Source organism: Astyanax mexicanus, chromosome 1 (genome assembly GCF_023375975.1).
Source record: "Astyanax mexicanus isolate ESR-SI-001 chromosome 1, AstMex3_surface, whole genome shotgun sequence".
NCBI classification, from domain to species: Eukaryota; Metazoa; Chordata; class Actinopteri; order Characiformes; family Acestrorhamphidae; genus Astyanax; species Astyanax mexicanus.
This window is the reverse complement of record NC_064408.1, coordinates 26,269,500-26,413,678: the sequence shown is the minus strand read 5'-3', so window position 1 is coordinate 26,413,678 and position 144,179 is coordinate 26,269,500. Positions and strand designations below refer to the sequence as shown.

The 144,179-nt window shown below is 37.4% G+C and overlaps 2 protein-coding genes across 7 annotated transcripts; both read right to left on the bottom strand.

The window, feature by feature from the left end:
• Positions 1-23,190: 23,190 nt before the first annotated feature.
• Positions 23,191-48,046, bottom strand: nuggc.1 (nuclear GTPase, germinal center associated, tandem duplicate 1). 6 transcript variants are annotated; one of them, XM_049475383.1, is made up of 20 exons: positions 47,809-48,045; positions 43,508-43,535; positions 43,330-43,422; positions 43,120-43,149; positions 39,003-39,108; positions 38,683-38,905; positions 38,202-38,417; positions 37,906-38,100; positions 37,451-37,629; positions 37,255-37,297; positions 37,102-37,170; positions 36,660-36,756; positions 36,430-36,563; positions 34,913-35,080; positions 34,663-34,805; positions 31,545-31,677; positions 25,299-25,407; positions 25,089-25,222; positions 24,817-24,901; positions 23,191-24,544 (listed from the first exon to the last, which is right to left on the bottom strand). In XM_049475383.1, exons 2-20 carry the CDS (start codon positions 43,518-43,520, stop codon positions 24,498-24,500), a joined length of 2,217 nt encoding a protein of 738 aa, XP_049331340.1. In that variant the 5' UTR covers positions 43,521-43,535; positions 47,809-48,045; the 3' UTR covers positions 23,191-24,497. The 6 variants fall into 6 exon arrangements, with proteins under 6 accessions (XP_049331340.1, XP_049331331.1, XP_049331335.1 ...); XM_049475374.1 differs by having other exon boundaries at positions 37,066-37,170; positions 47,809-48,044; XM_049475378.1 differs by lacking the exon at positions 43,120-43,149 and having other exon boundaries at positions 37,066-37,170; positions 47,809-48,044.
• Positions 48,047-53,679: 5,633 nt separating this feature from the next.
• Positions 53,680-76,462, bottom strand: LOC103026513 (nuclear GTPase SLIP-GC-like). Its single transcript, XM_049475403.1, has 19 exons — positions 76,383-76,462; positions 74,987-75,014; positions 74,172-74,246; positions 73,690-73,731; positions 72,917-73,010; positions 72,598-72,820; positions 72,163-72,387; positions 71,838-72,032; positions 70,905-71,083; positions 69,764-69,884; positions 69,298-69,394; positions 64,238-64,371; positions 63,542-63,715; positions 63,299-63,453; positions 57,044-57,170; positions 56,651-56,759; positions 56,431-56,564; positions 54,995-55,076; positions 53,680-54,867 (listed from the first exon to the last, which is right to left on the bottom strand). Exons 2-19 carry the CDS (start codon positions 74,997-74,999, stop codon positions 54,830-54,832), a joined length of 2,217 nt encoding a protein of 738 aa, XP_049331360.1. The 5' UTR covers positions 75,000-75,014; positions 76,383-76,462; the 3' UTR covers positions 53,680-54,829.
• Between the last annotated feature and the right edge of the window lie 67,717 nt (positions 76,463-144,179).

The following is a 144,179-nucleotide window of genomic DNA, read 5'->3' as shown; positions in this document are numbered from 1 at the left end:
TGTAAAAGTGTTTTAGCGTTTGTAAAAGTGTTTCAGCGTTTGTAAAAGTGTTTTAGTGCTGGTAAAAGTGTTTCAGCATTTGTAAATGTGTTTCAGTGCTGGGAAAAGTGTTTTGCGTCTTGTAAATTTGTTTTAAGTTTTGTAAATGTGCTTTAGTTTTTGTAATTTTGTTTTCTGACATGTTAATTTGTTTTGCACTTCAGGGCCACCATAATCTACAGGTTTAAAAATGAGCGAAAGTTAACTAATGTAAGACCCCTTATTTGTGAAAATGCAATGTGCCCTAAAGGTGCCCTCACAATCAGATGAATTTGGTTGGAAATCATTGTGATGTGAAGTGCAATCATTCATTGCAATTGTGACACAAAAAAAGTTTATAGTTCCAGTGTGTAATGTAGATTGCCTATTAACAAAATGCTAAACTTAATCAAGGATAAAGATGCCTACACTTTAAACAGCCTGCAGAAGGCTGCATGTTTGCCATTAGTTGGAAAATAGATACAATAGCCATAATGAATAGTTATCAAATTTAACCATTGTTAACTATCCATTAAATCAGACTAGATCAGATCAGAAAACGTGGCCCCAAGTTGTGTAGCACCCTTCGTGTTCTTGGGGTGGGGGTTGTATCATTGCTGTGAACACACAGACCCTGATAATCAAGACAAGCAGATGAGAAGAACCAAGCAGACCTCAGCCCAGTAGACAGTGTAAGACACCGTGCATGCCACCTTTAGCTCGGCCTGCCTCTATTTTTATGGAGCAGCTCCCAATTTCATTCACTAGTAACTGTGGAGCTGACTGAGCAACAGGTGAGGCAGTGTCCATCAGCAGTGTGATCTGTGCAAGAACATCACTCTTCACTCTGTACTGGAAAGCAGTGAGGTCTCTGTTACTGCGTGCCAGCTTTCACAAACAATAGCCCCATCCCTGCAATCCAGAAATAGTGTCGCCTGTTTTCTTTACCCAGGGTGATTATTAGACATGTGATGATATGTTTGCGTGTGTGTGTGTGTGTGCGCGTGCATGCATGCACCGTGAGGGTGCTGGCATGCTCCACAAATGAATGCCGACACCAGAGCTGAATTGCTGTAGGGCTGTTGTGAGTGGAGGTTGGACAGGAAGCAGACATTTATACTCAAGGTCAAATACTAGCCAACAAGGACATTTTATATTTACCTATTTACACAATAAATATATTGCCATGTATTTCTTAATTTGTTTTTTAAACGCATGGCACAAACACAAATGACATTTTAATTTATTATATGCATATCTTCATTTTAAATATAACTTACATAAACCTTTGAAGGTTTCAAAATCTAGGAAAAAGCCAGGACACATTTGCTCTACTACATTTGTAAAGAGATATGAGATATGAGTCAGGTAGCTCAGTAATCTCAAGTTTATCTCAAACACATTCACTTCTGCTTGATTCCTAAAACTGTATGACAAATTTGTTAGCTAGTACACTCAAATTTCTTAACTTAACCCTTCTGTTATGCTTTAGGTCAAGTTGACCTATTTTAAAGTTTTAGGAAAGATCTAAGATTAAATAGTTAGATGTATTTTTTTTTATCTTGAAAATTCTTCTGCTTGCCTTAATTAGTGTAATCAACATATAATATGAAAATGGTTAATCTCACATATTTGCAACTATTTGCATCACTAGCAGAAACAAAAACTAAAACAAAATTGCAATGTTATGTTTCAATGTTATGTAAAACTATTGTGTTTTTTATGTTGGTCTTAAAGTCATAAAGTAGTGAAACATTTAAAAAAATTGAACATGTTTATTTTATGGAAAAACGAGTGCATTATCCTAATGTAACCATTACCTGTTAGAGGTAAGGAACACCATTGCACTAAAATTGATAGAATAATTAGTAATGGAGTTGCACCAGGTCAAATTAACCTGGGAACACCATTGCTGTTCCTGACAAAGAAACATAATAGAAGGTTTAATTTATTCATAAATTAAGATGATCTAATTAGAGGAATATGGTTAGGATATTAAACACTGTATGTTAAAACAACTCAAATACATACATACAACTAGGTGAGAATAAGTCAAAGTTATTTTGACTGAAAATCTCAAAATCTCACCTGAAGGTGAATAATGTTTAAGTTTATACCTTCTTAATAGACTAATATCAATTAGTCTATTTAGTACCCATCCAGCATATAGTCACACTCAGCATTCCGTGCTAACTTTCTCTTATGGCCAGAGACACTGAGAGTTAACCATTAAAAAATACAGTATAAATGTCCAATAGGTAGTTTTGGGGAATGACTTATCAGTCATTGTGCTTTTTTTCAAGCATTCTGCTTTTTTATAGGGTCATCCATGGAACATTTTTTATTTTATGTGATGTCATATGTCGTAAAATTAAAGAAGGGTTACAAAACTTGCCATACAGTGTATACCCAGCGTCAGTGATGGTGTTACTAATTTTAACGTAAGTAAAATATCACAACAAATTGTTAGACTTATTTGGCATAATGAGCTTATGCAATTCTTTTTATAAATTCTAAGTAATGTTAAACTTTACAATGATATTTATATAGATAATAATTAACCAGTTTGCAATGTTTCAGGAAACAAAGATAAATTCCTAAAATTGGCTACAGGTTTATATCAAAGTCATGCAATCAGAAATACTTCTGTATTTGTCTTCTGTATATTTATAGATAGCTGTATCTCATACATTCAAAGAAACCACATAAAAAGCATAACCTGGCCCTTTCTTAGCAATATTAGCTTTGTAGCTCTAGTTCACAACAAAAAAAACAGACACTTCTGACACTTTAGACACATATCTTGACATTTGAGTAAGAACAAGTCAAGAATATTTTGAGTAAGGACGGGCAGCTGTGTTAAATAAATTTCTTGTTGATACATATCCAATTTACACTGTGTTAACCTAACTTATCATAACACTCAGTGCTGGGGAATGCTCCATATGCTAAAAGTGTTTATGTAAAGTGAGCACGTGTGAGGGTCCCACAAGCTCGCACTCACCACCCTCCCCAGACTCTGACTGGTCAAGTGGTTGGTCTGGTAGCCACGCTCCTCTAGCTTTACCACTGCCCCCAAAAAGCCTAGGGGGAGCTTATGAGTGCACCCAGTGGGCTATAAAATGGGTTGGCGCCAGAGCCCAGGGCCTGCATTTTCCTGTTAACCCATCTGTCAGCGGGAAACCCTGGGCTGGATTAAGAGCACAGGAGGCCATGTCTTGCTTGTTTCCCTGTCATTACCCTCCCCATAGACACACACACATAGACAGTCAGCTGTTACTGCTTTTAAAAAGCCAAATTACCAATGTATGACTACAGTAGGGACTGTAGTTCACCAGATTTGAAGGCCTATATTCAATGATAATATTCCATTGTCCAGTATGGGACAGAGCAGACAGAAGGACAATAATGGCCATACAAATAAAATTTGATATTACATACTAGTACTACATACAACTTATAATACAATTTAAACAGTATGTCTGCTGCGAGCTGCAAAAATAACTGTATTGCCATTATTTAAGGTACTAACATAGTACTTGAATAATATTGGGATGATCATAGATAATGTGTTTAATTACTTTTAAGAAATATTTTAAAACATTAATAGTAAATAGACACATAACTCACAGGAACTTTCAGTTACTTTATTTAGCCTTATTTTTTTCAAATTAGCTGAATTACAAATTGTTGTTCTGACAGGTAAATTATTTGTATGCTGAATGATACATACAGCTTTTTTATTTTTTATTTTTTTTTATTTTACCAAATTGAAAACCTGTGAAATATAATCAAGAGGAAGATGGTTGATCACAAGCCATCAAACCAAGCTGAACTACTTGAATTTTTGAACCAGGAGTGGCATAAAGTTATCCAAAAGCAGTGTGAAAGACTGGTGGAGGAGAACATGCCAAGATGCATGAAAACTGTGATTAAAAACCAGGGTTATTCCACCAAATATTGATTTCTGAACTCTTAAAACTTTAAGAACATGAACTTGTTTTCTTTGTATTATTTGAGGTCTGAAAGCTCTGCATCTTTCTTATTTTAGCCATTTCTCATTTTCTGCAAATAAATGCTCTAAAGGAAGAAAATGGAAGAAATGTTTTCTGTAGTTTATAGAATAAAACAACAATGTTCATTTTACTCAACCATATACCTATAAAATCAGAAAAACTGATTCAGAAACTGAAGTGGTCTGTTAATGTTTTACAAAACTGTATATTTTGCACCATCTTAAAAACATCTAAAATATAAGACAGATTAAGTGTTTCAGTTTGGACGCCTAAAAGCAGAAATCCAGGATGTCCCAGTACTCATGGTCCACATAGCTGAGCCTCTGGTGTGTGACTTGTTTGTGTTTGTGGGATGTTCTGTGGGAGGTAGTCTGCAGACTGCTCCCTACTGAGGACAGATGATTGAGAAAAGCACACACTGTTAGTCAAGCTAATCTTCTGAATCTGGCTTTATTCTTGTCTATAAAGGATGTCAGGAAGAGCATTTTGAGAAGTCATGAGTTATTTCTGAATATGTTCTGTTTGGGCAGGCATGATGACAAACCTAAACTGGTAAAAATGCTATTTAGTTAAATGTGCCTGTGTTGCAATCACACAGGCCTATTTACAATCATGTTATTTTGCCTTTTTATAGTGGGGTTGTGAGAACAATAAGCCCTATTTCCTGGTTGATGACAGCACTTTGACTCACAGCAGCATTGCATAGCAAGATAAACATAGCATAGCTTTGTTTTTAGCACTGTAGCAGCAGCATTGTACTTATTTTATATCTTTCTTAACCCTTGTGTGGTGTTCATATTTTGTTACTCGTTTACTTTGTTACTTGTATTTAATTCAGCAAAATTAAGCAATTTTACATTAAAAGGCTTTACACATGCTTGTTTCACCTAAATTGCAAGCAATATAAACAGCTTACATGGTGAATATTTGCCCTTTCTTATGTTACATTTCTTTCAAAAAGTGCTACTCTTTTTTTAATAGTTTTTTAATAAAATGTAAAAGAAAATGAATTAAACTCAAGATATGAGTAGAACATTTGTTTAGTTTCAAATTTACAAATGAAGCAATGTTTTTTAGCCATTGGCCAAACATACTGTATGTAATATAAATGTGAAGGGGGGGGGGGGGGGGGGTGGGGGTGTACAGTGTGTGTTTATCGAAAATGTGTTTTGATATATGTTTTTCACAAAAAAATGAGCCAATGCCAATGAGTTTGAGTTAGAAAAAATATTTTTTAGTATCATTTGATGAAAAATGAAAACGGGTCCCACAGACCCGAACACCACACAAGGGTTAAAAGACCAGCTGTTTTCTCAGTGTCTTCCTGATTAAAGCCCTTTTGTGGATTTGTTTTAGGTTTAAAGTAATGTAATTTCACACAATGTCAGTAAACTTCATGATGATTTAAACATCAACATAAATGACTGAGATCGGAGTGGCTACTTAATATACGCACTGCTGTCTCCTCTTAAAATGTAATGACAACAAATCTTATAACCCACTTTTAGAAAAACAAAATTAGAACATGTAGGCTATGGGCTATACGCTACATATGACTTATTTAAAGCCACCAGAGGAGGACTCTGAGAAGTCATTTACTCATCATCTGGATTTGAACGTGTACATCATACAACACCAGATAGCCTAACAATGCCTGAAACAACTACAGTAAATGCCTTCTCAAGCTCATCTGCAACTTAATATATAAGGTACACTCTAAAAAACAGAGGTACGATATGAGTACTTTTTTGTACTCAAAGGTACACTCTTCATAATTGTACCCTCAAAGGTACACTATTGGTCTTTACAGGGTCAGATTTGTTCCCTCTGAAGTACAAAGTCATTTCTAACAGCAATAAGTACAAATTTGTACCATTTAACCAGCCAAAGGGTACATTCAGTATCCTGTATCACTGTACTGATAAATAATATATATTTTAATTGCACATTTTTTATTTGAAAGCCAGACAATTTTGGATCATCAAGTTTTTGAGCCATATTTAGTTGATGATAATGTTATAATTATAGTTATAATTTTTATAATCTTTACTGGCACAAAAACCATGGGTACAAAAAAGGACTTTCACTGAAAGGTACTTTTTTGTACCTCAATATAAGGTACAGCCCCAGCGACAAGCTTTGTACTCTTTTAAGTACAAATCTGTACTTACTTTTCTTAGTGTGTAATATACCCCAGGTTGTTTTATCGGCTCATTTTACAAAAGGAAAAAAACATGGGTGTCTTTACTGATGTGGTCGGTAAAAATGACTGACAGTGAATTTAGAAATGACTAAAATCACCGCCCGAATAGGGTTTATATGTGTATTTAGCCACCTAGTTTTCTTTCCGATTTTTATTCAGCACAGGTTTAAAGCTGATGTCCATAAGTGTTGGGATTTAGGGCCCTCTCTGGTGAGAATGGGTAATTGCACAGAGCATGCGGAAGAATAATTTTGAACTGGGCGTGTGTGATGCGGTCTCCTTTCACAGCGGATGAATCTGACTCCAGGATACATTCAGCCGGGAGAGAGAAAGCACGCTCAGTCAGAAACTTCACTACAACTACACACTTTGTTTTGACTATGAGTGAATGAGCTACTGAGCTACCAGCCACCTGCGTTCAGTAAAACTGAGCCGGATCCTTTTTTAGAGGCTGTACATTTGATGTAAGTACATAAAGTTAGTGACGTAGCCAGAAGAACTTCTGTGAAAAGCGACCTGACACCCCAGTTTTTATAATTAATATATTAGGCTTAGCAGGGATGGTCGTTCCAGTACACTGATACCATTAAACACCATATTTTCCCTTCTCCTCTCAAAAATGCTTCAGCTTTCAGTTTAGAAACAAAATAACACGGACTGACAGTTTAAGTTGCAAGCTCTAGGCAGTCTAGTTTGTTTTCAATGGAGTGGACAATAAAGAGAGGAGATGGTAAAAGGTGATCTGCTATAGTGTTAGCTTTTTAGCCTAGCTTAGTTAAATTACCCTTTTATGGACACTTTTACTGGCATGTGCTTGTTTCTCTCAGATAACTTGTATCAAAAAACACCATATTCTCCTAAAGTGGCATTTGTGTTTTACTTTTAGCTGTTTAAGGGCTCGAGAGGCTTTCAGTAGTGGGATGGCAGTAGGTAAATATAACGAGTAAAAATCTTATGAAACGAGTTTAATGGTTTTGACATGTAACTGTTTTCCAGCTCTGTTTTGGTCATGCCAGTTTCTTTACAATTAACATATATTATTTGTAGTTCATTGTTTGTCACTATCATATGATGAACTATATATATTTTTTATCTTGGGCACCTTAAAATGTATGCATGACCATACTTCCAGTTAAAAACTAATTTCAAAAGTCCAAACAACAAATGAAATCAAATCTGAATATGTATATAGCGCTTTTTACAATGGATGTCACAACGCAGCTTTACAGAGCAAAGCATCAGACAAAACACTGAATATATAATAAAGAACCCCCAGTGAAAGAACTCCCTCAGAGCTGGAGGAGGAAAAACTTTAGGAGGACCAAGGGGGAGTCAAACAGCTTTTAAATGAATACCAAAGATGCTTGAACCATGTTTAGCTTTCTTTATTTTTCTGCTTCGTTGGATGGTCCATTCCTCATTTGATACATACGTTAAGACTGTTTTTCAGAGTCACAGGAGTCACCCGCAGATCCCACCAGGACGTCGTCCTGTTGCGTGAGGGGAGTTTTGATTGCCCCTATCTTTGTCTGAGAGATAAGGCTGAAATCTAAAGCCAGTATATGTGATTGTTGTCTCTTGCCAGGGGAAGTAGGATCCTGTGATAGTCAGATGGAATTGTTTGATCGAGGGAGACACAGACACACATACACACACTCAGATAAACACACTTTGCTGAGTAAGCTAAAGCAGACACTGCTAACCACAGTACGGCATTCCAGGAGACACATGGGTATTCTCAGCAATCTGTCCGGCCAGCTGGCTAATAAAGCAGAAAGACATGTTATGGGGGAGGGAAAGAGTGTTTGTGCATCTCACCAGATTTACGTATTCAATCAGACATTTAGTTTATTCAATCCGGAGTGGAAAATTACGACCTTACAAAAAAGAATCCTTTTCCCATGTCCTTCAGCAATAGGATATCAGAAGGAAAGTTAAGGATGGGACAAATAAGGTTGAATTGAAGATAAAAGCCAATTAAACTGAATTGAAACCAGTATTAGTTCAAGTATTAATACAAATCTTCATATGACTGGATTTTGTCTCATTAATCTGAATGTACTATGCAAACAGAACTAGTTATTTTTGGGGGAGAATATGATTATGTGTGTCTGATCTGGTTTTATATTTTATACTCATCAAATTAAAGACAAACATATATTGGAATTAAAAGATTAAAATCCAAGTCATAGTGTCATTCTTCATTAAATTCCACTTCTGAAAACAAACTGATTCCAGACCTTTTCACACACTGAGAACAATTATCACAATAAGCAATAGACCACTGAAGTTGCAGTGTGTTGTCATCTTGTAGTTGGCATTATGGCCATATTAGGCACACTAGGGATGAACAGTGTTTATTCTATGAGGAAAATAAAAGACAAAATTGCAGCTACCATGTCCTGTAGTACATAAACACATACACATTTCTATACATTGGATCCTCTAAATGACAACATTGTTTAATGGTTAAGAAGTAAATATTGCTACATGAGAGATCATACTGCTGTGCACTGAACTAATAACTTCACCTAAACATGCAAATTTATCAGTGTACCTTAAACAAAGCAGTAATATGAGTGGTAATTGTTCCTTGGTACTTGTAGAATAGCCAGTATTATTTTACAGGGTGAGTAAAAATAAGGACACTAATTTATCACAGGACATTTTTGTGATGTTTCTTCAAAAATACTGTTTTTTGTTTGTTGATTTAGTTTTTTTTTGTATAGAGTGATTAATAGCATCACTACAGAAAGCTTCTAAAGTCTATGGGAGTGGTAATACATTTAATTTTAGCTTCGTTTAGCTCTTTGTAATCTTCATCCATTAAGCTGCTTATTAAAAATGTCAATATATGATAATATATCATAATAATGGCATTTGTCTGTAACATAGCAAAGGCCAGTAAGCCATAATTATGTAATAACTGAGTATAATTAACTACAAATAATAAGCATGTTAGAAATAAACTAATACCATGTTTTAACAGCAAGCAACATGAACAAGTGACAAACATACGTGTTCCAAACAATGCTCATTAGTATCCCACAGATCTATTATAAATGGTATTATTATTCATACTATTCATTTTATTTTTATAATATTTATATAATAATCACTATTGCATTATTATAACAACATCAATGTTTTTGATAATTTTGTTATTATTTTGTAGTGTGCTAGCAAATGCCTTTAAGGTCATTAATTAAATCATTTATAAAACAAAAATAATACTGTCTGCATTCAGCATCATTTCTAACTTTTGGTCTGTGTATGAGATATATGTTTTCCTATTACACAGACTCTCAGTCTCATAGTCTTTCCTTTGCATGGTCTTGATTCTACAGCTATGTTGGTTTGGAACCCATGTGGGGGAGCACATGTGTCGCCTGCTGCCTGTTGACCTCATCCAGAAAGGGGACAAGAGGAGCCCTTTGGAAGAGTTCCAGAAAGGAGAAATCTGAACCAGCTGAAAAATTCACATTTCACAGAGACGATATTTTCCTCTACGTCCAGCTCCACGTCTCAGTGAAAGCAATACCTGCCAGAAGAGGAGCTTTGGCAGGCGAGGCAGGAGGCTTAGACAGTCACAAGTGCATGATGGGAGTGAAAAAGGGACGTCTGAGCACGAGCGCTAGCCGAACTTAGAAGTGTTTGGAAGGTGAAGGAGAGGGACGTGATTTTGCGTTTCTTGGCACAGTCGCCACCCGTAAGCCGGTCCTCTCAGCATGTGCAGTTGTCACTAAAAATGGAGCTCCCTGCTCAATCCTCTCTCCTCATACCACATGTTGCCAGACAGCTGCTGGCTCAACAAAAAAAAAAATCCAACAATTCTAAGACGTATTTATCAGAAGGGAGGACGCGGGAGTCCAAGGTCACTGCCAGAGTTCCATACCTCACTGCTTTTAACACTCTCCCTTGAATTCTTCTGCCATTGCGTCAACAATTTAGCCATCCGTCAATTGCTAAATCACATGGCGGTGATCTAAAGGTATGTTGAAAGGGGCAAAGAGAGTCTGTTGCATGTCAGTTAACATAGATTAATAGATTAACCATTGTTACCATCCAGAGACTGTGGTTTTTGAAGTCTGAGAACTGTTACTACAGTAAATGGTATTTTGAAGGAGTACTACAAAAATTACAACAGCAAAATGTAATTACTCTAATTACTTTTCCATTTATTATTTAACTACAAATAAGTCAATGCATAATTTGTGTCCAAATTTCGCTCCTTTAAGTTAATCATAAGCTAGAATTGTGGCTCATGTTGCTAAAAATGCAAGAAGATATTATTAATCCAAAGTTTTCTGTAAAAAAGCAAAAGGTCTTGTATCCATTTTTGTCCTGAATTAGAAGCCTGATAATAGATCAGATTAGAATCATTTCTGGGAAATAATATCTTGTCTCCAATTTTTATTAAGCATAACAGGCCTATAAACACTAGAATAGGCCTTTAAGTAAGTAAACATAAATCTACTTGGACCATGTCTTCCATGCTATGTACAGGCTAGAGAGATATAAAACCCTGTGAAAGCTGTGGAAATGCTGTGTTCTCTGGAATGATGGTGCTCCATCCCATAGTCTACTTGAATGATCATTTGGGAGTCAGGTAGAGAAGTGATCGTCCAACATCCTGACCTCACTAAAGGTGTTCTCATTGAATGCAATCAAATCCTCACAGCAGAGGCTCAAGTATAGTAAAAGGTCTTCCATAGGCAGTAGAGACAGTTACTCCTTCAGAAGCAGCACTAAATCTCTAACAGCTTTGTTTCAAGAAAATAACAATAAAATAAGCAGATGTCATAATTCTGATGATTCATTCACAGAATAAAATATATTATCATTTATTTTTGTTATGTAGAAATCCAGCTTAGATTTTAAATCCCTAATATGTATTACACAATTGCAGAATGACCCAGTGTATGCCAGAGGTCTCATGTCACTGTATATATTTATATGAATATATTATAGAAATATTTGCTCAAACACTTCAATTAAATCAATCAAAATGCATCCAGGTCTATGAATTAGAAACATAAGTATAAGAAACCACTGTGTAGTTGCATAGTGTGAGTTCTGATCTAGAATCAGTGATTATGATTGTGAGTGTGATAAATACAAAGAAATAGGCCTAACACAACTTTTGTTTAGACACCTGGACAAATTTTCCCCAATAAACAATATTATTGTCATTTTAAACCAATTTGATGTCATATTGTATAAAGATAAAAAGTAGCACAATAATGCAATTATAAAGTTTAAATTATTAAAAAGATTCACACATTGGAAGTGGAATGTAGACAATTATTAACTATTATTGAAGTCATGTCCACTTTATTGCATGAAAAGTCTATGATGTAATTATCTTGACAGGCCTAGGTGTAGAACAGCATTTGGACATAGTGTGCATAAACATCCCTTTATACCTAGTTAACCAGAACACCCAAAAGAACCAAACAAGTTTATTTTAAACTTATTTTAAAGTAAATGAGACACCAAACATGTCTTGTCTGATTGTTTGTCGAATCTAGACTGTTCTTTCAACATTCACTTTGGTTCATCTGGCTTAAAAGTTCTTCTTTTTGTTTTGTCTGGTTGTTGGAATACTTCAGGACAATGATGATCTATGTCTAAAATTTGCTTCTTTAGCTTTGCTGCACTAGAGCTACACAGCTAATGGAGTTTATCACTTGTCTGGTTGTCTGTGTTTTGGGAGCAGGAAACAAAGTGCAAATAATTTTTTTTTTTCAAAATATCAAACTAAACATTAAAAGTAAGAGGGGAGGCTGACATGCAGCCCTGTTACACAAGAGCTCTAGAGAAAGGCCCAAAGAACGGGTTCTGTTCCTGGCAGTTAGCCTGTGTGGTGTTTTAATCCTGTCTTTGACAACACATTACCAGACGCCCCCTGCGTGCACACACACACACACACACACACACAGACACAGACACACACACACACTTGATGCCACCCCCTTCACATGCTCTTTCAGCTCCAGCCCTGCGAGAGAGGAGCATGGCTCTCCAGTATTGTATGACAAAGCCACACAGTGTGTGTATGTGTGTCTGTGTGACGAGAGGAATAGAGTGTGTGTGTTGTCAAAAATAGGATTAAGTCACTCTGAGGGTCACATGGCATTCAGAGTAAAGCGGTGTTTTACAAGACAGGGATTACACACGGCCTTGGAAGCTCTTATAGAGGCAGGGCTGCCATGCCTTATGAGCCTGACACAAAGAGGCTGACTTCATTATTATTCTGCGCTTAAATTGCACAGTAGGTGTCACTGTTCACTCCAGAAAAATAAACTAGGCAGTCAAGCACATTGTATTTGCACATGTGTGGGGTATATTTTAGACCTAGTCCACAGTTTGCATGGGAATAGTGCAGGAAAAACTAATGGAAGGCAAAAATATAACACAGATTTACTTTTTTGGTTTAATTTGAGTTTAAACAGATTCAAATAGATTGTGCTCTTTGTCAACCTCTTGTAGCAACATCAATTATGCAATGGAACTGTAGTCAGTAAGGTATTACTGATGATTTACTAGTAGTGGTTTATCCAAGAAGTGTTTTAAAGCAAGACTCATAAGGCTAATGTTGCTAACAACATATTTAAAGTCTACAGTCACTCAAAATCTTTTGTGTGAATATACTCACTTACAAAAAACTTGTCTTGCTACAAAAGGACGTAAAAGTGCTTTTTAAAGGGTACATTTGGTTAGTGTTCCTCTTGGTGAGAGATTATTGACTGCTGAAAATGCCTCAATAATGCATTTAAAGACATTTTATCCAGTTGACACAATTTGAGGGAGGACCCAATATTAGACTTAGAGAACCAGGGTGGTTTTTAGTGGTGTCATAATGAGGAAACCTGGACTGCTACAGACTACAATCATATCATCTTTAGCAATGATGATACGCAATCTGCAATTTGGGGAACCGCAACAACTAAGTATTATACTCTTTAGTAGGGAAACTAGCTCAGTGCACATTAGAGGTTAGATCGGGCCCAAAAAATCCGACCCGACCCAGCCCGAGCCCTTGCGTGTTCTGCCCGAGCCCGACCCAATCCGCACCATAAACTGTCATTATGAGCCCGAGCCCGACCCGACCCATAAACTGTCATTATGAGCCCAAGCCCGGCCCGGCCCGATCCGACCCGCTCCGCCCCATACATTGCCTGTTTTCTGGCTGATTGAATGAGCGAAATATGATCAGAATTATGTTAAATAACACTGTAACATAGAAGCATAGAACTATTATTTAATTAAAAAGATTTTTAAGAACAGCTAAACACAGTGCTGCAAGTCAAACGCGGAGGAGTTCACGTGCGAGAGAGAGAGAGAGAGAGAGAGAGAGAGAGAGAGAGATTTACGTGTTCTGGTGTGAGCTTCGCACAGGTAAAGGTTCTCTTTTATCTCCTCGTGCTCATATTCTAGTCCCATACATAATGCTGCAGCTCCCTCAGTGTTTTCTGTCGTATTTTGCGGCTAGCGCGAGCGCTTACAACTAACACCGCGGACCGCGAGGTGCCGCCGCGCTTGTGCCGAATCCGCTGCTGAATCCGACTCCCGCTTCGCAGACAGAATCGGCACAACACCCCCCACTGCGGGAGTGAAAACTGCGCTTATAAATAAATTAGTTTAGTTTCACTTTCAGTTTTCGTTATTTTATTTAAAACAGATGCCTACATCTCAGACTATTTTCTGGAGCCCGACCCGGCCCGAGGAATGTGGTGGGAAATCTCGGCCCGGACCGACCCGGTCAGGTCGGGTTCGGGCAGAGAATCTAAGCTCTAGTGCACATAACAGCTCAGTGATACATGCAGGACATTCTGCAGCAACATGTGTTGCCTCTCATGGCAGAGCTTCCAACTGGCATTTCTTTATAACAGGATAAAGCGTGCCCACACATAGCAAGGGTTTCCCTGGAATTTCTTTAGCAGAATGCTTTCTTAAACTTTCAGGACACCTGATTTAATGAAGAGCACATTATGAAGCATTTAAGGGCCTCATAGTGTTTTGTTAATAGCCCTATTTAGATGGGATTAAAAACTCTTTTTTAATTTAGTAGGTATTTCTTTAATGATCTCATTGTTTTATTTTTTTTTATTTGCAATTTTTTATTTTTTCATCTTTACATTGACACAAAAAAAGCCTTGACAAAAACTACAAAGTTTTTGTAGCTTAATTTCTATATAGACTGTGTAATCAAATGGAAACTCACTGGGACTGTATTTCTAACAATAAATCCTTGTTTAAATGTTTGGAAAAAAAAATAATTCCCCAATTTTATTAAAATATTAAAATAAACATCTAACCATAATGCACTCTTTTTAGGTTTACAACTACTGACTGTGGTCCATCTGCTAACCCCATTCATTAATGGAAATGGACTGCAATAGGAAGTGGCAGACACAGCTGTGATACCATCCTGGTAATGGCATAGCAGTATGTGTTTTGCCCGTATCAGTATCAGACACATACTGATCTCAGAAAAAGAAATCCAAACCAAATTATTGTATGTGTTTTATTGAACATGTAAGTTGGACACTCCTTCAGGACTAGAGACAGTCAAAAAAACATTAAAATATTTCCATGCTATTGTTGAACATGATGAGTGTAAATCACATTTAGACCACAACTATACTGCATTTTTTAAAAACAATATCTCAGGGTTTGTGTACGTTTGTTCATTTGAATCTCATTTTAAAATCAAATGATGAACAAATAGAAATGGTAAAATATCTAAATTCTTTTAATATGTGCATTTTATACTTATACTATTTGTATATTGTATTGTTACAGAGCAGCACATTTCAGCTATTAATGTAAAAAAAAAAATGTCTTAGCGTGTCCTCTGTTATTCCTTAAGACATATTTGAGTAGCTTAGAATCTCTTGAAAATAACCACTGGCTTGTATCTCTGTCTCCTATTTATTAATATATTTTTTAATTTTACGTACATAAAGCTACATCAAGCTGTATACAATTGGCCTAGGACTGTAACAGATATACATTATTTACGGCATATGTTACTGAGGCTCATTACAGGACGCTGCTGTCAAGATCACAGTTCAATACAGTTCATTGCATTCAAGCTGAGCAGAAACAGCAGAACACTATAGACTACAGTAGCCTGGCAGTGTCAGTGTGTGCTGAGAGCACACTGCTTTTATACTGTTTATACTGTTCGATATTGGAATTATTGTATTGACTGAAATGGAAAAAAATACTGTATTTTGTATTTGTATTGTGATATGAATTTTGGCCACACTGTTCTGTAGGTTTCTCCAGAATGGGAATGTTTCATACCAAACCACTCAGAATTATTTTGCATATATTTTGTCCAATTAATTATTCAATTACATTATTCAAATAAACACATTTCTATGCAACTGAGATGTAACTACAGATAGAGACTACAGAGTCTCTATCAGAGGCACCTGATTTGAGAGCTGTATTAATGTGTTTGAACCCAACCCGAACCAGACCTGGCGTTAATCTAAACTATGTGGCCCAAGGCAGAAATTTGATCCACTTGTTTACCTTGCCGAATGGATCTCTGAGGCAGAGCCGGCGAGGCTTATTTGCAAAAGCTGATTTGTCGAAGCAGGAATGCATGCTCTCCAGACATCAATATTTGCTTTTCGATTATCCCTGTTTTTATTCGGGTTATGGGTGAAAACAGCCTCCAAAGCCAAGTGTGAAATGAATACTCGTCTGAAGCCATGAAGAAAATAGCTGTAGGTGATGCGGCTTTGATGTGTGCCTGGAGATTTCAGTGTGGAAAACCAATACGACACATAACAAATAGGGAATCAAAAAGAACCTGTTGCTTTTCACTGGTTAAACTGCTTTTTGTATGCTGTAAATATCTACCATAATAAGTTTAAATTACAATTTTTTTTAAGTTGATTAATAGGAAAAAGAAAAAGAGACTGAGCTACATTAAGTTTTAAATTGATTACCAGTAGTAGCAATAGGACTGGGCGATAAGATAATAATGTTATATTTAAGGACATTTTTATGATAGATGGTATGGTATTAATTGAAATATTTTTACATGCTGACAAAATGCGTTAATAGAGGTAGTTTCCTAAATATACTCTCTAAAAAAACTGTTTATACAACATACTCTCCCATACTTATATACTAAATATACACTCTATAATGACGTGCAGTTGGTGAGTGATCTTTAAGAACTGACGATATCCATGATATGCTTATAATGGTATATTGTTCTTCACAATATTAAGATTTATTATGATACTATATTGTTATATTTCCTAGCTCTAGCTACCAAGTTTTTTTGTAGTAAAATACAACAAATATATGTATTTTTACAGTATATTCTGTGCACGTATCCTTTGACAGTATGAGTATTGAACAACGAGGGGTCCTCAGTGGAATAGCTATGAACCCGGGGCAGCTGCTGTTGAGCTAATAGGGTCAATGACCAAGGCCTTGACCTTCTCTGTTTGGAAAACAAAGCACAGGTGGGCTCGGCCTCATGAGAGATAAGACAAGTTATTTTCAGGTGGGCTCCTCCCCCCACTGGACACACACCATAGTCCAGTGCAGATTATCTTACACTGTTTCACTTCTTTGTTATTGGTGGGGTCACGTTGCCTGGGTTTAAATGTAGACCTGTTTCTCACAATTATACTCATAAAATCAACCTCTCATTTAAATATTAAAATACACAAAAATGTGGAAAAGAGTGACACCTGCTGGTTACAAACGTGTATGTTTTAAAGACTCATATTAATAATCTACATAGTACAAAGAACACTGCACATTCTGAAGCCTAATAACTGTTTATGTGCTTTATATGCTTTATAATAATTATTTTTTTTGTTATTTTCACATGCAAAATCAACTAAGCTACTCAGAAAATAAATAAATAAATAAGTGTAATCACTATTGTACCCCATGGTTTTACAAGGTTTTACACATTCACTGTTTCTCTAAAATAGGATATTAAGGATATTAAAGCAGTTTTTCCAGCTTTTGATAACCCTCATTAAAACGTCTTCCTTAAAATATTTTTTTTTGTTCTGAACACCCTTAAAGCGTCATGAGGCTACTGTGAAATTCTGAAATGCAGATTTGTCATGTTCTTCCGGTAGAGTAGGTCTAGCAGTAGCAGGGTACAGCAAAACGCTCCTTCACAGCTGTGAGATCTTCACACCCCAGCACAGCTGTTCTGACCCCCCATCCCCCAAACACTCTCCTACTATTCTCCTACCACTCTAACCATACTGACACACATCAAGACCCATGCAACCAACACTACCCTACCCTGTGCAGGCCTCAAGCAACTGTAGTAGCAGGCATAAACCAAGTCATTTAGAACTTACTGCCAGCAATGCATCTCAAAAAGTGAGGACTAGGCGATAACGAGCTGGAAAAGTAAACAGTAATAATAAAAACAGCAGCAACTAGCAACAATCTCACATTACTGTGTATAAAAAGAGTGTTTTAGAGTGAGAGTCCTCTTAAAAAACAAAGATGGGCAAGGGTTTACCAGTCAAAGGAAAACAAAGAAAGGGGAAGACAGTCAGTATTGGATGCTGATGATCTTCGGGTCCTCAGGTGCCACTGCGTTTCTTGGAGTTTGGGTCTAAAGAATGGCAGGAGTATTGACCACATTTCACCATATTTTTAATGTTACATAAAAATAATTTAAACAAGCACACAAACATATATACTAAAAATGCAAATAATCCTTGTAACTGAAAATTAAGTGTGAATTATTATACAATATGATTTCCCATTCTTTGCAAATATACTTTGCAGTAGTATGTAAACACAAACGTAACACAGTAAATTTACACAGTAAATTTAGATCTAAACCAGTCAACCATACCACAGACTTCCCAAAGCGCTGCGGCCAAAAAACTTGCAAAGTATTTTCACACTCAAGGGCAAAAGTTCATGTCCTTTCTCCTAACAAAATCCTCTGGCAGAGCGCTGCATAGATGGCTGGATCAGTGTCGTGCCTTAGCTGGCATTTTGTGCCCAGTGGAAATGGGAGCTGAGAGGTTAGCCATAAAGACTGTCTAATGAAGATGCCTGACGTGAGTGACAGGCTGAGACTGAAAGGAAAAAGTAATTGTAAAAGAGAGGGAAAGGTCATGTGCTGATTGTCCATTTAAGGAACACCCTTTGTAATTTGCTCTGTTATTTGTACAAAATGTTGCTGTTGGACATGCTGGTTGTATTTCCAAAAATTTGGGATAAAAAAAAAGTTTAGATAACATTTAGCCATTTTCCATTTTATATAATTTCTATTAGTTCATTCATCATTAAATATGTTACAGTTTAAAAAACAATTGCCAGATTTAATGTATGTAAAAATATAATCAAGGTTTATGCTTTGTAATAGTGCTGTAAAAATAAGAAAAGATTAATTGCATTTTTGAAATCTTATGTTAAAGTAAATGTGTTTCCTTTTTTAGAAATATTTTTGTTTGTTAAACCGAACTCCTTTAGTTATTTTAGCTGCTATTGTATGTTGTATGTTAAACCCATAAATTGAAGAGACTCAAACTGATTTTGTTTAAATTGTTAAAATATTGTATTTCATATTTAAAAAATATATACAGTGGCTTGCAAAAGTATTCATAACACTTTAACGTTTCCATATTTTGTCACATCACAGCCACAAACATAATTATATTTCATTAAAATTTAATGTGAAAGACCAACACAAATAAAAAACTGAAAAGTGTGGTTTGCAAAAGTATTCAGTATTTTAAGTCAATACTCTGCAATACTTTGTAATGTGCCCAATTATAGAAAAGTTCAAAAGGTATGAATACTTTTGCAAGCCACTGTATATTAAAGACATCGTTTGGGTGAAGCTAAAGGCTGGTGGTAATGGATAAAAGCAGTGTGTAATGTAATACGTAATAAGTGCCATTACCTCATTAGCCATAAGCATCCTTGTGTGTCACAAATGGAGGATAGTAAAGCAGACTTGTTAAGGTTGGTTTTACATGACAGACTCTGTGTACAGAGGAAATAAACTGCCTATCATCAGGATGCTGTTAGTCTTGTACAGAGACTGTTGCCTTCTAGTGTTTCATAAGCCGTTACTGAAAACCCAGCGACACGTTAGCAAGCACAGGAGATCTGAGGTATCATCCCGTTCGGCCCTCTTTAAAAGACCCCCTATAGCCATGTCTCTAACTAGTTTGACACATGGCTACGAGCTACGTGACACACGGGCATGTAGTATATGTGTAGTACAGTGGAGTTAAGGTCAGGTTTTAATGTGTAATATCCATGCACTATCCATATGGGTTCAAAGAATAGAATACAGGCCTCAGAAAGATGAATCCAGTGACATGGTGCTGCCGTCAGATAACAAAGCACTTTTGTTATTATATCTCCTAGCTTTAAAGTTTTTTTATATATATTTTTATTATTATATGATGTCATAGACATTATGTCTATGTCTATTAAAATTAAGTTACGAGTGGGTTTGACATTTCATCTGGAGGTGAAGCAATCCTTTCAAGAACTAAAAGTAGCATACAATAATAGCAATTGGTAAGATAAATGTCATTTCATAAGCATTTTTTGATTGAAATAAGTTGAATCAAATATCAAATAAAATATGTGTATTGCCGCAGTCCAATTTTTAGTTTACTACATAATTTGAACATACAGTCTTTTTAACTGTGCCAAAATTTCTTGATGAACACACCAATAGAAATACTTGAAAATGACCTGAAATAAACTCTTTTTACATTGACTTCCATTGAAAGTTTAGTCTCCTGTAAAGTTTCTGTTTTAGATATACATGTATTTCATTGGACAGCGATGATAGGTGCATGAATATGTAAAGATATTTGGCTATTTAATGACAGGGCAAAATTATACAGATAAACCACTTTTGTATTCAAATAAACTTAATGTAACCCAGCTGGTTCAAATGACCAGCTTGGTGTCAAGCAGCTGCAACAGTTAATACCCAATTAATGATATTTATCATGTGTGTTTGAGCTGGGATGGAATTCCCAGGGACAATTAATTATTATGAGAGGGAAGTATGTGATCAGGCAGTTATTATATATTATGATATACATAAAACCTTGACATTTTAGTACCATAGTAGCATGTTCTTACCTAGAATTATTCTTAGTGTACTTATTGGCAAATTGGAAAATTGGCAAGCTGGTTAAACCACACTGCATTAATTTCACAAAAACTGCAAGGAATATAGGTGTCGTTAGACAAATCAAATATTTAAATAAATATATTTTTGATCCGTCTGACTATATCAATATTCTTTTTTTTTTTTTTAATTAATACAATGTGCTCTTTCCAGCTAATTTTCTTGTATATTATTGTAAAAAAGGTTGCCCTTGTGGTAGTGCAGGTGAGTATTAGGTAGTGGAAAGCAGGATTCGCCACGAGAAGAAAAGTCAAAATACCTCCAGGTCTATTTTAACACCAAAATGGTTTTTATTCACACCCAAAAATGACAAAAAAAAAAGAAAAGAAAAACTGTACAAAAAAGAAATAAAATGGGTCAAATCTGACCATCTTGTAGCACATCCGTAGCTCCAAGGACACTACAAGAAGGGGAGCTAAGATGGCCGCCATTTCCCAGGAAGACCCCCCAAGGACAACAACCAGGTAAGTAAAAGTATCTTTTGTATATTTACACAGCTAAATGTTCAATTAATGTCCCCAGCAGCATTGGTGATGTGGCCAGGCCTCCATCATCACAATTATACACTCCTCAACCTGTTTTATACAATGTTTTATCCATACCTGTCACATTAAATTGTTATCTGGGCTAGCACCTGGGCTAGATGAGTAATCTCTTTTAAGAGTAAGAGATTTTTCTTGCCCTTTATTTGTGAACCTAAATATTTTACACACATATAAAATTACCCTGTTTCAAACCAGCCTTTTTTATTTTCTCATTTAAACAAAATGTCCTACCAGACTGATTCTAAAACATTTGTCAACTTGAAATTCACCCTAAAATTCATTACCTACACCCTGCCTTCTGTAGAACTACATTAAGCCAATTTACAATGTCACACATATCTGGGTTTACCACTCGATCAGAGAACATGTAACAAACTGGTTTCCTTAAAAAGACTAGCTAAAGTCCACTTTGTGAGAAACATCTTTTTTTTTTTTAAATAATATTATCTTGATACACACTACTGTAATGTTCTTGTGTTTAGTTGCTTTTTTAGTCATGTCAAAGAAAGTGTTTTCTGGTTTTAATAGTAGCCTGTTTTAGCCTTTATTTTTTCTAAGTTTTAAAATACCCAGGTTCAGATAGATTGGATCTGTAAATCAGGATCTGTAAATGTATTTTATGTTCTGAAACATGTTTTGTGGAATCCAGTGAGAGTGCTTTAATTTTGTCAGACGTCTGCCTGTTATGATGATTATTAAACAAATAGCGCACTCTGCTGTTCACTGAGCGTTTTACAACGAATAAACTGATTCCTTGATCCTTCATGATGATTATTATTAACTTATATGTCACGTTGGTCTTATTAAGATACAGTTAGACTATATATAGACAATAATATTGATCACAAATGAACAGCTTTTTTTACATGTGAAATGGATTAAGCCTAGTAAACAAAAGGGTATTTCCTGTTTTAGTTGAGTGTAACGGTGGCTAATGTCCTGGGAAAACTTTGTACTAGGTTTTGGAACATTGCTGTGAGGACCTGATTGCATTTAGTCACGAGTTCATGATGCACGTGCACGAGTTCATGATGTTGGATGATTATTAACCCAACATATCCATCAATCCAGAGAAACAAAATCTACTGCTCCGAGGCTCAGTCCTGAGGGGTTGGGGATTTTGATGCCAATATTCACTTTTATTTGCAATACCGGTACTTCTTAACTGGAACTAGGCAAGCTGTATATATATGTATTTTCATATCTGTGTCAGCAATCACAGGCATAGACGTCTCACTACGGGTTTGAGCGTAATCCAGCATCGCTGCCATAATCCTCATCTCCTCATTCTATGCTAGCGCCATATTAACAATATGTAATAGGTGTGTATTTATATATTGTTCATTTTTCAGATAAACAATACAACTTGTTTCTTCATAAAAAAAAAGAATTGGTAGAATTGTGAATATTATAGTTGTATTAAACACCTTCCTCAGTACTAATCCATGCGCTTGTGGCGAATGGTAGACCCATCCAATATGGCGGCCGCGCTGAACGTCGGTTCCAACAGGCGGCACCAGTCTATGAGGCGTCTATGTGTATTATGTCTATGATCAGCAACAGAGGCTTAAAGCAGCTGAATGCTTTCATGAGAAGGGGTATTCATAAACATGTAGACATATAGTGTATACCATGATGTATATGATATATCAATGTAAAATTAGTGAAAAAGAATCAGTAAATAATTGATAAAAATCTCTCCTGTAATGTTTATAATAAAAATACACAAATACCAACTTCTATATGAATTAATAAAGTTATGCTCAGGTAGTGTCTTTCACGACACACAAGGATGCTTCACAATCCTGTCTTTCACACAACTATTTACACATAGCACTCATCCACACTCTGCAAACTTACCTGCTGAGGGGTATACGTCATAATATCAGACGGAACACAAAGCTTGTAACACACATGTGTCACAAAATCTGAACTTGCACACCAAAAAAAACATGATATGCAGTTTTAAAATTTTTAGTCATAGGGTAGGTACACAATGTCCTATAGGTGTACAATGAATAATTGGTATGTTAAGGCTATGGAGTCATATTTTCATGACTAAAATAATGGACCATTTAGATAATAGGAGTCAGGTTTAGGGCTGTAACAACCAATTAACATTAATATCAATAATGTACATAATGTTAAACTGTAGGATTACATAATATATTGGTGATTGATGTAAAAAATAAATGAAATAATTGATTATACAAGTAATAGTTAGGAATGTATTTATCATTTATTGTCATCATCATTCAAAGTAAATTGACCAAATCATACTTTGAACTTTTTAAGTGCATTGGAAAGTAAACATTGTAAGATAAATTAAGTTTTAAAATTACATACATTCGATACATCATGAATAAGATATACTATGTTGCCAGATGTAAATGAACATGAATGACTTTTGGGAAGTCTTTCCACAAGGTGTATGAGTGTTGCTGGACAAGAAGACCTGGTTCGCAATCTAATTTATCCCAAAGGTGTTCTATTGGCTTAAGGTCAGTCAAGTTCTCCCACACCAAACTCGCTCAGCTATGTCTTTATGGACCCTGCTTTGTTCACCGGTGTGCAGTCATGTTGGAACAGGTGGGTCCATTCTCAAACTGTTCCTCCAAATTTCGGAGTGTGAAATGACCCAAAGTCTCTTGGTAAACTAAAGCATTCATAGTTACTTTTACTGGAATTAAATGGCTAAGCCCATCTCCTAAAAAAAAAACACCCCACACCATAATCCCCCCTCCACCAAACTTTACATTCAGTACAATGCAGTCAGAAAAGTACCATTCTCTTGGCAACCACCAAACTCAGACTCTTCGTATTGGCAGACAGAGAAGCATGATTCTCCACTCTAAAGAACATGTCTCTACTGCTATAGTAGGGTGACCAAACGTCCGTATTTCCCGTTTTTTTTTTAAAGTGAGGAAATGTCCTGGTTTTTAAATTATCTTCATTGGACCATTAAATTTACAGGCACTAGGGCACTGCGCACGGCGCTGCGTGTGACATAATCCCTGAGAGCAGTAGACAGTGTCAGTCTCACAGTCAGAGCACAGTACCATAAATGAATTCACTGAACTCCTGAGAGTGATCCATTCTTTCACTAGTGTTTGTAGAAGCAGTCTGGTCTTTGGTTTTATACACATGTCGCCATGGAAGTTATTAGACTACCTGATTTCAAAGCTATATGTATAAAATGCAGTGAATAACAAAAATACTTCTACTCAAACGTGTTTTTGTGAGGGAAAAATAAAGACAGACATTAGGATTTAGCTAAATTCTGGCAGCAGTGATACTAGTAAATAAATGGTTACAATTAGCAGTTGAAAATCACTAAAAACCTTTTGATTAAAGTAGTATATAATAAAAAAGCAGTATATAAAAAAAAAAAAAACAGTATAATAAGGTCAAACCCCACTCCCAAAGCATCAGACATTTTAAACATCACAATAATAACAATAATAGCTGCTGACAAACATTCTAATGTGAGCACCAGTGAAGTTTCACAAATCTGTGGATGATGAATGTCACTCTTGAGATAACATCTTCAGTAATTCTATGTCTTTTCTGATGTCTGCAACAAAAAAATAATCAAAATTTCAAAGTGTTCCTTTTGGTAATATCCCACAATGTCTCAATTTGTTCATTTACATTGTGTCAAAATTCCATGATAAATAGACCAATAAAAATGCTCTAAAATGATCTAAATGTTTTTGTCCTTCGGAAATAAAAATACCATTTTGGTGATACACAATCTTGCTCTTAAAGTAATCATTTACAGTTTAATCATACTAATGGACATTTAATGAACAAAATGAACCCAAACATAACATATTAATAACTTACCCATGAAAGGTAAAGTGTTTTCATTAAGAAGTGAGAGATCCATTGATTCCATTAGTCCAGTTCTTATCTTCTCCACAGTAAATTCCTGTTAAATTAAATGTATTCATATTCATATTGTCATTTTAATATATATATATATATATATATATATATATATATATATATATATATATATATAATATTTTCCACTTATTATTCCACTTGATAGATGCACAAATGGTACGGGTGATATGTTTCTTTAAATGTTTTTTTTGGTGTGTGTAAATACAAACCAATGTGCGATCCAGCAGTGCCACCATGTTTCTCTTTGCTTCCTGGAACATTTCACTTTTTGATGATTCAATGTGGTCACGGAGCATATCCTTCTTTTTATTCATGCTGCCACGTCCTTTAATTGCAGCAGCATCTAATACAAAACCGCATGAGTTGTTCATGTTAGGATTGAATTGAAAATATATAATTTAATAACTACCGTTACTAACCTTTATAGCATGGCTGCATGTTCTTTTGAATGGATTCATAAAGAGATGTGTATATTTTCTTTTTCTTCTCAACAATCTCCTGCTGAAGGACTTTCTTCAGTTTCATTTCCTGGTTAAATGAACAAAACAAGAATACACAGACTTATTAACGACCTTGTGTAAACCTTAAGGTTTTGTAGGAGTTTGATGCAGCTGGGAAAGAGCATGGGGGAAAATGACAGGTTGGCTGTATACAACTCTGGAAAGAATTATTAGACCACTTCTAAAAAATCAGTTTATCTGATTTTGCTATTTATAGGTATATGTTTAAGTAAAATAAACCTTGTGGTTTTAAAGTTATATATAGTTATAAACCACTGACAAATTTCTCCCAAGTTATTGTCATTTAGAGCATTTATTTGCAGAAAATGAGAAATGTAAAGTAAAAGTAAAATGTACAAGTACAGTGGTTTCAAAGCTTAAATAATTCAAAGAAAACAATTCATATTAATTTAAAAACAACAATGCTAATGTTTTTAGAGTTCAGAAATCAATATTTGGTGGAATTACTCTGATGTTTAATCACAGCTTTCATGCAGCTTGGCATCTCCACAAGTCTTTCATACTGCTTTTGGGTAACCTTATTCCACTCCTGGCATAAAAATTCAAGCAGCTTGTTACCATCCAACTTACATCTTACATGATTACATTCAGAGGTTTTTCAATGAGGTTCAGGTGTGGAGATTGACCATCAACTTCACATCAACATCAACATCAAATTTGAATGTCAGTCAGCAACCATAGGACCAAAGAACAGTTCAAAACTATCTCTTAGAGGCAGGGCTCGCTAGAAAAAGGACCTTCTCCAATGAGAAGCAAAGAAGTGCCAGGCTGAAGTTTGCAAAAGATCATAAGAATTAGACTATAGAGGACTGGAGTGAAGTCATCTTCTCTGACGAGTCCAATTTTCAGCTCAACACCTTGTATAATTATAGCTTACATTCAACTAACACGGAGACCAGACTCACAACGCAGCTTCATGTCCATTGCTGTTTATTCACTGTTTTCCCTACTGCCCCCCACATACACAGCATCCTGGGTAACGTAGTTCCCACCAGTACACCTCCCCCTTTTAGATGAGAAATACACCATACAAATAACATTCTGTAGCATGTATCTTTTAAATTTGTTTCTCTAACTTGTGCACGTATTTTCTTTCAAAACAGAACAGTTTAACTTTTTTTTTCCTATATACCATTATCTTATAAAGTCCATTCGCTTGCTACAACACTCTCACCTCCTTCATTTCCTTTTTTTTTTTTTTTTGAAAGCACAATGTTCACATGTCCAGTCTATCAGGCGGTCTAGACAATCTTCCGGATCTTGTGACAAATCCAGTGGGACGTAGATGCCGCCTGTTTCTCCTCAGCATCCCTCGAGAAGTGTCAACTAAGTAAGATCTTGGAGTATGAGCTGGTCCAATGACAGAACCATGGACATGCTCTGTAGCAAGCCAAACCTTTTGCCCTGTGTGAGGCCTGGGAAGTGGACGAGAGCCATGACGTTGGTTGTAGTTTCTTGCTTGTCGCTCTTGCATTGCTTCATCCTTCTTGCGGAACTCTTGGAGGTTAGGCCATGCTGGAGACAAATTTCCAGGAGGTTGGGGTAATGTAGTACACAAGCGTATCCCCATATCCCCTGGGAGGGAGAGAAACCATGCTCTAAAGGCGTTGCTCTGTAAGCTAGCAATGCTTTGCTGAAGTCTCTCTCCTTTTTCCACAGTCCTTTGAGAGTGCGCACTGCCCTCTCTGCTTCCCCATTAGCCTGAGGATAACGTGGGCTGCTGGTGGTGTGTATGAATTTGAACTCACGTGCAAAATTTCGAAAGATGTCTGACACAAACTGAGGTCCATTGTCAGAAACAACCTCATCAGGGATGCCGTGACGTGCAAATGCTTCTTTGATTGCTCGCACTGTGACCTCTGAGGATGTGGTTTTGAGCTCTGCCACTTCGATGTATCTGGAGAAATAGTCAACAATGAGCATATAGGATTTCTTTTCATGCTCGAAGAGATCCATACCTAATTTACTCCAAGGGCGAACTGGGACTGAACTAGATAATAGTGGCTCACACCTCTGCACTCTGTGTTGCATGTATATGTCACAGTTTTCTACCATCAGCCGAATTTCAGATGGCAGACCTGGCCACCAAACAGAATGATGAGCTCTGGCTCTGCATTTAGAAATGCCCTGGTGTCCCTCATGGATCCTTTCAAGGATGTCTTTCTGCAGCTGAACTGGAATTACTAATCTGTCACTTTTCAGAAGGAGATTGTCCACCACGGTCAGTTCAGCTCTAACTTGCCGAAAGTGCTTGAGGTCTTTGTGTACAGCATGTTTCTCTGGCCAGCCAGCTAAACAGTATTGTTTTACTTTCTGACATGTGTTGTCCGCTGCTTGGGCCTCTTGTATCTGTTTCAGACGAGCCTCTATCACTGGCAGTGATGCCACTATAGTGTCCACGAAAACCTGAACATCTTTTTCCAACTGCTGATCAGCTTGTGTCAAAGCGTCACTCAGTGGTGCACGAGACAGCGTGTCCGCAGTTATGAGGTTTTTCCCTGGAACATGTTGTATGTCATAACAGAATCTCAAGAGGCGAAGGCGAAATCTGAGAATTCTAAGCCCCTGGTACCCAGCAGTGGTATGAGTGGTTTATGGTCAGTGAGTAACGTGAAGTGAAGACCTTGGAGATATGAGACCAACCTTTCACACGCCCATGTTACTGCCAGCGCTTCTTTTTCGATTTGCGCATAGCGCTTCTCTGTGTCACTCAGCCCTCTTGAAATGTACGTGACAGGTTTCCACGTGCCATCAAGCTGTCTTTGTGTAAGTACAGCCCCGATGCCATACGAGGATGCATCTGCTGCTACCCTGGTCTCTCTCTCTGGTGAATACTGGGCCAAACTTTTTTTGGCGAACTCAGCTCTTCTTTCAGCTTGCAGAAAGCTGTTCTCTGTGGATCTCCCCAGCACCACTCATTTCTTTCTCTCAGTAATTCTTTCAATGGAGTTGTGAAGGAAGCGAGTTGCGGGAGGAATTTTGCAAGATAATTTGCCATGCCCATAACTCTGCGAACATCAGCCACACAGGTTGGCTCAGGCATTTGGAGGATAGCTCTCACCTTGTTTGGGTCTGCCTCCAACCCATTTGCTGTGATTTTGTGTCCAACAAAAATCATTTCACTCTTGCCAAACTCACACTTTTCATTTAGTGTGAGGCCCTCAGACTGAAGTTTCTGCAACACCTGGTGCAGACGCAGATCATGCTCCATTTTGTCTCGGCCAAAGACAAGAATGTCATCAGTCATCTCTTTTGACCCACTTATTCAAGTTTGTGAGATCTACACATTTGCGAATCTTCCCACTTGGCTTTGGAACCACGACCATCCCTGCGCACCATTCTGTAGGGCTGCTCACCTTGGAAATGACCCCCATAAACTCCATCCGGTCTAGCTCCTCCTTCACCTTATCTCTCAGTGGTAGTGGTACTCTGCGGGGTGTTGAAAGTGCATATGGCGTTGCATCTTTCTCCAGTTCAATGTGATATGGCTCTTGCAGTAGCCCAAGCCCACTAAACACAGATGGATATGCATCAACAAAGTTTGGAGTGTTTTGTTGTGTGACAGCATCAATGCGGTGGACGAAGCTCAATGCTTCAATTGCTGGTAGCCCTAGTAGTGCTTTTGTCAGTCCAGCAACAACATAAACATCTTGGATGCAGCTGTGCCCTTTTGCTGTAAGGACCCCTTGGAAACACCCTTTCACATCCAGGATGTTGTGATCTGGCCCATAAAGCACTTTTTTCGCTTTTTGGATATGAACAAGTTTGTTTTTGCTGAAAACACCCTCTGGTACAGCTGACACCGCTGCTCCTGTGTCTAATTTGAACTGGATGTCTGTTCCATTTACAGAAACTGTTTCTGTCCACTCTTGAGCAGTAGGTGAGGACAATTCTCCAAGAAAAACAAAGTCCTCTGAGCAGAATTCACATTCACCATGAGACATAGAGTCCATTTTAGATGAACGACATGCAGCAGCAAAGTGCCCTTTTTTGTGACACTTATGGCATTCAGCATCTCTAGCTGGACAGTCCTTCCATGCATGCTTTTTCCCTGCACCACATCTGCCACAGTCTTTTTGATACTGATGCTGTTTATTTTTATGGACACCTTTTCTGTCGTATTTTTCATACTTTGAGTTTGGAAACATCTTTTTGTTTCCCACTTTTCCTCTTATGGCATCTACATTAATGCTCTTGGCTGCTACTGTATTCTCAGAGCCATGCAATACAGCTTGTTGTTTTTTCACAGTTTCATTTTGGCGGACTTTTTGCATTGCTTTGTTCAGAGTTAAATCAGGATCTAGCTGCATAAGTTCAGACAGTCTGTGGTCTCTGATTCCCACAACAACTCTATCCCTGATTAGTTCTTCTTTCAGTGAGCCAAAGTTACAATGCTCTGCGAGCTTATGTACTGCTGTGATAAATGCCTCTGCACTTTCACCCTCTTCTTGGCATCTGCGATTGAACTGGGCTCTCTCAAATATGACATTGTGTCTACCTACACAGTGTTGCTGAAATGCTTGCACAACTGTGTCATATTTCTCTTTGTCTTCCTCACTCAGTGGCAGCACTGCTAGGATATCATCTGCTTCATCTTCCATAGCATAGAGTAAAGAGTTCACCTGATAGTCCTCTGGTTTTGTGCTTAGTCCTGAAGCTAGACGAAAGCGTTCAAACCGCCTAATCCATCTTGGCCACTCAGCTGTATTGGAGAAGTCGAAGGGCTCTGGGTGTGTTATCTGTACTGCTGCTACTGCCATTGCTTCAGTTCTGTGTGTCTGGAGCCAAATTCGTGGAGGAAAACACACTGGCCGCGTGTGTGAAGCTGCACTACTCCCCTCCGAGTTTTGTGCGCCCTTCCTTTTGTCTCCTTAAACTCAGTTTTTTTTTTGTTTTTTTTTGCGCGACAGCCTCGAGTTCACTCATTTTACATATGAAGCGGTACATGTACGTGGTCTTCAGTAAACTGCCCGCTTCTGACACCATGTATAATTATAGCTTACATTCAACTAACACGGAGACCAGACTCACAACGCAGCTTCATGTCCATTGCTGTTTATTCACTGTTTTCCCTACTGCCCCCCACATACACAGCATCCTGGGTAACGTAGTTCCCACCAGTACACACCTGGCAATCAAATGTTAGATGGAGACCTGCAGAGGTGAACTTGCATCCACTGTGAAATTTAGTGCATCGGTGATGCTCTGGCGATGTTTCCACAAGGCTGGAATTGGGCGGTTTGGTCTTTGCAAATGATGCATGAATCAAGCTACATACAAGGTTATCCTGGAAGAAAACCTGCTTCTTTCTTCTCTGGCAATGTTCCTCAACTATGAGGACTGTTTTTTTTCCAACAGGTCAATGCTCAATTCCATATAGATAGATAAATTAAAGTGTGGATAAAGGACCACCATATCAAGAAAGTGTCATGGCCAGCCCAATCTCCAGACCTGAACCCCACTAAAAACTTATGGAATGTAAGCAAGAGGAAGATATATGGTCACAAGCAATCACACAAAGCTGAACTGCTTGAATTTTTGCTCCAGGAGTGGCATAAGGTCACCCAAAAAGCAGTGTGAAAGACTGATAGAGAGCATGCCGACTCTGAACTCTTCCTTTGATAAGACTTGTGTTGTTGTTGTTCTGAAATGAATATGAACTTGTTTTCTTTGCATTATTTGAAGTTTGAAAGTACTGCATATTTTTCATTAATTTGACCATTTCTCATTTTCTGCAAACAAACGCTCTTTATTTAAATAAATAGAAAAATACAATATTTGTATTTATTGTTGTCCGTAGTTTATATAATAAAACCCCAGAGTTCATTTTACTCAAACATATACCTATAAATAGTTAAATCAGATAAACTGATTATTTTGAAGTGGTCTAATATTTTTTCCAGAGCTGTATATGTCTTACTCTTGAATTGTATCTTTAAATATACCATGACTAAAAACAGTTTTAAATTAACCCTACCTTTACAATACTGTGGATAATTAGTAAAGCAAAAAAGATTAATCAAACAAGAAAAACATTTGTATGGAGGGTATGATATGCTATATTAACTTTAATGCCAAATCACACATAGTGTAATATACACATTAGTTATAATAGAAAATAATGGAAAGAAATGTGTCATTCACCTCAATCTTAAGGAATTTCAGCACGTGACTCAGCACTGGCGAATTTTCATATTTTGTGAGCAGGTCCTCTGTAATGATGGTGAACTGATCGATCTTAGCTTGCAGTGATTTCTCAGTTACTTTCCCCTGGACCCTGAAATAATATATATATATTAAAGTACAATTAGAGTGAAATGATAATTTGCCAAACATGAGATCTGCAATTCATCAGTGACATGTAATATCTCAAATATAAAAATATTAATTAAAATGTTACATTTTTAAAAAGCATTTTTAATTACTTAATTAACAGTTACTAAAAAGGAGAAGAAGAAGAGGCTGCTGTTATCATATGTCATATATCATATGTCCACAGCTCTTAGATTTGGGTCCTCTAAACTTATGTATGTTAAATAATTACTGCAGAAGCACTGCTGAGTTGATTAATGCAAGTGTATTTACTAATCTAAATCTGAAACAGAAACAGACACAAATGAATTAAAGCTATTGTTAAATAAAAGTTAAATCAAAGGGACATTTAATACAATCTGTGCTTTTTGACATGGACTTTACTTAGTTTTAAAAAAGACACTCAAAAGCTGTATAGCATGATCTGTATAGAATTTTATTTATTAATCTTTGTTACACTGTATTCTGTTTCAGGTCAATGTCAGGATGTTTTTAGAACAGAGGAAAATAGGGAAAACAATAAAAAATATAACTGGGACGTTGAGCTGTAGTTCACAAGTGAGGCTCCATTTGGTATGTTGTATCTGGAAAGAGAATAATACATTAAAGACACAACATTATGTTTTTTGTTATTGGTTCTGTTATGTAGAGAACAACTGATTAATCTATCAATCAGCTCACCTTTGCTTCAGGGCAGCATGACTGGGACTGAAATCATCCTGCTGAATTGTGACTCTGCCAATGTGAGCTTCTTAGCCAGAATGTCAAGTTTTTCTTTCTTTAACAAAACCAGCTCCTTATGATGCCTCTCCCTCTGCTGGATTTCTTCTCGTCTAATCTGAAGCTCTTCTTTCTTTAGCTGAAGCCTTTCTTTTTCCAGTCTTGTTTCTTTTTTGTAAGCCTTTCTTACGTGTTTGCATGTATGAATGTTTGATTTTCTGTCCTTCTCAGGTGGAGTCAAGTGACTGGGCCTTGTGTATAAAGGCTGTGTGGATGAACCAGTACTGGAAATGGAAAAAAGATGTACGACAGTGGCAGTTTGTCGTAAAATGGGAACTGTATTAAATTTGCACTTGTTTTTTCACTGTTGGCTCCAGTATGGCTGCCCTCCACTTAGATCTTTTTTCTCTAAAACATTGTGCTGGATCTTCTAAAAGCATTATGGTTTTTAGTAGTGCTGTCAATGTTCATGTGTAACAGGTAAAAGCTTTCACTCTCCCTGAGTTAGGGCATTTGGCTTTGCGTGATCACTGTAGCTCTAGGAGCAGTCTTCCTGCTTGGCCGGTTGTGGTTAGCTCGTGATTTCCTGGTTGCTGGGCTGTATTACTGCAGGACTTGCTGCTGGGTGGTTATTTAAGGGGGTTCTGCTGGAAAACGGGCATCTCTCTGCCCCCCTCCCTCCACGGATTCACCACGCTGCTAGCAGCTAGCATCAGTATACTCCCAAAACATCACATGCAGCTTGTTTTTACGTGGATGTGAGACGTATTGGTATATATGGTTATAAGGTATATATGGCTATAAGGTGAATTTTGGCATGCCTGATAACGGGTGGGTTTGGAAGTGACATCAGAAGATTTGGGCACGAAACATAAGCATATTACTTTAGATACTGGAAGCAGTGTAACCCAATAGCAAGTATAAGTAATTCCAGCTTAAATGTGTTTCATTGGAGTGTCCCCATTGGCAGTGCCTGGGTGGCACGAGCACATTCCTTCCCTAGCGTCTGCTGCTGTTTTGCCTATATGTGTTTTGCTTAGGTCTGTGTTCGCTCAGGTCTAAGATTTTATAATTGATTGTACTGTTTGTCTATGCTGATTCGTTGATGTTGAATTATTCCTTTTGTTTATATTTGTATCCATTATTTTGTTTTGTGTTTTGCCAATTATTATTTTGAATGTGATACAATTGTCCTTGTTTATTTTTGTTAATATTGTGTTACTGGATCAACCCTCCTTATTACAACCATGCTTGTAGCTTGGGTTTTGGTGTAAAAGAATTGGTATTATTTTTAAGGAAACTGGCTCTGGTCAATTTGCATTATTTGTGTGGTATAAAGCGCTCTGTCTTGTTAATACTTTGTTATAGAACTTCGGCAAACATGGTGCTCCTCTTTCACTTGGGTTGCTGTAATGGACTTTGGTTGCTATGATGGACTCACCTTTATTTGAGGTTTTGTTGTGTGTGTGTGTGTGTGAGACTTGTGTATTCTCAATTGTGAACCTAGACTACGGGACATCTGTACAAAGTTTAATTGACAGTTGATCGTACAATGTAAGAAGAACTTGCCCAGCTAGTAAACCTTATTGGGTTTAAAATGTGTTTTCAATTTTAAACTTATTTTTTATTATATTTTCCCAATTTTGCCAATGACTATTAAAAGTTGATTATTAAAGTGTTTATTTTCTTATGTACCTGTTCTTTTAAATTTCCAGTAAAGCTGTTCACTGAACTTCATTTTACATCTCTCTCTCAAACGATCCTGTGTGCTTTGAAGGTGTATTCAAAGGAGTATTTTAGTAATATTTCCTGAGGTGAAATTCCCCAGGTTGCGTAGTCGAGCTATCACGTACTAAAGTATTTATATAAATATATAGGTGTCAAGGGTCACACATGGGTCCCCTTGCATTATTAATAAGTTGCTCTTTTTTTAGTGATGTATTAGCATTTTTTTTGTGTTGTAAACACAGTGTTGCTAGTATTGATTTTATGTACTTTAATTTTTATTCATGCTGAAACATGGATTAAATCTAATTACAGTTTTTGCAGTTGCCAAGAGCCAAAACTGGTACTTGTATCACAATTTTGAAAATTTCTAATTCAATTAGTCTTTCTATTAACCTGGAACACTAAACTATAAGCACTTTCTATGTCTTGCAACATACAGTTTTGTTTCAGCTGTATTTATAAAGCAAAAATACTGAAACATACCCGTTTGGAATGTACTTACGGGAAGAATTCACTGAATGTGCTGTTGATGTGCTGAAACATGGGTCTGGCCAAGCTTGAATTCAAATCAATTACTCCTTTCTTGGCCCTAAAGAATCCATCATTTTTGCACAGTGCTGTCAATGTTTGGTGTTGACTGCTCCTCTGAATAATAAAAAAGGTTTTAATAGAATAATTACTGATTTCTAAAGTAATTAAGCTATACAAATATGAAAAAAAAATAAATTTATGATTTAAGAAAAACTACTTACAATGATTTCTTCTGCTGTTTCAACACCTTTTTCTTCTGATTCACTTGCTCCTTTTGCAAGAAGTGCCTGCAGTGAGCTTTTAATTTCATGAGAATATATGTGCAAGTGTCCAAGTGCTTGGTGAAGATCTCTTTCCAAAGTAGCATAGAGTTTGGATCTCTCCACAATCTAAAATACATACATTTCTACTTGTTTAGGATTAGGATTGGGGTTGGAATATATATTTGGTCTGCTTTAAATTGTATCTTTAAACAGTTAGAAAATGGAAAGTCAAATCAGACAGACCAGACCTTTATTTTACTGCATGCAGTATGAGTATTTCTCTCAGAAACAAATATCAGAAGAGATTCACCGATTTTTTTAAAAAACAGTTTGGCTCCCTCATCATTGCAATACTTTTGACACTAGGGGTGTCATTCTCACCAGGAAAGCACCAGATCCCTAGCTCTAGTGAGTTTTGGCCCAGAGAAGACAGCAGTGTTTCTGGAAAATGACAGTGTATGTTTACTATATAACTTTATTTAAATTAAGAAAAGAACCCGTTATAGTCAATCAGGAAAAGCACCCGTGTCTACGCCAACCCATAAATTAGTATTCATGGCCTCACCCATATTGGCTCGCGACCGCCCAGAGACAGAGCTCAAGACAGGCAGCAATGCTGTCTCGTCAGATATGAACAAGTCTCACAAACACTCTACTCAGTAACTGCTGTGATCATGTATGTTTTATATTTTACAGTATGTTACATATATCTGCACCTTATTCTCATTAGAACATTTCATTATTTTGTATTGGTACTGCACTGTTCTGGCTTTTATGTTGCACTTTCGTTACAACTAATGCAGAATTCACTGGAGATTACTGGAGCACAATCTTTATTTACAAAAAACAGCTCACAGGGCATTTATTCATACTGGAGACCACAACTAGACATTCTAAAATTAATGGAAAAATGATGGAAAGGCAACTTTAAAGGTTACACTGATATTCATGTCCTATTCATTTTTTTGCTTTTAAATTTAAATCTAATTCTCCCAAATAATTACTATGGCAACTATGATCTGCTCCAAGTGGCTCAACAAACCAAGATTCTGACACTATGGTTAAGCATTGTGAGTTCAAATCCAGGATCGTGCTGCACATACTCCCACTGTAATGATGATCAGACTTTTGAATACCTAGTAGTCAGTTTAAAAAGATTATATTCTTATATTCATGCATTGGAGGAGGGATGTGCATGTTCACCCCCAAAAGCATTGCAAGTGATAAGGGAGGCATACTGAATGACTGAGTTAATTTGATTAAATAAATTGGGAAAAACTTCAGCAAAGATAAAAAAAAAAATGTGTTTGGCAAGACATATGATACTGTATCCATGTCAAAACAGATTCTGTCACTAGATAAACAGACCCAAAAAATAGTATTAATTAGGCTACACAACATTCAAAGCTTACAGGTAAAAGTAAACTAATGCTGAAATAAATGTTTGTACAGTATAATTTAGTAATGTGATTTACCATTTTGGCATCAAACTCCTTGGAACCTTGAATTAGGGAGAGGATTCCCAGAGCTCCAGAGATGTAGTGATGCGTTGTCTCATTAATGTGATTGATGTTGTACTTCCTCAAGAGGTCCTTGAGAGCAGGTATCTCTGCATGTGTTTAAATTAGATCCAGAACAATTGTGTTATAATGTACTATTATTGTAGGTAATTTTGTGTGATCAGTTAGAAGCATTAATGCTTTACCTGTTTGCTCTTGATTCAGGATTGGATCCTCTTTCGTGAATTCTTCAGAACTCACGGTGAACACAGTCAGGAAATTGTCATCACAATCAAAGTGTTTCTAGTGGAACAAAAGAGGAAATCGGTTAGTGAGTTTTTGAAATGTGTTTTTTTTTTTGGCACAAACTTTTGCCCAAGTCTTTATATTTCCAGTCTGTGACAGCATCCTCAATTCAAGATAATTTCTTCAGTTCCATGTTACGGTCTTCAAGGTTGTTGTTGTGCTCTCAAGACTGAGGTCAATTTTAAGTTTATAGAATTGCCCCCGAGTATATTGTGGTCTCTTTCATGAACACATCATTCGGTCTCCTTACTCTGGGCTGTGTCGTGTGTTTCTTCTTAGAAACTTGCAAACAATTGAAAAACATACCTTTATTGTATCTTGTTGAAGAAACTGCTTTTTCACCTTTTCCTTGGCTTTGCCATTCCTGTGGTTTATGCATGCAATTTTTTTCTTGTTGCCATACTGAGGGTCCTATAAAGATACAAAAATCATTTATTCATGCTCTGCATTTGCCAACTTAAGAGAGATATTCTCATTTAACAGCGTTATTTTTACCTCTGGTGTGATATGAAAGTCATCATCCTTCAGTTTTGAGGCTCTACATTTTAAAATACCTTTGTTAGATGTTTATAGTGAATAACATATAATATAACAACATAATATAAGTAGTATACTTGTAATAGAAGAGTAGTAACAGATACAAATTATCACTTTGTTGTTATTAAGTTAGACAGTCTAACTTGCAACTAACTTCATGTATTTCTGTGGGTTGAGGTCATCAGTCTTGGTGCAGATAAAAGAGAGGCTGCTGCACTCTCCTCCTTGTGCCATGTCGGTTATGCTGCTTGAAACAATCTCCCAGGCATCTCTGTCAGCAGCCGCACGATTTATTTCACTTACAATCCACACTGTCGAGCAATCTCTCAATTTCTACAGAACATCAGAATATCATATATTTAAAATGTTCAGCATATTGCAATGACTATAAAACCAGACAGATGTATAGATAACAATAGTAAACATGGGTCCTTGCACTGGTCTACTGCTATGCAATGTACTTTAGTCTATTTTTAGATATGTTATGTTATGCAAATTTTGACACACAATTTGCATGATGGTTCCAATCATAAAAAAATTAAATGATCCCCCAGTTACAATATTACATATTAATCACGAATACATAATATAAACATGTACAACAATTACCATTCTCCACATCTGATCTCTGCTCTTGTTATAATCTCCAGTTCCAGGGAGATCCACCAGAACTACATGTTCCAGAAAATCTTTGCAGTTTGGAACCTTTATGGTCACAGTCTTCACTACTGGCCAGTAACATTCTCCCGGAAGAGAGTCATCATGCTGAATGTAACATCCAATCTCATCTGAAAGATCTGAGGCCTGGTGTAGAACACATAAAGTACAGTCATGAATACACAACTGACTTGCTTAGATATGTAGACAAGAACCTTTTAGCTTAGAAAGTCTAATTTTGCACTTACCTTTTTACATACTATCTTTTTGATTTTAGATTTGAGAAACTCTGGTATATTTGTGAAATGTTCGTCTTTTTTTAGGTCTTCTACTGACAGAAAAACACCATCCTCTCCATACAGTGCTGTAATCTTCTCATTTGCTGTATTAAACAAAGCACCGTCCTTCTCCTCTCCGTCCTCTGATAAGACATTCAGAAGAGTCTCAAGTTCAGCATCCCATTCCTAGAGTTTAATGAAAATTAGAAGAGAAACACAATCACAGAGTTTCATAAGATGAATATTTCAGTAGGTAAAAATTTGTTTCAGTATAGTTCAGTATTAATCATTTGTGATTGCAACTGTTGCAACAAAAAGCATAGAATAATATATTGTTTATTTACCATAGAATTTGGACTGAATAGAATAGGACTGCATGTAGAATGTGAAGATGTCCATCACTTTTAGGTGTCATAAAGAGCGTGAAAAAATATTTATATAATCTGTGTACCTCTTTTGAGATGAATTCAATCTCAGCTGTGTAGTAGGAGTCTGTTGTGTTGGCTTCGATCTGTATGATAACTGAAGTGCAGGCACAAAGTGTTCCTGATGGTAACAGATCTTTTTCTCCCAGGATTGCGTTTATCAGAGAGCTCTTTCCTGCTCCTGTCTTTCCAAAAACTCCAACAGTAGTTTTCTTTTTTATACTGGTGTCCAGTTTGGAGATGTCTTCCCTAAATACAAAAATACATACAACAGTTATATTTTTAATATAAATATATTGGTGTTAATATAATTTTTTTCTACTAATTATAATACTTTTTACTATACCTGACATATTCAATCAGCTTCTTAGTAGGATTGTCTTCATTTTTATATCCATTGAGTCTATGTTTGATCTTTGCCATAATCCTCCGGGCATTTCTAATATTTATTGCTAAAGAACAAAAATCACAAATTGTTACCCCAAGGAGGAGGGAGGCTGGATGCAAGTGCAGACAGTTTATTACCACAACAAACAAATCCAAATACAGGCAGAGGTCAGTGTACCGGCAAACAGGAATATAAGAGGAAATCAGAATCGGGGTCGAGGAACAGGCAGAGGTCAGTAACGATTAAACATATATCTATAGAAACGCTCAGAACTTAGAAACGATATGGCAACTAAGACTTCGCACTGGGTTTGAAGCTTGAGTCACTTAAATACCCCAGCTGATGATGATCAGCTGGAAGGGTGGGCCGGTGATCAGAACTCTGGCAACGTCGAACGCTGCTGAGAGGGTATGGGTGTAGCCTCAGGGCTGACACAAATTGTAAGATGCCCATAAAAATGCAAAAAAAATATATATATATATATCACATAACTGTTATCTAAAAATGGACTAAACTAAAATATAATTAAGTAATACAATTATTATCTGTATGTATGAAGGGGAACAGTCAAAGGATACTTTTCACAAAGTAAATACAGCAGTATCAGAGTCAGAGTCTTCATAAGTCTTCATAAGAGATCCCCTGGCTATCTGACAGATTTTTATGAGCTTGTGGTATGCAATAATCTATAGATGCTTGGTTATGAGAACACTAGATTTCCTTGCACACTGGGGCAATAATAATAATAATAACAACAACAATAATAATAATAATTATTGTTGTTATTATTATTATTGTCGTTGTTTTTAAATGTAACATTTTTAGTTGTGTTGTATTATAATTACAATTAATATTATTACTGCCTGCTGTGTTATTATTATTATTATTATTATTATTATTACTACTACTATTATTATTATTATTATTATTATTATTATTATTATTATTATTATTATTATTATTATTACTAATAATATTATTAATAGTATTATTGACTGTCACAGAGATCAGGCAGGAAGACGTGGCGGCGCACGCAAATGCAGGTAAGGCTGAATATTTATTAAATAAGTAACAAATAAACAAAGAAATAAACCAAAACAAATGAGAGATAATAAGAACAACGGGGAAGCTAACAAACAAAAACAAGGAACTACAACAAGATAGAAATAAACTAAACAGGGCAAGGGACTAACAAAGGAATAAACAAGAAATAAACAAGGAGAAATAAACACAGAAATAAACAAGGAATAAACAAGGGCTATGACTAGAGAAAACTCGGAATAACTTTCATTTCTTCTGAAATGAAGGATGCACCAGGTGTATCCTTCACAGCCTACAGTATCCCAAGATTCATTGCGTGCCGGCTTATTTCAGCGCGAAAAGGGCAGAGTCAGCAGAGGAGTCGGATGTATTATGTAGTATATGTAGTATTATGTAGTTTATAGATATATAAATACTTATATATTATATATACATATATTATATAATTTATATTAATTAGTGTATATATATATATATATATATATATATATATATATATATATATATATAAATATTATTTAGTTTATAAATGTAGTATGATGTTTATGTTGTTAAATGTTAATAGTTTATAGATAGATAAATACTTATATATTTATTTACACATATATACATATATTATATATATATATATATATATATATATATATATATATATATATATATATATATATATATATATATGTGTATGTATTATTTAAGTTCAAGTTTTGTTTAGTTTATATATACAGGTGCTGGTCAACGAATTAGAATAATTTGAAATAGTGCAATCATGAAATTCTTTGAATGCATTTTTTGTGCAGAAAGCAAATCAGGTGTTCACCGCACCTGTCCTACTCGTTAGACTAATCACAGAACTCGTTACCTGGAAAAATTTGCTCAGCTGAGCTTTCCAAAAGGCCCATTTAGGCCATTTAACTGTGACACTGTTGTTTTATTGAATTAGAATAATGGAGAAACCGTTTCATTGAATTAGAATAATTTTTATTATAATTACAATCATCACTTTCTCAGTATTTTATGGCTGCCCCCTTGGCTTGTATGACTGCCTGAAGTCTCCGCGGCATCGATTTGACCAGCTTGTCGCAAGTTTCCGCACTCACAGCTTCCCAGGCAGTGGCGATGTTCTGCTTCAGTTGGTCCAGCGTAGTAGGCTTTCTGTCGCGAATTTTCCGCTTGACGATGGCCCAAAGGTTTTCAATGACATTGAGGTCAGGCGAGTTGGCCGGCCATGCCAAAACTTCAAGCTGTTTTTTAATGAACCAATCTTTGGTCGACTTTGCCGCATGAGCCGGTGCAAGATCCTGTTGAAATATGAAGTCTTCTTCGCCGAACTGTTCCTCAACAGTCAGAATCAGGAACGTTTCCAGAACATCTTGATATACGGCAGCATTGACAGTCTTCTTGAGGAAGCAGAGTTTCCCTACACCTCGAGCGGACATGCATCCCCAGACCATAACGTTCTGGGGAAACTTGACAGATCTTTTCACGCACTCGTGGTTGTAGGTTTCGCCACCACGACGCCAGACACGAGGACCTTGGTCACCGAAGGAGATGCAGAAGCGTGATTCGTCACTGAAGACCACTTTCTGCCAGTCTTCAGCAGTCCACTCGCCGTGTTCTTTGGCCCACTTCAGCCGTTTCTCCATTTGTTTCTTGTTCAGCATCGGTTTTACTGCTGGAACGCGAGATTTGAAGCCGAGTTCGCGCAGACGACGGTACGTGGTTGATCTGGAGACGTCAGCGCCGGTCTGCTTGTTCCACAAGTCGGTGAGCTCGGAAGTGGACTTGAACCGGTTGCTGACTGCGATCTTTCTCAGCTGCTTGTTGTCGCGAGCAGAAGTTTTTCGGACGCCGGAACAGTTGGTGCGCTTGCTGCAGTTTTTCTTGAGAGCTTTGCAGACGGAAGACTGGCTGATGCCGAGCTGCTCAGCAATTTTAGTTTGGGTCAAGCCTTGTTGGCGAAGGGCTTGAATTTGAGCCACTATTCCGGTTGAGAGGTCGCGCTGCTTACCCATGATTGATTTTACAACTTAGAAATTCTACTCAACCCTGACTTTATACTGCACAGTGAACACTCTTCACAGAAAACAAAAATTTGAGCATTTATTCTAATTCAATGAAACGGTTTCTCCATTATTCTAATTCAATAAAACAACAGTGTCACCGTTAAATGGCCTAAATGGGCCTTTTGGAAAGCTCAGCTGAGCAAATTTTTCCAGGTAACGAGTTCTGTGATTAGTCTAACGAGTAGGATAGGTGCGGTGAACACCTGATTTGCTTTCTGCACAAAAAATGCATTCAAAGAATTTCATGATTGCACTATTTCAAATTATTATAATTCGTTGACCAGCACCTGTATATAGTATGTATATATAAATAAACCACATAATTACTAAATAATACTTTATTCTAATTTATTCTCTTTTTTCCATCTTCATTTCAAACGCCCTTTTATTTGTTTATGTTTAGTTCCACCCGTTCACATTTAAAATATTTAAGTAACTGCACAGTTAATTAACCTGGACTTAATTAATTTGGTATTTTGTGATCTGAAGCAAAACTAGAATCAAAATCTCTGGCTCATTTCTCAGCTCTGACTTTAGTTGTGGCGGGTAGAATCTCAAACAGGAAACAGGAAATACTCCGTAGGGTAGACTGTCCCATTTCAGTACTGCCAACGCAGCCTACCCATCCTTTGAAGGACACACCTTTGTAGACCGCGTCCTTCGAAGGACGCAGCCCCTGAATTGGGACACACTGATTGACACTAACTTCCACACAGGCCTGGCCTGCATATGCATGGTTTATACTTGACGTGAGGAGAAAGCTACAATCATCCACTCAGCTAAAATTACATGCAATTTACAGCGACAGTGAGAACACTGACTAATTTGTTCTGCCATTTCTCTCAATCCAGGGTAATGAAACAACACACACAAAAAAACAAGTCAAATGAAAATGTGAGCAATGGTGCAGAGTTTGTGTTTTTATTAGTGGTGTCACTAATCTAATATATATATAGACATACAGGTACCTGCTGTCTCTGAGGCACACATACTTGTACCTGTAAGAACAAGCAAAAAAAAAAAACTAGAATGTATTATGAACATTTGTGAATCTTTATGGATTAAGACAATATAGTTTAGAGAAAAGAAAAAAGAACCTGATGAAATGCTAGAGGAGAAACTGATGTAAAGTTGTCATAGCTTAATTTGTTATAACAGAAATAAAATAGAAAGCCTACCTTCACCTGTTTTCTCTGGGCTAGAAGGCCTTGATTTTTTAGGGGTCCCAGGTGGGGTAGAAAAGCTGTCATTTCCAGCTGGTCTTTTATCGCCTTGATTAGAAAAATACATAAACAACAAAGGTATAAATAATGTCTCAGTTTAGTGTCAGTGTAACTTACAAAATTGTAAACATACCTCTGTTATTCATTTGTGGAGTTAAACCCTAAGGAAGGAAAGGCATAATAAAATATTATTAATATTTGACTACAGGCATCTAATTCATGCAGAGAAGTTCACAGTTCTGGAGTGCATTTTCTGATAACCTTAGTGATTTACAAACAACATTATCATTAACAACAGTAGTTTTGCTACACTTTCACAAAAGCTACCTTGGTCTCCAAACTTATGAACAAGTTGTAAGTAGTTCTTTATTGGGTCTGTCTCTGTTTATGTGATGGAAATACATTACCAGTCAGAAACTGAACCACTGATCTACACATATGTTCTCCTTTTTATGCTGCAAAAATATAATTAGGCAAATAATGACCATTACATTAATAAGTATTTTAATGAATGGTATAAAGTGCATGTAAAATAGTACATTTGCAAATATACCTGGACAGAGTACCTGCAGATTCGTAAAGTCTTACATTCAACTAAATTAAAAGGCCTTTATTTGTTTAAAATCCATCTGCCAAATGTCTTATTATTTCTGTGTATTGCATTTCACAATATCCAAATCTGTTATGCACCTTGTGTGCTTAAAGTTAACTTGTAGCAAAATATTATTTAGTAAATTGTTATGATAACGTAATCATCTGTGTGGTCGTTATGGTAAAATAATTTACAGTTTATTATGGTCTAACAATCAAACACCCAATAATCCTTGTTATCTTGAAGTAAAGGTGCAGTTATATCTCAAAGACGATAGATGTCGCCAAAGTTCCTTTAAAAAACTCACAGACGCTCTGCTCTTTGCATTAAAATAAAGTAGTCAAAATAACATGCCGTTTGTGTCGACAGCATAGTCGTTTAAACTTCATTTAAACATTATGTGACCAAATTTTTCCAGATTTACTCTTAATACAAACACTATAAATATCAAGGAATGCCGTTTGCTTATTGTTAACTCTACCAAATTAAACTTTTTTAAAATCTTTTTTCAGCTCTGAATCTAATAACACATGTATTTAACTATTCAAAACATGTACTGGTCAAACAGCGTATCTAAGCCGAAGATGGTTACAAAGCTCATGTGACAATTAAAAGTATTGTGGCGTGGAAGAGGAAGGAAGACCCGTGAGACTCATGCTGAACGCTCAACAGCTCCTTAATTGAACAAGCTTGCCGTTCACTTACAGTCTTTAACAAGACTAGGAGAGCTAAAACTTTCCCCACAGAGCTCAAACAGCCCAAAGGCCACCAACCCAGCTGTGTGTCTCCCAGATGGCAGATCCAGAGTGGTGCCCACCCTCTCTGCATAACTCCTCCCAAGGGAGATGCCCCACCCCTGTCATCCTCGCACACAGGAGAACAGAACCATGCCTACAGGCAGCCACACACACAACCCAGAGCCGCCACAGTATGTTTAAAAGCAAGTCCACTAATTCCTTTAATTTTCTCTCAAAAAAGTCTTAATTTTAAAGAAATGGTAGAACTGCAAGTTTAAATAATTGATATTTATGCCAAAAAAAAATACTCCTGTTAATGGCACTCACTCATGTTATTGACACTCATTTCTCATTCTCCTCATTTCTACTCACTTCCTGTTACCTTAAATCGTGTTACTCAAAACATAAAAAGTAATTTTTATGTTTTGAGTAAGACGACTAAAAGTAACAGGAATGAGTTTTTAGCATAAAATTAGCAAACATATGAATAGCCAAATGGCTATGCTACAGCATGAGGACACTAAGCTCATTCAAAAAAAATTGTATCTTAAAAATAAACCAAAAAAGATCTAAGAATTATTTAGGCAACATAACTGACTGTTGAGATTAACCTCCTCAGTCATAGTTAAAATAAGATCAAATATTAAAAAAACAAAACAAATGAGGGAACTTAATTTTGCTTTTCCAACTGATGTCACTTACTGTTGTAGATGTGACCCATGGATAATGTGTTACAGTACCAGGAAAGAGTAAAACCCAGGGACACCATTAAACGGTGCATTTTAAATGAAATATCATGAATTTTTTTATGAAACAAAATATTTTTAAAGCGTAGATGGGATTTGGAGTCACACAGCAGGTCATGCTTGACTGTTAACAGGCAGAAAGGAAATGAGACACTGCTGGGATGTAAAACGAAGCAGTATAATTTATTAAAAACAAACAACCAAACTACAAAATAAACAATAATCAAGTGGATAGAGCAACACACTAAAGTTGAGCAAAATAAGAAACAAATATAAAAACTGGCAAAGCAAACTGGACTGGACCAAAAGAAACAGGAACTAAAGAAAACAAGGAATAAGAGAAACTTCCAAAACAATATAACCAGGAAGTAGTACAGGGAATGGGGAAAAACAAAGGGAACACTAGACTAAAAAAATGGCAAACAGAAAACTGCTAAGCAGAGTTTAGAAAAACGCTAGATTAAAAAAGTAAACTGGGCAAACAAACAAATAAACAAATTAAACAGGGATACTTAGGCAGGGAGGAGTCCAGGGAAGCACCAGGAACAAGGGAGGACATGCTTGGGAATAATAACGCCTTGTAGAGATGCAAACAGGCTGGAACCACAGACCACGAGAGCGACCAATACTCGGCGACAGCAGAGAGAAACAGCTGCTTTTAAGCAACTCTACCCAGGTGAAGCCAATCTCTAATCAGGGCTGGATGGCTGTGTGTGCATGCCCTGATTAAGGGAAATTCTTATTTGGGCATAAAGTGCTTGGCTTGGCTGGACGGGCCTGACACAGCAATGCAAAATATATATATATCTCTTTTTTTATATTTTTAGTACTTTTTATTATTATTTTAAATACATTACTTACTTTTGCAATTAGGTCAATGCACAATACATTATGCTTTATGATAAAATGTATTTTAAAGATATTTGTGTGCACATTTATACGTGTAATTTCCTGGGGACAGAAAAGGAACCCATTTTCCTGGAATGGCCCTTAGCCTATTTAATTATGGCTAACAATTCCCTGTGCCTGTTGTCCCAAAGTAATTTCGATACCACTTTAAAATAAGGCTTCTTTATAAACTGTTTATAAATAGTTTCTAAAGGAGTTTATTAATGGTTATAAATTAAGTTGCAAATACAGTGACAGTGACTTTTTAATATAAGTCAGTTCAGTAATTTAATATAGTCATAATAAAAAAAAAATTATAAGCAGAATGACTGATGGAAGACACAAAGTAAGATAAGCATCTAGTAAGATCTAAGGTTTAACAGTATAAACGAACTGGGGTAAAACTTATGGTATAGTATATCGTGGTATAATATCAAGTTAACTAACCTTTACAATTTAAAAAATATCCACTGTGTTGTGCAGTTTGCTATGACAGTGTGCATGCAGGCATGGAAGGAAATAATATGTAAAAAAAAAGGAAATTTCCTCAAAAAAGGAAATAATATGAAAAAGATAGTGATTACACTGGGAAAATAAGGTCCTATTATATGATTAATACTCAAAAGCATGAAAGTCTTTTTTTTTTTTTTTGAGGAATAAAAAGCAGAGTAAACTGATAATTACTCATATGCATTAATAAAAATCAACAACCAAAGCCAACAGTTCCAGTACCTCAATCCAGTACCTAGTCAATCCCACATACATACATACATACACTCATATGAGCAGCTAATTCCTCACTACTGCAGCCACCAGACAATGAAGCTTTTAGTTTCATGTTCCCCTTTGTCCTCCCACTTTAAAATGGTGCACACCTTACACTGAGTCTGTAGATGTGAGGCAGACATATAATACATGGTAGTATACAACTCATAAAGCACTAATGTTGTGCAGCAATTACAAACAGTCCACATAAAACTAAACCTGGATTCATGTTTAAATGATCTGTTCCACCTTAAAAGCTGAAGACATCAGTTCTAAGAAAAATTGAGTTCGACTGCAAAGCAAAATTCTCTAGTATGTGTTTCATTTATCCTTTTGCATAAGTTTCATTTCCGTTTTGGGGAGTTACTCTGATCATCTTTTGGCACAATAACACAGTGATTAATTTCTTTATCATATGACATTTTTTAAAATCTATAATATGTATGGCAACTCGTTTTTTCTTTCTGCATGTTTTTTGAAAAGCCAAAGAAGCTTAGAAGACCCACAACCCTGTAATCAATACCTCAATCGCACAGGGCTAGCACTGCCCCATGTAAAGAACTTTTTATTTAAAAAAGCCTTACCTTACCTTATTTCACTCGAATGTAGGCTTCTCCAAACACAAACACCAACAAATATTTTTTCACAGTAATATATGTGAAAGAAACATCTAAAATAAAGAATACATCATAAACAGGATACTTACGGCAAAAGTCCAAACACACACAAAGAGCACAAATTAGCCACAGGCTTTGACTCCAAATTGCTGAGATGAGGATGAAGCTAAAATTTCAGGGAATTAAAAAGGCTGATTTAATGTGTGTGTGTGTGTGTGTGTATGTGTGTGAATAAATTACTGGTCTGGTTACTAGAACAGAGGGCTGATTGGAGGGTTTTACTGAAAGGAAGGACACCTACACAAATCATGTGCTGTGTGGGAAGATCAAATTACTATATGAAAAAAAAACATTCACAAGAAAACGTTGTGGTTACTGAGAATTACTACACAGCCTGAACCCAGCGGTTCTGACACAGTGAGATGTGCAAAGTCATTATAAACCCACAATGGAATCTGTGCTATTTATTTTATTTTAGAATTAATTCTCTTGCCATTACTGGAAAATTAATGTTATACAAAGTATACAATATAATACTGCATTGTAATTAATATGACATTTAATAGCTTAATTTTTAACTTGTTTTATTTTAAACAAAATAAATAGAAATGATTATTACAAAAACAGTTGTGACTTATATTTATCATATATAGTGACCACATATATTCTGCTCAAATCGTACATTACCATGAACAACGTGAATTGCCAATCAACAAAAAAAAAAAAAGAAAGAAAGAATAAACTTGCTTCAGTGTGGAACAGCCTTACTGTGGAGGTGTAGGATAAACAGCATCCCCATGAGGCAAAGCAAAGCCAGCCCAGCGGTGCTTTGGGAAGTGAGCTGTGTTGAGTGGTGAGCACACAGTGTTCTCTCTCTCACAACATCTGTCCCTCTCTCCTTCCCTCTCTCTCTCTCATTCTCTCTCTCTCTCTCTCTCTCTCTCTCTCTCTCTCTCTCTATGAAGAATAATGAAGTTCAGATACACTGACTACGAGTTTACTACTAGACTCCCTCCAAATTGCAAAGTCTGTAGTGAGTTAAAAAAAAAATTAAATTTTAAAATGACTCATACACACGCTAAGTCTTGCCTGCTCCTCTTTTGAATGAAGTTGTACACCCTGTTCTTTTCTAGGGATGTAGTGGGTTTCCAGGTATAATCCTGTTCATTTACTTTTTCAGTTTCAATTACAAATTATGTTTACTTACTTCAATAAAATATCTAAGCTGATGTATTGCATGTTGTATTCACCAGAGGAACATACTGTTACTTAAGTTTTTTTGTTCTTCTTTTGTTTAGTCATATGTAGTACACATTTGCACATTTGAAGTTAAAAGGCACAAACTATGACTAAGAATCTTTAAAGTGGCAAAATAACTTCTTGGACCCCCACACTTCTGTCTTTCTGGAACTGATTAGGTGTTTGCCATGTTGTAACACAAAATTCTTGGTAAAATCTGATTTGAGTGGCCAGAGCGTCCAGACTGAGAGACAACACATTTACGTGAAATGGTGTGGTTACTGAGTTGGAGTCTGTAACATTGCAGTTCTAAAAGAAGGGTTATTTCACAAGACACCTTCTTAGCTGCAAAGCATGATTCTGTGCCATGTGTAATTCTGTAGACCGATTTGATGAACAGAGCTCAGAGCTCTTGTTAGAGCATCTGGCTGGAGCAGTGACACCTACAAAATTTCTGCATTTCTTTGATTTCTTGCATAGATGTTTAAGTAAACATTTTTAATTTTGTAACAGAGATGACCTCTGGGAGCAGAATGAAGCTCCTGGATGATAACCTGATGTTTTCTGTATGTATCCCCCCTTCTCTCCCCTTTATAATCTTAAATTAACTCAGATGCCTTAGAATTCTTTTAAAAGCTGGCCAAATATACACACATACAAATAACACAAAATATATTATATATATTATAATGTGTTATATATATATATATATATATATATATATATATATATATATATATATATATATATATATATATATATATATATATATATAAATTGTGTATAGTTTAATGTGGTGCCAATCTCTGCTCAGGGCGTCCACAACAATCTCTTAGCATTACCCTTCATTATTGATTATTCATTCATTGATTTTCTCATCCTTCACATACAAGTGTTCTCTAGCAACCTAGACAAACCTGATAAACATATGGGAGATATGTTTCTATGTCTGGGTCACCCTTGTTGATACAGGGCTAAAGTGGCTACCCACCAGTGTGTGTGTGTGCGCTAACTGTATTCTTTAGTGCGAATGTGTGTGTCCAATATGAAATGCTTCAATACGAAAACTGTGAAAATGTGAAAATTTTGAGCCAATTATTGTGACACTACATTATATTTATGGTAAAAATAATTTTGTGTAACATGTTTTAATCACTTTAATTTAAGATAAAATGATTACAGATTAAAGATTTATGTTTCAGTAAGGAAGTGAAAGCTTTAGCTCAAGTTGAAACTTAAATGCACTCACGACTCAACCTATCACCAGCTTCCACCTATCTTTATAAGCCTTCAGGTGCTATTTTGCTTCTTGCCCTTTGTCCCCACCATCTCCACTTTGGCCCTGCCCACAGCCTGGAAGTTGGCTCCGCCCACAGCCTTCTATGTACAGTAAGATCTGCAAGGGTCCAGGTGTTGCAGATCTGTGCCATAGACTGGGTCTACGCTAAAGACTTTAACCGTGTGATAAATGTTATATATCACATTGTTAATATTATTAGGATTAAAGATTTTATTATTGCATGCTTCCTTGTAAAACTGAAAATTCAGAGAATCTGTGGGATTCTGTTGGTAAAAATATTCTTATTCTATTCTTGTCAATACTAATCCTTGGGATGTTTTTTGTTTGAGAATGAAATGAAGAAGAGTATTATCTATTAATACCCTGGTTTGACAAGTCCATTGCTAATCATTGCCTCATCTGTGTGAATCCCTGTATCAGGTGCACTTTAAAATTTAAGTCCCCGAAAGTGTTTTTTTTTTTTTTTTAAAGAAAAACATATGGAACATGTATATATTTTAGATTCTTTAAAGCAGACACTTCTTGCTTACATGACAGCTTTATGAGTTTGTCACCTGAAATGTGTGCCTTGACAAGAGTTAATTGCTTGAATTTATTGTACTCTTAATGTGTTTGAGGGCATCAGTTGTCAGTTGTGAGGTAGAATTGGTATGGAGTGAGTAGCCCTATTTAAATTCATGTTCTAATCCATATTAATGCTAGAACTACTCAACTAGGTAAAGAATAAAGCAGTTTTAGAAATGAAGGTCAGTTCATCTGAACATTTTTAGGAATTTTGAAAGTATCCTCAAGTGCAGTTACAAAGATGATTCTTAGTTTGTACTAAATGTCTGAAAAAAGGATTTAAATGTTTAGGAAAAATTGAGAGTTGCATATTTCTCCCTCTACAGTGCAGAGCATTGTGTCATTAAACTATTCAAGAAATTAAGAGGAATTTTATTGCCTCAAGGGCAAGTGCCTTAGTCTAAACTGAACAGAACAGACAGAACTGCACCAGAACTGTTATTCAACAATAGCTGATAGAACCACATGGGTTTGGGATTACCTTTTTATCAAGTTGTTGTCAAGCACTACAATACAGAGTTACATTCATAAAACTTTACTGTGTAAAACAGAAGCCTTATGTTAACCCTGTCCTGAAGCGGCCTCGCCTTTTCTGGTCTCCAATGTATCCAAGGGACCATCGCTCAGTAGAAATGTGTACTGTGGTCGGACAAACCAATATTTTAAAACTTTTTGGGAAAAGATGAAAAGAACCATCCAGACTTATCAGGAGCTAATTCGAAAGCCAGTGTATGTCATCGGCAGTGTTGGGCACGTTACTTTGAAAAAGTAATTAGTTATAGTTACTAGTTACTTCTCCAAAAAAGTAACTGAGTTACTAACGGAGTTACTCCACTATAAAAGTAACTAGTTACCAGTAAAAGTAACTATTGCGTTACTTCGCCCTGTAAAAATAAATAAATAAAGAATAAATAAAGAAAATAAATGATGTAATTACTATTATTATTAGAAAAATAACAAACAAAAATAAACCCAAAATGTTGACAAAAATATAGTCTAACGAATAAAAAAAAATAAGAAACGAAAAACTCCACAGGACCAAAGAAAATTACTAAGACATGTAATACTGAAAAAAAACGGAAAAAACAAATACACGTCTGGGGATAAAAATTAAACAAACCAAACCACACTCAAAGAAATAAATGTATATATAAACAAAACAAAAGAATGGACAAAAACAACAATCCGTTAAAAAAACTCATTTAAATCCATTAAAAAACTCATTTAAAACAATCACAGGCTTTTTGCGCAGAATAATAAAAGTTTCGGTTAGTTTCAGTTTCAAATCATGAAAACAGCTCACCAAAACCTCAACCTATCCTTTATATTTGACAATATTTGATTAACTTACAGGTCCTTACTTATTTTTATTTAACTGAACTGAGTTGTAAATTATTTATAGCCTCGCGCTGAATTCAGCTCCGCGCTGTGAAAGAGAGAGAGAGAGAGAGAGAGAGAGAGGCGCAGCGCATTTTGCCTGATTTCTCTTTATTAATTAACAGTACATTTGTTGGCTTTAGTAAGTTTAATAACATTAATTTTAGTATACTTGTCAGATCTTATTTATAAAAACTTTTTTTAGAAGACAGAGGTTATTCTGCGCGCAATGCCGCGCCGCTGCGCCAAGCACCACTTTGCGTGCCTGGCATTTCAGAGCGCTGGACGAGATTTTAATTCATGAATTAATATATTTAATATTTTAATAAATTTGCCCTGGTGATAAGAAACGAATGCTAACATATAGCGTTATATTTCTGTGTATTTCAAATGTTTTAAGTTTTATATAATTGACGGGCAGCACCACGCGCCAGATTGACAATGTGCTTTGTTTTTCAGATATAAAAGTGAAATTCAGTTAAATAGTTAACTAAAATAAATTTATGTTCAGTCAAAGTAATTTTCTCTTTTAATTTTCCATTTCAAAACTCCAGCATTTGAGTGAGAATAAGCATCTGTTGAAATTTTTAAACAGCAGAATGCCTAGTTACAGTTATTTAGTCTGTGTACTAAACATAAATATAAATCCTTATAACTGACAGAAATAAATATAACTAATAATAATTTATAGATACAGTGCAGATTTTTAAGTATATATATTTTTTCATAGTTGATTGCTGAAGGCTCTGGGTGTGGTTTATTTTTATGTGGTAAAGATGTGATGGTATGGAGTATTTTGGAGCGCAGGGTGAGCAATCGCGCTAAGCTTTTTTCCGCCACCAAGATAAAAACACGCCAGAAATTTACCTCAACACACATCATTTCCAGACCACCACGCCCATCGGTGTTAATATATTCCAAAGTCCAACGCTATTTTAAGGACGCGTGCAAGGCCTAAAAATAGACTGTTGAAGGGTGGCAAAGCGCCACGCTACACGCCTTGTGCGGGGTGTATGATAGGGCTCTTTGTCTGTATGCGCAAAGTTAAAAAAAGTTCATTCAGCTGCTAAAGTAACGTGCAGTAACGGAGTGTCGAAAATGGTAACGGCGTTATAGTTACAGTCAGAGTAATTAGTTAGATTACTCGTTACTGAAAAAAGTAACGGCGTTAGTAACGCCGTTTATTTTAACGCCGTTACTCCCAACACTGGTCATCGGGGTGTGTCAGTAAACTTCTGTGATGCTGCATTAATGCAGAAAATTACACTGGAACAAACATATGCTGCTTTCAAGACCACATCTTTTCCAGAGCCATTCAGGCATTTTTTTTCAACAAGAAAATCTAGAACCACATGCTGCACACATTACATAGGCATGCCTGCAGTCATTAACTGTCCTCAGTAGTGAAAGTATAGAGAATTAATAAACAGCAGTTGAAATACACAACATTAGAATGCCAACAGGACACCAAACACTTGGCTAAACAGTCTTGATGATTCATCTTTATTTAAAATAATAATCAAAGAGAATCAAAGTAGTTGCATACTGTCACTATCCAACGAAAAACATCAACTTTACAAGAGAGAAATAAAAACGTTAAAAAAAGTTTATTTCAGGTAATTCTGGAAACTTTCTACTGGTGCATTCATCAACAAAGTTTGACACAGTGTAAGAGACGGTTTGTGTGTTCAAATTATTTAGTAAGCTAAAAATAAAAAATGGAAATACTTTTCTATTGAACAGCGATGATATCAAATATGAAGGTACATTTATCAGTAAGATTAAACTAGATTTATATAAACAGTGCTCTAAATAGCAAGAATTTGCTAGTTAAGAAATTAGTGGTTAAGATCATGACATTAAAATCACGCTGTCAGTTGTAATACACATCAAAAATAACAACAAAAGACACATAATCCAGAATATATAAAATTTGCATTAGTTTTCTATCTAAGAGCAGTGGACATTTTTGCCCCTAACTTTACCTTTACCTTTACCTTACCCGGCCTAAAAGCGTAAATATCTGAATTCTCTTTCTTAGACAAGGACCAATTAAACATTTCCAGGATACTTATATATAGCTGTTCAGTAAAGTAAACAAATAATCTATCTAAAGAGTATAGATATAAAGAGTATTCCTTCAATAAGCAATTAAACAATTATGCTTTCTGACAAAAAAAAATCACTTTCTTACTTTCTACATGTTAAGTACTCAACAAAGATTAAAGTATACAGTGAGTCAATAGTAACAACACGTCAATTAAGAAAACATCTTTTAGATCAAGTCATGCAGTCAGTTGTCAATACCTAAGCAGTACTTGCATATGATAAGAATAAAAACCAATAGGAAATTATGAATATTTGGTGTACAGACACGAACTGTGCTACGAACTTGATGCTGCTTGTGTACAGACACGAACTTGATGCTGCTAGTGGAACCTTAATTTCCCTGAGGGAACCTCCCAAAGGGATCAATAAAGTTCTATCTATCTATCTATCTATCTATCTATCTATCTATCTATCTATCTATCTATCTATCTATCTATCTATCTATCTATCTATCTATCTAGGTGGCTAACAATATTCTCAGGTCTGATGAGACTAGTCTTTTGTTGTGCTGATTTCAGACCTCATAACTTCTTCAGTTCCTCTAACTCTGCACTGATGTCTGGGAAACAAAACACATAACATTTAAAAATGATTCACAAGTATTCTGTTGGTAAATTCTAAATTGCAAACTGTATACTTTAATTATACTTCTCATATTAGAATGAGTCTAGCTTAAAATAACTTACCAATGGTTGGCAAGGTGTTTGCATTACGAAGGGCATATTCCATTGACTTCTTCAATGTGGTTCTTATCTCTTTCGTGAAATTCTTTAAAAATACAAAAATAAATAAAAGCAAATAAACAACTCATCCATGAGTGTGTAATAGTTTAAACACACCCAACAGTTCTTTTAACTATACAATAACTCAATGCAACACATTCAGGTCTTCATTATAGTAAGTCAGATAAGCTGCTGGTTGACCTAAACAAACCTATACAGTGACTAAGGCACATAAAGAATTCAGCAACCCATACTGTGTCCAAACTTTTTAGTAGTTTTATTGTAACCTACATACAAATAACTTTAACTGGCAAACCAGACCGTTTTACTGTCTTTTTTTTCTGTACTTGATTTAGTTTGTATTTATTCTATTGTTTTTTGTGTGCAAACCTGTCACGTTGTAGTGCGTATCAAGACCAGAATAATGCCTTAGTGGACAGCACTTCTGTTGCCAGACACTCAGCAGGTAAGCCTAAGGTTCTTTCCATCAGGCTGTTGAGAGTTTTTTGACAGTGCTTTGAGTTGGTGGTGGCTCCTCCCACCGTGAGTACATTGTGGTGCTAGATTTCGAACTTAAGACCTTCTGTTGGATGAAGGTAAATCCTCCATACCCCCTTAAAGTGTTAGTTGCATGCAGAAGACGGTGGTATTGATTGTGACTTTCTGGGTGTGCATAAACTGACCTGTAACTTTCTTAAAGGGAAATTTTGGCCCCAGCCCTCCCCACATTGACCTCAGTTGGATCGGCACCATGTACTGGACTGTATTTGTAGTCTCTCATTTGACCTACGCTTTAGGCACACTTCAAACAGCCTTTTTGTTGCCCTTTTTTATGGCAGTGAACTTTGCTTTCTGTCAGAACCACCTTCCTGACTCATCTGGCATTACCCTTTGGCTTAATCTGAGCTTTCACAATCATTAGTTAACCAAGCCCTTGTAGCTGTCTCTGATGACCCTGATGGCTGATTTTACACTTGGGCATTACGTTGCAATGACAGGTGGTCAGAGCAGGCAGTCTTCTCTCTAATCAGCAGCTTTTAAATTAACTTCGACTTGGGTACACTCATCCTGTCAGCTGCTACTCAGAGCAGTGATGAGTCTCCCTTCCTGACATTAACGGCATTCATCCTCAACTACCTAGCTACTCTGTCAGTCAGGAGACATGAAATAAAACTCTAATTGTGATTCTATGATGCAATGCTGGATGACCACTGAGTTGCTCATCACTCAGGCAGATGCCCTTCGCAAAAAAGCTTTTGAAAACAAGGAGTGACCCCCCCCCCCCCCCTTTATAGTGGGGCAGTGTTGTTATTTTGCTCTTCATATGCACTATGGTACAGTTTTGTTTTAAGCATTTTCTTTGCTGCCTAAGATTTTGCAAGTATTGTGCAAATACAAACCAGTGTTTCATACAGCTCGTCAAGCATCTCTCTCCTTGCCTTCTGAAACATTGTACTTTTGGATGTTTCTATGAGCTTCAACAGCACATCCTGCTTCCTCCTCATGGCGCCGGTTCCACTATACTCAGCAGCACCTTGAACAATTCAGTGTGTTCACTTTTGTGCATTACAATTAAATTAAACCAAATGAATGTTGGAATTATTGTGAGCAACAACTTACTTCGATAGCCTTGCTGCAATGTTGTTTTAATGCATTGAGAAGGAATATTGTAGAGTTCTTTCTTTTGTTTGATAATTTTCTCTTTGAGTTCAGTCTTCAGTTTCATTTCCTGTTTAGGAGGCACAATAAAAAAGAAGACAAAATATATTTAATATGAGAAAATGGCCAATCAAAAAGGTTACTAAATTGTATTAGTAAATCAGTCAATTAGTAGATGAGCACAAGTTCATGAAGCATCTGCAATAACATAAGCAAAGAAGTTGCAGCAAAGTGTTTTAAAAGCAGAATAGGAAGTGCTAATTATTTTTCTAAACAATCATACTGGCAAGAATCAACTGGTACATAGCAACTATCACATACATTACATACATATAGAAATGTAATATTTTTTACCTCAGTTTGAAGGAATTTCAGCATGTGTCTCAGCACTGGAGATTTTTTATTTTTTGAAATCAAGACCTCAGGAATGAAAGAGAACTTATCAATCTTTGCTAGAAGTGAGTTCTCAGTTTCCTGGACTCTAAAAAAAGAGCATGTAAAGTATTAATCAGAGTAATGAATTAGGTAACAAAAAGAGCATATATATCACAGAATGAGTCAAAAATCACAGGACACCTTTTTATTCCAGAAATGAAAGATAAACAAAGTTAAAGGGACAATTACATATCTGTTTAGCCCAGCAAGTAATGTGTTAGGGGGCATATCTTTTATGTCTGGAACATGGCTTTCATCTTAAAAACATCTATATTTAATTTATGAAACAAAAAGGTGTGTTTTTGGGCCTTACTGTATATACAGTATATATACAGTAAGGCCCAAAAATATTTGGACAGTGACACAATTTCCATAATTTGGGGTCTGCATTCCACCACACTAAATATGAAATGAAACAAATGAGCTTTAATTCAAGGTGATAATTAATTGGACAAATTATCTCAAAAGCTATTTATGGTCTCCATGGGCTATCCCCTCATGAACCCATCATCAGTTAAGCAGGTAAAAGGTCTGATTCCAGGTGTGGCATTTTCATTTGGAAGCTGTTCATGTCAACCCGCAACATGTGGTCAAAGGAGCTCTCAGTGGACATGGGCATTTACTTTTTGCTCAGATTCAACAAAATACAGTAAGTTTGAGTAGACGACAATTAGCAGTACAGAACATACCGAAAAAGGCAAAGAAGTGGATTATTTTGCAGTGGCTGAGTCAACCTCCAGCTCTTAACCTGAAGGAGCAGCATTTCACTTAATTAAGACAAAACTAAAGATAGAAAGACCCACAAAAAAGCAACAACTGCAGTAAAGGCCTGGCAAATCATCACAAAGGATTAAACCCAGAGTGTTACCAGTGACCCAGGTGTTGCACCTCCTCGCCTCAGGAGGTCACTCTCGCCACAGTTTTAGTCCTTCTTCGGGAGCATTAGTATTGTATAAATAGACACCACACCTGCACTCAGGTGCGACGTCTTGTCTGGTCTTACCTTGCATTTCGAAGCACTTCTGTATGTTTATGTTACTCTGGTTTTTTGACTCCTGCTCTCGTTTTCTGGACTGTGATTTTTGGATATTCCCTGATTGTTACTTCTGCCTGGATTATTCTTTCTGTGTGAATAAACCTGCTTTTGGATCCTCATCCTTGGTCTCGCGTGACATAAGACGTCGCCAGCAATGGATCCAGCGGGTCTTGAGCAGCGAATGGCTACCCAGGAGCAGAAGCTGGAGGAGTTGGTTCAGCTCATTCAAGGTTTGGTGCAGCGTGTGACACCCCCCGCAGCTGAGCCTGCTGCTGTTGGACCAGAAATTGCTGCGGACATAAGTATGCCAACCGCTTCTTCCTCTTCTGTGTTTATCGCCGTTCCCGAACGTTATGATGGCTCTCCGGGAGCGTGTAAGAGTTTTTTAATGCAGTGCACGCTTTATATGACTCATAACGCTACTCAGTTCCGCCTCGAGACGGATAAAAATCACTTTGTATTGTCTTTGCTGACCGGTAAAGCCAAGGAATGGGCCACCGCGTTATGGTCAGCTAACAGTGACATTTTACACTCTGAGACTCAGTTTTTAGCTCAGTTCAAAGCTGTATTTGACCACCCGGCCGCCGGAAAAGAGGTGGGTTTACAAATATGCGATCTCAAACAAGGCACCCGTTCTGCGGTGAGTTACGCCCTCGACTTCCGCACTCTAGCAGCGGGCAGCGGGTGGAGTGAGCCGGCATTAAAAACCATGTTCCAGAGGGGATTAAGGGAGGACCTACAGGCAGAGCTAATTTTTAGGGGACAAGAACTGACCCTCAATCAGTTAATAGATGCAGCCATCTCTCTCGACAACCTTCTGCGCAGCAAAAGGAGACTCACAAGGGAGCCCACACCACTCGCCAGTCACCCAAGCCACGCCCCCGTCTGTGAACCTGAGCCTATGCAGCTTGGACGGGCTCGCCTCACTCCTCAAGAGAAGCAGAGAAGGCGCAGAGAGGGGCTATGTATCTATTGTGGCCAGCCTGGCCACATATGCGCGTCCTGCCCTACCCGTCCCAGTTCCTCTGGGACGGCAGAGGTGAGTGTAACTCTATTCTTTTCTGATTTTAAACTTCTTAATATTCCAGTACATCTGGCTCTACACTCAGAAAAGTTTTCTGTTCTAGCACTTATAGATTCTGGGGCAGCCGGAAACTTCATGGATGTGGGACTGGCCAGTCAGCTACAGATACCCCTACAGACTATGGACACCACACTCAAGATTAAAGGCCTGGATGGACGTCCACTGGGCAAAGGAACTGTGTCTAAACAAACTGTGGAGATACCCCTTCAGGTTGGCCTTTTCCACCAAGAGACTATATCCTTTCTGATTATTGAGTCACCTGATCACCCTATAATTTTAGGTTTTAGTTGGCTAGCTCAACACAATCCCCAAATTTCCTGGAAACATGGAGAGATTATTAAATGGAGCAACTACTGCTATGACCATTGTCTGACCATACCGTGTCTTGCCACCACTGTCGAAAGCCCTGATCTGCTTAACACATTCTCTGTCCCAGACTGTTATCAAGATCTGAAGGAAGTGTTCAGTAAAGAACGTGCCACTCAGCTGCCACCACACAGGCCCTGGGACTGCTCCATTGACCTTCTCCCCAACTCCACACCCCCACGCAGTCGAGTATACCCCCTGTCTGAACCTGAAACCCTTGCTCTTGAAAAATATATAGATGAAGCTCTTACCATGGGTCACATCAGACCATCAACCTCTCCTTGTGCTGCAGGGTTTTTTTTTGTGGAAAAGAAAGACGGAGGACTCCACCCTTGTATAGATTACCGCGGTCTAAATGCCATATCTGTAAAAAACCCCTATCCTTTGCCCTTAGTCCCTTCAGCTCTAGAGAAGCTCAGAAATGCTCAGTGGTTCACTAAACTTGATCTGAGAAGTGCCTACAACTTAATAAGAATCAAGGAGGGTGATGAGTGGAAAACTGCCTTTGTGACCACAAGAGGGCACTACGAATACCTTGTAATGCCATATGGGTTGTCCTGCTCACCTTCCGTCTTCCAAGCATTTGTGAATGAAGTGTTTAGAGACATGATTGACAGGTGGGTAATTATTTTTATGGATGATATCCTGGTGTACTCCCCCTCCCTTGAGGATCATGTCAACCAGGTTAGAGCAGTGCTACGTAGACTCTTAGACCACCAGTTATATGTTAAGGCAGAAAAGTGTGAATTCCATGTCCAGGAACTTTCCTTTTTGGGGTATACTATACGCCCAGGAGGAGTGAGCATGAATTCAGACAAAGTCAAGGCTGTGGTGGACTGGCCCCGACCAAGAACAGTCAAAGAATTACAGCGCTTCTTAGGATTCTCCAACTTTTACCGCCGCTTCATTAGAGGCTTTAGTGCAGTGGCAGCCCCCCTTACCTCTCTACTTAAAGGTAACTCCAAGGCTTTAAACTGGTCTTCGGCTGCTGATGGAGCATTCCAAGAATTAAAAGACAGGTTCACCTCTGCTCCTATCCTCAAGCATCCCGATCCTGAACTCCCCTTTGAAGTAGAAGTAGATGCTTCTGATACTGGTGTTGGAGCTGTTTTGTCTCAAAGGTCAGGGACACCACCCAAGTTGCATCCGTGTGCGTATTTCTCACGCAAACTGAACTCTGCTGAAAGGAACTATGACGTAGGCAACAGAGAGCTCCTAGCTATGAAGTACGCTTTGGAGGAATGGAGACATTGGTTAGAGGGTGCTAGACATCCTTTTTTGATTTTTACAGATCATCGCAACCTAGAGTACATCAGGACTGCTAAAAGACTTAACTCCCGACAAGCCCGTTGGTCATTGTTTTTTACCCGCTTCAACTTCTCAGTGACCTATAGACCTGGATCTAAAAATGGAAAGGCTGACGCCTTGTCACGCATGCACTCAAACTCTAACAATGTACACAACAATAACCCTAAAACCATTCTTCCTCCTTCCTGTATAGTGGCACCTGTCTTGTGGGATATAGACAGTGAAATCCAGCTGGAGCAAACCCATGACCCGACACCCAGCCACTGTCCTGTGGGTAAGACATATGTTCCAATCGCTGTACGCAGTCATGTACTTGATCTTGTACATTCTTCTCCCAGCTCTGGCCATCCCGGCATACAACGCACTGCTGACCTGTTGCATCGCAAATACTGGTGGCCCAAGTCCATGGAGGACATAACACATTTTGTAAAAGACTGTGAGGTATGTGCTCAAAGCAAATCACCCCGTTCACCGCCTGCTGGGTTGCTAGTTCCTTTAGAAATCCCCAAACGCCCTTGGTCACACCTCGGTGTCGATTTCATTACTGACTTACCACCCTCCAATGGATACACGACCATCCTAGTCATAATAGACAGATTTTCTAAAGCCTGCAGACTAATCCCACTATGTAAACTACCCACAGCTTGGGAAATGGCTGAAAAACTGTTTGAAAATGTATTCAGGTTCTATGGACTTCCTGAGGACATTGTATCGGACAGAGGCCCCCAGTTCACCTCGCAAGTGTGGAGGGCGTTCTGCAAGGTACTCAACATTCATGTGAGTCTTACTTCTGGTTATCATCCTAACTCCAACGGGCAAGTAGAACGACTGAATCAAGAAATTGGCCGTTTTTTACGTTCCTATTGCCATCGTAATCAACATGACTGGAGTTCCTTTGTTCCTTGGGCCGAGTATGCTCAGAACTCACTAGTTAGCGCATCCACAGGGCTCACCCCTTTTCAATGTGTATTAGGATTTCAACCTCCATTCCTTCCCCTAGACACTGAGCCCAGCAATGTACCTGCAGTTGATGAATGGAAAAATAGGAGTCTTCAGACTTGGGAGGAGGCACATGTCCAACTACGTCGAGCCGTCCGCAGGATGAAGATGCAAGCTGATCGAAGAAGAGGTTCGACACCAAAACTCCAAGTTGGGCAGAGGGTCTGGCTGTCCACTCGAGACTTGAAACTTCGTCTACCTTCAAGAAAGTTAAGTCCACGTTTCATTGGTCCGTTTAAAATAACTAAACAAATCACACCTGTTTCTTTTCGGTTAGAGCTGCCTGCTCACTACCGTATCTCCCCTACATTTCATGTATCTCTACTAAAACCCCTCTCCTCCTCCTCCTCCTCTCAGGGCCCTGGATCGCTGGCTGAACCTCCCCCTCCACTGGACATTGATGGGTACCCAGCTTACAGCGTTCGCTCCCTGTTGGACTCTAAGCGCCGGGGACACCAGCTATTGTACCTGGTGGACTGGGAGGGTTACGGCCCAGAGGAACAGTCATGGGTGCCTGCTTGTGACATCCTCGACCCCTCGCTGATGGAGGAGTTCCACCGTGAACACCCCGATCGCCCTGCTCCTCATCCTAGGGGTCGTCCTCGACGCAGGGTCAGGGGGTCGGCTGGGGCCGTTCGTCAGGTGGGGGGTGATGTTACCAGTGACCCAGGTGTTGCACCTCCTCGCCTCAGGAGGTCACTCTCGCCACAGTTTTAGTCCTTCTTCGGGAGCATTAGTATTGTATAAATAGACACCACACCTGCACTCAGGTGCGACGTCTTGTCTGGTCTTACCTTGCATTTCGAAGCACTTCTGTATGTTTATGTTACTCTGGTTTTTTGACTCCTGCTCTCGTTTTCTGGACTGTGATTTTTGGATATTCCCTGATTGTTACTTCTGCCTGGATTATTCTTTCTGTGTGAATAAACCTGCTTTTGGATCCTCATCCTTGGTCTTGCGTGACACAGAGTTTGGTGATGTCCATGGACTCCAGACTTTGGGCAGTCATTGTGTGCAATAGATTCTTAACAATATTACAAATTAACATTTTATTTATGTCCAATTGTTTTGAGCCCCTGAAATGAAGAGGCTTTATAAGCTTTAAAGAAAATCCTTAATAGCGTTGCAATTCCTAAATGCTTTATAGATTTTTTTTGTTCCAACCCCTTGAATTAAACCAAAAAGTCTACACTTCACTGATATCTCATTTGTTCCATTTAAAATCCAGTGTGGTGGCATGCAGAGCTTAAATTTTGAAGACTGTGTCACTGTGAAAATTTTTGGGCCTAACTGTACGGCTTGCCTCCCCTCCTCCCTTTTTCAGCTGCATCCATAAGGCAGTGTAAGCCCCTGTACAAGAATTCAATAAAGGTTTATTCACGTGAAAAAGTTAGTGAAAGTTTGAGCAATTTTCTGTTCCATTGGTTCAGCCAAACTCCTATTAAGATCTCCCGTTTCTCCAGCCTTGGTCCTGTAGTATCCATCATTTTCGCACAATGCTGTCAGTGTTCGGCCAAATTTTCGACCATCGATACGCTTCAAAGTGGAAAAAAACAGAATAGTGGTATCAAAAAGAGAACTGTTTAGTTTATTAAGGATAAATGTTAAGAAAAAAAATATTTACTGGCTCTATTATTTTTTTTGCGATTGTATGGCATTTTTCTTCAGCCTCTTTTGCTCCTTTTAAGAGAAGTTCTTCCAGGGAACTGCGGATTTCTTGACAGTATTCAACCAAGGGATCAAATGCTTTTTGAAGCTCTTTTTCCAGGTTCTTATATAGTTCCGACTTTTCATCCATCTAAAACGTAAATGTTTACATGCATTCAAACAATAAGGATTTGTCTTTTACATTTTGAGATTTTATCAAAATTAAGCAGTAATGAGCTTAATGAATTTCAGTTTCATACAAATCACACACAAATCTGAAACACTGTTGAAAATACACAGTCAGCTCTCAATATTATGACCACTCATACCAGATATACCCAATAAATTGCTGCTCTGTGTTGCTTCTGTTAGGTCCTGACCAATGAAGAACAGAGTGAAAGGAGGATAATAAGTATGCAGAGAAACAGAAGTATTAACAGTCTGTTATTATAGAATTACAAAGTGGTCCTATATGATCAATAGAGCTGATAAGATGGAAAGCGAGTGTAGAAACAGGAAGGTGCTCATGACTGACTGAAAGATCTGGCTAGCCCAGTTCTTTATTGCTTGCTTGTATAAGGGATTCTGTAAGTGAGAGAAAAATTGTTACAACTGAAGCACTATCATTTTTGTGTTGGTATCATAAAAGTGTAATATTTCTGATGTGACATACCATGGCGTCATTGCTTTCTTTGGAACCCTGAATTAGGGAGAGGATTCCTAGGGCTCCAGAGATGTAGTGGCGCTCTGTGTCATTTGTATGACTGTTGTTGTACTTCTTCAAGTGATCCCTCAGCTTGGGGATCTCTGTATAAATTTAGATCAGAAAATATTTTGCAGAATATTATGAAACAAAATATTTGTTAATATTCTATCATTTGCAGTGTTTTTTTCACTATATTGCTTGGTTATTCTAATTCAGTGCAAACCACACTACTACTCTATTCACAGTTTGTCTAAAGATAAATGTTTTTGCTAGTATTTCATACGCCCTTGCACTGGAATGAGAAGGAAAGGGGGGGGGGGGGTGTTGTTTCATCTATAATGGTCTGATCTGCCTGACAAGAATGAAGAGCGGATTTATAGGTGGAAGAGGGGGTTAATTCTGGGCAACAGGAAGTTAAGTAAAGCCAGGAGAAACATTTTTGAGTGTTGCAGAATGAAGGGAGAGACGCAACCTGTGGAGAGCATGGAATACAGTAAGACAGAATATGAAAAGCAAAGAAGGTGCTGATTGGGAGTGCGAGGCTCTTGTTTTGGAAAGAAAGAAAGGGTAGAGAATGAATGCTGGCAAAAGTGAGGAAGGCAGTGTGGAAGTCCAAGGAAGGAAAGGTAGGGAATAAATGAGGTGAGGAGTTTAAGGACATTGCCAGCCAATTTGTATGTGGGAATGTGCTGGGAAATACAGCATTGAGGATGAGGTCCTGGGAGTCAGGAATCAATTGAAGTGGGAAGATGGTGTTGAACGACCTTGTGGACTGATGCCCATGGCGTAGTTTAAATGCCCTAAAAGAGAAAGAAGCTGCTCCTTAACGTGCAGCAGAAGTGACTGAGGAATTTAGACAGAATGCCCATGACACAGTTCAGTTTGTTCCAAGGAAGCAAAACAAATTAGTTCGATAATGGTGAGGAGGACGATGAAGGCGATGATGACTACGGCGAAGATGACGATGACAAGCATGATGAAGGCGATAACGATTATGATGGTGGCGATGATGACAGTGGCGATGGTGGTGAAAATAAAGACAGTGATGGTTATTATTATGGCGAAGATTATGGCGATAAGAACAATGGCGAAGATGATGATGGCAAGTTGATGGCCAAGACGCACAGATTAATTAAAATCACAAATTTTATTATAAAAAAAGGAACACTTATTCCTACTATTAGTCAAAAACAGGCCAAATTAAATAAAGTGCAGTAATATGCAAAGAAATATGCTTACTGCCTTTTACCTTGTTTATCAACCTTAACGCTGAAGCCAAAATGGTCCCAAACAGCGGATTTATAAGCTGACGGCGCCTCTTCAAATTTCCTTTTCGCGTTCACTGGCCCTGATCATGCAGCTGACAAAGTTTTTTTAATTAGCACTCAAATCTTCAGCGTCTGCCTTCAGAGCCTGATTTGCTCCTGGGAAATTCTCAAACAAATCTGATTGGTTGTTGCATGGTTGTGGAGAGACACGCCCAGAGAAGTATATAAAAAAAAAGTCTCTCCCAGGTCCTAAGCAGTCCTGACTATCGCCCAGTACACAGAATACAGTGTCCAATCAATAACCACAAATAAAACATTAAAGTTTTGTCACCAGCGAGACAGATAAGGACCAGAACCAGACAGAGACATCTGGACAAACTCAAACTTTTTATTTTCTTATCAGGGAATTAGCAAACTGAAATTAAAGTGTTCATTTTTTCTGTAGAGAGAAAAAACTGCGGTTGGGCAGGGGTGGTGTTGTGGGGTGGAGAAGGAGGAGGAGGGCAGGGGAGGAAGAAACACACCGGCAGAGAACAAGCGTTGCCTCGTGGAGCAAAGACATCCATCACTGCTGCTCCTGCTCTGCTTTAACGCTCTGGTCTGCTCTGAGAGTGTCTTCACGTTCCTCAGCCACACGCGCTCAGCAGCCCCTCCTCCGGCCATGTGCTGCTTCACTGCTGGAGAGTTTATGCGGCACCATGTAAATTACAGCGGCAGAGCGTTCGTTTGCTCTGTTAGCGTGCTCACTGAAATATCGCGGTCCATCCAGGTGTATCGAACCGAACTGGCCGAACCGAACGGTTCGATAAAATACCGAGAACCACTGCATCCCTAATGGCGATGATGATGAGGAAGGCAATGATGGCAACGATGAAGACAATGAAGGTGGCGAGCTGATGGTGAGAGATTATGGTGCTGCCAAGGGGATGGTGATGATTATGAAGAAAATAATGATGGTGATGATGGCGCCAATGAAGATGGCGATGATGGTAATGGAAATGGTGGCAATGATGATGAAGGAGATGATGGCAGCAATGAGATGGTGAGAGATTATGGCGATGATGGCAGCGATGATGATGATGATGATGATGATGAGACAGGCAACAATAATGAAAGCAATAATGGTGAAGATGGCGATGATGCTGGTTTTGGCGATGAGCTGCCACATCATGCAGCATGAATTATACAGGAAGTCAGACGAATGCCCAGATCCGAGTAGCAGATTAATTACAGCAGAGATAAACTTTAGAGTAGGACGGAGATGATTGCACGGTGACTGTGAGAAGGGTGAAGGATGTAGTGGACTAAACAGAGGTTTTCTGCATCGCTTGGACACACATCAGCACACTACCTCCACTTTACGGCCTATAAGGAAACTTCGAACCCAGAACACTCTAAAAGCCTTGGAGTAATCTTTTCAAACATCCTTAAATTTCAAAATGACATTTCCTGACTATTTCTTCACTCAGCCTCGCTCAAGACCCTAAATGCGAGTTTAGGGTAAAATTCTGTTGACATTCCTCCAAGTCGTAAACCTCGGAGTTAATGTTAAACATTTGGAACACCAAATGAACACCATCACTAGGACGGGACTGCGGACTTAAGAGAGTGTCAAAACTTAATTAATGCCTTGGAAATTGTTAATTCACCAAATATTATACCAATTTAGGGGGTTGTGCCTAGTTATTTCTCCAATCACTTAGAAATAAGATTAATGAAATTAAGAGAAATGTTCTAAGCTTGGAAATTCCATTGACCGTTTGTAAGTGAGACTCTCTCTGTCCACCGACCTCCCCAACCGTCGTAAATTCCGACAGGCAAGGACCAAGCCTTATCTGAGCACTCAGCAGAGGGGAGAAATTTCTCACTAAGAAGATTTTGCTTAAAATACATATATATTGACTATATAAAAAAGGTGTTTTATAGAATGTTTACTAAATAATGGTATATGTGTCTGGTATATGGTATATGTGTTTGGATGTGTCCTGATTAAATTCTCCTACACATTCAAGTCTGAATCAACAAGGTTTAACTAGCATTTGATAATTTAGCTTTATTTGGTTATCAGTGGTTTAACCATGTATTATCTTTTAAGTGATTTAATTGGGTTTAAATAATAACATGACTCTTGATCTCTTTCTGATAAGAGTACCATCCATCGTTGTATTTCTAAGATTATCTTGAATATTACAAAACTGTTTGTGGGCAATATATATATATTACATTTATTGTGATTCAATTGTAAGATTGTTGTTTCCTGAATTTATCCTCACAAACTGATATGCTGAAAAATGTATTTTGATCCACTGTTTAATTGAGTTTTGTTTTGGTTTGGTCTATTAGAAAAATAGACCACTAGCGCTGAAGCATGGTGACCATGTGGGGGGGGAGGCCACCAGCAAGCCAGCTGAGAGTGGGGATTTACCCTGTGGGTTCTAATGGGGTTCCGTGCTGACACAGGAAGTCAAACCATCCTGCAGACAGGCTCACGTGATTCTTTCTCGGGGTGAAGAAACAGACGACCACAACCCAGACGGACGTCACCAAGGCCCACTTCAACACTTCAGAGTAAGGCAGAGCTGGGTTTAATCTTTCGGCAGATGGTGTCTGTTGGTCATGGTCTGGGTCGGGTCTTTAATAGAGCGTCTTTAGTATAGATGACTCATTTTGAGTGTCTTGGGTGGAAATAAGAATTTAAAATGCCTTAGACCCTTATTTAGAAATATTCACTTAATAGTTCTAGTAATCTTTATTCCTTTCATATCAGCATTATAGCGTGTTTGTTCTTTTATTTCTCATTTATCATTCTACACTATGATTTGATATCTAATGGCTACATTTATGACTTTTTAATGAATTATTTACTCATATCTGTGTGATTTAATAAAATACTTTTATTTTACAAAACCTGTAATTTCAGTGTGTTTTTCTGGATAACTTGGTTATGAAAATTTCTGTCACCTGTAGAAACCACACCCTGAGATGTCTTGTGTTATTAATTAATTTGATTAATTAATTTATTAATTTATTAATTAATCGAATTAAATTAATTTAATAACTGGCGCCCAATTAAAAATATTTCAACATCTCAATTAGCACCAGGTATTAAAACCACTGAGCCCGCTACAAGGATGTGAGGAAGATGATAATGACAGGGAGGAGAAGTGGCTCCGGCTCGTATGTCTTCTGCAGAGGAATTCGGTGGTGGTTAGGAAACGGTGGGAAGAATCAAGTAACAATTTTAAAGACAAAGAGGTACACTTTTAGAGTGGACCAGATAGAGAAATGAAAGAGGTGAGGAGGAGGACAATGATGGTAAGGGGGAGGATAATGACACAAAAGCAAAGTATAAAGGGCATTACCCCCCCTGATTTCCAAGCGCCATCCTACAACAAACTGGAAATTCTAAAAAAGTGAGGGGTAGTTTGGAAAGGGAACTGGGCAATGTACATGATCAGAAGAGGGAAGACTGATTGGCAGGAGGGAGAGATGTTTGGTTGAGCTGCTGCAGCAGCAGAGTGACTGGCGGGTTTGGACGCCGCTGGGGGTGGGGAGGTGGAGGGGTGTGTATTGGGGGGTCGTTGGGTCAGTATCAGAGATAGATTGATCTGCCTATTGTGAGAGTCTACGCACCAAAGTACACAAACACATTATCCATGTTTATAGCCCAGTTCAACTCGTGACAAATCAAATGTCTCATACTCAAAAATGTCTTATCATAGTTTATGTTTCATTTAATGTAATATTGTTATGTGTTACCTGTTTGCTCTGGTTTAAGGACTGAGTTTTCTTTGGTGAATTCTCTTGAACTGACAGTGTATACAGACAGGAATTCATCATCACAGTTGAAGTGTTTCTAGTGGAAAAAGCAACAAGGAAATTCACTGAATTATAATCAGATTGTTAATGGTATTTTTTCACATTAATCTCAGCATGTATAATCAGTTTGATCATACCTACATACCTAAAGGGTCTTTTTATATTTTTGTTCATTTTGTTCATTGTTCATTCTTTAAGCAGACCTTCATCTGTTTTTGCGAATAATTAAACAAATTAAAACATATCGTGCCTAGAGCTAGAGAGTTGCTAATCTTTAGTCTGATGTTTTTCTACACATGGTAACTGATGCACCTATTGTACTGTATATCTACAGTATTCTACAGTATTTGTAATGTTTTTAAAATGTATGAATTTTTTTTTAAATACGCACAAAAAAAATACATACAAAAAGTGTGTGTCGTTGATTAAAATTCTTCTTCATCATTTCCTTGGCTGCTTCATTTCTGTGCATTATGCACATTTCTTCTGGTGTAATCTGCAAGTTGTCCTGCGTCAACTTTCTGGCTCTGCATTATGACAATTATGCATTTGTTAGACATGTAATCAGAAACAGGGATAAATGGACTCACATTTACCTTAATCATAACTCAGAAATTATAGTGAATGCTATGATGGAAAGCTTGCAAGTACCTGCTGCTGCACAGCTGCTTAAAATTACATTTACAATTATGGTACATTTCCACCTTCATGCTTCACACATACATGATATGAGTTGACTGTGTCCAAATGCAAGGATTTCCTTCTTTCAGAACTTCCATGCTCTCCTGATGGTAGATGTTGACGTGGATTATCACCATCATTATCACCATTATAACCACCTTGTTATAATGGTGATAATGATGGTGATAATGAAATTTTTCAACGTCAATGTACTTTGACATTAACTGGGGCAATGTCCTGTGATGACACCTGATTCACCTGATTCTAATGTCAAATTACATATTTTGCTGGTTTTGAAGGGGAAGGAAAGTGAAAACAATAAATAAAGACAAAAAGAAATAGACAAAAAGAGTGATAAAATCTCTGTTTCTAATGTAGTTGGGTGGGTGAGTGTGTTTTCTGTGGGTTCTGCTGTGGTACAATTTCTGCAATGAGTTGTGTGCTGTGGGTCTTTTTTGGTGTAAACTGTGTTCTTCAATTAGAACACGGGGGGGGGGGGGGGGTCAAAACATTTAAATGTATTCTTATAATGCTAAATACTACAAAAACAATGCAGTATGTAATGGATGTAATGGATTTATCTTTTACGTGCTGTAGACATTACAGTAAGGAAGCGAGACTTCATAAGACTTCAGTTTAATAACTTTGCTGTACTAGTTTCCATTTACTCCGAAGAAATACTTGACCCCCCTAATTATCATTGTATAATTCGCACCCTGGTTGTTTTACTTTTTAGGCAAAGTGGAGTTATACAGGTGAGTTCCTTTTGCAGGAAGTTTTTTAGGTATATGTGTATGTGAGTTTCTGAAATCTAAGCTTGAACTTAAATCTGTTCACTCAAGTCATACAATCAAAAATAAACTGACCTCATGTAGTCCTGTGCGTTGAGGTCATCGGTCTTGGTACAAATAAAGGAGATGCTCGTGCACTCTCCTCTTTGGGCCAGGTCTGAAATGCTGCTAGCTAAAAGCTTCCAGGCATCACTGTCAGAACCAGCACGGTTTATTTCACTTACAATCCACACGGTAGAACAATCTCTCAGTTTCTGCAGAATATCAGAAAATATATTTAATAATGTATTCCATTATAAGGAAAAATATTCTTTCATTGATTGTGGGTGTATATATGAAATGCATTATTTTAAATGAAGACATCTTTCTAATTTGCTTCTGCAGTTTTACATTGATGGTGCAATAACAATGGAAGTGTAAACTGTCTAATTGAGACTAGTCAGTGACTTGACATGAACTATTTAGTGGGGGATTAATCACTTTGCTGCTTTAAAAGACAGATGAGCAACATTATAATACATTGTGATTGCAGGTATTTGTATGTCCCCAACTGTTTAATTATACTTTTTATTTACTGCATATCATCTCCGGTGCCAGTCTTTATTCTGTATCTGCTGTAGCTTAAATAAAATACTGTCTGATGAAGACAGAAATTAATGGTTAGTGTGAATGTTTTATTTAATTTTAATAGTAAAGTTGGTAAAGTTATTTGTGAGATAAACGGTGAGGTAAACTGTTAATTGTTGGTCTACAAATACTGTACAGTATTTAACTTTATATTGCTGTGTAGTGATAACTAGAGGTAGCTGGAGCTGCTACTGCCTGTTTACTATATTTGCCTCAACTGTTAAAAAGGTTGTCTTGAACTGAACCATCTAACCAGCCTAATTTATTTGTAAACTCATCAATGGTACTTTGCAATATTCTACTGAAGGACAAACAAGAACTTAATCATAATATTTAATCACCAATAACAAAATTGGTAAAAAAAAAAATACAGATAATTACCGATCTCCACATCTGATCTCTGCTCTTGTTGTAATCTCCTGTTCCAGGAAGATCCACTAAAACAATGTGCTCCAGGAAGTCCTTACAGTTTGGAACTTTGATGGTCACGCACTTCACTACTGGCCAGTAACATTCTCCCGGATGAGAGTCATCATGCTGAATGTAACACGCAATCTCATCTGAAAGATCTGAGGCCTTGTGTTGAACATACAGAGCACAGATATTAAAATTAACAGACATTATCCCTTGTTCTGGTATGCAGATGCATTTTAGCTCATATTGGACATCTTTATTATTAACAATAAAGTGATACTGTTAGTCTTACGTTTTCACACACTATTTCTTTAACTTTAGTTCTCTCCGATAGAAACTCTGGAATTTCGGAGAAATGTTCATCTTTCATTAGGTTTTCTAGGGTCATAGAAAGACCATTCTCTCCGTACAGGGCTGTAATCTTCTCTTTTGCTGTGTTGATAACTTCGTTGTCCCTTTCCTCTGCATCCTCCCGTAAAACATTAAGAATGGTTGTATTGAGTTCACTTTCCCAAGCCTGAAATATAAAGATAAAGTTTTCCTTTAACAATTTAGAATACATTTCTCTTTTTCTCTTTTGAGAAACCTCAAGCACATAATTAATTAATTAATTAATGTTATTAAATGCAAGTTAATAACTAGATTCCTTTCTTTAAATGTAGTAAATATCAATTTGTAAGATTTCATCTGTGCACTGAGAAAAAAAGTAAATGTATAATCTGTGTACCTCTTTTGAGATGAATTCAATCTCAGCTGTGTAGTTGGAGTCTGTTGTGTTGGCTTCGATCTGTATGATGACTGAAGTGCAGGCACAAAGTGTTCCTGATGGTAACAGATCTTTTTCTCCCAGGATCGCGTTTATCAGAGAGCTCTTTCCAGCTCCTGTCCTCCCAAAAACTCCAACAGTAGTTTTCTTTGCTGTACCAGTGTTCAATTTGGAAATGTTTTCCCTGTGAACAAAAATGTACACTGTTTTATTTATACACAATTTATATAAATTCTGCTATTGGTAGAAGTACAAGTAGTCGTTATTAATATTACCGTACCTGATATATTCAATGAACTTGCCAAGGTTACTGAGTTGATCAAGAAGTTGCTGATCAACAGAGGTCATAATTTCTTTGGCTTTGCTGACATTAACTAAAAGTTATAGAATGGGATAAAAACAGATTAGAATTATGACAGTTTATAGACCTAAGTTTGTGTTAAATTGTACTTGTTATAACAATCTAGCAATTTAAATGTATAATCAAGATATTATATGTGTTATTAGCATTTTTATATTTATACTGAAATTAGAGTTTCAACAGCAGAATAAAACAGTTGTTAGTGTTAATAGTAAACTAAATAGTGTTATTTGTGTTAAATAAGGTAATCTCCAGTACTGTGTGTGAGAGGTCTATTAGCAGCTAATGGAAGCATCATGTAAAGTATTAAACAAATGCTGTTCATAATTTGGCGTACCACATTACATTGTGTCTGGATTAGGGCTGTGTATCATTTCAAAATTTCGATACTGGTACCCAGTTATCTGTTCTTTGCAGCTGCCAAGCAGCAGGAGGTACATGAGGTCCAAATATTTCAAGGTTGACAGTTATGTGGTAATATCTGTGTTTGTGCTGTTTTTTGCATTTATGGTCCATTAATGTATAGAATGAATAAATATAGTAAAAAAAAGTCTTTCATCAATATTTTGGGCTCAGCACATTTCTGTGTTCGATTATATAATGCAGCTTTAAACAACAAATTAGTGCAAAATAAGTTCTAACCATAATCCTCAATGTAGCATTTAACAAAAGCAACAAAATATAAATCTTACCATCATACATGCTGGCTGGATAAGGACATGACCTTTTACTTCCTGTGGGAACAAATAAAATAATTCTAAAACTGAAAATATTAAATGAAAAAATGTAAGGAAAAGCAGACTATTGGTATATTATATTGGTGGTTTTCTCCAATGAAACATAAGTGTATGGGTGAAACAGTATCATACTGCAACTGGCTAGCAGAGGCACAAGATTTGAGGTGGCTTCACTTTTGAGAGACAATGCCATACTACTGGTACTCCTTCTTAAGTTTGACATATATCTTAATGCATATTTAACTAGAATACATTTATATATGATTTATACACACACACACACACACACACACACACACACACACACCAGGTATGTAACCATGTAACCAACAACATAACAAAGCTGGAACTACTAAATTGATTTGATTTTCCATTTCCCTTCATAAACAATTTACTAAAAGCAAATAAAAACGACAATGACAAAAAACAAATCTTACCAATTCCAGGCCTCTCAGGACTGGAGCTTGGACGTTTTTTAGAAAGGTTGTCCGTTTCAACTGTTCTGTTTTCCCCTGGTTAAAACAGTTAATATTAATATGCAGTCAGGTTCATGCATATTTAGACAGTCAATTGTAATTCAAATGAAAACTGCCTTAATTCAGGGGGTTAACCAAATTATTACACTGACAGTAATTCTGCATAGTCCTGACATTTCTACAGGTTTGAACTGGGATGGACAATTAACAGGTAAGCCAGGTGTTTCCTGTTCCCTCATTACTTTATGATAAATTATGTAGATAAATGTCTGAGGTTGATTTCAAGTATTAACGTTTTATTTGTTTAGCTGTTATGTTAAATGTGCAGTTCAAAGAGATTTTGATGCCAGAAACAAGGGCTCCCTCAGCAGGAGGTCTGAGCCCAGGTCTGCTTGGAGTCAAAACAACAATTTTCACCAAAGTACTGGAATTTGTAGCTCAATTTGAGCAACTATTAAACTTATAATGTTTGAGCACTACACATAAAATGAGAACAGTCCACCAATAAAAAATGTCCATCCAACAGCGTCCTGTGGGTACTGTCCTGTGTCTACTGATGAAAGATTTACGGTTATGCCATAACCTTTTTCCCCATAATAGCAATATATATATATATATATATTTTTTTTTTTTTACATTTTAATTGTGGTCAATATAAAAAGCATTTCTGTTGGCACAATGATCATGAAGTTCTGACAACATTGTAAAGAACAACTGCCATATTGAAATTATATTTTGGTGACATTGTCTTTTTAAAAGTATCTGATAAAATATACCTCTGTTATCCATTTGTACAGTAATGTCCTGAGGAAGAAAGAAGATGAAGACAAATCAGTCTCGTGTTTTAAATGTCAGTTGTAACAGATATAATGATTCCTCATCACAACTGTTTCTGTTTTATCTGACAATATTATACATTACATTACATTACATTAGATTTGGCAGACGATTTTATCCAAAGTGATTTACAACAATAATGTACATTTAGCAATGGAGGACATAGAAGTTCAGGGGCCAAAGGGAAATATGGGGATGGATGAGGAAAGGAGGGGAAGAAGGAAATGAGGTTAGAAGTAGTTAGTTTGCTAGGGGTGTTACAAGAGTAAGTGCTCTTTAGAGAGCTTTGTATGTAGGATGGAGCCTGCTCTGTCATTACCTTGTAGGCGGTTGTTAGAGCTTTGAATTTAATACAAGCAGCAGCTGGTAGCTAGCGGAGATCAATGAGCAGTGGAGCAACATGCCCATTGCTGCATTCTGGACCATCTGAAGTGGTTTTACCACAAAGGCTGGGAGGCATGTTAGTATGGCATTGCAGTATTCGAGGCGTGAGTTTACCACTGCTTGTACCAAGTGTTGGGTCTCCTGTTGCATTAGAAATGGTCGAATATTTCTAATGTTGTACAGCGCAAAGCGTCAGGACCAAGCAACTGATGCAAGATGTTTTGTAAAGGATAGTTGGTCATCAACCACAACCATAATTGCCTTCATTAACTTTAACATTAACCTTAGTTTATTCTTTACAAAACAGCTTACCATCTTCATCAATGAAAAGTTATGTAATGAAGCATACATTTATATTACTTTTTATACTAAGTAACATAATACAGAAAGATGATAAATCTGGCACCAATCATCTGGTTATAACACCAAATATTTAATCACCAGAATTTTTGCAACTGCATCAGTTTACCATTTGCTTTGATTGTGTGAAGGCTCGTACAAATCCACAAAAATCTCTGCCACCCACTTGACACATATATAAAGATTCAGAATGTATACTGTTATATAGACTGCTACATTTAATTAATTATTATTATCATTATTATTATTATTGTAAATATGTGGTCGTTTACAGTAGTTTTCTTCTCAGTTAACCTTATTGTTCTTTATCAAATTGCAAATTTAGTTTAACCTGCTACAGTAAAGACACACTGAATGTGTGTTTGACTGTACTGCATTTCCTATTTTTGTGTTAAAAAAATTGAAGAATAGCTTATTTTCCTTTAGACACTGGGGACAAAATACACTCTCCCCTCTCACTGCTATTTTTTAACAATAAAAAACATAGGTAAACAAATAAAGAAACCACAATCTTAATTGCATAAATAACAGTAAGACAGTATCTTTACCAAACATTAAACATTTATAATAAATCATAAATAAGTTACTTACAGAACAAATGTTTTTCTAAGAAGGAGAACAGCCCTGTTGCGATGCCTGAACAAAATGGAGCTCTGCAGGAAAGTGAGCTGAAATTAAAACCAGACAGAAAAGGGGTGTGGCATGTGCTGAAAAAACATAGCAGTTTCAGGAAATAGTAAATAGGCAAATGACAAATAAATAAAGGCTGGTCTAAGAGGATAAAGCACTGTTCAGACAAAAGGTGTTAGCTAGATTACAGTGTGCCTTCCAGACTCGGTACACTGTAAAAAAAAAACATTTTTTTTACAGTTTTTCCAAGTAAAATTTTACAATATTTCCCTGTATTTCAAAATGACAGGCAAATGGTATTAAAATGACAAGAATAAACTGTCTATTGAAATGAGTCATGTGATTTAACATAAACAATCTGTGTGAGTAAAATACATTAAATATCTGTTTTTTAACAAATTTTAGATGACAATTCGAACAATACTAACTGTAAAAATAAAGTCATATTTTGTGACAAAAAAAGCTAAATTTTCTGTATTTTTACACAAAGTTAACATTTTAAAATGCAGATATTTTAGTAAAATACACTGTAAAAAAAAAAGTGTAAATAAACGGTATTTTTCCGGCAGCAGGGGCGCCAGAAAATGTCTGTAAAAAAACAGAAAAATTGTGTAATTTTTAAAACATACATAAACCGTAAAAAAACAGTTATTGTATTTATTGTAATCAACGTCTATTATTGTAATTTTACAAGAAATTGCCCTTTAATTACATTAAATGTTTTTCTTTTAACATATTTTATTTCTTAAAAAAGTGTCATGCACTCTTTATAAAATGGAATAATTCGTCATTTTACAGGAAATGTTTCTATAATTACATGCAATCTTTTAATTTTAACATATTTTATTTCTTAAAAAGTGTAATTTGCTTCTTATAAAATAGTGAAAAGAAATGGTAAAAATAGGCTTGGAGCTTTGGGTTGTGAACATAACTGTACATGGCAGTGATGTAGAGAGCATTTGCTAAATTATCATTAGCTAAGTTTTTTTTTTAACTCAGCTTCATCACCACCACCTGGGAGTAGCAAATGGTGACATAGGTTATATATATGTTAAAATTAAAAGAGTTCATGGGCGGCACGGTGGCGCAGTGGGTAGCACTTCCGCCTCACAGCAAGACGGCCTGGGTTCGATTCCCGGCTGGGGCGACCCGGGTCTTTCTGTGTGGAGTTTGCACGTTCTCCCCGTGTCTGCGTGGGTTTCCTCCGGGTGCTCCGGTTTCCTCCCAATTAGATGTCAGAAACAAATTGCCCCCTGTGTGTGAGTGAATGTGTCTGTGTCTGTCTGCCCTGCGATGGATTGGCGGCCTGTCCAGGGTGTATCCTGCGTTCTGCCCGATGCTGGCTGGGATAGGCTCCAGCACCCCACCCCCCCCCACCCCCGGGCTGGATAAAGCGGTTGATAATGACTTGACTGACTAAAAGATTTCATGTAATTATAGAAACATTTCTTGTAAAATGACAAATTATTCCATTTTATAGAGTGCATGACACTTTTTTAAGAATTAAAATATGTTGAAATTAAAAGATTTCATGTAATTATAGAAACATTTCTTGTAAAATGACGAATTATTCCATTTTATAAAGAGTGCATGACACTTTTTTAAGAAATAAAATATGTTAAAAGAAAAACATTTAATGTAATTAAAGGGCAATTTCTTGTAAAATTACAATAATAGACGTTGATTACAATACGTACAATAACTGTTTTTTTACGGTTTATGTATGTTTTAAAAATTACACAATTTTTCTGTTTTTTTACAGACATTTTCTGGCGCCCCTGCTGCCGGAAAAATACCGTTTTTTTACACTTTTTTTTTTTTACAGTGTAGATAACACACCCTGTGTTAGGATCAGTTTCACGAGAGACCATCTACCTGCACAGCAGCATTTTGTACTGATGTTCCACATTTTACAACAGCTTTTACAGTAAGTACCATGTTTTTGATGCTACATCAAGCTAAATTATTGTCCAAATATTTCTGGCTCCTTTATTTGTTGTCATTTCTAGTTGTTTTTTAATTAATTATCATGATGTATGTTTTTTCTACACTTTTTAAAATGGATTGTAATTTTTTTTTTCTTAGGGTGACACTATCTGCAAATGAATAATAAAGGTATTTGTTTAGAGTTTCCAAAATTGTAACAATGTTACAACAATGTAATTTTAAACTGTTTAGATGTTTCCATATGTCAATTTCTTTCTCTGTAGAAGTTTAAAGAAAATTTAGAGATGACAACGTCTCTACTTCCCATTGGGCGTTGAAAAAGCGAAAAAGGCCAACAACAGCAGGTATGCTTTGCTTTTAAAGATAACAAATACTGATTTATATGCTTTGTACATGCTGAATATATTATTTATGACAAGCTAAACTGCAGAACTGCAGGGATTCACTTTTGCTGCTTTTAACTGAGGTCATTGCTATGTTTACAATTTGTGAATGTAATAAAAACGTATTTTAATCACATTAGTTTTAGATTTTGCTGTACAAAAGTATGACATCATTTTAGGGCAACTCTTAAAAAAATTAAAATAATTTACTTCAACAATAAAGTTGAAATATTACAAGAATAAAATCATAATATTATGAGATTAAAGTTGTTATATTACGAGAATTTTATATTAGCCATTAACCATCAGGGTACAGTGTGCTTGTAAATAATATTCAAAGCTGAAAAGAGTGACCCTTAAAATGCCAATCTCAAAATATTATGACTTTTTATGACACTGAATGGGCCTGATTCATGTAACACTCATAAAAAAATGAGCAGACTGTAAATAAATTACGAGTAATTTATTCATTTATACACTTTTATGCTACTTACCTGTATTTGATTATTTATTTTATTGTGTGTTTGTATTTATTTTCTATCAAGCATTATTATTCAATTGTACTTTTGCATTACTATAATTTGGATATTTCACTAATTAAAATGTTGACTTTTCCAGGTTAAAATAATTGCATCAACCCTTATAGAAACTGTATATCCTAAATTAAATAGTGGGGGAAAAAAGTCACCAAGTCACCAATTGTGCAAGTTCTCCCACTTAAAAAGATGAGAGAGGCCTGTAATTGACATCAAAGGTAGACCTCAACTATGAGAGACAAATTGAGAAACAAAACCAGAAAATCACATAATGATGGTATAATAATGGTATTTGGTTTATAACAAAAGTTCAACTCAGTACTTTGTTATATATCCTTTGATGGCAATGACAGAGGTCAGATGTTTTCTGTAAGTCTTTACAAGGTTGGCACACACCGTTGTTGGTATGTTGGCCCATTCCTACATGCAGATCTCCTCTAGAGCAGTGATGTTTTGTGGCTGTCGGCGGACAACACAGACTCTCAACTCCCTCCAAAGGTTTTCTATGGAGTTGAGATCTGGAGACTGGCTTGGCCACTCCAGGACCTTGAAATTCTTCCTTCAAAGCCACTACTGGCAGTGTTGCCCTGTTGAAAGACCCAGCCACGCTTCATCTTTAATGCCCTTGCTGATGAAGGAAGGTTTGCACTCAAAATCTCACAATTAATGGCCCCATTCATTGTTTCATGCACACGGACCAGTCATCCTGGTTCCTTTGCAGAGAAACAGCCCCAAAGCATGATGCTGCCACCCCAATGCTTCACAGCTGGTATGGTGTTCTTTGGCTACAACTTAGCATTCACTCTCCTCCAAACACAATGATTTGTGTTTGTACCAAACAGTTCTACTTTGGTTTCATCTGACCATATGACATTCTCCCAGTACTCTTCTGGAACATCCAAATGCTCTCTAGCAAACTTCAGACGTGCCCAGATATGTACTGGCTTAAGCAGGGGGACACGCCTGGCACTGCAAGATCTGAGTCCCTGGCGGCGTAGTGTATTACTGATGGTAGCCTTTGTAATGTTGGTCCCAGCTTTGTGCAGGTCATTCACTAGGTCCCCCTGTGTGGTTCTGGGATTTTTGCTCACCGTTCTTGTGATCATTTTGACCCCACAGGCTGAGATCTAGCGTGGAGCTCCTGATCAAGGGAGATTAGCAGTGGTCTTGAAGGTCTTCCATTTTCTGATTATTGCTCCCACAGTAGATTACTCCACACCAAGCTGCTTGCCTTTTGCAGATTCAGTCTTCCCAGGCTGATGGAGATCTACAGTTTTGTTCCTGGTGTCCTTCGACAGCTCTTTGGTCTTCACCATAATGGAGTTTGGAGTGTGACTGTTTGAGGTTGTGGGCAGGTGTCTTTTATACCGATAACGAGCCCAAACAGGTGAAATTAATACAGGTAATGAGTGGAGGACAGAGGAGCCTCTAAAAGAAGAAGTTACAGGTCTGTGACAGACAGGAATTTGGCTTGTTTGTAGGTGACCAAATAGTTATTTTCCACCATTATTTGCAAATAAATTCTTTAAAAACCAGACAATGTGATTTTCTCATTTATTTTTTCTCATTTTGTCTCTTATAGTCTACCTATGATATAAATTACAGGCCTCTCTCATCTTTTTAAGTGGGAGAACTTGCACAATTGGTGACTGACTAAATATTTTTTCCTCACTGTATATGACTTCAAAAGACACAAGAAACACTATAAGAACTGAAATTTAGTAGAAGAAACTCTGTGCTTTTTTCATCTGGTCATTAGAGGGTGTAATGCACCCTATGCTCCCTTCAAATGTCCACCTATATATAGTTTCTTAGATACACAATGTTACTTGTAAGAACAGTATTTGCTGTAATTGTCATGGATATATTTCAATTTAATAACTTATTTTGTTTTAGAGATGAAGATTAGATGAGCTAAAGACATTATGACAAAAGATCAGTCTAATCTCAGTCAATATGAACATCGGTATGAAGGCAGCTCCCGACCCAACAAGAAGCTCACTGAATATATCAGGTATGTTCACATTAATAATAGTAACGTAACAATAGCACAATAATAAGTAATAGAACAAGTTAAGTTGATATTTTAATCTCAGGGTCATCATAAGGTAAAGTCAGCTGGAACAATTTTCTCAGCATCTTGAAGGAGTTCCTGGAGGTGCTGAACAATAGTTGCTGCTTTTCCTTCATGCTGTGAAGCTTCAGCTTATCCCAAATCCACATCTCAGTTGGGTTTAGGTGAGGGAATTGCGAAGGCCAAATACCTTTTTGATTACTACATAATTCCATATGCGTCCCTTAATTGTTTTCATTCTTTTGCCTGTTTCTGTATATGAAATATTATAACTATGTTATCATGCATTTTCGTGCACAGGGATCACATCTCAAAATTGGACACTTGTACAGCAAAGAAAACTACTGTTGGGAAGTTTTTGTGAAGACAGGAGCTGGCAAGAGCTCTCTGATAAATGCTAAGATTTTCTAATCTTCCTTTGCGTTTGCCTTTTTATTCTGGCACTTAAAGCACCGTCCAAGCCAAACACTGAATCACAAACTGTCACTTTGCTATTGATTTTTCCATGTTGTGTTTTCATTTTAATTCTGTCAGACATGCAGCCCATTGCAAGGACTAATAAATAAAAACATTATTGCATTTTGTGGTGAGGGCTAACAGTGCTACTCTGTAAACATGCTGTTTTATCAGTTGTAGACACAGAAGAAATGTCTTATTTCAGTTGTGTTTACAATAAACATTTCATGCTAAAAGAGACAAATTGATGATGCAGTTCAGATTGGTTGTAATTATTTTTGTGTGTTTTACTTTCTGATGGAAAAAGTAGCTTATATTCAGGTGGATTGTCCACTGTTTGTGTAGTACATTTTTGTAGTAATAGCAGTCTACTGTATATATGTAAAAATATATATCTATATGCTTATAAACACGTCTTTATCTAACGTAACTCTATTCACAACGATCATAACTTTGTTCACATATGATAAGACGGTCCACTATACAGGAGTAAATTATAAATATGTAGCCTATATGCTAATAAACAGGTCTTTATATAATGCATTTCCATTCACAACAATCATAATTTTGTAAACATATAATCAACAGTGTAATATTGGTATTGTAGATAAAAACACTCTGCAACTGTAGCGGGAGCCCGCGAGCACAAAATCTCAATCCTACCTAGTGGGACTTTAACATATGTAACAAAAAGAATATAGATAGTCAGTTTAGTAATCTTATATGATATCATAATAAATAAAGTTATTAACAGAAATGTTAAAAATGACTGAGGGAAAAGATAAAGTAAGATAAGCCTCTAGTAAGATCTGAGGTTTAACAGTATAAATGAATATGGGATCACTATTTGATACACAAGAAGCCACTGTTGCCCTTCCTATTCATGGGGTTGTAACTGCTTATTAATGGTTTATAACCTAATTAATAACAATAATGAACTCCTTCGTAAGCTATTTATAAACCCTTTATAAAGGAGCCTTATTTCAAAGTGGTACTGTAATCTCTGGCATCAGTGACATCATAGCCTTCTCACTGTTTTATATTCAAGGGACTGAAGACACGGGCTGATCTTATATTTTCTTCATATTTAGCAGACGTAAAGCTTAAGCTATCAACTCGTGGTATAATATCAAGGTCATTTAATAATTTTAGAAAATCAAAATGTATCTTCCAACTAAACAAGGTCACTGTAAACTATTAAAAAATTGTCCACTGTGCTGTGCAGTTTGCTATGACAGTGGATGCAGGCATGACAGAAAATTAAATGTAAAAGTTAAAAAGACAATAATTACGGACATATGGGACAATAAGGTCTTATTATATGATTAATACTGAAAAGCATGAGAAATATTTTTGGGGGTATAAAAAGGCAAAGTAAGCTGATAATTCCACATATGCATTAATTAAAACATTCAAAGTCAACAGTTTCAGTACCTCAGTTACTTAATATGTAAACTTTACCAGCCAGTCAATCCTGCAAACACATACACAATGTTATTGGTTACTATTATACACAGTTTTGGCCTGTACCTGACTGCATTAAATGCATTAAACTAATCTAAGCTTTTAGTTTCATGTTCCCCTTTATCCTCCCACTTTAAAATGGTGCACACAATACACTAAGTCTGTAGATGTGAAGCAGACATATAATACATGGTAGTATACAACTCATAAAGCACTACTGTTGTGCAGAAATTACAAACAGTCCACATAAAACTAAACCTGGATTCATGTTTAAATGTTCTGTTCCACCTTAAAAGCTGAAGACATCAGTTCTAAGAAAAATTGAGTTTGACTGCAAAGCAAAATTCTCTAGTATCAGTTTCATTTATCCTTTTGCATAAGTTTCATTTCAGTTTTGGGGAGTTACTCTGATCATCTTTTGGCACTTTAACACAGTGATTAATTTCTTTATCATATGACATTTTTCATCTAAAATATGTATGGCAACTCGTTTTTTCTTTCTGTTTTTTGAAAAGCCAAAGAAGCTTAGAAGACCCACAACCCTGTAATCAATACCTCAATCGCACAGGGCTAGCACTGCCCCATGTAAATAACTTTATATTAGAAAGCAAATCCTTTCATTCTTCAGGGATAAAAAGGTTGATCTACTGCATGTGTGGGTGAATAAATGACTGGTCTGGTTACTAGAACAGAGGAAGCTGTTTGGATGGTTTAACTGAAAGGAAGGGCACCTACACAAATCATGTGCTGTGTGGGAAGATCAAATTACTATAAAAAAAAAAACAGAAAAAGAAAGGGTGTGCTTACTGAGAAGAAGGACACAGCTTTTACCCAGCTGTTCTGACACAGTGAGATTTGCAAAGTCATTATAAACCCACATGGAAATCTGTGCTATCTGTTCGGTTTTAGAATTTATTCTCTTGTCATTGCTGGCAAATCAATGTGATACAAAGTGCCCACTGCATTGTAATTAATGTGACATTAAGGGAGACCTCCAGTGTTAAATTGACTTTTGGTGTAGTAAAACAGCATAAAGAGTACTTACCTTTGTTGAACAGCACACCTCCACTCTCCCGCAGCTTTCTGAGATGCAGAAAGCTGCGGGAAAGCCTTCGGCTCGCACCTACGACCGAATCACAGCCGTGATGTTCTTCGTGATAACACACGACCTCGAGTGTTCTATTGCTTTTATACAACAGTTTCTTTTTACAAAATGAATAAACAAAATAAATCAAAGAACTTCAGAAAATCAGTATGAATATGCTTTAATATGGACTGTGCCTTCTGCCAAAAAGTAGTTCCACCACAACTGTAACAGAACTGAAACTTAACTACAAAACGGTGTATGGTTCATACAGACTAACACCACGAAAGTTAGCTTGAAATCAAAATTGGGAATAAGCGAAGATGGTAATGTTAGGACCGTGAAATGACGCTGAAACTCTCCTCTCCTGCTCCGTGGAGTCGTCTTCAGGTGAAGGCTGCGCATTTTTTAAGCATTTCTGCCTGTTTTGCTTGGTGGTGTGGGTTTTAGCTAGCCGGCTGGACTGTGGTTAGGTTAGCGTAGCTTGCTTTATCTCAGCATTAACTTAGCCTAGCCTGGCTGGTTAGCGTTCTGGCTGTCAGACAGCAGTAACCGAGCGATTTTCCTTCCATTTTTTCCACGAAAGACGAGTCAGCGCTGCGGGCGAGCGTGCCGCGGCTGACCGCTAGCTTGTGTTAAGCTTAAGTTTTTGTGAAGACAGGAGCTGGCAAGAGCTCTCTGATAAATGCTAAGATTTTCTAATCTTCCTTTGCGTTTGCCTTTTTATTCTGGCACTTAAAGCACCGTCCAAGCCAAACACTGAATCACAAACTGTCACTTTGCTATTGATTTTTCCATGTTGTGTTTTCATTTTAATTCTGTCAGACATGCAGCCCATTGCAAGGACTAATAAATAAAAACATTATTGCATTTTGTGGTGAGGGCTAACAGTGCTACTCTGTAAACATGCTGTTTTATCAGTTGTAGACACAGAAGAAATGTCTTATTTCAGTTGTGTTTACAATAAACATTTCATGCTAAAAGAGACAAATTGATGATGCAGTTCAGATTGGTTGTAATTATTTTTGTGTGTTTTACTTTCTGATGGAAAAAGTAGCTTATATTCAGGTGGATTGTCCACTGTTTGTGTAGTACATTTTTGTAGTAATAGCAGTCTACTGTATATATGTAAAAATATATATCTATATGCTTATAAACACGTCTTTATCTAACGTAACTCTATTCACAACGATCATAACTTTGTTCACATATGATAAGACGGTCCACTATACAGGAGTAAATTATAAATATGTAGCCTATATGCTAATAAACAGGTCTTTATATAATGCATTTCCATTCACAACAATCATAATTTTGTAAACATATAATCAACAGTGTAATATTGGTATTGTAGATAAAAACACTCTGCAACTGTAGCGGGAGCCCGCGAGCACAAAATCTCAATCCTACCTAGTGGGACTTTAACATATGTAACAAAAAGAATATAGATAGTCAGTTTAGTAATCTTATATGATATCATAATAAATAAAGTTATTAACAGAAATGTTAAAAATGACTGAGGGAAAAGATAAAGTAAGATAAGCCTCTAGTAAGATCTGAGGTTTAACAGTATAAATGAATATGGGATCACTATTTGATACACAAGAAGCCACTGTTGCCCTTCCTATTCATGGGGTTGTAACTGCTTATTAATGGTTTATAACCTAATTAATAACAATAATGAACTCCTTCGTAAGCTATTTATAAACCCTTTATAAAGGAGCCTTATTTCAAAGTGGTACTGTAATCTCTGGCATCAGTGACATCATAGCCTTATCACTGTTTTATATTCAAGGGACTGAAGACACGGGCTGATCTTATATTTTCTTCATATTTAGCAGACGTAAAGCTTAAGCTATCAACTCGTGGTATAAATCAAATCAAATCAAATCAAATTTATTTGTATAGCGCTTTTTACAACAGGTGTTGGCACAAAGCAGCTTTACAGAAACATGATTACAGGACAAAGAATCAGGCAAAACATTACACATAGAAAATACAGAATACAGAACCCCCAGTGAGCGCGGAGGCAAGGAAAAACTCCCTCAGAGCTGCAGGAGGAGGAAGAAACCTTGGGAGGACCAAGACTCACATTAAAGGGGGGACCATCCTACCACTGGTCAAACGGCTTTTAAACAGAAATTTAAAAAGTCTTTTATACATCTATATAGGTTTTATGTACTCAGGAGTGTAATAGCGCCACTAATGGCTTGGATGTAATCTGTAGTGGAGAGTAAGATGGTCGATGAGCAGCTGATCTGTGGTGGTGGTGGAGAAGAGCTGACTTCAGAAACTTCCATCAGTCTGGCCGGACAGGAGACGCGAGAGCCTGAGGGTCCAACATCGGTATCGGGTCAGACAGGTGGGCAGTCAGTAACTCGGAGGAAGGCAGAGAGATGGAATTAGTTTTGACTGGATTTATGCAAAACTGAGAATATTAAAACATTATCAGAGTGTGGCAAATGACTCCGGCAGAACTGAATAAAACAGCCTAACTAAAGGCAGAGAGCCAGAAGGTAACATAGACATGGAGGCACCCTGAAACACCAGCATCCACCCACTCCACCGTCCACAAACCTGAGTGACCGTGTGCAGTGGGAGAACAACAGCACCAGCATCTCAGTTTACCACAATTTCCTCTGTCCATGAACCCCTGAATCTGCAGCCTTATCTAAAGGGAAAAACATTAATTACCAAAAGCTAAACTAAACAAGTAAGTTTTCAGTCTAGACTTAAAGATTGAGACTGTGTCTGAGTCCCGAACATATTCGGGGAGATTATTCCAGAGTTGAGGCGCTTTATAAGAGAAAGCTCTTCCTCCTGCAGAGCTCCTCTGAATTTTAGGCACTACTAATAAACCAGCACCCTGAGATCTGAGTAATCGCGGTGGTTCATAACAGGAGATGAGGTCTTGTAAATACTCAGGAGCGAGTCCGTGTAGGGCTTTATACGTTAACAGGAGAATTTTATAGTCTATGCGGAATTTGACTGGAAGCCAGTGCAGTGCTGATAGTACTGGACTAATATGGTCAAATTTTCTAGTTTTAGTAAGGACCCTGGCTGCAGCATTTTGAACTAGCTGAAGTTTATTTAAGTTACTGCCGGAACATCCAGACAGTAGCGCATTACAATAATCTAGCCTTGAGGTAATAAAGGCATGTACTAATTTTTCTGCGTCATGCAGTGATAGGGCATTTCTTAGCTTGGCAATATTACGGAGGTGTAGAAAAGCTGTTCTAGTAACATTAGATATGTGTTTATCGAATGCTAGATCTGAATCTATAATAACTCCAAGGTTTTTAGCTGCTGAACCAGGGGTGGCTGAGAAGTCAGCCAGATTTAGCATTAAGTCTGATAATTTATTTCTAGCAGCTTTGGGGCCTAATAGGAGAACTTCTGTTTTATCACTATTTAATAGGAGGAAGTTGTGCGACATCCATGATTTTACATCTTCTACACAATCCTCGATTTTCTTTAATCTCACTCTGTCGTCAGGTTTGGCTGATATGAAGAGCTGCGTGTCATCCGCATAACAATGAAAATTCACATTGTGTTTTCTAATAACTTTGCCCAGTGGGAGCATATATAATGTAAATAATAACGGTCCTAATATAGAGCCTTGTGGAATTCCATATCTTACCTTGGTATAACTGGAAGACATATCATTTAACCTCACAAACTGATAGCGATCGGTTAAGTACGATTTAAACCATGCTAAGGCAGTTCCGGTTACACCGACCATGTTCTCTAGTCTTTCTAAAAGGATAGTATGATCTATTGTATCAAAGGCTGCGCTCAGATCGAGAAGTACGAGTAAGGAAACACAGCCTTGGTCGGTGGCTATAAGTAGATCGTTTGTTATTCTAACTAAAGCTGTCTCAGTGCTATGATAAGGCCTAAATCCAGATTGAAATTTTTCATAGATCTGGTTTCTTTGCAGGTAAGAGCAAAGTTGTTGGGCTACAGCTTTTTCTAAAATCTTAGAAATAAACGGTAAGTTTGAAATAGGTCTATAGTTAGACAGTACACTAGGATCAAGATTTGGTTTCTTGATCAGAGGTTTAATTACAGCTGTTTTAAAGGCTTTGGGTACATGGCCCAGGGTGAGCGATGAGTTTACTATCATTAACAGAGGTTTAATTATATCTGGCAGTACCTGTTTTAGTAATTTTGTGGGAACTGCATCAGGTTGTGCTGTTTGAAGAGGAGATAATTTTCTCTAGTTCTAGCTGTGGAAGTGGGTTAAAGACTTCCAACCTAACTTCAGTAACAGGGTTTTGTTCTAGATCAGCCAGACCAGATGACAGAGAGGATGTAATATTTATCTGTTTAATTTTATCCCGAATGTTTTCAATTTTACTATTGAAGAAGTCCATAAAATCGTTGCTGGTGTAAATGGCTGGAATCTGAGGTTCAGTACCTGCCTGGTTTTTAGTTAATTTGGAAATAACACTAAAGAGAACTCTAGGATTATTTTTATTTATCTCGATCTGTGAGGCCAGATATGCTGAGCGGGCTTTATTTAGTTCTTTTCTATATTTAACAAGACTGTCTTTCCACGCAGAGTGAAACACTTCCAGTTTAGTTGATCGATATTTACGCTCTAAATTTCGTACTAACTGCTTTAAGGTACGAGTTTGATCATTGTACCACGGTGCGAGCTTTTTCTGTCTCTCTATTTTGTGTTTAAGGGGTGCTACAACATCTAAGGTAGAGCGAAAGGTATTTTCTAAACCTTCGGTTAGTTTGTCTAGTTCTACTGGGTCTATAGGAGAGTACATTAGAGTTGATAAGTCTGGAAGCTTATCTGTAAATTGTTGGGCTGTAAAAGGCGTAATTGAACGTTTTACAGAGTAGCTAGGGGATGTACATATATTATGACTAAGATGTAATTTAAATGAAATAAGGTAATGATCTGAAATTGCGGAGGTTTGAGAACGAATATTCGGGTTATCTATGCTCACACCCAGGGTCAAAACTAAATCCAGAGTATGATTACAGTAATGAGTAGGTCCTGTTATATTTTGAATAATACCAACTGAGTCTAAAATCGATGTGAATGCCTTTTTTAATGGATCATCCAATTTTTCGAAATGAATGTTGAAGTCTCCAACTATAATCACTTTATCACTACATACTGCTAAGTCTGTGACAAAATCACTAAATTCTTTTAAAAATTCTAAATAGGGCCCTGGTGGTCTGTAGATGTTAATTAAAGAAAATGCATTCTTTTTTGTAACTGGATTAATTATACTGGTGTAAAGAAGCTCAAAAGAAGTAAAATTTTCATAGTGTTTCTGATTGCTAACTAAGGTACTTTGGAAAAATATGCAGACCCCACCTCCTCTACCGGACAATCTCGGATTGTGTATATAATTATAGCCTGCAGGGGTGGCTTCATTTAATGCTACATATTCGTTTGGCCTAATCCAGGTTTCTGTCAGACACAGAACATCGAATTTCTGATCAGTTATCATTTCATTCACTAGAACTGCTTTTGAATTTAGAGATCTAATATTAAGTAAACCAATCTTTAGGCTTGAAATGTTAGTACTACAGTCTGGATATGATTGTTTAATATAAGTTAAGTTATTTAGATTTACTGTTTTAGTTTTTTGATGTTTTTGTTTGACTCGGGGGACAGACACAGTCTGAATACATTGGTATCTAGGTAACGTCTCTTTGCAGCTCGCAGACGGTCGGTTAAGCCTCTCTGTCTGCGGCCTGGTCCCGGCTCTGGATTGTCAGCAGCTTCTAATACTACTCTGCCGACTAACTAAAAGACTATGAGCTATGCTGCATGAAAGTAAGGCAGCACCCTCCCGCGTGGGGTGGACACCATCCCTACCTAAAAGACCAGGCTTGCCCTCAAAGTGTAGCCAGTTATCTATAAAGCCCACATGATTTTCTGCACACCACTTGGACATCCAGCGGTTCAGCGAAGAAAGCCTGCTGTAAGCTTCATCACCACGCCTCATTGGGATGGGGCCAGAGCAGATTACCTCCTCGGACAGCGTCTGGGCCTGTTTAATCACCTCTTTAATATTAGCCTTAGTTATTTCAGACTGCCGCAGACGAATATCATTGGCCCCTACATGAATTACTACCCTCGAATATCTCCTATTCCCTAACCTAAGGTTGCCACTAATGTCCGGTGCTCTGGCTCCCGGTAAACAAGTAACTGTTGCCGCTGGTGCCCCTAAAGGAGTAGCTAATTTCACGTGTCGGACGATAGAGTCTCCTATCACCAGAGTACCTTTAACAGGCTCCTCAGCTGGTGCTTCACTGAGCGGGGCAAACCTGTTTGACACGTGAACTGGGGGAGCGTGGTGTTTAGGTGGGCTGGCTGTGGCCTTTGCGGTAGCATTAGCCTTAGCCTTTCGACTATGCCGCCGAGACGTTACCCATTCGCCCCGCTGTGAGGGCTCTAAGGCCGGAGTCGAGGGGGTACTAACTCTCCCTGAGACACCCGGGGCTGCTAACAGTGAATCCTGCTGTCTATCCCTTATTAAACCCCGGACGTGCAGCTCTAACTTATTCACCTTATCCACCAGGGAGCTAACTATCTCACACTTAGTACAAATACCACTATTGTTACCAGTATCGGTGGACAAGGGATCTAAGCTATACATGCCACACTCTAAACAGAGCAGAAGCCATGGAGAAAAAAAGCACTCACCTTGTTTCAGTTGAAATTAGAAACTTACACAAACAAACTGCAGCAGCAAACAGCTAATCCAGGAAACCTGAGGAAAAAGTCTATAAAAGTAGACTGAGAGTGGATTAATAGGTGTGTAGAGCAAAGAGGAAGCAGACTAAAAGTGGATTAGTAAGTGTGAAGAGAGTAAAAGAGAAGAAAACAGAGAAAAGTGTAGAAGCTGAAGATTAAAGCAAGCTTTCAGCAGCAGACCAGCACAGCAGCAGACCAGAGTAGTAGAGAGCAGAGCAGGGAGCAGAGCAGGGAGCAGAGCAGGGAGCAGAGCAGGGAGCAGAGCAAGGAGCAGAGCAGGGAGCAGATATCAAGGTCATTTAATAATTTTAGAAAATCAAAATGTATCTTCCAACTAAACAAGGTCACTGTAAACTATTAAAAAATTGTCCACTGTGCTGTGCAGTTTGCTATGACAGTGGATGCAGGCATGACAGAAAATTAAATGTAAAAGTTAAAAAGACAATAATTACGCTGGGACAATAAGGTCTTATTATATGATTAATACTGAAAAGCATGAGAAATATTTTTGGGGGTATAAAAAGGCAAAGTAAGCTGATAATTCCACATATGCATTAATTAAAACATTCAAAGTCAACAGTTTCAGTACCTCAGTTACTTAATATGTAAACTTTACCAGCCAGTCAATCCTGCAAACACATACACAATGTTATTGGTTACTATTATACACAGTTTTGGCCTGTACCTGACTGCATTAAATGCATTAAACTAATCTAAGCTTTTAGTTTCATGTTCCCCTTTATCCTCCCACTTTAAAATGGTGCACACAATACACTAAGTCTGTAGATGTGAAGCAGACATATAATACATGGTAGTATACAACTCATAAAGCACTACTGTTGTGCAGAAATTACAAACAGTCCACATAAAACTAAACCTGGATTCATGTTTAAATGATCTGTTCCACCTTAAAAGCTGAAGACATCAGTTCTAAGAAAAATTGAGTTCGACTGCAAAGCAAAATTCTCTAGTATCAGTTTCATTTATCCTTTTGCATAAGTTTCATTTCAGTTTTGGGGAGTTACTCTACTGATCATCTTTTGGCACTTTAACACAGTGATTAATTTCTTTATCATATGACATTTTTCATCTATAATATGTATGGCAACTCGTTTTTTCTTTCTGTTTTTTGAAAAGCCAAAGAAGCTTAGAAGACCCACAACCCTGTAATCAATACCTCAATCGCACAGGGCTAGCACTGCCCCATGTAAATAACTTTATATTAGAAAGCAAATCCTTTCATTCTTCAGGGATAAAAAGGTTGATCTACTGCATGTGTGGGTGAATAAATGACTGGTCTGGTTACTAGAACAGAGGAAGCTGTTTGGATGGTTTAACTGAAAGGAAGGGCACCTACACAAATCATGTGCTGTGTGGGAAGATCAAATTACTATAAAAAAAAACAGAAAAAGAAAGGGTGTGCTTACTGAGAAGAAGGACACAGCTTTTACCCAGCTGTTCTGACACAGTGAGATTTGCAAAGTCATTATAAACCCACATGGAAATCTGTGCTATCTGTTCGGTTTTAGAATTTATTCTCTTGTCATTGCTGGCAAATCAATGTGATACAAAGTGCCCACTGCATTGTAATTAATGTGACATTAAGGGAGACCTCCAGTGTTAAATTGACTTTTGGTGTAGTAAAACAGCATAAAGAGTACTTACCTTTGTTGAACAGCACACCTCCACTCTCCCGCAGCTTTCTGAGATGCAGAAAGCTGCGGGAAAGCCTTCGGCTCGCACCTACGACCGAATCACAGCCGTGATGTTCTTTGTGATAACACACGACCTCGAGTGTTCTATTGCTTTTATACAACAGTTTCTTTTTACAAAATGAATAAACAAAATAAATCAAAGAACTTCAGAAAATCAGTATGAATATGCTTTAATATGGACTGTGCCTTCCGCCAAAAAGTAGTTCCACCTCAACTGTAACAGAACTGAAACTTAACTACAAAACGGTGTATGGTTCATACAGACTAACACCACGAAAGTTAGCTTGAAATCAAAATTGGGAATAAGCGAAGATGGTAATGTTAGGACCGTGAAATGACGCTGAAACTCTCCTCTCCTGCTCCGTGGAGTCGTCTTCAGGTGAAGGCTGCGCATTTTTTAAGCATTTCTGCCTGTTTTGCTTGGTGGTGTGGGTTTTAGCTAGCCGGCTGGACTTTGGTTAGGTTAGCGTAGCTTGCTTTATCTCAGCATTAACTTAGCCTAGCCTGGCTGGTTAGCGTTCTGGCTGTCAGACAGCAGTAACCGAGCAATTTTCCTTCCATTTTCTCCACGAAAGACGAGTCAGCGCTGCGGGCGAGCGTGCCGCGGCTGACCGCTAGCTTGTGTTAAGCTAACGCTGCTGCGGGTGTCCTGTGTACATACGCCGTTACTCAGCAACGCGTCGGCGGAGTGATACAGGTTTAGTGTGAGAAGGCCGTGATGTTATCACGAATATCATCACGGCTAGATCACTTCTCAACCAATCAGGGGTGCGTTTCCCGTACAACGACGGAGCCTAGCATTGAACTAACATGGTACGATCCATCGTTAAACTAACTAACATCTGAAGTACGACCGTTTCCCGAAACCGTCGTACTTTGTTAGTACCACAGAAGTCTGAACTATGTTGGTTTGAACCACCGTGCTCGTAACTAAGGTGTTTCCAGTTGTGTTCGGCCAGACTTTCCCAGCAGAAAACATGCAAAACTCACAATCTTTAAAATATTATGCCAAAAATATGTTTCTAATGTATCATTTAGGCTATTTATATTGTAATTATCACCAGAACATAACAGACAACTATACTATTGATAAAATAACAATGAACTGCAAGTAAAATGTACACAATAATTGCTATATATTAATTATTATTTGTAACAGACAGTGTTACTTAAAAAAACATACACATATTTGCTATTGCAATATTTTTTTAAAATAAAATAATCACCATTCTGAATGAGTCTTATTAAAATTAGACCTGAGAAATGTGTGTTACTCAGTGGTTCAGCAGAGCGTCCTACGACGGTTCAGCGCGCGGTGTTCTGTCGAATTGTGCAACCCATTGAGATGTGCTTCTCAACACCAGCGCCCATGCGTGGAAACATTTTTTTTTTATTTATTTATTGTTTTTTATGGTAATTCTGTTCTTTTTGGGTGCATTAAACAACCAGAAACCCCTTGCCATTATATCTGAGTATTACAAATGCGTAAATGACAGCTGATGATAATGAAAGTAATAATAAGTTAGCAATAATAAAAAACATAAGGTTTATAATCACCCCTAATAACCCTAAACTGTCTCCTGATATTTTGATTCAGGCTTTCCAAATATTCTACCGAAAGCATGTTTAAATATGGGGCTTTTTCTAGCAATTTTATATTTAAAAAATAAATATGCACTAGGGTAGTACGGTTTGACAGGGTAGCAAAACTCGACATAATACCGGATGGAAACCTAGTTCGAATCCCAGTCGTGGTTTTATTCTCTTAATGTTTTTTTTTTTCATAATGGCAATTATTTGTTATTATTTTTTACATATATATTAATGTAGCCACATATTTCTACGTATTTCCTGTAATATATTATTTAACAAATACTAATTTATAACATTTGTATAGGCCTAGAAACACACGTTGTATTGGCTAAATGATACATTTTCTTTATTCACACTCTGTCTGGCCCTGTTACCTCCAGAGGATAATTAGGTAATTCAAAACACCTGCTTATTACATGTCTCTAATTATTTTAAGACACTTTTTACTTAGTTTTTTCTTGTTATGAATATATTATTAAAAGACACCTTCTTGCCTACTGTATTGATATATTTGTTTCACTGGGTACAAACAATGCAAATATACCCTCAAAGGTCCTTAGGGTACAGGTGTTTACGTTAAAGCCATTTTAGAGTATTACCCCAGTGACAGTTTAATAGCCTTATTCACAGAGTGCATATAGCACAGTGGGTTTAAAAAAATATTTATTAACTATTTCATAAACGTGCACAGCACAAGTTATCTTTACTCAAGAGATGCCTGCATGAATAATTGACATACATCTTTCCAAGACTGTAAAATACATTTTAGCTAAAGAGCACTTCAGTGCACTCTTTTCACTACACTGAATTCATGTTTGCCAAATAAAGCTAAATGTTAAAGACATACATTAAAACAAGGACTGAATTTTATTATTTTACCTGGGCGCACATGGGTGAAGTGGCTCAATTAATGTAATTAACACAAACATAAAAAAAAAATAGGTACACTTGACATCTTAAATCCTCGTGCAGCAATATTAATGTGATTTATCAGCTTTCTGAGTCCTACCGTCCATCGTCTGCACTAATAACCAGGAACTAAGCTCCTAACGACAGGTCTAGAGCTGTAGTTGGAACGACGCAGCTGAACCACGGTAGTTGCGAACATTCGCTGGAACCACGGTTCTGGGAAACACCTGAGTAGCTTAACTAAGGTTCGCACTATGCAAGTTACTAACGTGGTTACCTCCATAGTTCCAACCACGCTTTTGGGAAACATCTGCGTCGCAGCTGCATCGTCCAGACTATGTAAGTTGCTAACGTAGTTAGCAACTACGCTTTTGGGAAACGTACCCCGGGTCGGGTTCGGGCAGAGAATCTAAGCTCTAGTGCACATAACAGCTCAGTGATACATGAGGACATTCTGGAGCAACATGTGTTGCCTCTCATGGCAGAGCTTCCAACTGGCATTTCTTTATAACAGGATAAAGCTTGCCCACACATAGCAAGGGTTTCCCTGGAATTTCTTTGGCAGAATGCTTTCTTAAACTTTCAGGACACCAGATTTAATAAAGAGCACATTATGAAGCATTTAAGGGCCTCATACTGTATTGTCAATAGTCCTATTTAGATGAGTTTAAAAACTCTTTTTTATTTTAGTAGGTATTTCTTTAATGATCTCTTTGTTTAATTTTTTTTTTATTTGCATTTTTTTATTTTTTCATCTTTACATTGTACTTGTGTAGGAATTGTGGGATTCAGACAGTTGTGTCCTTCACAATTGTTCAAAATTGTCAACGATTTCATTTCTGAGCTGTATCTGATGGGTCTTTTTTTCAGTATCAGACACATACTAAACCAAATTATTGTATGTGTTTTATTGAACATGTAAGTTGGACACTCATTCAGGACTAGAGACAGTTAAAAATCATTGAAAGACTAATATTCCCATGATATTGATGTACATGATGAGTGTAAATCACATTTAGACCACAACTATACAGCATTTTTTTAAAACAATATCTCAGGGTTTGTGTGCCTTTTTTTCATTTGAATCTCATTTTAAAATCAAATGATGAACAAATAGAAATGGTAAAATATCTAAATTCTGTTAATATGTGCATTTTATACTTATACTATTTGTATATTGTATTGTTACAGAGCAGCACATTTCAGCTATTAATGTAAAAAAAATGTCTTAGCGTGTCCTCTGTTATTCCTTAAGACATATTTGAGTAGCTTAGAATCTCTTGAAAATAACCACTGGCTTGTATCTCTGTCTCCTATTTATTAATATATTTTTTAATTTTACGTACATAAAGCTACATCAAGCTGTATACAATTGGCCTAGGACTGTAACAGATATACATTATTTACGGCATATGTTACTGAGGCTCATTACAGGACGCTGCTGTCAAGATCACAGTTCAATACAGTTCATTGCATTCAAGCTGAGCAGAAACAGCAGAACACTATAGACTACAGTAGCCTGGCAGTGTCAGTGTGTGCTGAGAGCACACTGCTTTTATACTGTTCGATATTGGAATTATTGTATTGACTGAAATGGAAAAAAATACTGTATTTTGTATTTGTATTGTGATATGAATTTTGGCCACACTGTTCTGTAGGTTTCTCCAGAATGGGAATGTTTCATACCAAACCACTCAGAATTATTTTGCATATATTTTGTCCAATTAATTATTCAATTACATTATTCAAATAAACACATTTCTATGCAACTGAGATGTAACTACAGTTAGAGTCTCTATCAGAGGCACCTGATTTGAGAGCTGTATTAATGTGTTTAAACCCAACCCGAACCAGACCTGGCATTAATCTAAACTATTGTTACGATGGGGTGTGATGGAGGAGGAGGACGTAAGTGCAAAGATAATCTTTTATTAAATAAACAAAACAAACACAGAAAAGAAAACAGATTACATAAACTAAGACTAAGACTGGGGTAAAGACTGGGATACAAACACTAAGATACAAGGCTAGGATACTAAGGCTAAACACTATAAACAGGATACACGGTAGAAATACTGACTAGGATACACAGACTAGAAAACACAAAAGACTCGACCCAGCACGTACAAACAGAGGGGCTTATATACAGGAGGAACACCTGGGCAGGGCTGATGATGGGGCAGGGCTACAGATGACACAGGTGAGAACACTGATGGTTAGGGCAGGGCTAAGCCGGTGACAGATACACAACAGAAACACGTGGCTGTGAACACATGACAGGAAAACAGAGGGGAGGAGCACTAGGGAACAAACGAGGGAGAAACGGAAGACAGACAAAGGCTAGGGTGTAACAACTATGTGGCCCAAGGCAGAGATTTGATCCACCTTGCCGAATGGATCTCTGAGGCAGAGCCGGCGAGGCTTATTTGCAAAAGCTGATTTGTCGAAGCAGGAATGCATGCTCTCCAGACATCAATATTTGCTTTTTGATTATCCCTGTTTTTATTCGGGTTATGGGTGAAAACAGCCTCCAAAGCCAAGTGTGAAATGAATACTCGTCTGAAGCCATGAAGAAAATAGCTGTAGGTGATGCGGCTTTGATGTGTGCCTGGAGATTTCAGTGTGGAAAACCAATACGACACATAACAAATAGGGAATCAAAAAGAACCTGTTGCTTTTCACTGGTTAAACTGCTTTTTGTATGCTGTAAAAATCTACCATAATAAGTTTAAATTACAATTTTTTTAAGTTGATTAATAGGAAAAAGAAAAAAAGACTGAGCTACATTAAGTTTTAAATTGATTACCAGTAGTAGCAATAGGACTGGGCGATAAGATAATAATGTTATATTTAAGGACATTTTTATGATAGATGGTATGGTATTAATTGAAATATTTTTACATGCTGACAAAATGCGTTAATAGAGGTAGTTTCCTAAATATACTCTCTAAAAAAACTGTTTATACAACATACTCTCCCATACTTATATACTAAATATACACTCTGTAATGACGTGCAGTTGGTGAGTCATCTTTAAGAACTGACGATATCCATGATATGCTTATAATGGTATATTGTTCTTCACAATATTAAGATTTATTATGATACTATATTGTTATATTTTCTAGCTCTAGCTACCAAGTTTTTTTGTAGTAAAATACAACAAATATATGTATTTTTACAGTATATTCTGTGCACGTATCCTTTGACAATATGAGTACTGAACAACGAGGGGTCCTCAGTGGAATAGCTATGAACCCGGGGCAGCTGCTGTTGAGCTAATAGGGTCAATGACCAAGGCCTTGACCTTCTCTGTTTGGAAAACAAAGCACAGGTGGGCTCGGCCTCATGAGAGATAAGACAAGTTATTTTCAGGTGGGCTCCTCCCCCCACTGGACACACACCATAGTCCAGTGCAGATTATCTTACACTGTTTCACTTCTTTGTTATTGGTGGGGTCATGTTGCCTGGGTTTAAATGTAGGCCTGTTTCTCATAATTATGTACATTAAATCAACCTCGCATTTAAATATTAAAATACACAAAAATGTGGAAAAGAGTGACACCTGCTGGTTACAAACGTGTATGTTCTAAAGACTCATATTAATAATCTACATAGTACAAAGAACACTGCACATTCTGAAGCCTAATAACTGTTTATGTGCTTTATATGCTTTATAATAATATTTTTTTTGTTATTTTCACATGCAAAATCAACTAAGCTACTCAGAAAATAAATAAATAAATAAGTGTAATCCCTATTGTACCCCATGGTTTTACAAGGTTTTACACATTCACTGTTTCTCTAAAATAGGATATTAAGGATATTAAAGCAGTTTTTCCAGCTTTTGATAACCCTCATTAAAACGTCTTCCTTAAAATATTTTTTTTGTTCTGAACACCCTTAAAGCGTCATGAGGCTACTGTGAAATTCTGAAATGCAGATTTGTCATGTTCTTCCGGTAGAGTAGGTCTAGCAGTAGCAGGGTACAGCAAAACGCTCCTTCACAGCTGTGAGATCTTCACACCCCAGCACAGCTGTTCTGACCCCCCATCCCCCAAACACTCTCCTACTATTCTCCTACCACTCTAACCATACTGACACACATCAAGACCCATGCAACCAACACTACCCTACCCTGTGCAGGCCTCAAGCAACTGTAGTAGCAGGCATAAACCAAGTCATTTAGAACTTACTGCCAGCAATGCATCTCAAAAAGTGAGGACTAGGCGATAACGAGCTGGAAAAGTAAACAGTAATAATAAAAACAGTAGCAACTAGCAACAATCTCACATTACTGTGTATAAAAAGAGTGTTTTAGAGTGAGAGTCCTCTTAAAAAACAAAGATGGGCAAGGGTTTACCAGTCAAAGGAAAACAAAGAAAGGGGAAGACAGTCAGTATTGGATGCTGATGATCTTCGGGTCCTCAGGTGCCACTGCGTTTCTTGGAGTTTGGGTCTAAAGAATTGCAGGAGTTTTGACCACATTTCACCATATTTTTAATGTTACATAAAAAGAATTTAAACAAGCACACAAACATATATACTAAAAATGCAAATAATCCTTGTAACTGAAAATTAAGTGTGAATTATTATACAATATGATTTCCCATTCTTTGCAAATATACTTTGCAGTAGCATGTAAACACAAACGTAACACAGTACATTTAGATCTAATCCATAAAACCATACCACAGACTTCCCAAAGCATTGCAGCCAAAAAAATTGCAAAGTATTTAAACACTCAAGGGCAAAAGTTCATGTCCTTTCTCCTAACAAAATCCACTGGCAGAGCGCTGCATAGATGGCTGGATCAGTGTCGTGCCTTAGCTGGCATATTGTGCCCAGTGGAAATGGGAGCTGAGAGGTTAGCCATAAAGACTGTCTAATGAAGATGCCTGACGTGAGTGACAGGCTGAGACTGAAAGGAAAAAGTAATTGTAAAAGAGAGGGAAAGGTCATGTGCTGATTGTCCATTTAAAGAACACTTTTTGTAATTTGCTCAGTTATTTGTACGAAATGTTGCAGTTGGACATGCTGGTTGTATTTCCTAAATGACATTTTTAAAGGGGAAAATTTTGGGATAAAAAAAAAGATTAAATCATTTAGCCATTTTCCATTTTAGATCATTTCTATTGGTTCATTCATCAATAAATTTATTACAGTTTTAAGAACAACTGCCAGATTTGATGTATGTAAAAAAATAGAGTCAAGCTATATGCTTTGTAATAGTGCTGTAAAAATAAGAAAAATTCAGTATTCTAAGTCAATACTCTGCAATACTTTGTAATGTGCCCAAATATAGAAAAGTTCAAAAGGTATGAATACTTTTGCAAGCCACTGTATATTAAAGACATCGTTTGGGGGAAGCTAAAGGCTGGTGGTAATGGATAAAAGCAGTGTGTAATGTAATAAGTGCCATTACCTCATTAGCCATAAGCGTCCTTTAGAATATGTGTCAGAAATGGAGGATAGTAAAGCAGACTTGTTAAGGTTGGTTTTACATGACAGACTCTGTGTACAGAGGAAATAAACTGCCTATCATCAGGATGCTGTTAGTCTTGTACAGAGACTGTTGCCTTCTAGTGTTTCATAAGCCGTTACTGAAAACCCAGCGACACGTTAGCAAGCACAGGAGATCTGAGGTATCATCCCGTCCGGCCCTCTTTAAAAGACCCCCTATAGCCATGTCTCTAACTAGTTTGACACATGGCTACGAGCTACGTGACACACGGGCATGTAGTATATGTGTAGTACAGTGGAGTTAAGGTCAGGTTTTAATGTGTAATATCCATGCACTATCCATATGGGTATGGATTATAGGCCTCAAAAAGATCATCTAAGAAAATAAAAAAGGTTCAACCTCCAGTGACATGGTGCTGCCCTCAGACAACAAAGCACTTTTGTTATTATATCTCCTTGCTTTAAAGTTTTTTTTTATTTTTTTTTTATTAGTATATGATGTCACAGATCACAGATGATATGTGCATGAATATGTATAGATATTTGGCTATTTAATGACATATTTTGTTGCCTCAGGGCAAAATTATACAGATAAACCACTTTTGTATTCAATTAAACTGGTTCAGATGACCAGCTTGATGTCAAGCAGCTGCAACAGTTAATACCCAATTAATGATATTTATCATGTGTGTTTGAGCTGGAATGGAATTCTCTGGGACCATGATTGAGAAGCACTCTGTTAAAGTTTTATAACAGCTATTATTATGAGTGGGAAGTATGTGATCAGGCAGTTATTATATATTATTTTATACATAAAACCTTAACATTTTATAACCATGGCAGCATGTTTTTGGCTAGAATCATTCTTGGTGTACTAATTGGCAAATTGGAAAATTGGCAAGCTGGAAAAACCACACTGCATTAATTTCACAAAAAAATGCTAAGAATATAGGTGTGGTTAGACAAATCAAATATTTGAGAAAATATATTTTTGATCCGTCTGACTATATCAATATTCTTAGAATCAATTTTTGTGAAATTAATACAATGTGCTCTTTTCAGCTAATTTTCTTGTATATTATACACTCCTCAATCTGTTTTATACAATGTTTTATCCATACTTGTCACATTGAATTGTTATCTTTGGCTAGCACCTTTAAGAGTAATCTCTTTTAAGAATTTAAGAGATTTTTCTTGTTCTTTATTTGTGAACCTAAAGATTCTACACACATATAAAATTACCCTGTTTCAAACCAGCCATTTTTATTTTCTCATTTAAACAAAATGTCCTACCAGACTGATTCTAAAACATTTTTCAACTTGAAATTCACCCTAAAATTCATTACCTACACCCTGCCTTCTGTAGAACTACATTAAGCCAATTTACAATGTCACACATATCTGGGTTTACCACTCGATCAGAGAACATGTAACAAACTGGTTTCCTTAAAAAGACTAGCTAAGTCCACTTTTTGTGAGAAACATCTTTTTTTAAATAATATTATCTTGATCAACACTACTGTAATGTTCTTGTGTTTAGTTGCTTTTTTAGTCATGTCAAAGAAAGTGTTTTCTGGTTTTAACGGTAGCCTGTTTTAGATTTTTTCTCAGTTTTAAAATACCCAGGTTTAGATAGATTGGATCTTTAAATCAGGATCAGTAAATGTATTTTATGTTCTGAAACATGTTTTGTTGAATCCAGTGGGAGTGCTTTAATTTTGTCAGACGTCTGCCTGTAATGATGATTAGTAAACAAATAGCGCACTCTGCTGTTCACTGAGCGTTTTACAACGAATAAACTGATTCCTTGATCTATGGAGTGAATTTTGTGCCAAAAGTTTTACACAAAAAAATTAAATTTGCAATCAAAATGTTAAGAATCAAAAGCAAAGTGTATGCTGCAAATTCAAAACAGAAAAAAATATATCAAATATATATTTTTAAATATACTTGGTTACTTTATTATTCTTTGCAGTTATTTGAAAATTATTTCTGTTTGGATTTTGCCAGTCTTTGCTTTTATTTATGTGTTTTTGTGAATTTTCTGTGGATTTTTTGGGGATTTTTCTGTTACAGACTTTTGCTTCTGGAATCTCTTGTTTGCTTCTGCTTCAGATTTTTGCTTCTGAGTTTTGGCACAGTTTTCACGGGTGGGCGGGGCTTAGAAGAAGGCCTTCCCCTTGAATCTCCATTGGTCAGCTGGTTCTGGACTGACGGTTCCCTGAACCCTCCTCTGAGACTGACCACGCCCTCAAACACCCCGCCAGCTTCAAGCGTCCTTCCAAACACGGAGTGAACAGCAGCTTCCAGCAAACAGCAACAGTAGCAGATACTTTTACAATTAAAGATTATACAAACGTTATGCTTATTGTTATATTATTCTCTGTTTCACTCCATTTAAAAGCTCGCATTAGCGAGAATATTCATGCGCAAAGTATGATAGTTACCTTGTCAGTGAGCTAGTGAGTTAGCTAGTTACCTACTCAGTGAGCTAGTGAGTAACCTAGCCAGTGAACTAGTGAGTTACATAGTAAGTGTGCTACTCAGTTAGCTACTTACCTACTCTGTGAGCTAGTGAATTATATAGTTACCTATTCAGTGACCTATGAGTTACCTAGCCAGCAAACTAGTGAGTTATCTAGCCAGTGAACTAGTGAGTTAGTTACATACTCAGTGAGCTAAGTTAGCTAATTACCTAATCAGTAAACTAGTGAGTAACCTATTCAGTGAGCTAGTGAGTTAGCTAGTCAGTGACCTAGTGAATTAGATTGTTACCTAGTCAGTGAACTAGTGAGTTACCTACTCAGTGAGCTAGTGAATTAGATAGTTGCCTATTCAGTGAACTAGTGAGTTACCTAGCCAGCAAACTAGTGAGTTATCTAGCCAGTGAACTAGTGAGTTAGTTACATACTCAGTGAGCTATTAAGTTAGCTAATTGCCTCAAAAGTGAGCAAATGAGTTACCTAGTGAGTGAACTAGTGAGTTACCTACTTAGTGAACTAGTAAGAGTTATCTAGTCATTGAGCTAGTGAGTTAGCTAGTTACCTACTTTGTGCATGAATATTTAGCACATCTCGCTAATGTGAGCTTTAATGTTTGTATAATATTTAATTATAAAAGTATCTGCTGCTGTTTGCTGGAAGCTGCTGTTCACTCCGTTTTTGGAAGGACGCTTGAAGCTGGCGGGGTGTTTGAGGGCGTGGTCAGTCTCAGAGGAGGGTTCAGGGAACCGTCAGTCCAGAACCAGCTGACCAATGGAAATTCAGGGGGAAGGCCTTCTTCTAAGCCCCGCCCACCCGTGAAAACTGTGCCAAAACTCAGAAGCAAAAATCTGAAGCAGAAGCAAACAAGAGATTCCAGAAGCAAAAGTCTGTAACAGAAAAATCCCCCAAAAATCCCCAGAAAATTCACAAAAACACATAAATAAAAGCAAAGACTGGCAAAATCCAAACAGAAATAATTTTCAAATAACTGCAAAGAATAATAAAGTAACCAAGTATATTTAAAAATATATATTTGATATATTTTTTTTCTCTTTTGAATTTGCAACATACACTTTTTGCTTTTGATTCTTAACATTTTGATTGCGGATTTTATTTTTTTGCGTAAAACTTTTGGCACAAAATTCACTCCATATTGATCCTTCATGATGATTATTATTAGCTTATATGTCACTTTGGTCTTATTAAGATAAAGTTGGGCTATATATAAACAATAATATTGATGGCAAATGAACAGCTTTTTTATATGTAAAATTTAAGGATTAAGCCTAGTATACAAAAGGGTATTTCCTGTTTTAGCTGAGTGTAACGGTGGCTAATGTCCTGGGAAGACTTTGTACTAGGTATTGGAACATTGCTGTGAGGATCTGATTGCATTAATCACAAGACCATTCACGAGTTCATGATGTTGGATGATTATTAACCCAACATATCCCTCAATCCAGAGAAACAAAATCTACTGCTCCGAGGCTCAGTGCTGAGGGGTTGGGGATTTGGTTTACTTTGTAGCCCATGCCAGACGTTAGTCATTTACTTTATATTTGCAATACTTCTTAACTGGAACTAGGCAAGCTGTATATATGTATTTTCATATCTGTGTCAGCAATCACAGATTCACAGGCATAGACGTCTTACTACGGGCTTGAGCATAATATGTGTGTATTTATGTATTGTTCATATTTCAGATAAACAATACAACTTGTTTCTTCATTAAAACATACAATTAGTTCATTTATACACGTATTTATACACTTATTAATATGCCATACCATATGTCTGTCTTTGTTACAGAGCATAATAAAATGCCTGCTTTCATGCTGAAATACTTTTTATTTCAGCATGAAAGCAGCTATTTGTAAAGTGTGACAGCGTCCTGAAACATTACTACATCTCTGTCGTGTGAAAATCAGGTAAGAATTGGTAGAATTGTGAATATTATAGTTGTATTAAACACTTTCCTCAGTACTAATACATGCGCTTGTGGCGAATGGTAGACCCATCCAATATGGCGGCCGCGCTGAACGTCGGTTCCAACAGGCGACACCAATCTACGAGGCGTCTATGTGTATTATGTCTATGATCAGCAACAGAGGCTTAAAGCAGCTGAATGCTTTCATGAGAAGGGGTATTCATAAACATTTAGATATATAGTGTATACCATGATGTATATGATATATCAATAGCTCTGTAAAATTAGTGAAAAACAATCAGTAAATAATTGATAAAAATCTCTCCTGTAATGCAGAGTTTATAATAAAATTACACAAATAAAATGATTATACCAACTTCTATGTGAATTAATAAAGTTATGCTCAGGTAGTGTCTTTCACGACACACAAGGATGCTTCACAATCTTGTCTTTCACACAACTATTTACACATAGCACTCATCCACACTCTGCAAACTTACCTGCTGAGGGGTACACGTCATAATATCAGACGAAACACAAAGCTTGTAACGCACATGTGTCACAAAATCTGAACTTGCACACCAAAAAATACATGATATGCAGTTTTAAACCATTTGTTTTTTTAGTCATAGGGTAGGTACACAATGTCCTATAGGCGTATAATGAATAATTGTTGTGTTAAGGCTATGTAGTCATATTTTCATGACCAAAATAATAGACCATTTAGATAATAGGAGTCAGGTTTAGGACTGTAACAACCAATTAACATTAATATCAATAATGTACATAATGTTAAACTGTAGGATTACATAATATATATCGGTGATTGATGTCAAAATAAATGAAATAATTGATTATACAAGTAATAGTTAGGAATGTATTTATCATTTATTGTCATCATCATTCAAAGTAAATTTACCAAACTATACTTTGAACTTTTCAAGTGCATTGGAAAGTAAACATTGTCAGATAAAATAAATTTTAAAATGACATACATTCGATACATGATGAATAAGATATAATATGTTGCCAGGTGTAAATGAACATGAATGACTTTTGGGAAGTGTTTCCACAAGGTTTATGTGTGATGTTGGACAAGAAGACCTGGTTCGCAATCTTTGTTCTAATTTATCCCAAAGGTGTTCTATTGGCTTAAGGTCAGTCAAGTTCTCCCACACTAAACTCGCACAGCTATGTCTTTATGGACCCTGCTTTGTTCACCGGTGTGCAGTCATGTTGGAACAGGAGGGTCCATTCTCAAACTGTTCCTACAAATTTTGGAGTGTGAAATGACCCAAAGTCTCTTGGTAAACTAAAGCATTCATAGTTACTTTTACTGGAATTAAGGGGCTAAGCCCATCTCCTGAAAAAAAAAAACACCCCACACCATAATCCCCCCTTCACCAAACTTTACATTCGGTACAATGCAGTCAGAAAAGTACTGTTCTCTTGGCAACCACCAAACCCAGACTCTTCGTATTGGCAAACAGAGAAGCATGATTCTCCACTCTAAAGAACATGTCTCTACTGCTATAGTGCAGACATGCTTTCCACCACTGTATTCGAGGCTTTGCATTGAATTGCTAGGCTTGGAGATATAAGGTTTTGATGCAGCTGTTTGGCCATGGAAACCCATTCTAAAAAGCTCTATGCACTGTTCTTAAGCTGATCTGAATGCCACAAGAAGATTGGCAGTCTGTAGAACTTTTTGTGGCTCAGTCACTGTTATTCCCAATCACTTTCACTGACAGTTGACTGTGGAATATTTAAAAGAGAGAATATTTCACAACAGGTGGAATTCTATCACAGTACCACAAATGAATTCACTGAACTCCTGAGAGTGATCCATTCTTTCACTAGTGTTTGTAGAAGCAGTCTGGTCCTTGGTTTTATACACAAATGTCGCCATGGAAGTTATTAGCATCCCTAAATTAAAAAAGTATAACAAAAATACTTTTACTCAAACATGTTTTTATGATGGAAAGATAAAGACAGACATTAGGATTTAGCTAAATTCTGGCAGCAGTGATACTACAAAAAAGGTTACAATTAGCAGTTGAAAATAACTAAAAACTTTGATTAAACTAAAGCAAAATCTAATCAAAAAACAGTATAATAAGGTCAAACCCCACTCCCAAAGCATCAGACATTTTAAACACCACAATAATAACAATAATAGTTGCTGACAAACATTCTCATGTGAGCACCAGTGAAGTTTCACAAATCTGTGGATGATGAATCTCACTCTTGAGATAACATCTTCAGTAATTCAGTATATTTGCTGATGTCTGCAACAAAAAACAATCAATTAAATTTCAAAGTGTTTCTTTTGGTAATATCCGACAATGTCTCAATTAATATAATTTAATTTAATTTTTGACATTCTTTGTAACTCGCACTTGTTCTATACATTGTTTCAAAATTCTATGATAAATAGACCAATAAAAATAATTTCCCTCTAAAAATAAAATTGCCATTTTTGTTCATTTGCAGATTATTCATTCTAATGGACATTTCATGAAGAAAATGAGCCCAAACAAAAAATATGAATAACTTACCCATGAAATGTAAAGTGTTTTCATTATGAAGTGAAAGATCCAGTGATTCCATTAATACTCTTCTCATCATCTCCACAGTAAATTTCTGTTGAATTAAATGTATTCATATTTTCATGTTAATATTTATAATATTTTCCATTTATAAAAAAAAGACATTTAATCTTCAAAAACCTTTTAAAAATGTTTTTTTTTATGCAAATACAAACCATTGTGCGATCCAGCAGTGCCACCATGTTTTTCATTGCTTCCTGGAACATTTTACTTTTTGATGATTCAATGTGGTTGAGGAGCATATGCTGCTTTATCTTTGTGCAGCCACGTCCTTTAACTGCAGCAGCATCTAATACAAAACCGCATGAGTTGTTTATGTTAGGATTGAATTGAAAGTATATCATTTTATAAACTACCGTTAACATTACTTACCGTTATAGCATGGCTGCATGTTCTTTTGAATGGATTCAGAAAGAGATGCGTACATTTTCTTTTTCCTGTCAACAATCTCCTGCTGAAGGACTTTCTTCAGTTTCATTTCCTGGTTAAATTAACAAAACAAGAGTAGACAGACTTATTAACGACCTTGTGTAAACCTTAAGCTTTGGTAGGAGTTTGGTACAGCTGGGAAAGAGCATGGGGGACAATGAAACATTGGCTGTATAGCTCTGAAAAAAAAATTAAACCACTTAAAAATAATCAGTTTCTTTAAATTAACTATTTATATGTATATGTTTGAGTAAAATAAACATTGTGATTTTATTCTGTAAACCACTAACAACATTTCTCCCAAGTTCCAAATACAAATATTGTCATTTAGAGCATTTATTTGCAGAAAGTCCAGTAGGACAATGCTCAGTTTCATACAGCTAGGTTAATCAATGAGCATGAAGAACCATCAGTGTTGGGAAGGTTACTTTTAAAATGTAATCCCTTACAGATTACTGATTACATCACTCAAAATGTAATTTGTAACGTAATCAGTTACATTACTTCAAGTGAGTAACGTAATCTGATTACTTTGGATTACTTTAAATATTGTCATTTTTTTAAGCCTGAATGAATGTAGCAACCACATATTGCATATTATTCTTTTATTTTTCTTTCCAGTTAACAAATAGATAAACAAATAAAACAGCCTTTTCAATCACTCTATAAAAATACTTATGAAACCATTTCATCAAACAAGTTTATAAAACACTTCTATAAATTGATGATAAAACCATTTAAAACCAAACAATGTAACAACAACCGTAAGCTATCTATTTGCAGGTTTGCCTCCAGTGTAATTTTGACAACAAATTGTGATTTAGTCTTAGTCATAGTCTTGTGACGAAAATAGTATTTAGTTTTAGTCACAATTTAGTCATCTGAAATGTTTTTAGTTTTAGTCGACTTAATGTCATAAGAATATAGTCGACTAAAATTACAGTAAATTTAGTCGCCTAAAATGTAAAGGGTGTAAATGTAAATGCTTTTTCATCAGTTCCCTTGAATTATTAACTCTACATGTATACAAAATGAAACGTTTAATAACCACTTGAGTAATATTGTTAATGTTTGAAAGTGAAATATATTTATATATGATTTAATGTATATTATTATTATTATTATTACTATTATTATTGTAGGTGTTTGACTACACATATTTTACATTTAAAATTTTGCTCTAGAAATCAGGTCATAAAACATCTGAATAGTTAAATTATAGTTTGAACAGAGCTGTAGATGCAAAAACTTTTAAAGGATCTAGTTTTATCTCCAGCAGTAACCCAGCACACCTACTGTAGCTACAGTCTATAAATGAACACATTCACACACTGTCCTGTAGAGATGCTCTCAGGATGTACAGAGAGACTTCATGAGTTAAAGTGAGAAACTAATGAGAAAGTGCTGTAAGGAACTTTACACAGACTTTTGGGTTCATAGATTCACTTATTTTATTGTTTTATTTTCGTTATATTATTGAGTTCCTTTCTGACTTGCTGCTGATTTAACACTAGCTATGTCTTTCCCACTGTGAGACTAAACAGATGATCGGATCTTAATGAGTTAGGGTTCTGTATCAGTTCTGTGTTTTAGTGCACTGCTGAGTTAAACACATCAGCTCATGAAATAACATCAGTATTAAAACGCGGATCTCTGCATGGAGATCTGTGTTACTCTGGTCTGCAGAAGCTGAAAGATTAGTGGTGTTTTTACCGGTAATGGAGTCGCTCCACGCGGTTTACACGTTATCTTGTTTTTCGCGACGTCAAAAGAGAAATATATCGCCTCTCCCCTCTCTCCCTCTCTCCCTGCTGAACTCTGTCGAGCTCCGTATCGACAGTTTAATTCCGCGCGGCGCTGCTGCAGGAGAGGCGGGTACTCCACCTTCGCTAAAGTAGCAGTGATTGGATCTCTTCCTAACTGGTCACTACCTTTCACAGACCTAAATCAGTTCTGATTGGATTTCGTCCCTGCCAAACATTTTCGTCTCGTTTTTATTCGTTGACCAAAATGTCAGTTAATTTCGTCTCGTTGTGTGAGCGTGGAGCCGCTGTGAGCCGCTGCCCCTCCTCCCTGTGTGTGTGTGTGTGTGTGTGTGCAGCGAGACGGGAGGAGGGGCAGAGAGTTCCCTGTCATATCAGAGCGTATTCACCGCAAAATGTTATTTGCGTTTTGTCAGTGTTGGATTGGAAGAGCAAAAATAGGAAAGTACCGCAATGTAACCCTTTTATTTTAGCAGAGTAACTGTAATCTGATTACCACTTACTGAAGCAGTAACTGTAACGGATTACAGTTACTTATAATTTGTAATCTGATTACGTAACGCCGTTACATGTAATCCGTTACTTCCCAACACTGAGAACCATTAAATCAAGAAATGTCACAACAAGCCCAATCTCCAGACCTGAACCCCATTAAAAACGTATAGAATGTAATCAAGAGTAAGATGGATGATCACAAACCATCAAACAAAGCTTGAACTGCTTGAATTTTTGTGCCAGGAGTGGCATAAAGTTATCCAAAAGGAGTGGGTGATCTTATGGTGGAGAGCATGCCAATACCAGTGTTGGGAGTAACGGCGTTAAAACTTTTTTCAGTAACGAGTAATCTAACTAATTACTCTGACTGTAACTATAACGCCGTTACCATTTCCGACACCCCGTAACTGCACGTTACTTTAGCCGCTCTATGAACTTTTTTTTGTTGTAACTTTGCTTTGCCCTGGTTAACCCCTCTTCTTTCCGGTGAACTTGAGCTTCTGGCCGCTGTGCCTGTGGTTTGGCGTGGTGAAGTGAGGGACAATTGTGACTATTTGCGTGCTCTAATTAATTCAGTGATTGCCGTGGACAGGCCAAGTTCCGATTTAAGGACGTTAAGCTTTTTTTAGCTGCTCCGGTTTTTGTGGTGCTGCTGCTTTCTCTTTTAGAGCTTAGATTCTCTGCCCGAACCCGACCTGACCCAAAGACCGTCCCAAAATCGGGCTCCTATTTTTATTCTATATAAAGCTCTGGTGTGATAATCACAATGTTGCTAAGTAACCAATTATTATTGTTCACTAAAGCGAACGAAATAGCGAAAACTGAAAGTGAAAAAACATTTGTGTTAACTGAATCTAATAAAAACGGTAATTAAAAGGAAAAAACATAACTATCTCGAACTGTATTTTGTGTTTATAAAACTAACTAAAACAAACTAAAATGACTGAATTTTCGTGTTTCAATTATTTATAAGCGTCAGTATCCCTGAAACTTGCACCATGTACTTTACCTTGTGGCAGGAGCAGTGTATGTAGACTATGGCCTAGCAGCAGCGTGGCAAACTAGCCAAGAGTATCTGTGTGCAACAGGGGCTTCACAGTGCATGTGCACTGTCAAGCCCCGGAAATGCACTCTCAAGCTCCAAACCTTCCGGCGTGGCCAATGAAATTAGGTGTGGGCGTGGGCACCGCCCAGCCCCGGAAATGCAGTCTCAAGCTCTTTTTTACACTTTTACGCTTCTGAAGATTTATAACTATATAAAAAATAGTTTATAGCGCTGATATAAAAATATTTGTGCACATCAATTTTAGGTTGAGCCAACATTATGGTTTTATATGTTTTATATTGTTTGTACTAAACTTTATTTGTATTAAACATGTACATCTTCGTATTTTATTATACCTTGTACTGACATTCTGGTGTAAAAAGTGGAATTTAAACAAAAATCATAAATTATATATTATTTGAAGGGAGTTTGTCTAAAAGCATTGTGAGTGTAGCGCTTGAGAGTGCATTTACGGGGCTTGACAGTGCATGTGCACTGTGAAGCCCCTGTTGCACACAGACCCCTCTCAAACCAGCAGCAGCACGTTCCACCAGCAACAGCGTAGCAAACTGGCAGCAGCACTTCCCACCAGCAACAGTGTAGCAAACTAGCAGCAACACTTCCCACCAGCAACAGCGTAGCAAATTGGCAGCAGCACTTCCCACCAGCAACAGCGTAGCAAACTGGCAGCAGCACTTCCCACCAACAAAACAGCCCCAGATAGCAACAGTACGTTGGCCCAACTTTGGCAAATGTCGCACGTCGAAATTCGACGTCAGACCAGCGTTGGTCTGTGGTTGGCAGCATTTTTAGAACGTAGGATTAAGGTCGTTAAGGAGCGGAGGTCGGCGTCAAAATGCCAACGTTTTTCCAACGTCAGCTCCACTTTGGTCTTTAGCTTATTACCAACCAGCCAAAGTCTCACACACGAATATTGGAGTACAGCAATTGTGCGCGTGCGTGCGTTCACGGGAAACGTACAGGGCACAGAATACAAACACACTCACACATTTCTATTAGAGCAGCGAACACACACACACACACACACACACAGCAGCCTGCCGTGGTCCAGTCCTGCTCCAAAACTGGTGCGCGCATTTTTTTTTGGGTAGGTGTGTGCGCGGTCGCTGCATATTTCTCGGGTAGCGACTTGAACCCGAGTTTGGGCATAACCTACAGACCAACGTGGAGTTGACGTTGGAAAAACGTTGGCATTTTGACGCCGATCTCCTGTGTGCGTTTGTGTGTGTGTGTGTGTGTGTGTACAAGGAGCACTTCAGCTGTCACAGGGCAGGGTAGCAAGTTATAATAAAGTTTCAGAATAAGCTAACAGACCAACGAACTATTCAAATAGTTTATATTCATTATCTAAAAAGTATTACATATTAATATCAACCATTTTTTTAGATGAATGGCTTATTATAGCTCACTACACAAATCCAAACCTTTATCCAGTTGTGAAATGCAGTTTCACTTTATAATAGCCATGTTGCTAGTATATTTATGTTTGCTGTATAAATGGAAATTACAAGTAACTTTTACTTGTTTTTTAACAAAATACTTAATTGTACTTTCTGAAATTAAAGGAATATTATAGGAGTATGTTGGCCGTCGAAATTCAAACAAACACAGTTTGGGCATAACCCACAGACCAACGTGGAGCTGACGTTGGAAAAACGTTGGCATTAACACCGATCTTGTGTGTGTGTGTGTGTGTGTGTGTGTGTACGGAGCACTTCAGCTAACATAGGTGAAGTTTAATCCTTTAAACCATATTTGTTTGCATATGTTAATGCACACACTGTACATGAGAAATTATGAAGAATACTGAGGTTCTGAAGTATTGGAACAGTACAAAACAACGCAGAACAAAAGGCAAATTTGACACAATTTCACAAAACTCCAGACAAAATGGACTGGACAAAATTACTGGCACATTTTAAAAAGTGAATATAGAACTTAGGCCAAGTAATATTTGACTTACATCAAATTAAAATATGTAGCATTACTTCTACATAATCTTTTTCTGTTTAATTATTAATTAATTTAAATTAACAGAAAGAAATTTTGTAGAAGGAATGCAAAATATTTTTTACTTAATGTAATTATTACTTGGCTTTTAAACTACTTTTATACTTTATAAAAATGCACTCACTAGCAATAAATATGTATAATTTTTAAATGTAAATAATTGATATAGATTCTGTCTTCTTTTTTCTCTTTCAGTGACTGACTCCATGTCCACTGTTTTTTTTATAAATAATGTTAGTTATGTATCACATACATGTTTTTATTTTACCTTCAAAATACATTTAATAAATGATTTTAAAAATAATTTATTTTTGGTTATTTCACGTTCTTGATAAACAGTTATACAAGTTATACAAGTTTGTGGGCTAATAGATTTCACTATATAAAGGTTTACAAAGCCCTTGTCTTGCTAATGTTAACTGGTCAGGAGCCAACATTAGGCCAACGTAGGCCCAACATCTAACATTGCTTGGCACCCAACGTCAGGCCAACGTCGTCCCAACGTCAAATATTGGTTGACACTCAACATCAGGCCAACGTAGTCCCAACGTCAAATATTGGTTGGCACCCAACGTTGGGCCAACGTAGGCCCACTGGCCAAAATGACGTTGAACCAACGTGATTGCCCAAAGTCATGCCAATGTAAACAATGACGTTGAGCCAACGTATGTTTGCTATCTGGGGCGTAGCAAACCGGCAGCAGCACTTCCCAACAGCAACAGCTTAGCAAACCAGCAGCAGCACTACCCACCAGCAACAGCGTAGCAAACCAGCAGCACCACTTCTCAACAGCAACAGCGTAGCAAACAGCAGGACTTTTGCTATAATGAACCCCGACTACGCAATGCGGGGAGGGGAACTGTGATGATGTTGCTTGGGGTACAGTTCAGAACAGCTTGAGACAGTTCTCAAGCCAGGTCCCCCCCGCAGCTAGGAGTAATGAAGATAAGTGATGATGAGGGTGAAGATGAGGGTGGTGATGGGGTGGAGGCGGGTGCGAGGTCGAAAGTCACGTAGGTGAGCACCTAGGTATATATATATAGGACCAGGGGGAGGAACTCGGGAAATTGAGGCGTGGTTCATATCCCAAAATTTTGTTAATTCTTAACAACACTTTGCTATAATGAACCCTGCCTACGCAATGCGGGGAGGGGAACTGTGATGATGTTGCTTGGGGTACAGTTCAGAACAGCTTGAGACGGTTCTCAAGCCAGGTCCCCCCAAAAAGACGAAAGTGGGAGGACCAGCGGCCGAATCTGAACTGAAAGTGAGGTAAGCCATGGTGAGAGACTGAGGTCTTCAGCAGAATTTTATAAGATCTTTAACAGCGTTTCAGGGGTGGTATGAGTGAAAATGACTTAATAGTAGATGGTATACAGAGTTAGCAACATCCTCGTGATAAAATTTGCAGACCAGGATAAGCTTGACTGAATGGGGAGTTCGACAGGTTTTGTGGCAAGGTGAGTTTTGTTCTCGACAAAGAAATGTGACGACAGTTTAAATTTAAATCAACAACTAGGTTATGACACCTGCTCCCGTCTGAGTTCAAAGTTTCTGGTCATTAAGCTGCGTACAGGGGTTGAACTCATGAAGTTTTTGGTGAACTGACTGTTCCTTTTGGCCTGACGTGTGTTCATATGTTCCATAAATCAAGGAAGAGAAGCCTGAAGACAGAGACCTGCGTAGTCCCCCCCCAAAAAAATTAAATTTGAGCAACAGGCAGGACCAAAGTTCGTCACAGCAGACGGGGTGGCGCCCAGACGAAGAACACGGACACCAGATGGGATGCAACCAGCAGGCGGAGAGAAGCGTTGACTGAAGAATGCATCACGGTCCGTCGACATATAGGACATTTTGGGGGCCCCCTCCTGGAGGCGCAAAATGGTTTAGTCCGCCCGACAGCTACCGGCTTCAGGTGTACCATCAGTGAGCCCAGATTTAAAGACCTGGGGGCTAGAGACATCCTGCTGCCCAAAGCAAGAAATCAGGTTATTGAAAGAAAGGAAGGAAAAAGAAAGAAGGCAGAAAAAGGGCAAGCAGCTGATGGTGGCTTTCTTTCCCGAGTTTGCTTGTTAAGCAAAAGTCCAATTAAAGTAAATGTAGTCCACTCCAGACATCTGCTGCTGATATTTTATGCTCACATTAGCTTAGCTAGTTGCCAAACGGGTAAAAGACATTGAGCCTCCTAACGTAAGATATCAACATTAACCAGTTTAGAAACAAACAGTGGATAACTGTTAATTTTTAAATAACTGATCTCGATTTTAATCAAAAGGGCCCAGAATTTTGCTGCTATGCCCATGGGTCCGCCTCGCCCGGCAGTGATCGAGGTAACAGAGAAAAGAATCGAGGAACAAAAAGGAGCCATAGCGGCCCTTAACAGAAAATATACATTAGTAAACCCAAGCGTAGGGGTCCGCCTCGTCGGCAGTGATGGGGGTAACAGAGAAAAGAATAGAGGTAAGAGAAAGAATAGAGGGCAGAAAAGAGCCGTCGCGTTCCTTTAAAAATAAATTTACATTAGTAAAGCCGAGCATAGGGGTCCGCCTCGCTGGCAGTGATAGAGGTAACAGAGAAAAGAAATAAATGTACATAGTAAAGCCGAGCGTAGGGGTCCGCCTCACTGGCAGTGATAGAGGTAACAGAGAAAAGAAATAAATGTACACAGTAAAGCCGAGCGTAGGGGTCCGCCTCGCTGGCAGTGATAGAGGTAACAGAGAAAAGAAGTGTACATAGTAAAGCCGAGCATAGGGGTCCGCCTCGCCGGCAGTGATAGAGGTTACAGAGAAAATATATAAATGTACACAGTAAAGCCAAGCGTAGGGGTCCGCCTCGCTGGCAGTGATAGAGGTAACAGAGAAAAGAAGTGTACATAGTAAAGCCGAGCATAGGGGTCCGCCTCGCTGGCAGTGATAGAGGTTACAGAGAAAATATATAAATGTACATAGTAAAGCCGAGCGTAGGGGTCCGCCTCGCTGGCAGTGATAGAGGTAACAGAGAAAAGAATCGATGTAACGGAAAGAATAGAGGGCAGAAAAGAGAGCCGTCGCCTTCCTTCATGGTAAAAGTACGTAGTAAAGCCGGGCATAGGGTTCCGCCTCGCCGGCTGGAATCGAGGTAACAAAAGAATCGAGGAAACAATCAAATTGAGGGAACAATAAATTAATCCGTGAAACAATGAAATAAGATTAGGGGAACAATGAAATAAATTGAGGGAACAACAAATATAGAGGAAACAATGAATACAAATGAGGAGTCGAATTAAATAAAGGAAACAATAAAGTAAATAGAGGGAAACAACAAATTAGATCTAAATGTGGATTAGAACGACGGAACGATGAGTAAATCGAGGGAACAATAAAGTAGAGGGAACAATAAAATAAATCGAACATTGAAATAGATCGGGAACAGTGGAATAAATCGAGAAAACAAATTAAATAGAGGGAGCAATAAATAAATTGAACAGAGAAATAGATCGAGTGAACTGAGAAATAGACCGAGTTAACAATGAGCAGAGGGAAACAAATAAATAGAGGGAACAATAAATTCAAACAAACGAGAAATAAATCGAGGGAACTGAGAAATAGACCGAGGTAACAATTAAATAGAGGGAACGATAAATTAAATCGAACGAAGGAACTGAGAAATTGACCGAGCTAACACTGAAAAGAAATGATTAAATAGAGGGAACAATAAATTAAATTGAACAGAGAAATAGATCGAGGGAACTGAGAAAAAGACCGAGCTAACAATTAGCAGAGGGAAACAATTAGCTTGCGCTGAATCAAAGATCCAAAGAGTCGGACCGGGTAGCTGGCTGGTAGCGTCGAGTAGTTTAGCTTGCACTGAATCAAAGATCCAAAGAGTCGGACCGGGTAGCTGGCTGGCTGAGTCGAGTAGTTTAGCTTGCGCTGAATCAAAGATCCGAAGAGTCGGACCGGGAAGCTGACACACTGCTTTAGCTGGCGCCGGTGCTGAAGCGTGGAATCAGCGAGTAGAGTCTGGCAGGTAATGTGCTGGGCCGGGCCTCTGACCAGCTGAGCCGGGGAGACCACGGAGCGCAGCCTGGAGTGCGATGAGAGCGGCAGAGGATGAGCGGTTAGAGAACAGCTCGAAATCCGACGCAACCAGATCAAGGCCAAGGGCGGCAGGATTGTCACGTGCAAGGTCGAAAGTCACGTAGGTGAGCACCTGGAAGGTATGTATATATAGGACCAGGGGGAGGAGCTCGGGAAATTGAGGCGTGGTTCATATCCCAAAATTTTGTTAATTCTTAACAACACTTAAATATACCATGACAAAAAACTTTGAAAATAAACCCTGCCTTTATAATACTGCGGATAATTAGTAAAGCAAAAAAAGGTTAAACACACTAAAAACACATGTATGGAAGTTATGTTATGCTATATTAACTTTCATGCAAAATCCCACATAGTGTAATATACTCATTAATTATAACAGAAAATAATGGAAAGAAATGTTTCCTTCACCTCAGTCTTAAGGAATTTCAGCACGTGACTCAGCTCTGGAGAATTTTTATATTTTGTGAGCAGGTCCTCTGTAATGATGGTGAACTGATCGATCTTTGCTTGCAGTGATTTTTCAGTTACTTTCCCCTGGACCCTGAAATAATTAAACAGTTAGAGTAAAATGATCATTTGCCAAACATAAGATCTGCAATTCAGTGGCATGTAATATCTCAAATATAAAATGTAAAAATATTACTTAAAATGTTACATTTAAAAAATTAAATAAACAATGTTACTAAAAAGAAGAGAAACAGGCTGCTGTAATAATATGTCCCAAGTGAGGCAACTCCCAGATTTGGAGCCTCTCTCGAAACTAAACAAATTTAAATCATCACTGCTGAAGCACTGAGCTGATTGATACAAGTGGAGTGGAGAAACAATTGTGCAACTGGATTTATTTAAATCAGAAACAGACGCAAATTAATTAAAAACTACTGTTAAATAAACGTTAAATCAAAAGGACATTTATTACAATCTGTGCTTTTTGACATGGACTTTAGTCTTAAAGGCACAGAAAGGCTGTAGCATGATCTTTATAACATTTTATTTATTAGTCTTTGTAACACTGTATTCTGTTTTGTTTCAATGTCAGGATGTTTTTAGAACAGAAGAAAACCGGGGAAAACAATAAAAATGATAACTGGGAAGTTGAGCTGTATTTCACAGGCTATATTTGGTATGTTGTATCTGGAAAAAGAATAAACACATTAAATACATTAGCACAACACTATGCTTTTGTTATTTGTTCTGTTATGTAGAGAACAACTGATTAATCTATCAATCAGCTCACCTTTGGCAGGTGAGGGCAGCATGACTGAGACTGAAATCATCCTGCTGAATTGTGACTCTGCCAATGTGAGCTTCTTAGACAGAATGTCAAGGTTTTCTTTCTTTAACAAAACCAGCTCCTGATGGTGCCTCTCCCTCTGCTGGATTTCTTCTAATCTCATCTGAAGCTCTTCTTTCTTTAGCTGAAGTCTTTCTATTTCAAGTGCTATAAGCTCTTGCAGCCACTGCAGCCACAAATATTACATTTTCTGTCCTTCTCAGGTGGAAAAGCACTTGCTTTTTCACTGTTGGCTCTAGTTTGGCTGCTCTCCACTTAGACCTTTTTCATTTTTGTGCTGGATCTTCTACAATCATTATGGGTTTTAGTAGAGCTGTCAATGTTCATGTGTAACAGGTAGAAGCTGTCACTCTCCCTAAATCAGGGCTTTTGGGCTTGGGTGGCCACCGTATCTCTAGTAGCAGCCTCCCCTCTCCCCTTGGCCAGTTGTAGTTAGCATGAACACAGACATGTATGCTATTGGAGCTGGCATGTCAGCATGGCCGCCATATTGGAGTCGTCCACCACACGCCCCCAGTGCATTTATTAGTACTGAGGAAGGTGTTTAATACCCCATATAATAATCACAGCTCCACCATTTTTTACCAAATTTCACACAGTTTGGTTTGTTACAAACAGCAGAGATGTAATAATGATTCAGGATGCTGTTACACATTACAAATACATGGTTTTATGATGAAATATGAAAGTAAAAAGAGCCGCGTAACTGACGCATATTTTCAGCTAGTAGCCTGTTTACGTAATCCACACGAATCCACATTTTAACTCTTGACTTTTGTTTGTCGTAAACAAAGTAAAACAAAATAATCCAACAGAAGTGCAATTTATGTCCACCTTTCCTTTATTTGAATATCTCAATTCAGTCCACAGCACAACGACAGAACAGAATGTACAGATTCATTTCGTCTCCATAGTAGTGCTGCTATTTGGTTTTTATAACAGCAGCAGCAACTTCAGGCACAGTACCCTAGGTTATTTCAAATTCGACAAACGTTTTTCCTGCTTTTCCGATTATTTTGAGTGGGTACTGACTGCAGCCAGCAGGAAGGCAGAGTTGGACGTCCAGTATGTCCAGCTCCGCCCACTTCGTCAGCATTATGCCGTTCAGTCCCGCCCACTTTGTCAGCATTTTTGTTAGCACTTTGTTAGCTCCGCCTCTGAACGGAAGTAAATAATGTACAGGGCAGTTAGCGGACTCTAAATATACAGACATATGAAAAAGTTTGGGCACCCCTATTAATCTTAATCATTTTTAGTTCTAAATATTTGGGTGTTTGCAACAGACATTTCAATTTGATATATCTAATAACTGATGTACACAGTAATATTTCAGGATTGAAATGAGGTTTATTGTACTAACAGAAAATGTGCAATATGCATTAAACCAAAATTTGACCGGTGCAAAAGTATGGGCACCCTTATCATTTTAAGTATTAAGTAAGTATTGATTGAATACTCCTAACTACTTTTTACTGACTTACTAAAGCACACAATTGAAAACCTCATTGAGCTTTGAACTTCATAGCCAGGTGTATCCAATCATGAGAAAAGGTATTTAAGGTGGCCAATTGCAAGTTGTTCTCCTATTTGAATCTCCTCTGAAGAGTGGCATCATGGGCTCATCAAAACAACTCTCAAATGATCTAAAAACAAAGTTTGTTCAACATAGTTGTTCAGGGGAAGGATACAAAAAGTTGTCTCAGAGATTAAACCTGTCAGTTTCCACTGTGAGGAACATAGTAAGGAAATGGAAGACCACAGGGACAGTTCTTGTTAAGCCCAGAAGTGGCAGGCCAAGAAAAATATCAGAAAGGCAGAGAAGAAGAATGGTGAGAACAGTCAAGGACAATCCACAGACCACCTCCAAAGAGCTGCAGCATCATCTTGCTGCAGATGGTGTCACTGTGCATCGGTCAACAATACAGCACACTTTGCACAAGGAGAAGCTGTATGGGAGAGTGATGCGAAAGAAGCCATTTCTGCAAGCACGCCACAAACAGAGTCAGCTGAGGTGTGCTTTTGCCAGAGGCCAAAGCCAAAGCATTAAAATAAATCAAATGCTGTAAACATAAAATTAATACATATTTAACATAAAGCATTTAAATAAAATAATATGTATGGCCTTGCCTAAAGCCATGTAGGAGGCATTTGGCTCCTACACTTTGTATTATGCTCTCAGACATATGGTACAGCATCTTAAAGTGTATAAATTAATTAATTTTATACTTATATGTACATGCACACACACACACACACACATATATATACATTTGTTATAATAAAAAGTGAGCATACAAGCACAACATTCTAGGTTAGTTTATTATCTGAAACATCAGCAGTTGTTGGCCTGCTTACAGGCTCAAAATGGCCAGAAAGAAACAACTTTCTTTAGAGACCCGTTAGTCCATTGTTGTGTTAAGAAAGGAAGGCTACTCAATGCGAGATATTGCCACGTAACCGAAAATATCTTCCATGCTGTTATCTACTACCTTCGAAAAGTGACACAAACTGTCTCGAACAAGGACAACTGTGCAAGAAGATAAATATCTTAAGAGTGTGCAGTTTGTGAGAAAGATGCCTCGCAGGCTGTCAACTGACAGCTACACTAAATGGAACTAAATAAAAACCCGTCAAACACCAGTGCCGACGTCAACAATCAAAAAGATACTTCAAGATGCTGGAGCTCAAGAAAAAGCTATATCTCACACTGGCCAATAAAAGAAAAGAAGACTGCAATGTACCAAAAAGAAAAGACATTGGATAATCGGAAGATTGGAAGAAGGTGTTGTGAACAGATGAGCCCAACTTTGAGGTCTTTGGATCAAACAGAAGAACATTTGTGAGGCGCAGGATGAATGAAAAGATGCATGACCAATGCTTAATGCCATCTGTCAAGCATGGTGGAGGCAGAGTGATGGTCTGGAGATGCTTTGGAGGTTTATACAGAGTGGAAGGGACCTTAAAGAAAGAAAGCTACCACAAGATTCTGCTATGCCATGCCATTCCTTGTGGGCAGCGTTTGATTGGGGCCAATTTCATCTTACTACAGGAATATGACCCCAAACACACCTCCAAATTGTGTCTGCAGTATTTTAAAAATAAGGTGTCAGCTGGAAATCATTTATGAATAAAAAGCTTTATTCATTTAATGAATAAACAGCTATAAGACTTGTGTCAAAATGTACAAAAATTAGGAAATAAAGATAATATTAAATTATCTCCGCAAGGTGCGGCCGAAAGAAACAATCAATGTCTTCACGCTGCATGATTAGAATTAGGTTTGGAATATATTTTGGTCTGCTTTAAGTTAGCAAACTATCTTGTGTAAGTAACTATAGGTGTACATTGGATCTCCAGTGAGTTCTGCGTTTTACTGAGACTGAGACTAGGAATAGGGACCAGGAAAAATCTTGTACAGCCAGCTTATTTGGTGCCATGCAAGGAGCAACAGCATATTAGGCAGGTGTTCGGTCATACGGTTTTGTTTCACTGGTGTTTATAAAGCAAAAGTACTGAAACATACCCATTATAAATAGATTGGGATGTACTTACGGGAAGAATTCACTGAATTTGCTGTTGATGTGCTGAAACATGGGTCTAGCCAAGCTTGAATTCAAATCCATTACTCCTTTCTTGGCCCTGAAGAATCCATTATTCTTGCACAGTGCTGTCAATGTTTGGTGTCGACTGCCCATCTGAATAATAAAAAAGGTTTCAATTGAATTAGAATTGAATTATAAAGTAATTAAACTATACAAATGTTAAAATATTTAAATTTGTGATTTAGGGAAAACTACTTACAATGACTTCATTTGCTGTTTCAACACTTTTTTCTTCTGATTCACTTGCTCCTTTTGCAAGAAGTGCCTGCAGTGATCTTTTAATTTCATGACAATATTTTTGCAAGGGTTCAAGTGCTTGGTGAAGATCTCTTTCCAAAGTATTGTAGAGTTTGGATTTCTCCGCCATCTAAAATACATACATTTCTACTCATTCATGATTGGAATTAGGTTTGGAAAATATTTTGGTCTGCTTAACTTTAGCTAGCTAGCTATCTTGTGTAAGTAACTATAGGTGTCCATCGGCTCTCCGGTGGATTCTGTGTTTCACTAAGACTCTGAGAATAGAGACCAGGAACATTTGACTAAATTAAACAGTGGGTAACTTAATTAGTTACTGAGTATTTAGAACTTCCTATTATTTCAGTGTTTTATTATTTAATCATTGTGGTGATGTGTGTTATATGTTTCCATACTACAATACCCAGTATCCCTGGTGGGTGGAGAGGGAGTTGGCTGGGGGGTTTGGCTTGCTTGGCGGGTTAAGAGTTCGCTGTACGAGTTAGTGGAAAATAAAGCAAACGTGGAATACTCTATGCATGGTGTTGGAGTGATTTCATGACATGGTGTCAGAAGTAAACTACTGAAGGAACTTCAAGCAAGCAGGACATGTCGAAATTCCATGCCCCCGAGCCCTTCGACTTCAGCCAGCCGGCTCAGTGGCCGCTATGGATCCAGCGTTTCTCCAGATTCCGGATAGCTACGAAGCTGAACAAGGAGGAGGGTGAGATCCAAGTTAACTCCCTGATCTACGCTATGGGAAAAGAAGCGGAGGCCATTTTTAGCGCATTCACGTTTTCTTCTGATGACAACGCTAATGATTATGATGTGGTGGTGGATAAATTCAATGAACACTTTATACCACGCAGAAACGTAATACATGAGCGTGCCTGTTTTCACCAGCGCTCACAGAAGCCAGGTGAATCAGTGGAAGCATTTGTGTGTATGAGTTAGCCGAACATTGCGAGTTTGGATCAACAAAAGAAGAGCAGATTCGCGACCGAGTGGTGATAGGAATTGCAGACCGGGAGGTCTCTCTGAAACTACAGATGGAGAGCAGCTTAACTCTAGACAGCGCAGTGCAAATGGCCCGTCAGTCGGAGTTGATAAAGACGCAAAACTCCAGCGGGAGTTTAGCTACTGACACCGGCGCAGTTCAGCAGCAGCCAAGGGGAGCAAAGCACCACAGTGGCGGTAAGAAGTTGTACAGTAAAAGCCAGAGAGAGCACAAGCAGAGTCATGCAGCAGTCTGTTCACGGTGCAATAGATCACATGGTCCACGCGAATGTCCTGCATTTAATAAGAAGTGCCGAACATGCAACAAAATGGGACATTTTGCAGTAGCATGTAAAAACAAAACAGTGAGAGCAGTGGCTGTCCAAGACTGTGATGTGGATAATGAGCCGTATTTCCTGGGCAGTGTGGAGGGGGAGCATTCAGAAGCTAAATGGAGAGTGACTCTTCCAGTATGTGGTAAATCAGTCACCTTTAAGATTGACACAGGAGCTGATATCACTATTATGTCTCGCAGCACATTTCTCTCTCTTCCCCAGCGCCCCCAGCTGGCAAAAACAGACATAGTCCTCAAAAGTCCAGGCGGATCAGTTAAAATAATGGGAAAGTTCATGGCTGAAACAGAAAGAAAAGGATCAAGATACAAGTTTTGGATTTTTGTGGTAAACGGACATTATACTTATAACCTCCTGAGTAGGAGCGCTGCATGCATCATAGGCTTAGTAGTCAGAGCCGATCAGATCAGTGCCCATGTGTTTGCTGAAACAGGCCTTCTGAACTGTAAACCAGTTAAAATTGAAATAAAGCCCAATGTTGAGCCATACAGTCTAGCCACACCACGCAGAGTGCCATTTCCGCTGATAGACAAGGTGGATGAGGAGTTGCAGAGGATGCAGTCAATGGGAATCATACGTGAGGTCACTGAGCCCACAGAATGGTGTGCTCTAATGGTTCCTGTTGTGAAGAAAAATGGAAAAATAAGAATTTGTGTGGACTTAAAGCACCTCAACAAGGCTGTGAAGAGGGAGAAGTTCATGTTACCGACACTGGAGGACATAGCCCCAAAACTGGCAGGGGCAGGGGTGTTCTCCACCCTCGATGCTTCTTCAGGATTCTGGCAAATCCCATTAGATCCTGAGAGTGCAACGCTCACCACTTTCATCACCCCTAGAGGGCTGCCATTTGGCATCACCTCAGCACCTGAGATATTCCAAAGGGAAATGAGTAATCTACTGAAGAATCATGAAGGTACTGTTGTGGTAATGGATGATATCTTAGTCCATGGAGAAGACCAAGCTGCACATGACAGAAACCTGGAAGTCGTCCTAAAGTCCATTCAAGAGTCAGGATTGAAGCTCAACAGAGACAAATGTCACTTCAGCAAAAGTGAACTCAGATTCTTTGGTCATGTCTTCAGCAAGGACGGAGTTAAACCTGACCCCGACAAAGTAAAGGCCATAGCAGAGATCCCGTGCCCCAAAGACATCTCCCAGCTGAGACAGGTGCTGGGCATGGTAAATTACTTGGGTAGGTTTCTACCAGGCCTCTCCACTGAGCTCCACCCACTGACTGATCTGCTTAAGAAAGAATCTGCGTGGGTGTGGGACACCCCACAACAGCAGGCGTTTGAGAGGGTAAAGACAATGCTATCTTCTGCCCCAGCCTTGGCCTATTATGATGTGAAGAAGCCCACAATCGTCTCAGCTGATGCCAGTAATTATGGTCTAGGAGCCGCCCTGCTGCAGATGGATGGAGACCGGGTCCAACCCGTAGCCTTCTGCTCAAGAACACTCACAGGAGCAGAGCGGAGATATTCACAAATCGAAAAGGAATGTTTGGCTGCAGTATGGGCTTGTGAGCGCTTAGCCTGCTATCTGCAAGGTTTGAGTGAATTCACTGTGCAGACTGACCACAAGCCCCTGGTTCCCCTTATCAACACAAGTGATCTAGTCAAGGCACCTCTCCGCTGCCAGCGGCTCCTCATGCGTCTGATGCGTTTCAGTGTCAGGGCTGTGCATGTTCCGGGGAAGTTACTGGTGGTGGCTGACACGCTGTCTCGCAATCCAGTCAACAGCATTCCCAGTTCAGAAACAGAAGCTGATGTAAAAGCCTATGTGGAAGCTATAATAAGCACAAGGCCAGTTTCAGAACCAAAAATGGAGCGCATCAGAGAAGCTACTCAGAATGATCCGAATATCAGGAAGGTAAAACTCTTTATCGAAGATGGGTGGCCACGACATGTGCCATATGAACTACAAGGCTACTATGCAGCTAGAGCATCACTGTCTGAGGCTGAGGGACTGCTCCTGCATGGGGACCGAATTGTGATCCCCACCGCTCAGCGTGAGGAGATCCTGGAACGCCTACATGATGGCCACCAGGGCCTAACCAAGTGCAGGGAGCAGGCTAGAATGTCAGTGTGGTGGCCCGGCATAGGGACAGACATAAATACAAAGGTCTCTCAGTGCACCTTTTGCCAGGAACATAGGCCAACCCAGAGAAAGGAACCACTCATCACTACTCCCTTGCCACCAGGCCCCTGGTGCAAAATAGGTGCTGATCTGTGTGAGCTGTCGGGAAAAATTATTTGATTGTTGTTGACTACTATTCCAGAGACATTGAAATTGCATACTTGCAGCTATCAACGAGTCTTCATGTCATTGACAAGCTCAAAAGCATGTGTGAGAGGTGGGGCATTCCAAAAGAACTGATCACAGACAATGGCACCCAGTTCACCTCTGCAGACTTTGCACAGTTCTGTTTGGACTGGGGTATCCACCACATTACCAGTAGCCCCCACTATCCACAGTCTAACGGTGCTGTGGAAAGAGCTGTTGGTACAGCTAAGCTCATTCTTCAGCAGCCTGACCCTCACTTGGCTCTGCTGTGCTACAGAGCCACTCCAACTGCTGCTACGGGGGTTAGCCCTGCTCACTTGATGACCGGCCGCCAGATCCGCACCACCCTGTTCTGGAGAAAAGCTTGCAACCGCGTGTCATCTGCCCTCACAAAGTGTCCGAAAATGACAGAAAAGCTAAAGCAGCCTACAAGCTTTTCTACGACAGAAGACACTCTGTTCGTCCCCTTCCTGACCTGCAGTCAGGTGATCGAGTCCGCCTCAAGTTGGATAGGGAGAAGGGCTGGCACTCATCCGGCACAGTGTTAAGTCCAACAGAGGAACCACGGTCATACCTTGTACAGACACAGAATGGCTCAGTCTTCCGCCGCAATCGGCGTCACTTGCAGTCTGTACCTGCAACAGAATTGGAACAGGGACATAATTCTGACCATCTAGTACGACACCTGGAAAATCAGAGCGTGCCTGAAAATCCTCCACCAGCTGTGTGTGTTGAACCTGCCCCATCACCAACTCCTTCAGGTTTCCACACCACTTCCAGGGGAAGAGTGATAAGACCCCCTGTTTGTTATCAGGATTAGGTTAAAGCTTTCTTAGTTAAACTGACTGCCAGGCAAAAAAAAAAAAAAAATGGGTTAATGGGTTTCCTGTTGTTGTTGTTGTTAAGTTTTTGGTAAGGTTATTTTTCAAGAGCTTGACTGAATTTGAAGTTTAGTCAGAAATAATGCTTTCGAAAAGGGGGGGAGATGTGGTGATGTGTGTTATATGTTTCCATACTACAATACCCAGTATCCCTGGTGGGCGGCGCGGGAGTTGGCTGAGGGGTTTGGCTTGCTTGGCGGGTTAAGAGTTCGCTGTACGAGTTAGTGGAAAATAAAGCAAACGTGGAACACTCTATGCATGGTGTTGGAGTGATTTCATGACAATCATGAAATCAATTAACGTTTTGATATTTATTCACAATCAGTGTTGCTTCCTAACTGGACAGGTTGATTTTACAGAAGTGTGGTTGACTTGTTACATTGTGTTGTTTAGGTGTTTCTTTTATTTTGGTCACCATACCTTACAACAAAATGTCGATATTTGTTTGACTCTTGAACATACCTCAAAAATAACCATGCACCTTACTCTCTACACTTTTATATGTTAAGGATATTTCATTGCACTTTTTTCATATTTATATATATCCATGACACATTACTGTTATCAGGTACATATTTCCAAGCTGGATGTACATTTAACACCAATTTCATATTTATATTTAGTTAGTTTTTTTCTTTCTTTATTGTATATTTTCTACTATTATCTTTATGCGGCATACTTGGCGAGGAGCAAAGAAAAAATTTCATTGTACGAGGAAACTTGTTTCTTACTGTGCACGTGACAATAAACTCTTTGAATCTTGAATCTGTTATTAATCAGAGTACACTCAAAGCTTACAGGTAAAAGTAAACTAATGGCAAAATAAATGTTTGTACAGTATAAATTAATAATATGATGTACCATTTTGGCATCACTCTTCTTGGAACTTTGGATTAGGGAGAGGATTCCTAGAGCTCCAGAGATGTAGTGATGCGTTGTCTCATTTTTGTGATTGGTATTGTACTTCCTCAAGAGGTCCTTGAGCTTAGGTATCTCTGCATGTGTTTAAATCAGATCCAGAACAATTGTGTTATAATGTACTATTACTGTAGGTCTTTTAACATTGGCATTTTGTGTGATCAGTTAGAAGCATTAATTATTTACCTGTTTGCTCTTGATTCAGGATTGGATCCTCTTTCATGAATTCTTCAGAACTCACGGTGAACACAGTCAGAAATTTGTCATCACAATCAAAGTGATTCTAGTGGAGCAAAAGAGGAAAACCACTGCATGATTTTTCCCCAGTCGAACAATGTCAAGTAATTTAATTAGTTAGAACATTCATACACTAAGTACGGTCTTCACTTTACCAAAAAAGAAAATCACTTATTTTCATAACTTCAGTGAGTTCTTGAAATGTGTTTTTTTTTGGCATGGGATGTGCCAAGCCATGCCGGTCTTTATATTTTTTCCCCAAGATGTCCTACAGTCTATGACAACCTCCTCAAGTCAAGAAAGTTTCTTCAGTTCAATGTTAGCGTCTTCAAGATTGTGGTTGTGACTTCAAGTCTAAGGTAGATTTTAAGTTTATAGAATTGCCCCTGATTGTGTGGTGGGGTCTTCTGGTCTATGTTAGTGCCCTCAGGATTATGGTCATGCCCTCATCCCAATGGTAGTCCTCTTATTTTTGTTTACACATCATGTGATCATTTCTCAAAATGGGGAGTCATATCATTAACACATCATTTGGTCTCCTTGCTCTGTGCTGAATAGTGTGTTCCTGGATATTAGACAGTAACAGACTGTAACAACTTCTTAAAACAATTGAAGAACATACCCTTATTGTATATTGTTGAAGAAACTGCTTCATCACTTCATTCTTGGCTTTGCTATTCCTGTGCTTTATGCATGCTATTTTTTTCTTGTTGCCATATTGAGGGTCCTATTAAGATACAAAAAATTACTTGTTCATTCTCTTCATTTGCCAACTAAAGTGAGCTAGTGAGAGATATTCTAAATCATTTAACAGCAGCATTATTACCTCTGGTGTGATATGCAAGTCATCATCCTTCAGTTTTGAGGCTCTAAATTGTAAAATACCTTTGTTAGATGTTTATAATCAACAACATTCTGTCTATGAAAAATACTTCAGCTAATGCTGGAAATATATATATATATATATATATATATATATATATATATATATATATATATATATATATATATATCATATTCATATACATAAATTAATATAGTAGTATACAATATGCATATATAATATACAAGTATACAAGTAGTATACTTGTAATAGAAGAGTAGTAACAGATACAAATGATCACTTTGTTGTTATTAAGTTAGACAATCTAACTTGCAACTAACTTCATGTATTTCTGTGGGTTGATGTCATCAGTCTTGGTGCAGATAAAAGAGAGGCTGCTGCACTCTCCTCCTTGTGCCATGTCGGTTATGCTGCTAGAAATGATCTTCCAGGCGTCTTTATCAGCAAGTGCACGATTCATTTCACTTACAATCCACACTGTCGAGCAATCTCTCAATTTCTACAAAACACAAGGGAATCTCACATTTCAACAGTTCAGCATATAGTCATAACTATAAAAACAGACAAATGTATAACAATAAATAAATAATGATAAATATTACTAAACACTTGTTTTTCCTACTATGCAATGTACTTGATATTAATTTAGACAAACACTTTGCATGATGGTCCCAATCATAAAAATGGGAAATCTTCCCCCAGTTACATTACATATTAATTATGAATACATAATATAATATAAACATATACAATAATTACCATTCTCCACATCTGATCTCTGCTCTTGCTGTAATCTCCAGTTCCAGGGAGATCCACCAGAACTACATGTTCCAGAAAATCTTTGCAGTTTGGAACCTTTATGGTCACAGTCTTCACTACTGGCCAGTAACATTCACCCGGAAGAGATTCATCATGCTGAATGTAACGTCCAATCTCATCTGAGAGATCTGAGGCCTGGTGTCGAACACATAAAGTACAGTCATGAATACACAACTGACTTGCTTAGATATGTAGACATGAACCTTTTAACCTAAAAAGTCTATTTTTGTACTTACCTTTTTACATACTATCTTTTTTATTTTAGATTCAAAAAACTTTTTTTGAATTTTTGTGAATTTTTCATCTTTTATTAGGTCTTTTAGTGTTCGACAAACACCTTTTTCTCCATACAGTGCTGTAATCTTCTCATTTGCTGCATTATACAGTTCATCATCTCTCTCTTTTTTATCCTCTGATAAGACATGTACAAGGGCCTCAAGTTCAGCATTCCATTCCTGAAGTTTATTTGAAAAATGTAAGTGAAACACAATCACAGAGTTGCATAAGATTAATATTTCAGTAATATTTTGGCATTAATCATTTGTGACAAAAGACCTGTAGCAACAAAAAGCATAGAATGGTATATTGTTTACTTTATTTGATAATAAGAAAAATAATGATTGTGTGCTAGAAAAAGACACGCATACCATAGAGTTTAAAATGTTATAGGACTTTATGTCCATCAGTTACAGTTGCAAGAAAAAGTATGTGAACTCTTTGGGATTTCTTGGATTTCTGCATAAATTGGTCAATAAATGTCTTCTGATCGTCTTCTAAGTCACAACAATAGACAAACACAGTCTGTTTAAACTAATACCACACAAACAATATACATGTTTGTATGTTTTTATTGAACACAACATGTTAACATTTACAGTGCAGGGTGGAAAAAGTATGTGAACACCTAGGCTAATGACTTTTCTAAAAGCTAATTGGAGCCAGGAGTGTGCCAACCTGGAGTCAAATCAATGTGATCAGATGTTTTGCTTAAAGCTGCCCTGCCCTATAAAACACACACACCAGTTTTTAGCTTGCTGTTCTTAAGAAGCATTGCTTGATGTGAATCATGCCTCACACAAAAGAGCTCTCAGAAGACCTACGTTCAAGAATTGTTGACTCCCATGAAGCTCGAAAGGGTTACAAAAGTATCTCTAAAAGCCTTGATGTTTATGTGTCCATGGTAAGACAGACACAGTCTACAAACAGAGAAATTTCAGCTCTGTTGCTACTCTCACTAGGTGTGGTCATCCTGTAAAGTTTACTGCAAGGGCTGTCTGCACAGAATGATCAATGAGGTGAAGAAGAATCCTAGAGTGTCACCTGAAGACTTACAGAAAACTTTGGCACATGCTAAGATTTTTGTTTAGGAACAGTCTGTTTTTGTCTATTGTTGTGATTTAGATGAAGATCAGAACACATTTCATTTATGCAGAAATCCAAGTGATCTTAAAGCATTCACATACTTTTTCTTGCAACTGTATGTCATATACAGTGTGAAAAACATTTGTATAATCTATGTACCTCTTTTGAGATGAATTCAATCTCAGCTGTGTAGTTGGAGTCTGTTGTGTTGGCTTCGATCTGTGTAATGACTGAAGTGCAGGCATAAAGTGTTCCTGATGGTAACAGATCTGTTTCTCCCAGGATTGCGTTTATCAGAGAGCTCTTTCCAGCTCCTGTCCTCCCAAAAACTCCAACAGTAGTTTTCTTTGCTGTACAAGTGTCCAATTTTGAGATGTGATCACTGAGTAAACAAATACATACAATAGATAGTTTTTAAACCTAAACATAATTTTAATTAGCTGTGCAATTGGTGTAATTGTATATTTTTTCTACTAATTATAATAATCGTTATTAAATTTACTACACCTGACATTTTTAATCAGCTTCCTAGTGGAATGGTCTTCATTTTTATATCCATTGAGACCATATTTGATGTTTTCCACAACGCTTCTGGCAATTCTAATATTCATTGCTAAAGAACAAAAAGCACAAATTGTAAGAGGGAGAGAGAACAGTCAAAGAACAGTCAAAGAAAACTTTACCTTACTGAGATTTCCATTCATGTTAAATCATGTAATAGAAACAAAGTTCATTGTTATTATTATTATTATTTTCTTTATTATTATTATTATTATTATTAACAATAACTTTCACACAGGCCTGGCCTGCTTATGCATGGTTTATACTTGGTGTGAGGAGAAAGCCACAATCATCCACTCAGCTAGAATAACATGCAATTTACGAGCAGCGACAGTGGGAACACTGACTGATTTGATTTGGCTTTTCTCTCAATCCAGGGTAATGAAACAACACAAATCTAAAAAAACAAGTCAAATGAAAATAACAGCAATGATGCAGAGGTAAATGAGACAAAAACAAGGAAGGTATTTAAAGGTATCTTATTCTGTTGATGTGTTTTTATTAGTGGTGTCTCTAATCGTATATATATATATATATATATATATATATATATATATATATACAGTTGTGGTCAAAAGTTTACATACACTTGTAAAAAAACATAATGTTATGGCTGTCTTGAGTTTTCAATAAGTTCTACAACTCTTATTTTTCTGTGATAGAGTGATCGGAACACATACATGTTTTTCACAAAAAACAGTCATAAAATTTGTTTCTTTCATAAATTTATTATGGGTCTGCTGAAAATGTCACCAAATCTGCTGGGTCAAAAATATACATACAGCAACAAAATTTGTCAATTTTGGTGATGTAGCGAGTTGTGTCAATCAAATTAGCTTCATGTCATGGCCTCTTCACTTCTTGTAAGTGATTCTGATTGACTACAGCTGTTGACTTCTCATGAGCCCATTTAAATAGGGCTCATTTGACCCAGTGATTAGACTCAGCTACAAAAGCTACAATGGGAAAGTCAAAGGAACTCAGTGTGGATCTGAAAAAGCGAATTATTGACTTGAACAAGTCAGGGAAGTCACTTGGAGCAATTTCAAAGCAGCTACAGGTCCCAAGAGCAACTGTGCAGACAATTATACGCAAGTATAAAGTGCATGGAACAGTTGTGTCACTGCCACGATCAGGAAGAAAACGCAAGCTATCACATGCTGCCGAGAGGAGATTGGTCAGGATGGTCAAGAGTCAACCAAGAATCACCAAGAAGCAGGTCTGCAAGGATTTGGAAGCTGATGGAACACAGGTGTCAGTCTCCACAGTCAAGCGTGTTTTACATCGCCATGGACTGAGAGGCTGCCGTGCAAGAAAGAAGCCCTTGCTCCAGAAAAGGCACCTTAAGACTCGGCTGAAGTTTGCTGCTGATCACATGGACAAAGATAAAACCTTCTGGAGGAAAGTTCTCTGGTCAGACGAAACAAAAATTGAGCTGTTTGGCCACAACACCCAGCAATATGTTTGGAGGAGAAAAGGTGAGGCCTTTAATCCCAGGAACACCATGCCTACTGTCAAGCATGGTGGTGGTAGTATTATGCTCTGGGGATGTTTTGCTGCCAGTGGAACTGGTTCTTTGCAGAAAGTAAATGGGATAATGAAGAAGGAGGATTACCTCCAAATTCTGCAGGAAAACTTAAAACCATCAGCCCGAAGGTTGGGTCTTGGGCGCAGTTGGGTGTTCCAACAAGACAATGACCCAAAACACACATCAAAAGTGGTAAAGGAATGGCTAAACCAGGCTAGAATTAAGGTTTTAGAATGGCCTTCCCAAAGTCCTGACTTAAACCCCATTGAGAACATGTGGACAGTGCTAAAGAAACGGGTTCATGCAAGAAAACCATCACATTTAGCTGAGCTGCACCAATTCTGTCAAGAAGAGTGGTCAAACATTCGACCTGAAGCTTGCCAGGAGCTTGTGGATGGCTACCAAAAGCGCCTAGTTGCCGTGAAAATGGCCAAGGGACATGTAACCAAATACTAATGTTGCTGTATGTATATTTTTGACCCAGCAGATTTGGTGACATTTTCAGCAGACCCATAATAAATTTATGAAAGAACCAAATTTTATGACTGTTTTTTGTGACAAACATGTATGTGTTCCGATCACTCTATCACAGAAAAATAAGAGTTGTAGAACTTATTGAAAACTCAAGACAGCCATAACATTATGTTTTTTTACAAGTGTATGTAAACTTTTGACCACAACTGTATATATATATATATATATATATATATATATATATATATAGACATACAGGTACCTGCTTTGTCTGAGGCACACATACTTGTACCTGTAAGAACAAGCAATAAGATCCTAGAATGTATTATGAACATTTGTAAATATGGATTAAGACAGTATATATTTAAAAACAAAAAGAACCTGATAAAATGCTAGGAGAAATTGATTTAATACCAGAAATAAAATATAAAGCCTACCTTCACTTGTTTTCTCTGAGCTAGAAGGCCGTGGTTTTTTAGGCGTCCCACATGACGTAGAAAAGCTGTCATTTCCAGCTGGTCTTTTACTGCCTTAATTAGAAAAATACATAAACAACAAAGGTATAAATAATGTCTCAGTTTATTGTATGTGTAAATTGTAATCATACCTCTGTTATCCATTTGTGGTGTTAAACCCTGAGAAAGAAAAGGCATAATAAAATATTATTAATATTTGACTACAGGCATCTAATTCATACAGAGAAGTACCATAGTCCTGAAGAGCATTTCCTAGTAATGACCAATCTTAGTGATTTACAAACAACGTTATCATTAACAAAACCAGTTTTGCTACAGTTTCCCAAAGCTTTCTAAGTCTCCAAATTTATGAAGTTGTAAGTAGTTCTTTATTGGGTCTCTCTCTGTTTATGTGCTGGAAATACACCACCAGTCAGAAACTGAACCACTATTCTACACATATTTTCTCATTATTATACAGCAAAAACATGATTTGGCAAATAATTACTATAAAACTAAAAAGTATTTGAACGACTTGTATATAACACATGCAAACCTAAACAGAGTATCTACAGATTAGTACAGTCCATTGGCGTAGGAACCGGGGGGATGGGTGGGACATATTAGAAACAGGTGGATTTGTCCCCCCCAAAAATGATATCGTTTCGCTCAGATCATCTGTACTATTAATGAGGAGACAGACCGGACCAATCACGCAGCCGGTTCAGGTATTAAGTCCCGCCTCTCAGTAGAAACAGCCAATCAGTTTGCTGGTTTTGCGGCGTGCGGTGTGCTGGTGGGGGGAAGCCCCACCCTCGCAGTGAGATTTAGCAGCGGGATCGGGCTGCAGCAGCTTCAGCTGATTTTAAAACAGATCTGGATATACGGAGATTTTTCTAAAAGAAAGGTAACGATAGGCTAACCACTTCAACTGTGATGAAATGTTTCTGATAGCTGGATAAAAAGACTCGTCTCTGAATCAAAAATTTTAATCACAAATTAAACCCACTGTGATTAATAAACTGCAGCTGTCTTAGTGAGTAAGCTTAATTAGTTAGATTAGGAGTCAACGTTAAAGAAAAAAAAAACTATATATGTAATGTTCAACTTGCCCTGTACCTGATCAGCTAATAACTTTTTTTTCAAACTGTATATTAATTTAGAAGTACAGGACTTATTGTGAGATATAATGAACGAAAAAAGAGTGGAGAAAATGTAAATATACAACAGAATTGACATGCCAATACATAATAATAATAATAGTAATAATAATAAAAAATAATAATAATATCAATAATATCAAGCCCACTCCTACGCCCTTGGTACAGTCTTAAATTAATTTAACTAAAAAAAGCTTTCATTTGTCTTAAATCCATCTTCCAAAGGTCTTAAAAAATGCCACAAAGAGAAGAAGATTTTTGTTTATTATTTCTGTGCATTTCACAATTCTAAATCTGGTATGTACCTTGTGTGCTTGAAGTTAACTTGAGAAAAATATATATAATATTTATTAGATTGTTATGAAAAAAAGTAATTTGGCATCTGTGTAGTTGTTATGGTTAAAATATAATATATACATTTTATTATTGTCAAACAATCAAACATCTAATAATTATACAAAGATATGGCCTTCTCATTTCAACATACATTTTATTTTTTATTCTTATTCTATAACAGTGTTATCTTTCAAAAACTCTTTTATTATACTGAAATTATCCTGTTCTGTCTTATTTATTGCAGTATTGTAAGCTGTTTTTTGAGGTAGACTGTGGCCTCTTGTTATCTTGAAGTAAAGGTGCAATTCAACATCTAAGACTATAGATGCCGCCAAAGTTCCTTTACAAAACTCACAGATGCACTGCTCTTTGCATTTATATAAAGTAATATCAAAATAATCTGCCTTTTGTGTCCACAGAATATTCATTTAAACTTCATGTAAACATTGTGTGACAATATGTTTTTGCAGATTTACTCTCAACACAAGCACTAAAAATAAGGGTTAATAAATAGTTTATAAAGGAGTTTATTCATGATTATAAATTAGGTTGTAAATACTTTTAAAACATGAATAAATACTTACAACACATAAATAGAAAGAACAACAGTGACAAAGACTTTTTAACATATGTAATCAAATAATATAGAAAGTCAGTTAGTTAGTAGTTAGTAGTTTAATATGTTATTATAATAAAGAAAGTTATTAACAGAAATGTTAAAATGGCCGATGGAAAAAAGAAAGTAAGATAAGAATCTGATAAAAAAATAGGTTTAATGGTATAAACAAATGTGGGATCACTATTTGGTACATGAAAGGCTACTGTTTTCTTTCCTATTCATGTGTTGTAACTGCCTATTAATGGTTTATAACCTAATTAATAACCTAATTTTAAGTGGTACTGTAATCTCTGGCATCAGTGACATAATAGCCTTCTTACTGTTTTATATCCAAGGGACTAAAGACACAGGCTGGATGTTCAGCAATTAATATTAATGTCACTTAATATTTCTTGTTTTGACTTATTTTAATGTCATATTGTCTTCATATTTAGCTGAGGTGAAGCTTAAGATATCCACTAATGGTATAATATCAAGGTAATTAAATCATCTTAGAAAATGTATTTTCCAACTAAACAATGTCACTGTAAACAATTTTAAAAAATTCACTCTGTTGTGCAGCTTTCTATGACAGTGTGGATGCAGGCATGACAGAAAATAATATGTAAAAGTGAAAAAGACAGTGATTACGCTGGGAAAGTAAGGTTTAATTATATGATTAATACTCAAAAGCATGAATAAAAGGCAGAGTAAACTGATAATTACACATTGCAATAAAATTGATTACTTACTATGTAATCTTCACCAGCTACTCAATCCTGCAAATACATACACAACACTATTGGTTACTATTATGCACAGTTTTGGCCTGTACTTGTCTGCATTAAATGCATTAAACTAAATGTTATACATCAGTGTATTGATTTACTGCATGAATATTTTACTTTACTGTAAAACTATTAATTCCTCACTTATGCCGTCACTAGACAATGAAGCTTTTAGGTTCATTTTTTCCTTCAACTTTAAAATGGCGCACTGTAGATGTGAAGCAGAATATAGTACATATAGTATACAACTCATAAAGCACTAATGTAGTGCAGAAACAGTCCACATAAAACTAGACCTGGATTCTTATTTGAATGTTCTGTTCCACCCTAAAAGCTGACAATGTTCAATTCAAGCCTGTGCATCGCCACAGCAGCATTTAAACTCGAAAACATAAAAAAAAATCTTTGTGTGAGTGATTAACTGAAGGCAATAAAGTGTATTAAAGAAAGCTAGATAGAAGCTACTTACATGTAGTGGTGTGGTTTATAAAGGTGCGATCTTATTGAAGACAAAATACCAATAATATAAGAAAGGCAGACATTAGGGATAGTAACTGACAAGAAATGATATGGTTCACTTTAGGGGTGTTTAAAACAGTTTTAGAAAATATGTAAATTCATTGTGATATTTATTGTCATATAATAATTTTATATAGTGTTTCAGATTAAAAGCAGGTCTAATTTGGGCCATTTATACAAATGCTTCTTTCCCTCTGAGCTTCTTAAATGGGCAGCCCAGATAGTTACTGTGTATTGTACCTTTCCCTTTTAATATTACGATTTCACTCTCATGACTTTTTCTGGTAGGCTACTGTATTTTTTTAAACCTGCCCTGTCGCAGAACTGTCCGTAGTACATAACGATATTTGTGTACATAGCCTATTTAATTAAAAGTGCAGCCTATAGTAAGGTGTGTGTGGCCTGTATATGTACAAATTGTTTAAATAAGTGGGTGCAGCTTACATTCAGGTGAGCTTAATAGCCCGGAAATTGCGGTAATTGCCTTCATTAATAAAATTATTATTATTTATTTATTTTTTTTACACAACAATTTACCAGCTTTAGCTATGGAAAGTAGACTACATTTGTTTACATTTCTATTACTTTTTATACTAAGTAACATAATACAGAAGGATGATCAATCCAGCACCTAACAACTGGGGTTATACATACCTAACAGCTAGGTTGCTGTGGCATTTTTATGATTTGACCAGCATCAGGAAACATGTCACCGGATCATGCAATTCCATCAGAGTTGCTGTAAATCGGGTTTTCTGTCACTAATTTACCATTTGCTTTGATTGTGTGGAAGTTTGTGAAAATCCAGAAAGAATTACACCCACCCACTTAACATATACACAATTTGTATAGACTGTAGACCATTTATAGACTATCATATTCTGTGCAGCATGTCACATATGGGTACATTTTTGATGCAAACTATTTTCCATTGCTTTAGTTTGTAAAAGGGTTCAGTTAGTTCTTAACATTCTTTATCAAATAGAACATTTAGTTTAATCAGCTACAGTAAAAACACACTGAATGTGGGGTTGATTTTAGCTTTTTCTGTTTTTGTGTTAAGGATATAAAGTGCTAATTGATATTTAAGACATTTTTGGGAATAGCTTATTTTTACTTCAGATACTGAGGACAAAATACAGTCTCCCTTCCCACAGCTATGTATTGATAATAAAAAAAAAACATTAAATGAATAAAGAAACCATAATCATAATTGCATTAAAAACAGCAAGACAGTATCTTTGACAATCATGACTTAACAAAAATACACCCACAAAGAAACATCAAACATTTATAATAAGTCATAAATAAGTTACTTACAGAACAAGTATTTGAGAAGGATCTAAGAAGAACAGACCTGTTGCGACGCCTGAACAAAATGGAGCTTTGCAGGAAAGTGAGCTCAAATTAAAACCAGACAGAAAAGGGGTGTGGCACAGGGGCGTTGCCTGGGTATGTAATGATCCAAGGCTCAGCCCAGTTGTTATTTTTATTTTTTATACAATAAGTATCCTGATATATAATGTTTAACACTATAATGTGTAGTTAATGTTTTATTCAGTGGATTTAAAATTGAACAAAGAGTGCACAAATTCTGCAAAATCAGTAAATCCATTCCTCAATAAAGTGTGTGAAACAGTACATCAACAATGAATTTCAACAATGTAATAGCGTAAACAATTCACTTGTTTCTAATTTTACCCCCATACCTGGACACCCCCCCCACCCCTAGGCTAATGACATTTCTAAGAGCTAATTGGAGCCAGGAGTCAGCCAACCTGGAGTCCAATCAATGTGATGAGATTGGATGTGTTGGTTGAAGCTGCCCTGTCCTATAAAAACACACACCAGTTTTTAGTTTGCTGTCCCTAAAAAGCATTGCTTGATGTGAATTATGCCCACAATTATACACACAACAGTCTCAGAAGACCTACGTTCAATAATTATTGACTTGCATGAAGCTGGAAAGGGTTATAAAAGTATCTCTAAAAGCCTTGATGTTCATGTGTTCACGGTAAGACAGACGGTATATATATATATTGTGTCCAAACTTTTGACTGGTACTGTATATAAAATAACTATTTTTCTCACGCATTTTCCTGTACAGGGACACTTAAACAGCAAAGAAAACAACTGTTGGAGTTTTTGGGAACACAGGAGCTGGCAAGAGCTCTCTGATAAATGCGATCCTGGGAGAAAAAGATCTGTTACCATCAGGAACACTTTCTGCTTGCACTTCAGTCATCATACAGAACAGACTCCAACTACACAGCTGAGATTGAATTCATCTCAAAAGAGGTACACAGATTTTTGTTTCCATTACACACATAAAAAAAACATTTTTTTCTCCTTCAGAACAAACCTGGCAATAAAGTTGCTCTGTCTGATCCGGATGTTTTATTAAAATGTTTTCTTAATTTTGAAGAATGGGAGGATGAACTCCTCATCCCTCACAGTATTTTATCAGATGATGGTAAAAAAAAAGGGATATTATGTCCACTACAGCAAAGAAGAAGATTACAGCACTATATTTCTACTATTAAGACTCCGGAAGCAAATTTGTTAGTTGAACTATTTTATGTTTTAACATTTTTAGCAAAACAAAATTACATGTATATTTTAAAGAGTCTTTGGCGTAGGCCCCGTCATCGGCCCAGGACTTGATACATCTGGGCTCTGCAGATCCTGTCGTACATTGAAGATGCGCTTGTTATTTAAAGGCAGATTATTTTTTCTCCCACTTCAACTTTTACTTCACTAGGGTTAGGATTATGTGCTGCATCGTTAGTCGTTGCCAATTCTTTTTAGGGACTCAGGCACCCCCGAATACTAATCTATGTTCTCTCATGTGTGTATGTACTTACATGTGTATGTAGCCAGCCGGTCAGTCAGCCAGTCATGGATATATTCATAGGAGGTTGTAAAAATGTTTTTTCTCCTTATCTGCTGAAAAGATATTTTAAAAATTAACACACCTGTCCCCTGTACATAAGAGTTTATGTGTCTGATTTGAATATAAATGATTATGTTTCTTAAGATATGACACAATATCCCTCCTGGAAACTCTTCTCTACTTGTGTAATGGTCCATGTTTTTTAAGGGAGGGTGGTGTGGCTGGGTTCGAAGTGTGCTCACTAGAGGTGGGCGGATCGATCCAAATATCGATAATATCGATACCAACGCTGGTATTGGAATTGAGCAATACTCGTGTAAAAATATCGATATTCAAGCTTTTTTCTCTGCCGCACGCACTGACTGCTGCGCACGAGGATTCACCACAGTCTACTCTCTGGTCTCTTGTTGTTGCACATGCGTCACATGGCTCAGCAAAGCCAGCCAAACCGCCATGCAGGTAGGCTCAGCCTGGCCCCGCCCACTCAGCGCTCTCCTCGAGTCGACACGCCTCTACCTCAGGAGATTAGTGTTGAGTGATATTTTTTTACACTCTGTTTATTTAAGAAAAACTTGCATTTGAATTGCACTGAAAGGAAGACAATTCCTTATTTTTTATTGTTTTTCCAAATGACAATTCTATTAAAAAAAAGAAACAAAGAAACAAAGAACTAGAAAAGATGTCTAGTGAGGGGAGAATTTTTATTTTATTTTTTTATATTTTTTTACTTTATATTTAAACTTTGTTTTGTTACTGTTCCATTGTTTCTAAACAAAAAATGTTGATTGTGATACTAAAGTATTTTGTTATCACTTACAATGTTTGGTGAAATTATATCCTAGGTTTTTGGATCATTTGGATCTATAAAGCTTAAATATTAAAAAGTATCGGTATCAGTATCGATATCGGCAATACTAGCCCTGCGTTTACTTGGTATCGGATCGATACCAAAATTCCCGGTATCGCCCACCTCTAGTGCTCACCCCTAAACCTCTAATCCTAGATTCCCCCCTGTTAGTTAAAAGTATAAAAATGTTAGGAAACCCACATCACTAAAACCAGAGCAGTAGATGCTCTGCACTGTCGTCGGGTTTGATGAAGCTGCTCATCATCGATGATGAGGCTGATATTTTAAGAAGACCACACTGCTCCCACTCTCCCACTCAGCCTTTTGCTCTGCGGCCTGCACTGAGAACACTGGAGCTTTGTTCATTTGTTTTGAGATAGAAGAACCAGATACACCACCTTCAACTTGGAGTGATGGTGAGGGTGAAGGTGAGGAAGAGGACTCCTGGCCCTACTTAGAGTCCTTGTTTAATTTTTTGGAGTGAGGTAAAGAAGGAAGGGATGCTTTAAAGGTGAAGGGACATAGTTGAGCAGTTGTTGTTTACAAAAAGATACACTCAGTGTTTTAAGGTGCTCTAATCCCTGGGCCTTTGAAGGCTTTACCTGATTTTACAGTAGTGATAGACCAACTAGTGACCCTTTATGCTGAATTTGTTACAATATCCTAACGGCTTGCTGCTTAGCCTCTCTTTGGGGTAAGTTTGTTTACAGAGTTAATTTAAGACTTGATGTAAATGTACTCTTTTCTGTTCATTCCTTTGATTGATTGTGAGTGACTTTTAGCCTAAACATCTGAAATAATATACACAATATGATATAAATTCTCTAATAACTACACAACACAATACTTGTACTTTTACTTTCAGGACCTGAGTTAAAATGTTTTGAATAAACTGCACAGTAAACTTTAATTTATCATTTATTTAATGATGATAATGATTCACAAATGTTTATTAAAACTGTTGTAACTGTTTTCACATTGAATTTATGTTGAAAAAAAGGAAATTTTAACAATTATAAAATTATGGTTACTTAAGTCCCAAGACTGTCACTGGAGCAATGCAGTGCTGAGGTGCTCTTATGCTTTACACAAAGATGTCTCAGCTTTGAGAAGGTGTTATTATTATATGCCAACTCCTGGGAACAGAGCTGACATCGCTCCTTTAAAACATAAATACTTTCATTAGAATAACACACTATATGGTGAATGTAAATTTTCATAAGCTTTTCAATATATTTAGTCCTTACCCTATTTCTCACTATTTTCTCAAAATGTTCCCAAGCAATGGAACACTTGGTTGAGGTAGAGGTGGTGGAGGATTCCATATTGTTTGCAAGATCAGTAATGATAGTGTACAACACAAAGGAGCTTTCACAAACTGAGCTGCTTCTTAAGTAGTTAGTAAAACATGGAATAGCGCCAATACTTTGAACCAGTCCCGTCCTTTTCTGGTGGTTCATTGACGGATTCAAAGCTTCAAACGTCATAGTCACATGACAGTAGTGACTTTAATACAAGCTCAGGTACACTGTGTTGAATAGCACATGTCGGAAAAGTGACTCAAGCTTCGATATGGTGTCAAAATAAGGTCAAAAGTAGGGCTGTCAGGGGCGCCGAGTGGTCCAGCGGTCTAAAGCACTGCCACTATGAGCAGGAGGTCGCAGGTTCGAAGCCTCGCTCTTGCAGCTTTGCCATCAGCAGCCGGCGCTCAGAGGGAGAACAATTGGCTTTGCTCCCTCCGGGTGGGTAGATGGCGCTCTCTCCCCACATCACTCCTAGGGTGATGTCTGCAGTACAGGGCATCTGTGAGCTGATGTACCGGAACCGCTGTGCTTTCCTCGAATAGTGCTGGCTGCTCTGCAATGCTGCATCAGCAGCAGCTCGAAAAGAAGCGGTGGCTGGCTTCACATGTATCGGAGGAAGCATGTGTTAGTCTTCACACTCCTGGTGTGTTGGGGCATTACTAGTGACAGGGGGAGTCCTTATGAGTGGGTCGGCTAATTGGCGTTAAAGCGTTAACTTTAACGCTGGTAATTTGGAATCAGTAACGCGTTAGTTTTTTTTTAACGCAAGTTAATTAAGGCACCAAATTTGACACCTACTTCTGCTGTAAGCTGCCTCGCCCCCGCCCAATGCACTGATCTGTTGAACGGCGCGCTCTGAACTTCCAGCTCAGACCGTTAATTAACCATGCAGACCTGGTTCTGTTAGTAAGCTCTCCTTGTAGATAAAACACCTGAACAGAACTCCTCTCTGTGCTCAGAGTACCTGCCCTTAGAAAATGCTAGATTTGGAGTGCTATTAAATAAGCAAATCAAATAGTTATTAAATCACAGCACTTAATTCTTAAAGATCTCATTATCCTGTATCCCAGATATATGTTTAAAGTGATATTACTGTATGATTTTAAAGTAATTAGATACCAAAAATGTCCATTTGGTTTTGTATAAGAGAGATTTTGGAGTGCTATAAAACCTAAAAAAATCGAATTGTTATCAAACCAGACCACAAAATTCTTGAAAAGGACATTCCATACTATTAATGTCATGCATATC

Bases quoted from the DNA above. Each gene is read 5' to 3' on its own strand.
- nuggc.1 (XM_049475374.1), bottom strand. The intron at 37,630-37,905 runs GTAATTGTTGTA...GATGTTCTGTAG, and splicing joins GAGATCAGATGTGGAGAATG to AAATTGAGAGATTGCTCGAC. The intron at 25,408-31,544 runs GTGAATGACACA...TCATTTAACCAG, and splicing joins TGAAATTCCTTAAGATTGAG to GAAATGAAACTGAAGAAAGT.
- LOC103026513 (XM_049475403.1), bottom strand. The intron at 64,372-69,297 runs GTAACACATAAC...AAATTTATACAG, and splicing joins CCTTAAACCAGAGCAAACAG to AGATCCCCAAGCTGAGGGAT. The intron at 57,171-63,298 runs GTGAATAAACCT...CTCTTTTTTTAG, and splicing joins ACTTTCACTAACTTTTTCAC to AGTCCAGGAAACTGAGAACT.